Consider the following 121,525-nt stretch of genomic DNA (forward strand, 5'->3'; position numbering starts at 1 on the left):
CATCCTGGAAGTTATAATAAAAGTGGCGGGAAAATAAGCGAAGACACTAAGTGGACAACAAGACAGGACAAGGGAATACAACAATAAAACAGGACACAGAAAACAGAATAAACTGTGAATGTGAACATGGCCACCATTTGTCCAACACTTGTGTTTTGTGTTAGTAAATGTTAGCATGATGACACGCTAAACAAAGACGGTGAACACAGAAAACAATATACCTGTTAAAAATCAGCATATCAGCAAAATCAGCTCCACTGTGTCCAAGTACATGCTCTCAGAGGTGCTACCATGGCTGTAGACTGTACAGCAGGTCTTGTTTTGATCATGAAAAGAATATGCTTGATTTTTTAACGATTGACCAAACAATTTGTGGACGTTATTTTTCATTATTTTCAAAAAACGTATATTAAATGGAAATAATGAGCAGTTAGCAGTTGATAGGTGTTAGACATGTATAGCCGTAGACATCAGGCTCTGTGTATAAAACTATGCTGCTATGTTTCAGGTTTAAATTTGACACTATCTTATGTAATAATGAGAGAGAGAGAGAGAGAGAGAGAGATACAGATATAAGTGTGTGTGTGTGTGTGTGTGTGTGTGTGTGTGTGTGTTTGTGTCTGTAATTCCTAATCCTCGTCGGCTATCAAATCTCAAGTCCAACAACAATTTTGCAACACTTTCCGTTCACCACAATGGATGTCATGTGTCAGATTCCTCAAAACTGCAAGGCTGCACATGTTAGTCTTCAGACTCAGAAAGACGGAGCGAAGACTTACTTAAACAGCCTTGGCTTCCTTTAAAAAACAAGGGGAATGAGGAGAAAAAGTTGCAGTTTGGCTTCACAGTCTGTGTGTCCAACCTGTACAACAATGTGCTTCATTTTGCACAGATCCTGGAGATGTACAGGTCAGCACAGTAGCAACATCTCAAACCACAATGTCAAAAATTATCTGAACCAACTTCCCACTGACACTGTAAAGAAGACAACAGCTCCACTCAGAAGCATGTCTGCAGCACACTAATTAACATGTTATGTCAACCTCATTTAAACAATAAGAAAAGTTAAGTGTGAAAAGTGTTGTTTTAACAACATCCTGGTTGTTTCCCTCTATTTCTAGTCTTTGTGCTAAGCTAAGTGTGGATGTTAATGTATGTAACTGGTCGGTGGAGCAGACCTCAGTGCATGTGGTCCTCAAGATGTTTGGAAAAATATTTAAGATTCCACCGGACGCCTGACGGGTCATTCACAGCCCAATCAGTGTGTCGAGTCAACGACCGCTAGAATACATCCATGCTGAGAGTCGACTGTGAAACTTTGAAGAGAAACTGATCAGTGCACAAGGTGCTGAGTAGGACTGATCAGTGTACAATCTGGGCAAGAGAGCAAGTGGATGACTTTAAAAAAAAATGTTAAGACAAATTATTTCCAGAGTAGCACCTTTATTTTGAAGTTCTCACTTCCTATACCTGCAGGATGACATGCATGCCAGACAAAAAAGCATTTCTTTTCAATAATTTTCTCTTAATTTCTTAATTGTCTGTTAAAACGCAGGACAGGTCCTGGTATGCTCTGGAACAAATTGGAGCGTGTTTTGTTTGACACAGACTCTTTCTGATCTCACAAAACTTCCATATTAAAAACATTCATTTGCACACAAACATTCACATTTGTGTAAGACAAACTACTAATATGGGAGGGTGCTAAATTTGGGATGTTGGAAACACACATTATGAAGGTCTATGGAACATGTGACTTTAATCCACGTGTGCCTGACCTACCTCAGTGCTCCATCTGCTGATATTTTGATGTGATGTGAAATATGACTTTCCACAGTTTGTATGTGAAAGGTGCACTTGTACATCCACACACAACCAAGCTTCCTTCTAAAATAACTCAGAAAATCTGTTGACTGTTTAAATGAACTATGAAACGGAAAATGGTACATGACCTCTTGATTCATTCTGGTCAATAGCAAAGCTATGGCAGGATGTGTCTTAACAGAATGTTCCACATACTGGAGCTTTCACAACAGAAATATAATGGGCATAGCAAATATTCTGTCCAGCGTAAAACAACAGTTTGTCTCCAGGAAGTCATGCATCCAGTCAGAAATAGTCCAGCGTTGTTTTTAGTCATTTTAGCCACATGGCTCTGTGGTTGGAAGGTCCTGTCGCAACAAGATACAGGATGAGTTGCAATGAAAGTTGATACACTTATCCACCGTGCCCAGAGGATAAATACTGATCAAGCAGATGATCCTTTGACTGTTTGACTCCAGCGCCACAAGCTGGTCAGAATTTTCATTTATGCTGTGAATTAGCTCAATATCTACAAGATGGCTTGGCACCAGATTTTGAACAGGTATTCATGGTTTCCAGACCATTTATCCTAACGCGTCTCAGGCTCGTCTAACTTCATGTATTAAGACAGTATGGGTAATCTGTTGTTTTGTTGCCCACATGCTTCTGATTGACTAATATAACATAAAAAGGTGACAAATGACTTTGAACAGTACAAGAAAATGAATATGTTCCTCACCATGGCTGGTTTGTTAATACCAGTCTTATTTATTATATAGGCTGATTGTTACATGGTTTACCAATAGTATATGATTAAAACTTGTACCTGTATTATAAGCGTCTTACTCTTGTCTTTAAGGTTTTCTGCTCAGTGTATTTACATGCCACTTGACTTCACTGCTTTTACCCAATCTGAAACATCAACATAAACCGCCTGCCTGAGGAAAAAACTTTTTAATACTCTTTTATACTGAGTCATCTGGGAGGCCTTTTCCCACGGTTCATCATCGATAAAAGATTTAGGAAGACTTATGTTGTGTCCCTGGTTACCATTTGACAGAAGAAACCAAAACTGGATTTGTGAATTCAAATGAGTTCATTTGCACAGACACTTACTGAAACACTTCTTACGCAAACTTTTCATGTTTTCCTCTTTTATAAAACCTTCTGGCAAAAAAAAAAACTCCTGTTGTCTTCGCCTGTACTTTCCAGAGTCTTTTATTTGTATCAGAGTTTGTCCCGTACTTTCCAAGAAACTGAACTTTATCTGCTCCCTGTTACAAAACACACTCGCCATGAGACACAGCGACCATACTATACTGCAAGCCGTCACTGGGCTCAGTGCAATGCAATAAAGATGAAGGCAAAAGATGTCATATTCACTGAGATGCCCTATTTTTAATTTCATCAAATTGATCGCTAATAAAGTAAAACACATACAGCACAATGCAGCAGCAGAGAATTACGGTTGTTTACTCTGTGGTGACACCTGCTGGCAGCAAGTCTGATTCGTAACGCAAAGACAAAGTCACTCAGGTTGTGGTTGTGGAGACAAATAAATTTGAGCAGTTAAAAAAAAATACAGTAATATGCTTCTCACTTCATGGCTGGTTTGTGTTTTGCTGTGTAGACGAACAACCTGAGTTCAGGTTTGTGAGATTAAACAACCCAATCAATTCACTGCGTCGTCTCAGGATTCAGCAGAGATGGGAACATTGAGGATCCAACGTGGTTTGAATGCAGTCATCCAGCTGTGGTGAGATGATACAATACAACTGTCTGTTACTCACTAGTCCGGATATTGGCTTATAACCCAATGAAATTCAACTTTAAACTGTTATGGGTAAAAGTTAAACCCGTCATAGTTTTCCATGCTCTTCCGAGGTCTCTTTCCCTTACATTTCTGTATTTTCCATTTCCTTATCGCAGCCATACAAAGGTTCTCCCATTGCTGGGGCTTTAGTGATTTATGATGCTGCCTTTTATCCTGAGAAGGCCACTTGATTAAAAGCAATCTCCATTAGTATGAGCAGCTTTCTGCTGAGACCACGTGGGACAGGATCCCAGTTCCAGCTGAATATGAGCAGTATGTCTGTCCACTTTTTACACAGCAAACATAGCACTGATACTCCAACTCCTGAATGAAATTTAAAACCAGATGCACATCTGCAATTTGTCAAAATGAGAAAAAAAAATGCTTGGCCTCCTTTGAGAATTAACATAGTGATATCATATAACAGCCAGAAGGTAATTATTCTGTCTGCAGCCTGTAAATGACTGAAAAAAGTTAAGCATATGCAAAAAAAAACCTTACTATTATCTATCGACCCTTAGACAAAGATGACACAGCCTGCAGGTTTCAATGTTGACTTTTTTGTTCCTCTTTATTTGCACTGGAACTGGAAGATAAACATTTTGTGTAAGTGCTCCTCGTGCCTTAAAAGAGCAAAGTCCTCCGTCCGGTCACTGATTAAAAATTTTCAGCAGCAAAAGCTTCCACAAAAGAAGCAGTGTCCCACATGTTGCAGTGCACTTACAGTATGTGCTAGTGAGCTACTGTTATCTGAACTACTGTAAATGTTGAATAAGCAACATGCATTGTGTTTGCGCTGAAGATGTTTAAAGATAACAGAGAATATTTTTGGAACTTTTTGTGGCCTGGCCTGTAGCCTTTTCATTATTATTATTATTATTATTATGAGGTGCTACGTTTCCAGTGTTCATTGATCCTAATCCTAATGTAAAAATATTCAGATTATATTACATTTTTGCGATTCAATGGATTATATGGACATTTGTCCTCATATAACATTCATATTCCAGCAAGGTGTGACTGTCTCCAGTGATCCTGTATCACTATGATGCGCTGCAATATATGCATGACTTTACTGATATCAGGGTGACGTTGTAAATGTTGGAACATTTATTTCCAGATGTTATTGGGGCGGTTGCTCCACCCTGAAGAGCGCCGGTACCACCAGATATTGTGGTTAAACAATCTGTGCCTACTGAACCCTTCCTGCTTGTGAAACTAGAGATAAAGTGGGCCTGGAGACAAAGTGACACCTGCGGAAACCACAAAGACTGATAGATTACATCCCTGCTTTGTGTCTTCAGCCGTCCTACATCAGGAAGAGAATACTGACTGCGTTTCAATTGTGAGTGACTTACTGTAATCTGCATTGAATATGGTCTTCATGCTGAACCTAAAACTAATGCGAATCAGCTCGCAGTCCTTCTCTTTGCTGGGGTCTGGTGAGATCCGAGGCTGTGGTCTACATCTGCTGCTCCGAAAATACAGTTAATACACTGTATAAAACAGGAGAGAAGTTTCGCAATAACTAATTAGATTTCAAAGGTAATTTCTTTCTTTTGTTACCATAGTAACGACACCAGTTTTGTTGGTATAGACTACTTAATATTAGCTCCACAGGACCTCTTTTCCGGCTGACTTTGAGCAGTCCATCAATTCATTTTAAAAAAACATGGACAGTACTTTTATATTCTTAGTCTGACTGACCACTCAAAGTGCTTTACAACACGGGCCAGCATTTCACCTATTCACACATATTCATGCACTGGTGGCAGAGGATAACCATACACGTAATCTCTACACACACACTCACACACCGATGGAACAGCCAAGAGCAATTTGGGGTTCAGTGTCCGGCCCAAGGACACCCCAACATGTAGGCTAAAGGGAGGGAGCCACGGAGAGATTGAGTCACCGACTTTCTGATTGGTGGACGACCGCTCTACCTCCTGAGCCACAGCCACCCACAAGTGTACCGCTGAAAGTCACCCCTCCCTTCCCGACTGAAATCTAAAACCGTGGACTCGTTCCCGTTGAACTGCGCCTCGCCTTGAAAGCGCACGACAGCAGGCGGCAGCAGCGGTGGGCGGACACAAAAGGCTGCGATCAAGTCGGGCAGTTTCCCGCAGCCTTCAGTTTGTACAGGAAGTTACAGAGGCACGCAAATCCCGTTGATCCGATTCTGACTTATTAAAAGGTTTTATGTGACCCATATATCAGTTTGTACGCAATCCCCACGCTTAATAAAAGTAGGCTACTAAACGGGCGATCTGTGACATTAAAGTTCACATTTACGCTAATTATGTAAACCAGAATGATATCAGATTTCTGCTGCATGCACATCAGCTGGGCAGGCCTTCCTCTCAAATTACATAAATAAATAAATAAGTTTTACAAAACAGTCTAAATATCCCAGAGATGAATGTTGCCTCGTGTTTCTTTCCTCCTTCCTCACATCTGCACAGATGTTACTCCTCACACCGCGCTTCCCACAGGTTCATCTCTGTCCGTCAAAATCAAACCAGCCCAGTTCTAACAAAGGCCCGTCTGTCTACAACTATCATATATTATATGCAGATTGTACTGTGGATGTATTTGTTCTGTCTACTACCACTGATATCGAGGTTAAAAAGACTAACACTTCCTGTTTGTGAAAGTGGAGAGAAAATGGGACAGGAGACAAAGGGACACCTGCGGACACCAGCTATCACGGATGACATCCAGTACGCAATGTCTTTGATCACAACTTCGTTTTCTATGACTGGCTACTCGTGCAGTATTTGTTAAGTATTTGGGACAATACTGATGTACTTCAGTATCACTGTATTATACTGCAGTTCTCCACTTTACCGACAGCTTAAGTTTGCTCCTTTTCAGAAAACAAGATGTGACACATAAGAAGTGTTGTTGCAGATTACATGTAGGCAGGTCCACCTAAATATACGCAACATTTCCATGCGTACACACTTAGAGGTTTTTGTGAAAAGAAGTAGAGGGAGTATCAGTACTTTTACTTTTTTTTTTTATCCTGAACCTGATGAGTACAATTTTGAATTCAGGCTTATGGCTTGTAACGGTGTGCATGCAAGCGGGCTGCATACACTCAGTTACCTCATGTATTAGACCGAGATGTTTTATTTCCTGCACTGTCACGCTTTGCTCCACCCCTGAGACAGCTGGAAACGCCCTGATATGCAGACAGTCAGCACTAAGGAATGAGAAGAAACGAACATAACGGAAAATGAAACCTCACCCGAACGCGCTTTAATGGTTGTCCTCCTCAGTCAGCACCTCAGGAGGGGAAAAGGCTACCCGACAGATTTCTGTAAGTTACACGATTTAATAATCATCCTAGGGTCAGTAATATCCCAGCAAGCATTGATTTCACACTAAAGCCAGTCCTAATTACACCTTAAAATACCGAGGTCAGAAATTTCCCGAGTGTAAACAACCAAAAGAAACAGTTAGTACATCCGTATTCTGACATTTATGGAAAGTACTCGGAAACGGCCCGGAGCGAGCAGACGGAAAGCGCTAACGACTTTATCAGCCACTTTCATGACTTTCCAATGGCAACTCCAAAGTGTTGCAGTATGAAAAGTCTTGCTATATCCCTTATGACAGTTCTACACCATTCACAGGGCACACATTTAGTTTGCAAGACAAGATGTCAACGCGGCGTATACAGGCTTACGTGGAAATAACATTATAGCAAATTTTTGTTTATTTCCCGGGGGTATACATTGTTTTATGTTGGGGCTGAGAGCTCAAAAACACTGTTTACGTACGGCTACTTCTTTAGTGAAGTTTTTCTATTATTATTATATTTTTTTATAATTCTCTTTCCAGTAATAGGAAGTAACACCCTGACATTACCCCCCACCCCTGGGCAATTTTAATTTGAAATGCGTCATGGCAATTTAAGGGTGGGAAGAGGGGGGGGTGGTCTGGAGTTTTATTTTATATTATATTTAATTTTATTGCCATTGTTTTATTAAAGACATATGTAGTTCTGACTGTGTAGTTTTCAGATTATGAGTCAAACATATTTTTCTTACTAGAGCATACCTCAAAAAGTTACAGCCCCCCACCCCCACGGCGTTGGTTTCTTCCAAAAGTAAAGAGAAGCGCTCACTATGTAGCAAGTCACTGCATGAAGAGATATTGACTACAGCTTGCTAGCGTGTTTGTCGAGCGCTAGTCGCTTTTTCAAGCGATATGCAATCACTTATACACACATAAAGAGAATATTGAATATTGTTTGCTTTGCATGATAGATGGATAGTAACAGGTAACCATCCCTCAACCTGGGTGTTTAGTCATCTGGCTCGCTACCTGGACTTATCATGATCATTTAGGCAGAGAGGACCCAGGAGGTGAACTTGGGACGGGGGGGGGTCCGACAAATATTAAAGGATCAGTCCGACCAAGCGTGAAAATTCAGTCGTTATCTACGCTGAAGTGCGTGCCGATGGAAAGTGAGATTTGGAGCTTCGGAGAACAGACTCCATACAGCTCGTGTGGCATAATCCAAATCTCTGGATGTCTAGAGAAAAACACTTTATTTACTTCCTGTTGTGAGCTAAAATCTTCAACGTGGCCGCTAAACTCAAACCGTTAGCGTGTACCTGGTCTTGAAGGAGTGCATGCTCTGCTAAACGAGATCAAAAAGAACGTGCTGCGTTCACATTCCTCGGTGTTTACCTGTTAACCACAGGCTTGAACACAACAGACGGAGCTCAGTTTACACACGGTGACTTGGGACACTTACAGGCAGCATGTACAACCTGTTAACCTGTGGAAAGTTCCAAATAGGTGTTTTGCGTTGCCAGGGCCTGTCTCAGAATTGTAAATTATTGCATTCTGGATTATTTAAATGTTACACAGCTTTCCAAGTTTTTTGGAATGTGGGTTGTTTATGTCCTACAAATTTGAACACATTTACCTTGTCTATAGAGAGAAATATATAGACACTCCCTACTGCTTTTGTTTTATATTCATACTGGTGTACTATGTAGGAACTAGGAATCTTTTATATATATACATTATATAGAATGATGCACAGTTGTAAACATTTACTACTGTTCTGCTTGGGATTACGGGAATGGAATTATTAAAGCTGAACAGGTTCCTCTAGCTGAAGTTGTTGCACACATTTCAGTAATTAAAATAAATGAGCCAGATGGGAACAGAATAAACCATCATGCATTCAATTTTACTTTTTAATTTTGTAATTTATGGTCATGAAGCTCATAAAAAAATCAAGACACGATCAAGATACAAGTCAGGTTTATGAGATGCTTTGCATCTAAAAGCAGCTAATTTTCCGTTGTATTTTAGCACTACTGCTGACAAAACCAGAACTGATTAAAGAGCAGCAAACACACACACACACACACATCCTGCAAGGACAACAAGATATGTCTCATTATGATATCCATGAGGGGCTATTCTGCTATCAAAAGCTTGCAAGACCTCAATAGTCTCTAAAGCCAGCTTCAGGAGTCAGACTTCAGATCAGCTGGTGAGTAGTTGATGTCTGTTCAAAAAATGTACAGTAAATTTTAGCAGTATGAGCAAATTTACTCACATAAATAATTTTTTGTTTATTTGAATTTCTTTTAGGTTAAACAGGAGTCAGTAAAGTCACCATAAAAACATACTTGGCTATAAAGTATGGAAGTTATGACTTAATTGTTTGATTCTCTCGAACGAATCTCGAGATAACAAGCTCCTCAGCCTGTTATCACAAGAAAACAAAAAGTTGTTTCCTTTTATTGCTGATAAAGTTTATAAGAGATCAGAAGAGCTATGCCAGCTTGCACAGATGGCCTCTTCACAACCAATTTAAGGTATACTGTCGGCTCAAGGTTAAACAAACGAAAGTACGCATGTATTTCTTTGGCTTAAGCTAGTTTTCAGTCATGAGTCCTCCCATTCATGAAAATGATCTTGAAGGCTGAAATCAAGCGTAAGGAAAGGAACCACACACTCATTTAAGAGTTATCCATCTCTCAAGAAATCTGCCTTTTGTCTTCTTGTAAGCACAGCTTGTAGTACAAATTCTGTACTGAAGTGAATTCAGATGCTTTCAGAGTTTGTTGCAATATTCAGTCATTTGCTAATGGATCTCCAGCTTGTCAGGCTGAGATGTGGCAAGAGTGAAGCTGAGTGACCATGTTTCTACACACAGCCTCATACATTACAGAGCACTCTCTCATTGTCCCAGTTGCTCTTTCATCATTCTTAGCCCGTTTCTATCTCTTTCTCAGCCTCTATTTTGTGATAGTTAAAGCCTGAATCTCCCTGTCTCGCCTCTGATAGCACCTGCTGCAAACAGCTAATCCAATGGTTTGACATGAGAAACGAAGAGAGCAGAGAATCACTCTGTGCTCTGGGCTAAAGGACAGTGTAACATAAGGCAGTGCACATAAACATAAAACAGGAAGAATGTAAGTTCCAAAGAGGAATATAAGTGAGTTGGGACAGGGGCAACAAAAGAATTGGAACGTTGTGTACTGCACATAAACACGTTTGGGACGTTCTACAGGTAAACAGGTTCACTGATAACAGGTGACAGTATCATGACTGAGTACTAAAGGGGCAACTTCCAGAGGATCAGCATGAACGATGAAGCGAGGATTCCCACTTAGTAAAACACATCAAATACTTGTAAAACTATTGTAGAAACACAGCTGGTTTGCAAATAATTGCATTCTGTTGTTTAGGTTTTACACCTTTTAAGAATATATGAAACGTAACTTATGCACATACACAATACAGTATGCACAAGTTTCTCTGGAAAAACATGTCACATATTACTATATTTCTCTTGTATTTCAATTTATTAACACTACTTCAGATTTAAATTTGGTTATATTATTGTATTATTGTGTAGTATTATTATATATACACACACATACATATACATATATATATATATATATTCATAGTGTGTTTTTGCATAGTATTTAAATTGTCTTTTCATGAAGCTAGTATTTTGTTTGTTTTTTTCTATCATTCAATAGCTGCAGCTCCCATCAGGAAAATTTTATCAACAGGATGAATTCATCTATTTTAATATCAATTCTATTCATTTATATAGCAATAAAAGTTATCTCATGACACTTTCCAAATAGAGCAGATTCAGTCCACACTCTTTAATTTCGTTTTAGGCACAGAGAGACCCAACATTCCCCCATGAGCAAGCGCTTGGTAACAGTGGTGAGAAAAAATATTAACAAAATCTGAGTGCCATGTTTCAAATTTTCAGAAACACAGATGTGAAAATACACTGTGAAACAGAGGGTTTAGCTCTGAAATGTAGCAACAGTCCCTCATGCAGTATGCGGGCCATGTTTATTTTGAAATCAGTATGGTGTATGGGTCACAGATGGTCTGAACTACTAAATTTAGAAAGTTAAAGTCAACACCCCTCACCTCTTCAAGAAAACATTCCTTTCAGAGACGTTGTGGTGGATTATATCAGATTATACAGGTGTACCTGTAAAGTAAGCTAATGCAAAAGTGTGTAAAGTGAAAGTCGAGTTCATCACTTAACAACACTTCACCATAATAACTTTAGAATGAAGAGGACAGATTTTGGTGAATCACACAAATACACTATTAAAAATAAAAATTTTGTTTGTTAACAAAACATTATTTTGCCAGTGGCGAAGCTTTGGTGAACTCTTGTATTGTTAGATAGATGAATTTAACCATATGCACATTATTAAAAAATTGTTTCAAACAGAACTTGGTCACATTCACACCTCTTCATTCATTGTCATCATTGTCTCTCTGTCTCTCTCTAACTGTGATTCTTAATTCTGCCTCAGGTTGGGAATCTATCATGTCTCTGGCTGGACTGACATGGCAAAAGTATTAGAATGCATGTTCTTCTCCCTCATCCTCATCTTCTTAATCTTCGTCTACACTCTGAGCACACCCAGGACAGTGAGGTCCATCCCACAACCCCGTGCAGCTCCAAACACATGCCCCTCCAGGATCTCTAATGAGACTATCACCCCCCTCGACAATACCAAGCACTTACTGGTGTCAGCCTTCATGGACCAGAGAGTGAAGGGCTTTGACATTCGCATCATTGGAATATTCAGGAGAGACTCCATCCAACCTCTTTACTGTGTTTTCTGCTGTTCAGGCCATATATCAACTACAACTCGAACAACAATTTTACAACACACGGACAACTTTGGTTTTCCCTTCACCACGACGGATGTCATGTGTCCGATTCCTCAAAACTGCAAGGCTACACATGTTAGTCTTCAGACTCAGCAAGACAGAGTGAAGGTATTTAACCAATCTTGGCTTCCAATAAGAAACCAGAAGGGAAAGGAGGAGAAGAAGTTTGACTTCACAGTCTGCGTGTCCACTCTGTTTGGAGATTACAACAATGTGCTTCAGTTTGCGCAGACCCTGGAGATGTACAGGTCAGCACATTATTAGTTAAATTCTTTCTGAAACTCTCAAACCCTGATTATTGTATTTTGTAAAAAATCAAGTTGAAATGAATTCAAATTGACTTTGTTTTTTTTTAAGACAACTCATATAGTATGTGAGTCTGAGATACAGTGAGCTGTCACATAAGCCTTTGTAGGCCAACAATGTCCATTCATTGATGGTCAGAGAGAGTGTATTTGCCCTACAAGTCTTGCCATACTGTTGTGTCTGCTTCACTTGGGTGTCAAGCCAGCAGATGATTCCTCAGATTTTTACCAGCAGCAAACAATCTGACTTTGTTGGTAGCTTTGCTGTCTACACTGCAGGTCCCTAAATATTTCCACACACATCTTCTCATGTGCTTCAGTGTCCTGATTTTCCTGATTATCAGTGTTGATTTGTTGGTGTTGTCCGCTTGTATTTGCTAGTTTAGTTTATCAGTAGATGAAAACAAATAATGACTTTTAGAGTACTCTCTGCTGGACCACTTTTACCAGACAGTCGACAGTTAAAGTTAGCAATTAGCTTGTGAACATAATGGTTGGGCAAATACTTTACTCTGGAGATGATGGAGACCAAAATCACAGCTAAGAGGTAAGTGAATATTGGAGTTTTTTATGTCTTGTTTACGGCCTGCTTCCACTGCTCTGAGATGGCCAAAAAAATCATACTTCGTGTTTAAATGCATTTTTCTTCTGCTTTGAGCACCACAAACAAAAATCTGTTTGTCACTATTTTATTGACATGAAGGCAGAAATATCACAGACATCTCCTGGGCTTTCTGCATGTTCAGATTCTACTAAAACTGACTGTATGATTTTTGTAATTTGGGTGACCCAGTCATTTGACCCTTGCCTCACCTTGCCTCAGGTTGCTGGGTGTGGACAGAGTGGTGATCTATAACAGTAGCTGTGGCCCAGACCTCGATCGCCTGCTGCAGGGCTACAGCCAGGAGGGCTTTGTGGAGATGGTTCCTTGGCCAATCAACAAGTTTCTGAATCCATCTCATGGCTGGCTCTTCTCAAGGAGTGGGGGGGACATGCACTACCATGGCCAGCAGGCCACGCTTAATGAGTGCATTTACAGATCCATGGAGCGCTCCCAATACGTCCTGTTGAATGATATTGATGAGATTATAATGCCATACCACCACAACAACCTAAAGCTACTCATGGAAACACTCCAACATCACCATCCAAATGTAGGTTATCTTTGGTGTGTATCTGAGAAAGACAAATATTGCATCAATATCCAACTTTAAGGATCATATTTAACATGATCTCTCTTTCTGCAGGCAGGGGTGTTCCTCATTGAGAACTTTATCTTCCCCAAGGAACATTTTGAGCCAAATGGGAAATTTAACTTGTCTCAGTGGAAAGGGGTGCCTGGAGTTAACATTCTGGAGCACATCTACCGTGAGGAACTTAAAGCAAATGAATACCACCGGTACAAGATGATAATTCAGCCAAGGTAAGCTGAATGTGTCAAACTCACTCAGGACCAACACTTGTGCTCTGGTTCAGTAGGCACGGTATTTGGCTACAAGTCATTTTGTTAAACACGGTATTAGTTACTTCATGTAAAGAACTTTGCTATGTCATAGTAAAACATTGTTCAAGATTCAAAAAATACCTCAAATTTCTCACACAGCACATTATTTATCAAACTTCATTTCAGTTCAAATGCCCTTGACTGAATAGTTACAACTTACTTGAATGGATGAGCTCCCAGTTTGTCACAGCTGTCATGGCGAATTAAGGTATAGACAACGAATTGCACTTATTTATTTCTCTGTGTATTACAGGATGGTGGAGCAGACTTCAGTGCATGAGCCACTCAAGAGTTTTGGAGAACAGTACAAAGTTCCAGTAAGCTTTTGTCGGATGATTCACATCCGGGGAGGTACACCGCCATTGTTGCCGGTGAGGGAGCTCATTGAAGACAAACGACTGTGGGACTTCACTGAAAATCTGACTGTAAATGTGGACAAAGCACTGGAGAGAGCAGGACTGCTGAGCTGATGAATGGCATGGACAGAAACTCAAATGGACATCAAATGGAAATGATGAATGTACACTCTCATCAGCAACTACATTTAATAACATCATCTGGGCAGTCAATATAACTGTCATTACAATTTTTCATTTGTTGTAGTTTGTTTTCTGAAATGTTGCCCCATTTCTCAACTTATGGCCACTATACAATACAAAAGAAAATAAAAACCAAAGAATTTGTATTCGTTGACTGACCATGCTGTCTGATCTAACCGTACGGTGAAGGGATAATTTCGCATAATATTCATGCTCCAGGTGTGAACAGACACACATTTGTTAAGTAAGAAACAAAGGGTTGCCATTTGTGGTGAAACTTGTCAGTGTACCCTCTCAGACTATATTTAATCTTCTCAAGTTTTAAAAAGAACATGGTGTCTTTAAGCCACCGGGAGGGTATTTAGCAGACTTCCAGGAACGTAAGGAACGCCTTGCCAGTAAGGATGTGAAAGCTATAATGTCTTTTTGTGTAGAGTTTAGTGCAAGTGAAGCATCAGGAATCCCAAATAAAGCAATCAATGGGAAAGGCTGAAGATTTCTCCAAGAACATTGGACATAATACTACCCAGTCCAAAAACCATTCAGATCTGTGCAAAATAAAACATAAGACTACTGTGACAGGGAGAGCCATGACATTTATCACATGTATCTTCCACATTTGAGTATATTTCAGAAAGTCTGGACTTGGAGAAATGGACCCTATGCAAAACCTTAAATTGAATAAGTCCAAGACGAGCACAAGAGGTGGTAGACCGTATCCTGTCTAAAGCCTGATCCCAGAGGTCTTCACCTAATTGTATTCCTAATTCCTTTTCCCATGTATTCTTAATTTTGGTACTCGACTGACTGCTTAATGCCAAAACAAAGTCAAATATACCCTAAATCATTCGTCTCTGATGTGGACTAAGTGAGAACAAACTTTCCCAAAGCTGCACTGAAGGTACACTGGGTAAATACACAGGGCATAAAACTGTGATGTGCTACTGTCATATATATAATATATAATATTTCGCTTTTTATTATTTGCAGTCACCACATACTTTAAACACAGATCACGGACTGTAGCTGTGTTTAGGGATCAGATTTATATACGATACGTTTACAAGAGAAACGTTATGCTGACCGATCGCATTTTCTCTTTCTCTTAAGAAATGTTTTTAATGGATGCACTTGGCAAGTAGCAGAAATGTCACTGACAAAATGTTCCATGTGTTTTCTGAAACATTCAAATGAAAAAACTGTTTCTGCTTCCCCAACCTTAACCAAAGTGACTTTATTGCCTGAAAGTAATCACAGACCACATGCTTGTGGAAATGTCAGATGCAGCACACATGCATGTGCACTTCTAATGTATTTCTGTATTTTTATTTTATTTATTTATTTATTTAATCCTTCAACAATGAGAGGTCAAAAAGAGGAGGGAATGTATCCCCAGGGCATTTTCTATCTGCTTGACCAATCTTTATTATTACTCACATTGTTATAGTTTGCAAGAAATCAGTTTGTTTGAATTTGGAATAGGAACTCACAGTTCTGAAGAAAGATAGTTTCATTCACAGGTTGTGATTCTGCAATGTGGGTACGATACTCATCAATGAACTTTCTCCAGAATTGCTTACTTTTGTGTTCACAAACAACAGCCGACAATTATGATTTTATAGTTGGGTTTTGTCTTTTCTTTCTCTCCTTTAAAGGATTCCGGTACTACAGATGTTCAGAGGGAGGTTGAGCATGTCGTCCAGCATCTACCGCATCCAGCTGATGTTGAAATAGTGATCCATTGTGTTGAAGTCCTTCATGAGCTGGAAGACATCGCATCTGCTGTGCATTCTTAATGGTTGATAAACCTCAGGTATCCTCAGGAACTCAAAGGCATCTATAAAGTACTTCAGAAGCTCTTCCCTGAAGTTAATGCTAAACTCAGCTTTGCTTGTGAGAGCTGAGAGAGAATTGACATGTGGAGTAGCACACCATCACAAAACAAGTGAAGATGAACAAACACACACACACACACACACACCACTCTTTGACATTGAACTGACAGACATCGTTTTACTTGCGTCAGTGGTGCGCCTTCCTCCATACAGTGCCCCTAGTGGAAATTAGGAATATAGCATGTATTTCCTTCATAGGCCATAATGGGAAATGGCGCTATCTGGTGGAAAATGGTAGAAATGGAAAATTTAAAGCCAAAACACTGAAACGAAAGCACGGGTTCATGTTAAAATGGCCCTGGGATCAAAACTTCTGAAAATTTAAACAGAATGCATTTTAAAAAGCTGTATAACAATAACAAACAAAATAATCAGGAAATAAATATAATGTGTTGAATTCTTTGCATCACCTTGCCTTTGATTCTCACGGGTTTCAGTGTCCTGATTATCAGAGCAGGCTGGGATCAAGTTGGACAGAAATCAGTGGCTCAGCAGGTAGAACTGACTGTTCACTTATAAAAAGGCTGATGTCTTCTCCAGGTATGTGATGCATCCACACGATGCAAAAGAAGACATAATTCACAGACCAGACCACCTTCTCCCTCAGGGATAAATAAAGGAATTCTGATTCTGAAGAAGAGGTCAGAAGTTAGTCCAGAGCATCAATATCACTGACATATCCGCCCATTAAATATGAAGCAATCACTGTCTAAGCTTTGCATAAAAACTGGAAACAGAAATCCACCTACGAGCATTTCTAAAGCTCACTAATTGTCAAAACGTGTTTGCTAACTGTGAAAATGTGTTCTAAAAAAAGTGTTTAAACCAACCACTACAAGATGGCTTGGCACCAGATTTTGTACAGACATGGTTTCCAGACCATTTATCCATTTATCCTAACGCGTCTCAGGCTCATGTAACTTCATGTATGAAGACAGTGTGGTGCAACTGTTTTGTTGCCCACATGTTTCTGATTGACTAATATAACATAAAAAAGGACTAAGTGTGTAATGCAAAGACAAAGTCTTATATATATATAGATATCTATATATCTATATATATGTATATATAAGGTGCAGATACAATCTTAGAAAGGGGTTGAGTTGAAGAGTTTGATAGTCACAGGGAGGAAGGATTTCCTGTGGTGTTCTGTGGAGCACCCCGGTGGTCTCAACATGAACCTATTTATAACATGAACCTTGATCCTTCAAAAGAAAACAAAAGCCGTGTCGGTTGTATTCACTAACTGTCACCATTTCAAAGTAGGCTAACCGATAAACGATGCGGTCCGAGCGGGTTCACTGAAGAGAGCACCGGTGTAACATCGCATATTATCCATATTTCAGCATGGTGTGACTGTCCGCAGCGTTTACGACCTTTGAACATTTATTTCCATTGGGGCGATAGCTCCACCTTGAAGAGCGCCAGTCCCGCCCAGGTTGAACAGACGGAGTACTGAACCCTTCCTGCTTGGAGATAAAATGTGCCTGGACACAAAGTGACACCTGCGGAAACCAGAAACAAAAGGACTAATACGTTACATCCTCACTTAAGCCGTCCTACACCAGGAAGAGAATACTGACTGCACTTCAATTCTGAGTGAGTTACTGTAGTCTGTTTTGAATACCGTCTCCATATTGAACCTAAAAGTAATGCGAATTAGCTCGTAATTTCCGGCTATCTCTCCACGAGCTGTTGAGACTCGAGGCTGTTCACATACGAGTCCGAAAATACAGTGAGGATATATAACACCAGAGCAGTCTTGCTAACAGGCAATTGCTAGTTGTGTATCAACGCTAATTTAATTATTTTATTTCTGGTAGTAACATTGGTTCTGAGTTTAATTGGTATTGGCTACTTAATTTTAGCCCTTTATTTTTAAATGCTTGTAAACGTCTCTTTAAATTCTCTTACCGGAAGCTGTTAGAGTATCACTCAAACATGGTTTATGTTGGTATACTAAGATAAAACACTGCTAAATTAAAACGGTTCCAACGAAAATAAAGGCTACTTGCCGAAAGCCTGATAAGAATAAAAAAAAAAACCTATTTCTTTAATAACTAAATACTGTATTTTATATATATTTTGGCTACTGTTGCTTATGCATTGTGTTTGTGCTTAGTATTGTTGCAGCAACTATTCATAATCCGTAAATGTGTTATTCTAATCTCCATATATGGCCTACGATTAGAATGGTGTCTTGGAATTTGTACTCTGTTTAAAGAGCAACATGTCCTTATACTCAAACACTGACGGATTTCCTCACCAGTCAAATAAGGTCAAAGAGTTTGTGGGAAGAGACTAATAGTGCTCATTGGTTTCCCTGTTCAAAGGGGCAGTGTTAGCATGCAAGTAAATTTGAAAAGGCCTTACATATATGTTCTGAATGTCTAGGTTTTGGATATTTACACGTGTGTTTGCAGACGACTCGGTTTGTGGAAAATCCTCAACTGTTGTGGTTAAGCTTTATCGCTTTGAGAACATAGAGGATCTGAGGACACGTCGTGTGAGCAAAGTAATGTTTTCAGCAATATTTTCTCTCTAATCTGGATGAGACAGACAGAAGGGAAAAATTGGGGGAGGGGTGCCACCTTCACATTTACAGCTTCAGGTTAATTTTCTCACTCCCTCTGAGCATTGTTCCCATGTATTCCAGCCTCCATAATCCTGACGAGAGAACAGGGGTGCTGCTACAAACATTGATTGATGAACTTGTTTAAGTACCCCATGCTCAGAGTGACAAACTAAATGATCAGGAGTGAGTGGTGCAGAAAGTTTTGCCTCTTTTGGTCCATACAGGCTGCCGTAACAGGCTGTTGCTGGTGTTAGCACAGAACAACTTCTGATATCCTCAAAGATTTACACACACATAGGCCTATATATATATACATATATATATTAGTTCTGTCAAAACAGAAAAAATAACTCATTTACTAAAATTAACTGCAAATACACAAATATCACATGACTACAAAGCCCCGGCTACCGTGTCACAGCTAACCTGCCAATCAAGCACCATGCGCAACAAATCTGATTTGGTGCCATATTGTTGACAGGTAGCTTGCTCACATGGCGTCTTGCATGAAAACAAGGTAGATGTCACGCTTTTCAGGATTAATGGACAAAGGACTAAGCCCCCATCCCCGCCACGGCCTCTCCCTGCCTGTACAAGACAGCCTCCTGCAACTTCCGGTCTATGTTCTTGCCCCCAGTTATCAGGGAAACGCTGCTTGGAATACATTAGAGTGTAGGGTTTCACCTGTCATGTTCACACTTTAAAAGATATTGCATTAACAACACTGCCAAGCTTTTGCCATCAGTGTATTTGCTTTGCTCTTCAAATGTGTAACCTCTCTAACTGCGATTCCCAACTCTGCCTCAGGTTGGGACTCATTTGTGGCTGAATGGATACAGGCAAAGTCAAATGGAAGATCTTTTTCCTCTTCGTTATTTTCAACATCATTCTCTTCTACACTCTGAGCACACCCAGGACAGTGAGGTCCATCCCACAACCCCGTGCACCTCCAAGCCCATGCCCCTTCAGGATCTCTAATGACACCATCACCCCCCTTGACAATACCAAGCACTTACTGGTGTCAGCCTTCATGGACCAGAGAGTGAAGGACTTTGACATTCGCATCATTGGAATATTCAGGAGAGACTCCATCCAACCTCTTTACTGTGTTTTCTGCTGTTCAGGCTGGTCATCAACCGCAACTCCAACAACAATTTTCCAACACCCGGACAACTTTGGTTTTCCATTTGTCACAACAGATGTCGTGTGTCCGATTCCTCGAAACTGCAAGGCTACACATGTTAGTCTTCAGACTCAGGAATATAGAGTGAATGTATTTAACCAAACTTGGCTTCCCATAAGAAACCAGAAGGGGAAGGAGGAGAAGAAGTTTGACTTCACAGTCTGCGTGTCCAACCTGTTTGGAGATTACAACAATGTGCTTCAGTTTGCACAGACCCTGGAGATGTACAGGTCAGCACAGCAACAATATTAGCTGAATTCAAGCTAACAGATAATGTGGTTTTTATCCATTTGGAGAGCAAGAGCTCATATAATATATGAGTCTGAGATACGGTGAGTTGTCACATAAGCCTGTGTGGCCAACAATGTCCATCCACTGATGGTGAAAGAGAGTGTCTCACCCAGTAAAGTCTTGACTTCCTATTGTTTATGCCTGACTCGGGTATCAAGTTAGCAGATAAGTCCTCAGATTTTAACTGTCAGCAAACAATTTTACATTGTTGGTAGTTTTGCCAATCAGTGTCCAGATTATCCTGATTATCCAGCTTTGCTTTGCTAGTGTTGTCCACTTTTATTTGCTAGTTTAGTTTGGTAGATCAGCTTGCTTCCGCTGCTCTCAGTTTTGCAAAAAAAAAATACAATTTTCATCTGCTATGAGCACCACAAACAAAAATTTGTTTGTCACTATTTTATTGGGATGGAGGCAGAAATGGCACAGACATCTCCTGGGCTGTCTGCATGTTTAGATACCACTAGAGATGATTAACAAAACATATTTTTTATAATTTGGTTGACTCAATCATTTGACCCTTGCTTCACCTTGCCTCAGGTTGCTGGGTGTGGACAGAGTGGTGATCTATAACACCAGCTGTGGCCCAGACCTCGATCGCCTGCTGCAGGGCTACATCCAGGAGGGCTTTGTGGAGATGGTTCCTTGGCCAATCGACAAGTTTCTGAATCCATCTCGTGGCTGGCTCTTCTCAGAGAGTGGGGGGGACGTGCACTACTTTGGTCAGCTGACCACGCTTAATGAGTGCATTTACAGATCTATGGAGCGCTCCCAATACGTCCTGTTGAATGATATTGATGAGATTATAATGCCATACCAACACAACAGCCTAAAGCTACTCATGGAAACGCTTCAAAAACAGCATCCAAGGGTAAGTTATCTTTGGTGTGTATTTGAGAAAGACAAATATTACATCAATATCCAACCTTAAGGATCATATTTAATATTTCTATTTACATTTCATATTCTTCTTGCTGTGTCTCTTTCTGCAGACAGGGGTGTTCCTCATTGAGAACCATATCTTCCCCAAGAAACATTTTGAGCCAAATGGGACATTTCATCTTCCTCAATGGAACGGGGTGCCTGGAGTTAATATTCTGGAGCACATCTACCGTGAGGACCCTGACAGAAAAATATACCATCCACACAAGATGATAATTCAGCCAAGGTAAGCTGTGTGTCAAACTGAAAACCCACTGAAGACCCACACTCAGTGCTTTGGTTCAACACATAACACACAATATGGATAAAAGTTTTGGGCCACCCGACCATTACACCAGCAGGGATTTTAATGACATTGCATTCTAAATAAATAGTCAGCTTTGCAGCTACAACAGTTTTTACTCTTCTGTGAAGGCTTTTCCCAAGATTTTGAAGTGTTTCTGTGGGAATTGTTGCCCATTCATACAGTAGAGCATTTGTGAGGTCAAACACTGATGTTGGCCCAAAAGGCCTGGCTTGCAGTCTCTGTTCCAGTTCATCCCAAAGGTGTGGGATGGGGTTTAGGTCAGGGCTCTGTGTGGACCAGTCAAGTTCTTCTACACCAAACTTAACCAACCATGTCTTTATGGACTTTGCTTTGTGCATGGTGGCATGGCCATGCTGGAATAAACAGGCCTTTCCCAAACTGTTTTCGCAAAGTTGGAAGCATAGCATTGTCCAAAATGTCTTGCTGTGCTTCAGCATTAAGAAGACAAAGACAAAGAATTGCACTTAACTCACTTACGTCTCTGTGCAGGATGGTGGAGCAGACTTCAGTGCACGAGGTGCTCAAGAATTTTGGAGACCGGTACAAAGTCCCTCCAGACATTTGTCGGATAATTCATGTCCGCGTTGCTCTGCAGGGAGCGTTGACTGTGGAACAGCTCAATGTAGACAAACGACTGTGGGACTTCAGTGAAAAACTGATTCCCAAAGTGGACAAAGCACTGGAGAAAGCAGGCCTGCTGAGCTCAAAAGGGCAGAGGTGATGGATGGGATGGACAGACTCAGATGGACATACAGTTTGAGTCTTTGGAACCTCTGAAAGGAGTGTAAAATCATTGCTTTACCTTAAGATGGAAAAGTAGGTTCTGTTGGCTCAAATTGAAGGACTTCTCCCTGTAATGACCAAATTACTTGATAAGATAATTTTCAATAAAATGCTAAATTATTTTCATAAATCCGTTTGTATATATCAGCACAATATACTTATAAACCAGAACGCTCTACTAGCACTGCATTAGTATACATGACTGATCAACAGTAAATGCTTATGGATGATGTGAAGCTAATTGGTGCTGTGCTGTTGGATTTCACTGCAGCACACAGTGTTATAATTGCTAAACTCAAATATTAGATAAGACGAATGGTTTAGATCACCTCACGGCACTCAGTTTGTCTGTAAATGGGATTTCAGTTTAGCAGGTCTCTAAAACAAATCACTGTGTGTTAAATTACCTAATGTACTGTCTTGGTCTGATCAGATCATTGTCTGATCATTGATCATTATCTCCAAAATAGGAACGCACCTTGCCTTTTTAAGAAAACGCTTTGCAAATCTGTCTTCCATCATGTGTTGTGAATGATGTCTTTTGCTGCTGAAAAAAATGCCTCAGAAACTTGAAATTGTACAAAGCCGAGCAGCAGATGAAAAAGAGATTTTCTTTTAAAAAGTGAGTGAGTTATGGGGAATATCAGCCCAGCCCAGTTAGTGTCTGGGTGAGCCTGAAGATCCACGCTGTCTGTGTTCCGTGTTAAATTTCCCTGCTGGTGTTTTGTGCTAGTGAAATGATTTCCCTTCACCCAGCCCAACCCCTGAAAAACAGCCCCATCCCAATATTTTTGTCTATATAGTGTATAACATGTTGTATTCTATTATGTTTGTTTTTAAGATAAGATAAGATAATTCTTTATTAGTCACATTACTGGGAAATTACAGTGATACAGCAGCAAACAGGATATAGAGGGTGCAAAGCATGCAAGGATAAGAGAAGAATGTGCATTTAAAAAGAATAAATACACAGGAAACAAGTACCTGCAGCTGCACACAGTACAGAAAAGAAAGACTATTTACACTAGAGACCCTCAGGTTATGATTAGTGGATGGATTAATTATTGTACAGATTTGTTTCAGGGACTAAGTATGTAGGTACTGATTCTTGTAGTAGTGTTACATGAGTAAGGATTATTGCACAATTATTACTACACATGTGTTATTGCACAGGTCTGGTGTGACCGTTTGTCCCCATTATTGCACATGATTTATTGTCCAGTTAACACATTCAACAGCTTTAATGTTCAGTCTATCGGCAGCTTTTTTGTTCTGTTCTGCAGTACAATATAATTTCTTCTTCTGGTTGCATACATGCACATGCACATGCACATGCATATGCACACTAACACACACTAATTTCTTCATACACACATATACCTCTCTTTGACATTTAGTTCACAGACATCATTTTATTTGCATTTACTTGCGGCGGTGGAATCCAGGAAAATAGCATGTATTTCCTCCATAGGCCATAAAATGGCGCTGTCTGGTGAAAAAATTTAAAATTGAAAGCCAGAATATTCAAACGCAGGCGCGATATAATGGAGTACATGGTTTCAAGTTAAAATGGCCATGGCAAAAAAAAAAAAAATGGGAACATTTAGTCAGAATGAATTCAAACAGCCATTAAAAAAATAATAAAAAACGTTAAAGACAAAAATAATCCTGGAGTAACACATACACATTTCTTAACATTTTGTGACTTGTATTATGGCCTTAATAGCTTTGATGAATAGGTTTTAGTGATTTATACTTATTTTAAGCAAAATTATTAGAAAATTAATATAATGTGTTTGCGTCACTTGGTGCGTCACTTGGTGGATTGATCTCTGGCTGTGTGTGTGAATGGGTGAATGCGATAGTAGTATTAAAACCTGTTGGGCAGTACATCTACAAAAGTGTTATAGAGTCCATTTATGATTAACCCATCATGTATTGTGCTGTCAGTACTGCACAGTCCTGGACGATCTTGAACGAGTCTAATGTCTGAAACCTGAGCATTATCCTGCTGAAAGAGGTCACTGCCATCAGGGAACACCTTTTCCAGGAAGGGGTGTACTTGGTCAGCAACAATGTTTAGGTAGGCATCCGGACCCTCACATTCAGAGTCTGCAACAGTTTCTTCCCAGGACAGGACTGACATAAATACACACATACACTCACACACACGCTATCAACAATTTACTAGCACAACACTCACTTTAACTCCCATACTGTCACCTTAATATCTATACTGTCACCTCATTAACCACACTGTCACTTTGTTTAAGCACACTTTATTGTCATAAGGTTCACTCCGCACTGTCCATTCGTATTGTATTTTTATTGTGTTGTATGGTACCACACTGTGTTCATTGTCTTGCCTATACTGTTATTGCATGGTTGTATTGTGTATTTGTCTCCCTTGTTAAAGGGAGTTTTAGTTTTCACCTTTAATTTTGATTATTTTATTTTTTATGCTCAACACTGTGTACTCCTTTATGTAGCATCCTGGAGAAATGTTGTTTCATTGCTCTATGTACCACATATTTATGGTTGTAATGACAATGAAAAACTTTTTGTATCCTTCTACACACATCTACATGAATGGCAGGTCCCAAGGTTTCCCTGCAGAACATTGCCCAAAGCATCACACTGCCACACAACGGAAAAGAAATTGTGATTCACCAGACCAGGCTACCTTCTCCCGTTGTTCTGTGGTCCAGGTCTGATGCTCACTTGTCCATTGCAGGGGCTTTTGGCAGTGGACATGGGTCAGCATGGGCACCCTGACCAGTCCAACAGATTGCGATCCACTGTGTATTCTGACACCTTTCTGCTGGAACCAGCAACAACCTTTTCAGCAATTTGAGCTAGTAGACCTACTGGATCAGACAACAAGTCTCAGCCTTCCCTCCCCACATGCATTACTGAGTCGGGTTTCCTTCCTTGACCCTCTCTTGGAAAGTCCTGACCTCTGTGTCCCACAAGAGCTGCAGTTTCAGAGATGCTCTGACCCAGTTCCCACACCATCACAATTTGGCCCTTGTCAGAGTTGCTCAGATCCTTACACTTGCCAGTTGTTTTTCTGCTTCCAACACATCAACTTAAATGACAAAATATTCATTTGGTGCTTGTCAACATGTCATCATATTGTCATAATGTTTTATGTCAGTTCTCGTGGCATGAGGTGGGATGGCCTTTTGTCCCCTCACTAAAGTTTATTTACACCACACCCTCCATATTAAAAACATTCACTGGCATGCAAACATTTACATTTGTGTGTGAACACTAATAACAGCATCCAGCAACAGCATGAGGTGCAACATTTCCAAAGTTTGGTCTTGAAGTAGGCTTAATTCCAAATAAAAAACATTCGGATATATCACATTTTTGTAGCGCAATTGATTATGTTGTGATATGTAAAATTGAAAAGTCATATAATTTGTATTCACTGATTCCATTCTAAAGTAAGCTGGTGATGCTGTTCGACCGCTTTCATTGAAGAGACCACCGTGCAGTGAAGAGGAATCATCCGCCATAGTCTTCCGTGGCGGTCCTAGCCTGAATGGCGCCCTGGACGAACAGCCCCTGTGCTGCCCCCCCACTCCCGGCGGCCTGGCTCACGCCCCCACCAACCCAAAGAGAACATCGGGTGAAAAGTATATGTATAAACTTTATTAAGATAGAAATACAATAAAACAAACTAAACATTAAACAACCAATTTAAGTATCTTCACACACACACACACACACAAATGACAGCAAAATGCCACCCTCCATAACTGTGGAACAATTAGGATTGTTCATACAATTGACCTCGGTGAGTGACCCTACCTCCACCCCCACCCTCCTCTTGCAGAGTTGCAGTAACTGCAGCGGCGCTCCTGGGGGGGGGGGCGTAATTACAACGCCAGGGGGCGCCAATTATTAATTAATTATTTAAATTTTTTTATCCTTTTTTTTTTTTTTTGGGTGGGCGGGGCGGAGGTCCTCACATGCCGCCCCCAGCAAAGTGCCACCCTGGGCGGCCGCCTAATTCGCCCATATGAGAAACCGCTACTGGCCATGGTGTGACTTTTCTGGTGAAATATTAGCTCAAGTTCCACGTTTTTGGCATGACTTGATTGTCTTGATTTTTGGGTGACATTTTAAAATATAAAACATCTACTTCCCGAAACTACTGGGGCGATGGCTCCACCCAGCGATTGTAACATATTGTGATTAAACAGACAAAGTACTGAGCCCTTCCTGCTTGTGAAATCGGAGATAAAATGGGCCTGGACACAAAGTGACACCTGCGCAAGCCACAAACAAAAGGACTAATATATTACAGTGTCTTAAGCCGTGAGGAAGAGAATACTGACTGCACTTCAATTCTGAGTGAGTTACTGTATTCTGTATTGAATATTGTCTTCATATTGAACCTAAAACTAAATCAGCTCATCATCCTCCCGACTCTCTCCACGAGCTGCTCGAGGCCGTACACCTGCGAGTCCGAAAATACAGTGAGGATATATAACACCAGAGCACTCTTGCTAACAGGCATTTACTAGTTGTGTAACAACGGCTAATTTATTTAAATAAAATTGTTTTTGTTTGTTTTGTTTCCATAGTGATGGATTTTATTGGTACCTGCTACTCAAATGTTTGTTTGTTTTTTTAATTCTCTTACCGGAAGCAATTACTACTTAATCACTTAAACCTAGTCAGCGTGTGTTCGTATCCTGAGACAAAATACTATTAAGCTAAAACCAAAGTAAAGGCTATTTGCTGAAAGCCGCGTGATAATAAAGAGCTTATTTAGAAATATGAATAAAATACTGCGTTTAATTTTTTAATGTTTCCTGCTGTATTGCGCATACATACGCACACGGAACACGCAACAATGCATTTGGCAGTCGACGGTTGCTGCTCTGACGATGCGTGACTCCTCCACACAAAGGCAGTCCTTCCGTTGTGTAAAGTAAAACAACAGGTTGGACCATCCACCTTAAGAAAAGCTGTGCTACAAGTTTTGCTCTGTTTCATTTCTGCCATATCTCTCCATGATTCGTTTGATGTACTGAGCCAGTGATGCTGCTTGAAAGACCCAGTTTGACTCAGGGTATGCACTAAACAGGACTGGGTCAAATTCCTTTGAAAATACAAATGACATGACAATTTTTCGTAATTTATAATTTGTAATTGAACATAACCCACTGCATTACAAAATAGGTGATATCATCTTACTTCTAAAAATACTTCTGGGCTACTTTTGGATTACAGTGTCAAACAATGAAAATATTGCACATGACAAAAAAAATGTCAGCAGCCACAAAAATTTGAGGTTGACAAATATTCTTCAGTTTCACTACATATAATATGCATTTTGCATATTGAGCATTCCCAGCTGTTCAAATCAAATTACTCTTAGAAAAAGGGTCACTGACACAGACTGCAAGTGTACTGTGTGTGTATTTTGTGTATTTCTGTAAGTGGTTCTTCAGTTTGAAGTCGTGGTCTTTGCAGTGTAAACATCAGACTCAGGCTTAAAAGCACAGCATGTATAAATGTAGAATTTAACCTCCTCTCTAGATCATTAAACCTGCCAAAATACTAAAATCAACCCCCCCACAACACGATAGAGTTGTGAGTTCAGATGTACTGAGTCTCTCTTTTAAAGACATAGGAGTTTATTTATTTGTATTTTTACATGGGACATCAAGACTTAAAACCTACTTCAGTATGTAAATTAATAACTTATTAGATACATCTGTATAACTGAATGAAGATCAATACAATAGCTGTGCAGTAAAGCCAATTGGAATACATTAGAGTGAGAGTTGTTTCAAAAGTAAAGGAAACAAAGTTTGTAGAGCTGTTCAGGATATTGGATCAGCAGCAATGTCCAGCTTTCACCATCAGTGTGTTTGCTCTGCTCTTCAAATGTGTAACCTCTCTAACTGTGATTCTTAATTCTGCCTCAGGTTGGGAATCTATCATCACTGACATGTCAAAAGTATCAAAATGGTTGTTAATCTCCGTCTTACTTGCTGCCTTTATCTTCATCTTCTTCTACAAACTGAGAGTGGACAGGACAGTGAGGTCCATCCCACAACCCCGTGCAGCTCCAAATGCATGCCCCTTCAGGGTCTCTGATGACACCATCACCCCCCTCAGCAATACCAAGCACTTACTGGTGTCAGCCTTCATGGACCAGAGAGTGAAGGGCTTTGACATTCGCATCATTGGAATATTCAGGAGAGACTCCATCCAACCTCTTTACTGTGTTTTCTGCTGTTCAGGCCATTTATCAACTACAACTGCAACAACAATTTTACAACACACGGACAACTTTGGTTTTCCCTTCGCCACGACGGATGTCATGTGTCCGATCCCTCAAAACTGCAAGGCTACACATGTTAGTCTTCAGACTCAGCAAGACAGAGTGGAGGTATTTAACCAAACTTGGCTTCCAATAAGAAACCAGAAGGGGAAGGAGGAGAAGATGTTTGACTTCACAGTCTGCGTGTCCAACCTGTTTGGAGAATACAACAATGTTCTTCAGTTTGCACAGACCCTGGAGATGTACAGGTCAGCACAGCAACAACACCTCAAACCACAATGTTGCTGTAAAAAATGTTTTTCCAACACCTCTAAGGTGCATAAGATTATACATGTTACAGTTTCTATAGTCATTTTCTTGTATTAGTACTAGTATACATGTGGAGGTGGTGTGTGATGACAGACTTAATGTAAAAGAGGAAACAATTAGTCTGACTGTGTAGCGGTAACAACTCCATTCAGAAGTATGTCTGCGGCATGCTAATTAAGGTGTTATATCAACCTCAGTTGAATAATATGAAAGGCAAAGTGTGAAGTTGTTTCACCTTATTTCTAGTCTTTGTGCTAAGCTCAGCTTTTTGGCACTAGCTTTGTATTAACATGCTAAAATGAGAGCAGTATCAGTCTTGTCATCTAACTCTCAGAAAGAATTCAATTAGACACATTTCGTGTCATATGACAAAGCATACATTGATGGAGGAAGATGAGATGCTGTATTCTGCCTGTGTGCTTACAACTAAGCTTACCTTTTTAGTCAATTCAGACTACATCTCAAGAACACATTTGTGAACGTTTATGCTACATGTGCTTTGGCATTAGAGACAGCTTTTAGTGATTAGCATTTATGTTTGTGTTACTATTTAGACAAAAGCACCTGCAAAGTGAATGTAATGTGTTGAATTCTTTGCCTCACCTTGCCTCAGGTTGCTGGGTGTGGACAGAGTGGTGATCTATAACACCAGCTGTGGCCCAGACCTCGAACGCCTGCTGCAGGGCTACAGCCAGGAGGGCTTTGTGGAGATGGTTCCTTGGCCAATCGACAAGCATCTGAATCCATCTCGTGGCTGGCTTTTCTCAATGAGTGGGGGGGACGTGCACTACTTTGGTCAGCTGGCCACGCTTAATGAGTGCATTTACAGATCCATGGACCGCTCCCGATACGTCCTGTTGAATGATATTGATGAGATTATAATGCCGTACCACCACAACAACCTAAAGCTACTCATGGAAACGCTCCAACAGCAGCATCCAAATGTAGGGTATTTTTGGCGTGCATTTCAGAATAAGACATTATTTTATCCAAACTTATTCATATTTAGTATTTACTATACTCTTCTCTTTCCAACTTTCATGCTGCACCCAATGAATCTCGTACTCTGAAGACAGGGGTGTTCTTGATTGAAAATCATGCCTATCCCAAGAAACCCTTTGAGGAAAGTAAAATGGGTCCACTGCCTCAATGGAAAGGAGTGCCAGGTTTTAATATTTTGGAGCGCATCTACAGGGAGGAGCCTGACAGAAGTATATACCACCCCCACAAGTTGATAGTTCAGCCAAGGTAGGCTGACTTGTCTGACTGTTTTTTAAGTTTCCTGAGAAACATGACATCCCTTTCCTCAAGGCGCATATAGCATTCATGTGACACTCAGTGAGTGTGTGGTTGACTAAGTGTGGATGTTTATGTGCGTTACAGGTCAGTGGAGCAGACCTCAGTCCATGAGGTCCTCAAGACATTTGATAAAATATTCAAGGTTCCACCAGATGTCTGTCGGGTCATTCACAGCCCAATCAAAGTCTCAAGTCAACGCCCGCAAGAATTTCTCCATGTAGACACTCGACTGTGGGACTTTGAAGAGAAACTGATCACCAGAGTGAACGAGGCGCTGAGTAGAACGGGGCTGCTGAGCTCAGAGGGGTAGAGCTGAACATATGATCTGGCTAAGTTTAGAATATCACCTACAGAACATATAAAACTATGTTGGTACAATCTAGGCAGGAAAATTAAAAAAAAACAAACTTTAAGATGAATTATTTCCAGAGCAGAAATTTTATTTTGACGTCCTGCTTCTCACTTCCTATAGCTGCAGGATGACATGCATTTCAGACAAAAAGCATTTCTTTTTTTTTATTTTTTTGTTCTTTCCATAATTGTCTGTTAAGCAGCAACCGAGACTTATGGTCAATGGTTGTTCTGTGGTGACATCTGCTGGCAGTAAACAAGTCTTACTCCTAAATCCTAAATTTAAAAAAAAAGGTCTAACTGCCCGTACAATCATGTCTTATCAGAATATGGCTATAAAATTATCACTACTACAACTACCAATACTTATCACCATCTGCTGTGGGTGAACTGGTTACCGAGTACACAGAGATAAATTCTGGTATCTGTAGGCCCTCCTCACTTAAGGGGGCCCACAGACGATAGAATGTTTTGTTCCTGATCATTTGCAGTTAAAACTAGGCCTAATATTATACACAAAGCTGTAAAATTTGTAACACAATTTTGAAAGAACAGTGAATGAACAGTGAGTGACTGAATGATGAAACCAACCTGCTTTAAAGGCAAATGTATCATGATGCATTTGCCTATTCACACTGGTTATGTCAGCAGCCTCTGAATGATTGGCCCATAAGAAAGAATGATTCACCAGTAAAAGTGAGGTCCCTGTTGTTAGAGTTTGGTCACTGATTAAAAAAATATGAGTTGCAGTACACTTACAGTATGTGCTAGTGAGCTACTGTTCTCTGAACTTCTGTAAATGATGAATAAGCAGAGTGAATTTTATTTGCACTGAAGATGTTTAATGATAAAAGAGAATATTTGTGAAACTTTTTGTGGCCTGTTTTTTTTTTTTTTCTCATTACAAAAATATTCTAATCATATTGCACCTTTTCTAATTCAATGGATTACGTTGAAAATATAAAACCAAGTAAGAAAGAAAAGAAATGGCACGTTCGTATTTGTCTAACTCAATTCAAACTGACGATGCCCTGCGGGCGGTTTCAGTGAAGAGAGCCCCGCGGTGAAGGGGGTTTCAGTGCATAATATTCATATTCCAGCATGGTGTGACTGTCAGCACTTTATCTTTATTACTCTGAATTGTTGTAATATATTACATGCAGTATGTCTTGACCGAGAGCAGGGTAGCGTTTTAAAATTTAACACATTTATTTCCCGAAACTATTGGGGCGGTAGCTCCACCTTGAAGAGGATCGGCCCCGCCCAGCCATTATCAGATATTGTGATTAAACAGACAAAGTACTGAACCCTTCCTGCTTGTGAAATCGGAGATAAAATGGGCCTGAAGACAAAGTGACACCTGCGGAAACCACACACAGGAGGTTCACATTGCCACTTCGTGTTTTCAGCCGCCCTACACCAGGAAGAGAATACCGACTGCGCTTCAATTCTGAGTGAGTTACTATAGTCAGCATTTGATATTGTCTTCATATTGAACCTGAAACTAATGCGAATCAGCTCATCATCCTCCCGACTCTCTCCACGCGCTGCTCGAGACTCGAGGCCGTACACCTGCGAGTCCGAAAATACAGTGAGGATATATAACACCAGAGCAGTCTTGCTAACAGGCAATTACTAGTTGTGCGTCAACGCTGAAATATCTATTTTGTTTCTGATAGTAACTTTCGTACTGTAATGTATTGGCTACTTAATTTTATCCCTGTATTATTTTCTTTTAAATTCCTGTAAATGTCTCTTTAAATTCTCTTACCGGAAGCTGTTCAGAGTATCACTCAAACATAGTTTATATTTTTGTACTAGGATAAAATACTACTAAGCTAAAACTGTTCCAACGAAAATAAAGGCTACTTGCCGAAAGCCTGATAAGAATAATAATAATAAAAAAGCCTTATTTCTTTAATAACTAAATACTTTTGTATCGCCTAGTATTGTTGCAGCAACTATTCATAATCCGTAAGTGCGTTATTCTAATCTCCATATATGACCTAAGATTAGAATAGTGTCTTGGAATTTGTGCTCTGTTTAAATAGCAGCATGTCCTTATATTCAAACACTGACGGATTTCCTCACCAGTCAAATATTGTCCTTTGTGACAAGGTCAAAGAGTTTGTGGGAAGAGACTAATAGTGCTCATTGGTTTCCCTGTTCAAAGGGGCAGTGTTAGCGTGCAAGTAATTTGGAAAAGGCCTTACATATATGTTCTGAATGTCTAGGTTTTGGATATTTACAGGTAAAAGCCAGCGTTACAAGAAATATTAGTGTGACTGGTTAGGTGAGTGATCTGCCTCAAGACAAAGTGTGAGGTGTGTTTGCAGACGACTCGGTTTGTGGAAAATCCTCAACTGTTGTGGTTAAGCTTTATCGCTTTGAGAACACAGAGGATCTGAGGACACGTCGTGTGAGCAAAGTAACGTTTTCAGCAATATTTTCTCTCTAATCTGGATGAGACAGACAGAAGGGAAGGATTGGGGGAGGGGTGCCACTTTCACATTTACAGCTTCAGGTTAATTTTCTCATTCCCTCTGTCATTAGAACCACAGACCGCCACAGAACCACAGAGGTCTGGGCTGGTTGAGAATCTGTGGGATCTAATGGAATAAGGTAAATCCAGCCTCCCACCAGGCCCTGTCCTCAATGCACAGGACTCAAAGGATCCAATATTCCCATGCTAGTGACCACAACATACCCACAGAGGTCTTGTGTCCCCATCCTGTGACAGCTCAGGTGGGGCCTCCAGGTTGGTTGGAGAACATTCTAAATTAATTCAATGGCGGCACACTCTGCCAACATTAGAAATAAATTTCATATGTAACTTACATGTGTAGACCTGCAGTGCATCATCCTTGCTGGAGGATGGCAAATGTGAGACACAACACATTGCCTCTCTGAACTTAGTCTGTGAACTCTCATATAAACAATCATTTCACATCCTATTCGCTATTCACCTCGCTGCTTTAAACTACAGCCCACAGTATACATGGACTATCATTTGTTGATGAAAATCTGGAGGTTGATTTAGGGACACTCACATGGCTGGATAGCTAGATGGTCTTGTTGTTAAACATGTTGTCAGAGTAGTGTTTGAGAACTGTATGCAACATTATTGATTTTGAATCTTACATAACATTAGCTTTATGGTTCACAGAGCAGAGCAGACCAGAGTTGAAAAATCTCCTGTTATCAAGTTGTATCTCCTTGTCCTACTTACTGGAGTAGTGAACAATGTGTCCATTGCATTGAAAATTACTGAATGGGAATTATTCTTTTGGGTACTTGTCAAACCCAGAGGTTTCTGATCAAGTGTCCATAGTGAGGAATTAATGGACTCCGCAGAAGCAGCCACCCTCTCGTCGTCCATTATTTCCTGAAAATGGACACCTCATTGGGCATTATCCCTTACATATTTGTTTGTGGGTTTGTGCACACACAATAAAATAATTTTGTTTTTGGCTGATTTGAAAGAATGCAGTTTTTGGCTTAGGCGTGCATGAGTCTGTCACAGGACTGTAATTGTTGGATTGTGCAAAGTTCAAACAAAACAGGTTGGATCATCTGCATTAAAGGAAGATGAGGTTGCAGAGAGACAGGAAATGCAGGGGAGACAGAAAGAAAGAAAGACAAAGAAAGAGAGAGAGGGAAATGCATCAAAAAGCCCAGCCTGGAATTGAACCAGGGATGGTATCTGTCAAGACCCAGCCTGACACAGTTTGCACTCTAAGGGGTTTGGTTAGATTACTTGTAAATTAAATGTAGTCATTTACTGAATACAAATTACATGGCCATTTTTGTAATTGGTAAAATCCACTGGATTACAAAAGACAGTATTGTGTATACGGCTCACTAAATTGGAAACAAAGAAAGGCAAAAACACTGAAAACATGCAAAACTACAGCTTTTATTTACAGTCGATGCTCTGGGCAGTCATCTTGGTTTTCAAACTCGTTATCGTCTGAGGCCGACTTAAGTTGATGAGTTGGTATTCCGACATCAGGTGGTATTCCACTTGTCACCTCCAGCTTCAGAAGTCGGAAAAGGACTCACGAGTACAAATCGAACGCAGACACAACAAAATACAAAATACAGTACCATAGCTGTATAGTAAATATACTTGGAATGCATTAGAGTGAGAGATGTTTCTGGTAATGAGTAAGTTAAATAAAATTTGTAGGGTTTCACCTGTCATGTCCGCACTTTGTCTAACCTCCCAACTCTGCCTCAGGTTGGGACTCATTTGTGGCTGAATGGATACAGGCAAAGTCAAATGGAAGATCTTTTTCCTCTTCGTTGTTATTTTCAACGTCATGCTCTTCTACACTCTGAGCACACCCAGGACAGTCACACCCATCCCACAACCCCGTGCACCTCCAAACACATGCCCCTTCAGGATCTCTAATGACACCATCACCCCCCTCGACAATACCAAGCACTTACTGGTGTCAGCCTTCATGGACCAGAGAGTGAAGGGCTTTGACATTCGCATCATTGGAATATTCAGGAGAGACTCCATCCAACCTCTTTACTGTGTTTTCTGCTGTTCAGGCCATTTATCAACTACAACTCCAACAACAATTTTACAACACTCGGACAACTTTGGTTTTCCATTCGTCACTACAGATGTCATGTGTCCGATCCCTCAAAACTGCAACGCTACGCATGTTAGTCTTCAGACTCAGCAAGACAAAGTGAAGGTATTTAACCAAGCTTGGCTTCCAATAAGAAACCAGAAGGGAAAGGAGGAGAAGAAGTTTGACTTCACAGTCTGCGTGTCCAACCTGTTTGGAGATTACAACAATGTGCTTCAGTTTGCACAGACCCTGGAGATGTACAGGTCAGCACAGCAACAATATTAGCTGAATTCTTTCTGAAACTCTGAAAAACCTGATTGTATTTTGTAAAAAATCAAGTTCAAATGATTTGGAGCTAACACATAATTTGCTTTTTGATTAATTTTGAAGCAGTCCATATAACAAAAAAAACAAAAATTTGTTTGTCACTATTTTATTGGGATGGAGGCATAAATATCACAGACATCTACTGGGCTGTCTGCATGTTTAGATACCACTAGAGATGATTAACAAAACATTTTTTGTAATTTGGTTGACTCAATCATTTGACCCTTGCCTCACCTTGCCTCAGGTTGCTGGGTGTGGACAGAGTGGTGATCTATAACACCAGCTGTGGCCCAGACCTCGATCGCCTGCTGCAGGACTACAGCCAGGAGGGCTTTGTGGAGATGGTTCCTTGGCCAATCGACAAGTTTCTGAATCCATCTCGTGGCTGGCTCTTCTCACAGAGTGGGGGGGACGTGCACTACTTTGGTCAGCTGACCACGCTTAATGAGTGCATTTACAGATCTATGGAGCGCTCCCAATATGTCCTGTTGAATGATATTGATGAGATTATAATGCCATACCAACACAACAACCTAAAACTACTCATGGAAACGCTTCAAAAACAGCATCCAAGGGTAAGTTATCTTTGGTGTGTATTTGAGAAAAACAAATAGTACATCAGTATCCAACCTTAAGGATCATATTTAATATTTCTATTTACATTTCTTTTTTTTTGCTGTGTCTCTTTCTGCAGACAGGGGTGTTCCTCATTGAGAACCATATCTTCCCCAAGAAACATTTTGAGCCAAATGGGACATTTCATCTTCCTCAATGGAACGGGGTGCCTGGAGTTAATATTCTGGAGCACATCTACCGTGAGGACCCTAACAGAAAAATATACCATCCACACAAGATGATAATTCAGCCAAGGTAAGCTCAATGTGTCAAACTGAAAACTCACTCAGGACCCACACTCAGTGCTTTGGTTCAACACATAACACACAATATGGATAAAGGTTTTGGGCCACCCGACCATTACAAAGGGATAACAGGGACTTAAATGACGTTGCATTCTAAATAAATAGTGAGCTTTGCAGCTACAACAGTTTTTACTCTTCTGTGGGCTTTTCCCAAGATTTTGGAGTGTTTCTGTGGGAATTTTTGCCCATTCATGCAGTAGAGCATTTTTTGAGGTCAAACACTGATGTTGGCCCAAAAGGCCTGGCTTGCAGTCTCTGTTCCAGTTCATCCCAAAGGTGTGGGCTGAGGTTGAGGTCAGGGCTCTGTGTGGACCAGTCAAGTTCTTCTACACCAAACTCATCCTGTCATGTCTTCATGGACCTAGCTTGTGCACTGGGACACAGTCATGCTGGGCAGTCGTGGATCAGCGGTTAGGGTGTCGGACCCGTAACCGGTGGATCGCTGGTTCGATTCCCCGTACCGGTGTCCATGGCTGAGGTACCCTTGAGCAAGGTACCTAACCCCCACTGCTCCCCGGGCGCTGCACGCGGTCGCCCACTGTCCCGGGTTTGCTGTGTGTGTGTGTGCACGTCACTTGGGTGGGTTAAATGCAGAGCACGAATTTCGTTGGAGCGAGTTCCCTCCAATGACAAAATATGTCACCTTTTCATCACTTTCATCGAATAAACAGGCCTTCCCCAAATATAGCATTGTCCAAAATGTCTTGGTATGCTGACGTTTTAAGATGTAAGGGGATTAGCCCAACCTCTGAAAAATCAGCCCTATAAAGAGGTGTGTCTGGATACTTTTGTATATATTTTACATTTGGCTATAAGTCTTTTGTTAAACTCAGTATTATTTCATATAAAGAACTTCTTATGTCATAGTAAAGGATTGCTCAAATTGTATTAAAATTACATGCATTATCATTTTCATATTAAAATAAACAATTAAAATTTCTTACACAGCACATTATTCATCATAGTCAATTTTAGTTTTAGTTTCATAGTCCAAAGCACTTAATTCGTTATTAATAACTGACTTAAAAGGGCAAGCTCCGAATTTGACAAAGAATTGCACTAAACTCATTTATATCTCTGTGCAGGATGGTGGAGCAGACTTCAGTGCACGAGGTGCTCAAGAATTTCGGAGACCGGTACAAAGTTCCGCTAAATATTTGTCGGATAATTCATGTCCGCGTTGCTCTGCAGGGAGCGTTGACTGTGGAACAGCTCAATGTAGACAAACGACTGTGGGATTTCAGTGAAAAACTGATTCCCAAAGTGGACAAAGCATTGGAGAGAGTAGGCCTGCTGAGCTCAAAAGGGCAGAGGTGATGGATGGGATGGACAGACTCAGATGGACATACAAACTGAACAGTTTGAGTCTTTGGAACCTCTGAAAGGAGTCGCTTGGGAAGATCATTGTCAATAAAATGCTAAATTATTTTCGTAAATCAGTTTGTATGTATCAGCACAGTATGCTTATAAACCAGCTGTGCTGTTGGACTTCACTGCAGCCCACAGTGTTTTAATCCTTCAGCTGGTTTCTCACCATTAGCTCTTACCTTGATTAAGAGTTAGCTGTCTGGCAGACAAATTTTACAAATGGTTTACCATATGTTTTTTAAACACATGGTCAGTGTAGTTACGTATGCTGATGACTTAGTTTTGTTCATTGGAGCTGAGAGAAAATTCACATGCTGAGTAGCATGTCATCACAAAAATGTCTCATAAAACTTGAAATTGTACAAATACAGTGGCCAGTGTAGTTCTGCGTCATTGCTTTTGCACTAATGTGTGTGAGATGCACAAAAAGCTGTCTTGGCTACCTGTGGAGCTTGACTTAAAATCAAGTCTTCTGTTATCCATGGAGTCTGTTAAGTGGAACGGTATGATGAAAACTGTTCTGTATAGATGTAGCCTGGAGTATGTTCCATGCCAGCATGAGGCAGATGAAAAGAGATTTTCTTTCAAAGAGTCCTGAAGAACAAACTGTTGCATCTGACTGAGAAATTTTTTTGTTGTGTCTATTTTTATTGCTATGAGTGAATTATAATTTTAGTTTTCTTTCCATTGTGGGGAGCATTTGTTTTCTAATCTCTGATCTGTGTCTGACATGTGTTGTGTTTTATTGTCTTGTTGATATAAAGTGATTTTGTATAACACTGAACATTTTGTGGTAGCTCTTGGGAATCTGGGAAAAAAATTAAAATCCAACAAAACACAGAAAAATGTTTAACTGGGCTGAAATGGTGACATGTAGAATAACCTGTTCTGTTAAGAAAGTTCACTGTGTTTTTTATAGTTTACATCCTGCTGTTGATTGGATTAACAACTCTTGTGTGATATCTTTTGTCAACACTGTAATCATCATCATAGCAGTTAAGATATGGGACATAAAATTAAAATAATTAACTAAAAAGATGGCAAAACACTCTGCAGAGCTGAGGGAAATTCTGCAACCTGTTGAACTTATTCCCAAAATGGTGTACGTAATGGAAGTGTGACTGACATTGTCAAGTAAATGAAAACTTGTTTTTAACTTCAGGCTGACAGCTGGCTGGGTTTACACGCATCAACGGCATTAATAGCTCATTGTGTTCCAAGCTGGTCAGACAAGTACGAAGACTTCCTGTTTGTAGCGTCATGGGGGAAGAATGAGTGACCTACCTCCAGGCATATTTTCATGAATGTGCTTGTTCCTTTAACATTTATTAATGTTTAATATATTGCTGGCTCATTGTGATATAATAAGTCATGTACCTGTTCTAGCTATCACCATCCTATTTTTCCATGCCAGTAAGGCAACTGCAATGCATTTTTGTTCTGTACTGTAACAGGATACATGTGACGGAAGGGGAAGAGGAAGCACATCCATGCAAATACCTTGAACAATCCTTTGTTATCTTCTGCAGTCTGAAATGTTCATAGCGTAGAGTTTCCTTCATAGAAACTCTTTCTCAGAACAGTGATCTAATAATAATAGTACGACACACACACAGTCCATTTCTCTGCACTAAGTACTTTTACTTTTTGAGTTCGCAATACTACTTGACACACTTTTACGAATGTACGGCCCCAATTTGAAAAAAAAAAAAGCTTGGACACTGTAAAACCTGCAATAAAAACAGAATGTAATCATTTGCAAGAACTGTGTTTACTGACAAATGCTTTACAAAGAATTCCTGTGCCCCTGTAGTAATATACTTTATACAAACATGTGTTAAGTGGTAAAACTTACTCCACCCTTGCTTGTGAGCAGTTGAGCCTTTTGAGGGTATGATACTATCACCGGATACTAATCAAACTGTTTACCTCTGGGATGTCCTAACAGGTTTTTGTTGAGCATTTCAAAACTGTGCCAGTCTTTTGCTGCTGGCATCCAGACTTGTTTGAACAATATTTCAGAATGGACCTATAAAATATACGAAGTTGATGAGGTAAAACAGTAAATGTCTTCAGGATTTGTTGAAAAGGACAAGTAAATGGTTACATTCAGTTTTATGTTTTACACAGCAGCCCAACTTATTCGGAGTCATGGTTGTAACATTTTCAATGCAGCAACAACAGTGTATTCTTACATTGTGAGGTTGCTACTGAATACTCTTTACAGTTTTTACAGTCCAAAGCTCAGTTACCAGGCAGCAGGAAATGGGGAGGAAGACCCCTCGGTGGACAGAGCTATTCCTATTGACGCTTCGCACTTTTATAGTTTGCTGCTATGTTGTTTCCAGGCAACACTGGTAACCTTTTGTTCCCATGCCTTGTGGAACTAGACAAGAATTTTTCAGCTGACAAGAAAAGTTTGAAGAAAATGACCAGGTACAGTTAGGAAGCATCTGCTGATAGGAATTTGCATGCTCGTCAAAAGGGTGGAGACACTGATGACAACATGCATTGTTCACATAAGAAAACTTGATAAAAACCACTCAAGCTTTGTTTACATTCTGGTATATCTCTCACAAGGTTATCTTTTTGGGTTGCCTTAAATAACATCGTTAACTGTTTTGTCCACATGGACCACAACAACCAAAATAGCTTTGCTTTATGTGCAGAGCTCATAAAGTACACTACAATATGTACCAGTCTCACCAAAGTAAAACATTTCTTATATGGCTGTAGCCACAGATACACCTGGCAACCTTTATAACTCCCACTAGTTTGTTTAACCACTTTTGAAACTGTTTGCAAAATTCTTTAAGACTTCTCTATGTACATTTTTTTCATGTCACACAAATACAATTTTTACTCTTTTTAACTCAAATTGTGATTATATTTCTTCATCCAAGTCGACAGAAATGACATATCTCCTTACTCTTTTTTGTAAAACACAAGCAAAAATATCAACATGTTATTTTGTATGAAAATGTTGTAGTTGTAAACATGACTATATGACAATATAAGAGATTAAAAAAATCAAATCTTGGTTTATGTTGTAATATTTGAACAAGGATGTTTTTTCCTCCAGATGGTTTTAAGTTTACACATCAAAGTCGGTTTTGAGAGGTCTTTGAGAGTACCACTGCATGCATGGGGGACAAAAAAAAAAAAAAGTTACATGAAGCCTTTTGTGGAGCCAGAAAGAGCTGTGTGAAATCTGATCAACTGCCTCAAGTGATGTAACTTCAGCCAGTGTGGGCTGGGGGTGAAATCTGAAAACAGAGTGTGTAGAGTTTGACAGAAGCTTCTCATCCTTACAGCTACAAGCATATCACACCAGAATCTCTGACCATTCTGCAAGAGGTAGAGTTGGATTATGGGTAATGTGTGGATCGGGTTCAGAAAAGGGAAGAAGAATCCATGGACTAAAACAAGAAAATTCTGTGGCATCATTTTCTTTTTAAACTTTTAACTTCATTAATTTATTTACCTCGTTTGACAGTTGATTTCCTTCAGTTTTTGTTTGCTTAGGCAATAAGGTCACTGTAAAAGAATGTATTTCCTATGTGTTGAAATTTTCAACTAGCACAGAAAAAAAGAGGAAAAGCCTGAGTCTAAAATGCTGACACACACACATAAAACATATTGGACTCCAAAACATTAAAAAAAAACATCATCATTTGGAAACTATTTATTGAACATTTGCAACCAGGTATCAGTTAAATACAGAACTTTTCAATTCTCTCTCTACATCCCCGAGTAGCAGGGATTGGCTCCACTTCATTACACTGAGAGGAGGGAATGTTACAGGTCTTGGTAAGGCGCACACTGTGCTGGAAGTCATTTGGCTTTCTGTCTTCTGATAATAAAGAGAAAAGAAGTCTGAGTCTGCCTCTCAAATGTTCAAATGCTCCCCCTCCTTGCAGCTAGATCCTGCGCATACAGCAGACCATGGCAAAATGACACGGATAGGGGCCAAGAAGAGAAAACCAGTACAGACGAATGAGACACACCCCTACTGAATGCGGTCTGAGATGTGTAGCCATGTTTGAAAAAGCTAAAATGATCAAAATGAATATATTAGAAAAATGGCAATTAGTCTTTGATAAACACCTCGCCTACTCCCAACAAGACCAAGGTTATAAATTAAAACTGTCCAAATAAAATCAATCAAGCAAGACTTTGGGTCCATTCAGTTCCATTTCAAGACTGGAAAATCCTCATCGGAAAAAACAAATGGCACTTTTCAGCCTCTTGAACTGGAATCTAGAATATTGATTTCAATGAAATCGACCCCAACCCTAAAATCAACTCTAATTTACACATATGGGTCAGGTGCTCTTCAAGCTTCCACCATTCTAGCAGTTGCTCCCCACAGGACGGGGGTTGGTTGGTTGGTTGGGGTGTGTGTGTGTGTGTGTGTGTGTGTGTGTGCGTGTGTGTGAATGTGTATGTGAAGGCTAGGCCACAGTTTTGAAGGTCTGCAGTATGAGGTTGGTTTGGTGGATGAGCCGATTTGCACTGATGAAGACATTTATTGCCCTGGAAACAGAAAATCATAAACTGAGAAAACAAACACAGAACAGTGAATAGGCTTGTAGACATTGTTCAAGCAAATATTTAACCATTAGCAGGAAACAGAACAGGGACTCAGTTGATCTTTCATTAACCCAAGTTTAGCTAACAACTGACGAGCTGATAGCAGACATTCATGCCTTCAAGTTTGTCTTACTTGTTGACTCATGTCTCTGATATAGTGAGGACAATACTATGTAAATATGTGGCAGGAGTTGAAGTATTAGATGACAAACAAATCTTTTACTAACATCAAAAAGTTAATTGGCTCTCTGTCATTAGCAATATAAACTACATCCTGGAAACTTAGAACATTCAGGTTTTGTTTTACATGTAGAACTATTTCTTGGAAGTGACTTCCTGGAGTTCTAGTGAATAGCACGGACAACAAGAGTCACAGTAGGGATAAAAGCAACATAATTTCAGCACTGATCTGGCACCACCTCAATGCTGACAGCTTGTGGGGGACTACAAAGCTTCAAATATGGATGTTTCTGCAAAGAAGCTTCAGATTCTGAAATACGGACACTTCACACACGTGTTCAACTTGGGAGCACAGAAGATACAAATTTGTATGAAATCCTGTCATAATTTATGCATGAATTCTCGTGCTTTGGCTAAAAACAACTTTTGTGAGTTCACAGTGACATCTGATCACAAAATTTGTGCCCGTTCCATCAAGCTTCCCTCAGATATTATGTTTGTGAGAATAGGGTGGATGGATGGTTTCACCTCAATAGTATGGAGCTTTTGAGGTTTGTGCTGCTCAAAGCATGTCATGAATGCTCTTCAGACATTGATACAGAGCTCTCCCAGCACCTTTGACAGCACTCATCCATAGCAAACAGTGCAGTGATAAACTGAAACATCATATGGGGTGTTAGGGTTAGGGTTACACTCACTTTCCGTCTTTGAAGTATGTTTTGAGGGTGTCGCTGAAACTTTTGGAGTATTTCACAAACTCCTTTTTCTGGTGCTCCAGGGCCTTTATAAACAGAAAATAAACACGAGGACATAGTTTTTAAATCAACAAAGACAAGGTGAGAAACGTACACACAGGTATGTAGTTTGTGTCTGTGTTACTCACTCTGCGATTCTGGTACTGATACTTCTTAATGACGCTGTTGACTGTGTCCAGGAGCTCTTTGATGGCGCTGGCTATGTCTCTATCAAAAACCAAGAACCAAATGAGGGTTTTGCAACAAGCAATGTTTGTACAGCAACAATGAATTGACTGTTGTAATAAGGCCAAGGCACCACGCAGTTGAAACTATCCTCACATATGATGGATGTATTTCTAATACAATATATTCTCAATATTCAATATATTCTGTACAGTAATGCAACACAAGTACTGACACACCCAAACGTTGCTTATCTTATCCCTATTGTCTTCCCTTTTATCTCTTCAGCAGTAAAAGGTCAGTTTACCATTTATTGTCTTTTCTCTCCACCCTACTATTCATGCAAATCTCACCACCTAACAGAGACAAGAATTGTGTGGTGCTCCATTACAGGGCCGCTGCAGCCCTGAAGTGAAAAGCTGAAACAGTTTTAACTTTTGGAGAAAACACATCCACTGCCATTCAGGCAAAGTTCAAACACAAACTATGATATAGTCCCAGTTGAGTCCTCCAACACTGCAGCACATACCTACGCTAATTGCTGCAACACCTGTGTTGAGGCCTTAGGATTGGCTGACTGGATGGCAGCCCTTTCTCAGAGGCCAGTCAGTCACAAAGCACAGATCATGTACCTCATCAACCTACATCCAGAAGACACGAATGCATTCTCCTAAGTAACCTACAGCCTGGTTATACAATCAAAATCTTGCACTGTGTAACGTTTAGCTCTGACTTACACAGACTGAGCTAGCAATACTGGAGAAAGATGGTTGATTGTTGAGTCTCAACAAGTCCCGCATTGTCCAATACCAATGTTTCCATTCCAAAGTGTCAGTATTTGTTGACCTGGGAATGGGATTCAACAATCAACTGTCTTTCTTCAGAATCACTGACACCCAGAAACGCCTTTAACACCAAAACCAAAACACTTCTAGTGGGTCATATATGATGAATGAGGGGATTCTGCATTGGCACAAGTCTAAACATTGTTTTTTTTGGGTTTTTTTTGGGAAAACGCGGCATATTACACCTTGAACAAGTAAGGTTAACTGCACCTTGTTACTGGCCTCCTCTCCCCTCCCCTCCAAGGAATGCAGCCTTGTTGATTACCTGTATATGTGACGTAAACTGGCACGTTGCTGTGAAGAGCGAGTCTCTCCGGGTATGTGATAGAAGTACCAGCATGTTGCCGCAGTCACAGAAAAGTAGTTGCTTTAGGGGATAGCTAAGTTAGGTCAGTCGGGTCTAAAGTGCCTAGATAAGCACAGTACATACCGAAAGGCCCTGTACTGTGTCGCTGTCATACAAGAGAAAGAAAAACTCTAGCGATGAACACTACTTCGCAGCCAAACACTGATTCATCCAGGCAAATTAACTGTAACCATAGCAATGTTGTTCTATGTTGAACAGATAAACCCAATCCTGTCCTCGTAACGCATTTTTTACCACAAACTTTGCTAAATTATAGTCAAGACAAATCACACAATTTGTGCTATTCATCTGCTAGTCAAGCAACTCGGCAATGATTGAGTGGGTTAAAGGAGAATTATGGTAATTATGGTTGTCTCATGATTGTTTTAGAGTCACAGTTTCTCTAAGTGTAAATTTTGTGTGTGTGTGTGTGTGTGTGTGTGTGTGTTTATCATCGCTCTCACTTGATAGTCTGTAGGAAGCGTACTCTGTCATTGATCTCATCAGGGATTTTGCTGAGGATGTGTTTCAGAGCTCTGGCCTTCCCATTTAGCTCCTGGAACTCTGACTCAGACCGGTCAATCATGAACTCTGCAGGAAAAATCTCAGAGTCAATACAATGTCCAACACGTTATCTCAGTGCTTCTTTATCTCATAATCTCACCTTCCACATCATCTGCTGCCATGCGCAGTAGGGATTCAGTGAAGTTGATTTGAACGTTCTTTTTCTCCAAGATCTTCATTATAATGTCCTGAGTCAGGCCAGGGTTCTCCCTCTCCGCCTGACAAGAGGAGTCAAATTAGGTGCGCAGGGTGAGAAAGAAAGGTAAGCAAAACAAGGAAAATAACGGATAAGAAGAGGCTCAGAGCTGCAGAGAACAAAGCCTTACACTTCACTGAATGTCTGCTGTGAGCAGTGCAGGTGAATATACAAAAGTGTTTCTCCTGAATAATTCAACCATGAATTATATCAGCCAGGAAGCAGCAGGAGCCATAGATACACCAATCAGTGACACAAGTGAACAATGACCCACAAATGTTATGGTAAAACAGCAGTAAGGCGATAACAACTCCCTTTGGTTTGGATAACGACAAAGCTGCTTCTACTTAATAATTAATATTTTTATCTGTGCTCACAGTGAACACTGCTGCTCATCAACAGCAGTAGATGTAATCTCTGACCACTGTGCTTTTATTATTCCAGTGCAATCAATAAAAAATAATAAAAAAAGAGGATCAAGACACAAAGTTTCATCTGACCACAATCAGGTGTCAAAGTCCCACCACCGGTCTGAATACCAACAGCTCTGACATTATATATAAAGTTATAATGGCTGTCTTTCACTATTTGTTCCATAGTTGAAACGACAAAACGAGCAAATAAAGTGCGAAACATGGATAAAAGTAATTGCAAGTTGCAGCAATTAATTAACTGGACCTATTTTTTAGCAATGTCACAGTGATTCAAACTTTCAACACATCCTTTGCTGAGTAAAATGTTCAAGGATTCAAGGATTTTTATTGTCATACCAGCTCACATTCACATGTTTATGGTACGAAATTAGGACGGGAGCAGTAAGTGTACTATAAAAATATAAAAATATAAAGTATGAGGTTGTAATAATCTATAGAACTAACGGTTGGAGCTTTGAACATAAATTCCCCAGATGTCATAACAGTAGTTGTCCTTGAATGTAGAAGTACAACCACTGGCCACTCCAACATTACAAAAAAAAAAAAATGCAGAAAAATGCAGTGTTTGTTGGAATTGGTTTACTTCCTTTGGTGCAGTGCAGTAAGTGCTACAGTTTAGACTAATTTACATGTCCTGTAATTTGCAGCAGGCAACATGTGGAGTGGCCTTTTGTTATCTCATCTTAAAACTGGAAAGTTACAGATTCTACCCCAGTCACAGCCAATGTGTATTCATGTTCCTGTCACAGTGTCCTCGGGGAAAGAACTGAAACCAAGTTTGGGAAGTGATATGCAACCTAGATTTAAAGATATTATGACACAAGATTATGTGGGTTATTCTCTCATGTGACAGGTCATCTGATCCATGCATCTTCCTACCTTTATGAAAGCTGCTCTGAGCGTCTGAGCTGCTGATAGGTTGATCCTCTCCAGCTAATGAAAAAAAGGAGAAAAAACATCAGTCAAATCTGGACATGTGGGCTGTTGCTGTGTCATCTAGACTGGAACTCCCAGGAGTTTCAAACACTGCTGCACACTAAATTTAACCTAAATCCTCTGTGAAGACAGACGCTGAGAAAAATCAGATGTATGTTTAAGGTACCTTATAAAGTCAGTCGCCTATAGGCGATTCAGAGGAACGCCACATGAGGGCGCTTTTCATTTTCCTTGATACATTTTTATCCATCTAATACAAATATGTATCACTATGTAAAACTGTATTGTGGGAAATAATCTTATATCTATGCTGCTTTGTTTTCTGTGTGAGTATCAGGAGACTAACATACCTAAATAACAGACAAACTGGCCTCATGTCCTCATGTCTTAATGGCATATTACTTACTATGCACTGACCTTGTCTGTTTCCTCCCTTCCCCACACTACAAAACACAGCAGTTTTAGTGTGCATAAAAGCAGTCATCTTCTGGCATTTAAAAACTAATTAGGGATGCATGAAATGGATCATTATCTGCTGATAATTATAATTATTATATTATATATATTATTATAATTAATACCTACTCCTCATGACCAATGCTGGTAAGATTACTAATAATTTCACATTTTTTGCTTTTTAAAAAGTTGTTCATAACTTGCAGTATGGACACCTGAAGATATGACGGGCTAAGATGTATTGAGCATAGATGGATGATTTAATATTACATAGATTTTCTGTGTTAAAACTTATAGATGTTTTTCCTCCTCTCAGAACCCTTGCGGGAAAATCCTTGGGGTTTTGTTGGGTCTCTCTGTACCAAAAATCAAATTAAAGAGTTTGGTCTTTACCTGCTCTAACTGGAAAGTGTCATGAGACAGGTTTTGTTGTGATTTGGCACGATATAAATAAATTGAATTGAACTGAATTGAATTACAAACTGCAGTCATGTTGTTTTCCTGTGAAACAATAAAAAAAAAACAAAACACAGGGGCGACAACAGATTCGGCTCTCGACCCTACAATATGAGGAAAATTACCAATGTGTGTGAACACTGTTCAATGCTGTGATGAGAATGTGACTTGTGAAAAACAGTCTAACTTGGCCGTTGTGCTAGCTATCCTTGATTGAACCACCAAGCAAACAGCATTTAATCTGTTTATTGCTCACCAATTAAGTTCTTCAAAGAAGAACTAAGAATCCATAAACATTGTCCCTGAATCTACAACAGCCAAACATTTCACCAATAAAACAATTCAGCAACAACTGGGCTAAAATATATTGCCATTTGACATATTGACAAATAATTTACTAAAGGTGACCACTATGAGCATTAGATGTTTTACCTCATTGAAAACTGGGTACATCACAGCATACAGCGTCATGGATACCATGGAGTTTGTCTCCGCTTCATTCTTCATCTCCTCCATTGTCATCCTCCAGGGAGGAGCAGCTCTTGGTGAAAAAGTGAAGAGGAAACTACAGCTCACACACACTCACACATACACCCACACACTCACACACACACTCACATACACTCTGAAAACCAAGCAAGCTCCAGAGTGTCAAGAGCCTATAGAAAAAATATGAAAAACATTGACAAGGTGTTAATAAAACCTGTTATTGTGAAATAAATGTTCTAAATTTATACAGAAACACATTACAGTAATATTTTAATAAGGTCGCTTTCAGTTATAAGTAGAGATGCTCTGAACTGATCCTCTTGGTCAGTACTAGTTCAACTCCTGACTTGGACGAGTGGTTCAGGTGAAATGATGAACGACATCAAATACAATGTCTAAAGTGTTGTTATAAACTATGTGTTTGAGGTATCAATTACATTATATTGTTACCTTTTCTTACCTTATATTGTTTTGCACAATTAACCTGCACTTTGTAACTCATTTTCTGAGTAGCAATCCGTTTACATATGTTTACACTGTGGCTCTTTAGTCTCTGGTTTTACACACACAGTCAATCTAGTCGACCTGCTTTCTCTGCACACTATTGTACTTTATGTAGCATATGTTAGTTTATTTATTTAGTATGTTTAGTCTATTTTTCTATTTTTTCCATTAACAGTTAGGCCTTGGTTGTTTGTTTGCTTACTTCTGACTAATCTACACTGCTGTAATGGGCTACTGGTGCTTGAATTTCCCTCGGGATCAATAAAGTATCTATCTATCTACATTAATTCAGTCATGGGTGATTGCTTGCTAGGGGACATCAGTCCCTTCTGTTATGTTGCCTGACATAAAAAATTATTCCAATGACCTTCTGACACTGAGGTATAAAGATGCGAAATTGACTGATATCAGCAGATACCCTAAATTTAGGGATTGGGATTGAGGAAAAACAAGCTGGATCTGTATGTGCTGAGGAGGACATTTTACAGTGAAAAATTAGCCTCCCATCTCTCTGATGGTCAAAACATACCGCAGAATCTTAATACCTTTCTCATTACTCATGAGCCAACACATTTGGTGATACCAATATATACCAACCAATACTGAAGCTACTATAAAATATATTCTACTAGGTAGGTTACCAAAATAAGATAAGATAAGATAAGATAAGATAGTCCTTTATTATTTCCATAACTGGGAAATTACATAGCAAGAAGAGATAGCTTGTTTGTTTCTATACCATGGAGAGGAGTGGCACTGTTATATGTTTCCTTGCTTGTGACAACAACGCCAATGTGACCAAACAGCAACCTAAATTAAATGAGTAATAATGACAATATTAAGGAAACCAGAAACGGCCATTACGAACAAGACTCCGTTCCTTTGTAAGAGTAAGAACACATTATTGACATAGAAAGGTCTGACGGCGTAGCTCAATTCATAACGACAACGAGGTAAAATCATTTTAAAAAACGTATTCGTAGTTCATTCATAACCTATCCGAGATAAATGGTATATTGAAAGATTACGGTTTGTCTGACGCGATGTCTGGCTAACTGGCGAGCTAAATTATCTAGCGAACTGGATGCTGTCAGCTCCAGGTATAGGCTAACCTAGTCGACTAACTGGACATGGCTAACAAATTAGCTGTTGTACCCTTTACAAAGGTTTGTGTGTTTTTAAAATAAAAGACGATCCAAATCCATTGTCATGATAACAACTGACAGGGTATCGTGACATATTTATCGTGATCTATCCGTAGAGATACTGAATTGAGGCCTATGGCCGACCAAATCGATGGTAACGAACTGCTAGCAGTTAACAGCGTAGCTTACGTGCCAGCTAGTTAGATTTGCATTTACTTATGAGCTAAAACGCATCAACAAACTGCTTAAGGACATGTGTGTGAGTCGTTATATGCGTGTCAAATGTGTACTTGTATCTACCTTTGGTCTGACTTCTTAAACTGGTTGGTTACACCGTCGACTGCCTTTTAGCTGCTATGTTTTCTTTACAACTTAAGGCGGAAGTTTTTTAGGACTGGCCTCAGCGACATCTTCCGGACCGTTGCTACGTAAACAGACGCCGTCCAATCAGAGAGCGGATGGATCTAGCCACAGTTACGTCATAAACAATTGTTACATTTCTGTTATTATAGCATTTTTGAGTTGCAAAGTGGAAGTCTACATTCCACTGGAAAAAAAATCATACCAGTGTGCCGTCCATTTTGTGAAATGTCTATTAAAAATAAAGGAAAAAAAGATTAGTTAAAACTAATTCCAATAATTGCTTACGCTGCAGCTGAAACGATAAGTCATTTAGGCCTCAGATCAGATAAAATTCATCTGTAACAATTTTAATGATTAAATGTTCTTTCTTTCAAGCAAAAATGCCAAATATTTTATTGTTTCCCTCTCTATATGTCCGTATTAAATTCTACATCAAAGTGACAGGGTAATTTTTTGTGTTTTATCTGAGGAATGGCAGAGGTCGTTTTCCACACTGTCAATTCAGTTGTCTGGTTAGTGTCACTCTGATGGTTCAGTTAAGTGCAGGCTCCAGTTGGCTGAAGCCTTCAGGCAAAAATATCTAACAGCATACTAAAGATAAAAATCTCTTTGTTTAACTGAGTATTATATTATATATAACTAGACTTTCCAATGTAGCTGTCCAGCTTCAAATTCCTGAACACACACATCAAGGTATTCAAGTTATTATTCAAGTTATTCAAGATTTATTGTCATTGAACAGTTGCCTGTACAGCGAAATTAGACAGCAAGGCCACGAGGGTGCAAGGTCAAAGTGTCAACTGACGCAGTGTATTATGCTCAAGTGAGCATAATACATAATAAACACAACAATAAACAGTAAACAATAAATGGCCTACTTGCAGAGGCTGTGAAAACAGTGCTGCACTTTGAGGTAGAAGAAAAAAATGAAGTATTGCAATACATTTCAGAGGACCTCTCATGGACACAAAACATCACAGCACTGGTCAAGTAAGCACAAAAGTGACTGTATGTCCTGAGAACAAAAAAAAAAGCTACCGCCCTGGATGACATCTTCGCCCCCTGTTGCCTGCAGAAGACACAAAACATCCTGAAGGACTCATCCCGCCCTGCTCATCACCTGTATGAACTGTTGCCCTCCAGGAAACGCTACAGATTCATTAAAACACTCATTACAAGATTCTTGAGCAGTTTTTATCCTAGAGCCATCACCATGTTAAACTCCAAACTCAAAGTACACCCCACTAATGTGCAATAATTTCAAATTTATGAATAATATCTATGTGTAATATTTAACAATTTGTTTTTTAATCTCACTCTTAACTGCATATGTCGGCAATAGTGTGAAATAGTAGAAACATGAATGTGGGCTGGGTGAAGGACGAATGCTGGTTTGTGTGAATGAAATGTGAATAAGAGCATTTATTTATTTATTATTTTATAGCATTTTCTTTAAAACTGTGGCAGGTTCTTGAGTGCACCTGGATTTCGTTGTATGTTCTGTACAATGACAATAAAGAATCTTAATCTTAAGAAAAGTGTGATAAAAGGCAGAAACGTAAGTCTAAAGCAGTGGTCCATTTTGTTGATAAGAACATGACTTCCAAGATCATTCTCCAACTGTGGTGATGTAGCAACAAATGGTGCAAAGCTGGTGTAAAACAAATGATACAAATGAGAATTCAATTTTTTAGTTTTGCTCTTCCTCTTAAAGCAAAACAATTGCTGGTTGCTGCTTAATTCATTTGCAATTAATAAATTAAAAAAAAATGACCCCACGCAACACACAAATTAAATATGGTGGGCTTCCTAACGTGTTTTTCACCTTGCAATCACTGTGATCATGCTGTCTTCATTCTACTTATGGGTGATAATGTTGTATGTGCTGTGCTTTACACTTGTCCGCTGTCATCACACTTCCTCCTCCTGCTCCCGTTATGGTTAACATGGTTCAGTATGACTGATGACTGTGTAAATATCTAATAAACACAAATGGATTTTTTTTTTTCCTGGAAACCCCTGGAAACGCCTACACACACCTTTCCAGATCAGTCTAATTTGAAGCAACCTGACTGGCCACCAGCATCGCCAGTTTGTGCACTTGAGCACGCGGTCCTGTAACAACTCAATCTCGTGCGTTATATAACAAAAAGGGAGCCCTCTCATTGGCACCTGGGGCTGATTACGTCAAGCGAGGGAGGGATGGTCAACTCGACCTCAGTCGATGCATCTCGAGATATCCATGGTTGTTTCTCTGGAAACTTCCATGCATTCAGGCACAGAACTACAGACGGGGACCGCCTTCTTTTAAGCAGCAAGTCACTTACAGTGAAGTAGAACACTTTGAGGAACTTTCCGGGTCTCATTTTGGTTCGTATACGCACTTCATTTATTTATTAGCATATATTATATGTCTCTGACTTATTTTACAGACATTCCCCAAGATTGTCTAGCTGCTAAGAGTTGTGTTAACATTTTCGTCAGTTGGGGAGGCTTGAAAGACCAGAGATAACTAATCGCTTCCATTTTAACAAAGTATCGAGGCAGCGATGACGTGTTGAGGAAATAATTCAGCACGCGGAGAAAGAGGTCGGACATCATTTTTGTTTCTGTCATGTCTCGTTGCAGAGTCTGCAGTCATGTCTGTGAACATTCGCATCAACAGCCCGAATGTGGTGTACACAGATGCACACATTACGGCCCAGTACTCCTACCAGACCACATCAGTGTACAGAGAGGGGGACAGCATCACGGTAACACAACTTTTCTTACATTTTCCGGTGCGCTCATGCGCCCGTGTTGTCTTTACATTCATTTTGTTTGTGCTGAACAGGTGACTCCGCGCACCACAGAGATGACGTTCCGCACCGAGAGGCATGTACCCCGTCTGGGTGTGATGCTGGTGGGCTGGGGAGGCAACAACGGGTCTACAGTCACAGCAGCTGTATTGGCCAACAAGCTGGGGCTTACCTGGAAAACGAAGACTGGACTGAAGGTGAGTGGAGTGACAGCTTCCGGTTTTACAACTTGCAAAGACATGTTTAACTCACAAAAAAAATCTAATCACTCCACTTGGATGAAAGCAGATCTGTTATTATTTAAGAGTGTGGATTAACTACCTGAAGGAACAAGTTGATTTGCATACCGTACTGAAGTTAATGCAAACCACTGGTTGCATCGAGGGAGGAAAAAGCACAGACATGCTGGTTGGCACGGAAAATGAACTTATGCAGCTAAAACGTGCAAACAACACAATGATTCTTCCTTATGAAGAATCCTTATGTGCTAAGAAAGTTAAATAAGGTGAATGAACTCTATTTAACCAGACTGTAACAGGATGTAAAAACCCGAGGCTGCCATGAGGGAGCTAATAATTGTCCTATTTAATAAAGATAGCCCACTGTATGTCCCCTGACAGAGTGATCAAGGCTCATTATAAGCTGGTTATGCTGACATGTCCATTAGAGTGTTAAGGGCTTAGCTGACTCTGGTCTTAAGGATTTTCCCTTATATGGGTCTAAATTTTTTACCTCTGTGAGTTGGGTCCCATGATACCCATTTCAGCCATTTCCCTGTGGTTCATAAGATTTAATACACTTTCAATAAACTTTGAAGCTACTAAAAATAGGGAATGAAATCACAGCGCTTGTCTCTCTTTTCTTTATCTCCCACATTCCCGCAGAAAGCAAACTACTTCGGCTCCCTCCTGCAGGCATCCACTGTTAGTGTGGGATCAGGGCTCGAGGGCGAGGTCAACGTGCCCTTCTGTGACCTCCTACCCATGGTGCACCCTAATGATATTGTCTTTGACGGTATGGACAGTTGCAGATAGTCTGCTCAAGGTCTGACCTCTGACACAGAAAATTAGAAATGTATGCAGGTGTGTACGTGACAGGGCAAGGGAGCTAAGGGCAGGGAAATCTGACCCCAGCTTCAGATATGCTCCTTAAGGTGAAGATGGTTGGAGGTGTGCTATTACTGTCTACTCTGTTATTTCATATGGAAAGATTACTCTATTTATAGAGCTGTTCCTGTCCAGACTTGTGATGATTCAAAATTGTCATTCTCTGCTCTTTCATTCCTGGAAAAAGAGAAAGAGATTCACAAAGAATCCTGTGCATTTTTAAGTGTGTTACTGTTTTTAGGCTGGGATATCTCCTCAATGGATCTTGGCCATGCAATGGAGAGAGCTCAGGTGTTAGACTGGTCATTACAAGAGCAGCTGCGGATGCACATGAGCCATATGAAACCCAGACCATCCATCTATATACCAGAATTCATTGCTGCAAACCAAGAGAGCCGGGCTGACAATGTCCTCACTGGGACCATGGCAGAGCAGGTAATGCTTTGCCAAATTTCCAATGGATTTATGAGGACTGGGTTGTACTGTTGTGTTGTTTCACATGTAATTGAACATCTAACTAAATGTTCTTCCAGATGGAGCAGATCAGAGCTGACATAAGGGACTTCCGTCAGTTGAGTGGTGTGGACAAAGTCATCGTTCTGTGGACCGCCAATACTGAACGCTTCTGTGATATCATACCAGGGGTCAATGACAACGCAGAAAACCTGCTAGCTGCAATCCAGGTGAGAGGCACAAACGCTTGAGGTGGTTTCAGTGAAGATTCATTATAAAAAAGGCTTAAGCTGACCTAAATTATGTTGGTGACTGGTGGTCATGAGTTGCTGAATTGACTTTAATTTCCTCCAAGTGCCATAATGAGTGAAACAAGTGAATAAACAGTAATCCTTCACCACATTTGGTGATTAATAAAGCATAGATGATGAAAAGATTAGTAGATGAAATGCCATAATGTGCAGCTATTCCTTTTAATATCAGAACAGGAGAAGAAAATGATGCTTCGCCCCTCATGCGTGGGATTTTATTTGATTATTCTCTAATCTTCAGTGTGCTTGCTGACTGCTGTCAGCAACGATAGTAGTCTGTTCGCAGGCTTATGATCTCGAGGAAACAGCTCAATTTTAGATCTACATGAGTGTCAGGTTAAATGTAGCCTTGTGAGTCAAGCTTACGTCCTCTGTGTAACATAATGATACACGGAGTAAAAGTCACGATCTCTTTTTTTTTTCCTGCATCCCTTAGGCTGGAGCAGAGGTTTCTCCCTCGACTCTGTTTGCAGTGGCCAGTATACTGGAGGGTTGCGCCTACATCAACGGTTCCCCTCAGAACACTTTTGTACCAGGAGCCATAGACCTGGCCATGCAGAAAGGGGTGTTCATTGGAGGAGATGACTTCAAATCCGGCCAGACCAAAATCAAGTCAGTGCTGGTGGATTTTCTGGTCAGCACAGGTATCAAGGTGAGGAAAAAAGGATGCTAAGACAAAAGGAAGACGGACTACTTTGTGGTTAGAATATGCAAGAAATGTACTTAAACAGTAATGATTTAAGGGCTTTATATCAAAGACCGGAATTAAAGTGAGAGAGCACTTTATTCACACAGTCCAAAATCACAAATTTACCCCAGAGGCTTTTACAGTCTTTACCTACATCACACAACACCCTCCATCCTTAGAAACTTGGCTCATTTAAGTAAAAACACTCAACCAGAAAATACTTTAAACATAGAGTAAAAAATAGTGACGATACAGGAAGACCAACAATGTGATTGGCCTACCAGATGTTGTGAAAATGACTACTGCAAACATACAGCAGAGATGATTTTAATAAACTCCTTCTCCGTTCAACAGCCGACCTCCATTGTCAGCTACAATCACCTCGGGAACAATGACGGGAAGAACCTGTCGGCTCCGCAGCAGTTTCGCTCCAAAGAGATCTCCAAGAGCAACGTGGTGGATGACATGGTCCAGTCAAACCCCATATTGTACAAGCCCAAAGAAAAACCTGACCACTGTGTGAGTGACATGGACACAGAAGGATAATGAGGTCCGTGTGGACGTTTAGAGGAAACGGTGGGTCAGACTTATTAACTGTCACTTTGTCTTATTTCAGGTGGTGATTAAGTATGTGCCATATGTGGGAGACAGCAAGCGCGCCATGGATGAATACACCTCTGAAATAATGATGGGAGGGACCAATACTATCGCATTGCACAACACCTGTGAGGTCAGTGTTTCTGTCCTAACATCTCCTATTCCTCTTAAACTGACTGTAGTCGTGGAGGAGAAGGAGGATCAGGAGTGCCAGAGTTTGCTGTTAATCCCTCTTAACAAGTCTCTGAGCTAATTTAAAGAGACATCTTCAGGTCGTTGACATAATTCTTTCATGTTTCGCCGGCATAGCTACCCACCACAGTATTCCTACACACAAATTATATTCTTTTATTTTTACATACTCGATATGTACGTCCAACTACATTAGTATAGGTGATGTAATTACAAAATGTAATCCTGTTTTTTTTTTTTAATAAGACATCAATTAAGTGGCATTTATTAAATAGACATAAAGTTACTATGCAGCAGATGTACTGCAACAGTTTTCACTGAGATTTGTACAAATAGACTTGAAGTTGTCAAAATAAGTTTTGAAAGATCCTGCAATCACACAAAAGCCTCATGCATGATATTTTGTGCATTTCAGATGAAACGTCCTAGCAAATGCATCCAACAACAAACACATGAAACAATGCATCACCTTATCAGTAGAATTTGAAAATGTCTGACTGGGTGACTAGTATTTTTAAAAAAAGACACTGCTATAGGCTAGATTCAGTACCTGCATGTGCTAGGACCTACAATAATTCATGAGTTCTGTGTATTAATAAATATCTTAAATCATTAGCATCTCTCTATATATAGCTTTGTTGTATTCATGTTTCTGTTTTGCAACAGGACTCTCTACTAGCCAGCCCAATCATCCTGGACCTGGTGATACTGACAGAGCTTTGCCAGCGTGTAACTGTCCGGCCCCAGGGGGAGGAGGACTTCCAGTCCTTCCACAGCGTCTTAGCACTGCTCTCCTTCCTCTGCAAGGCCCCCCTCGTCCCATCCGGGACCCCAGTCGTGAACGCCTTCTTCCGCCAGAGGGCCTGCATAGAAAACATCATGAGGTATGGACAAGACTTCTTTTCTTTTTGACCTGGATTGCATTACCACACAGTTTTCCTAAAGGTTGCACTCAGAAGAATTATGACTTTAAAGACGGACGCCAACAGTCTGCTTTTCTTGGCTTTTGCAGAGCGTGCCTCGGCCTTCCTCCTCAGAACCACATGCTGCTGGAGCACAAGCTGCAGAGAAATTTCCTTCTTCCACAGACACCCTGCATCAACGGTAATGTGGCTGCTTTGAAAAAAGTAGCCCTTGTCAATGGGAACCATATACCCCTGACAAATGGCTTTATTAATGAAGCACATGCAGTGTGACTGTAAATGCAACGCTGCAGCCCAAGATAGAGCTCAAATGTGATACACTATAAATTTGATACCTTGTTTAAAAAACAAAACAAAACAAAAAAACAACAACAAAAAAAAACAGAGGCCCTCATTGATTAAGCTGTGAAACAAACATTTAAGCAACATGAGAGAGTCAACTTGAAATTTGGGGAAGGTGCACTTCAGTTCATAGGTGTTTATCAAGTCTTGGCCTGTTGTGGTGCAGCAACATTTGCATATCACACCTGCAGTTATGTCAGCTATAACAACTGAGAGTCCTGTACTACAGCAATCTGAGTTGCCACACAGAAGAACATTTTTCAAAGCAGACTCTCAGGACAAAATCCTGTCTTTTTATTCAGAATCAACCACATATTGATTATGTTAAAAATGCAGTTTTTAGTTCTATTCTTGTTGCGTGTATTTTTAGTATTTTCCCATGTGTTATGCAAACAAAGCACAGATTTACAGTCCAGAGTTCTTAGAAATAGCTCCATGTGTGTAACCAAACAAATGAAATTGATTGATTGATAAATGCTGTGTTTGTTGTTTCAATGTACTCTGCTCTAGACTTTTATTATTAAATGAGGGGCTTCTTCTTAAAGCACTGTATTTTGTAAGGTGTGTCACTACCTTTTTGTAGCCATCCATGTGATTTTATGTGAAGCTATGTGACAAAAAATATGGATGTTGTTATTAAAGAGTGACATGGGCTATTTATATACAATAAAAGTCTAAATATTGTTTGAACTTAATATGTCTGAGACTGTTTATATTGTTGTTGATTCGTCTGTTTTTCCTCATATGGAGCCATCTCTCAAGTTCAAATATGCTTGATTTGTGTGAATGGGTAATAGTCATTGTTGCGAAAGGTAAGCATACGACACAACGTATAACAAACATGGTAATGAGAGACCAAAACACTTAAAAGTCTCATTAAATCAATAGCGGATGCCTAATCAAACGAGCCTCTCTCTTGTGTGCAGCACACGTACACGGGCTGAAGATGAAGATAGTGACATAGTATCTTTTTAATTAACAGATTTAGATTTTGATTGCATTATATTTAGGCAATGTACTCCTTGTGTTAAGACAATATTTGGTATATCTATACTGAATGGCAGGCATTGTATCTGCACCAGTATGAGCAGACCTCAAAAGTTGCCCAGCCATTATGGACGTGCCATTGCTGGTATTGTAAAACTTAAAGTGCAACAGCCCTTTATACATAAGACATATAAAACTTCCAGTTGGTTAAGTTATATAGGCATATATCTATGTTTGTATCTATTCCTTTTGCATACTTTATCCAAATCTAAAAAAAAAAAAAAAAAAAGACGTAAAGACGTCACATAGCGTCCCTAGCAACCAGACCGACGGAGTCAAGATTTTCAAAATAACTCTATTGTTTTAGGGCGTTTCCGCCGTTGGAAATTACTAGATAATTTTTCTTGCGATATTTCTCGTGATATCACTAATTTAAACCGTGTAAAGACGTTACGGTCCGTTTCCTTTCCGCCGAACAGTCTTAAATCACTTCCGCTGCTGTTGCTGCGACAACAGACGTCATCATCAATGGCGGACAAGGAGAAACGCCGGTCTGGGGCAACTCCTCCAGGGATGCCCGAGGGCAAGGCCACCAAGTCGGACAGCGACAGGGAGTTTCTGTCGCAGGCTGGGGTGGGAGAGCTGATCCGCGGGGCCATCCTTAAGATGGTCGAGGCCAGATCAGATGATCCCATCGGGTTCCTGGCCGACCACTTCTGCCACCTCGCCTCTGTGACGGACACCGGCACAGCTGGATGCGGCGATGGGGATCAGTTCAACAACAGCTCCCCGAGCGCAGCCGCGCAGGAGCAACAGCATCTCAACCGGGCGCTGTGGCACCTGCGGCTGGCGCATCACTCCCAGAGGTCTGGACAAATTTCTAAAATTTTTCATAACGAAGCGAGTGTTATCAAAATAGAAGTTATGATCAAATCCTTACTTATTTTCTCACTGTGCTAACCGAGACATTTAAATAATTCAGTTAGGCGATCAGGATATTGCTTGGCACCCCTTTAGGTCTGGTAGAATCCATACTTACTTGTGTTTTGAAGCTAATTATTATAAGTTGTGAATAATGGTTTAAAATAGCTATTAAATCATCACTTCTTTACAGAACAATTTAAGGAATTAAGAAGAACAGCTTTTGAGTTTGCAGGTTGTGGTTGGTGTTTGCCCTCCTTCATCATGAAAATGAGAAACTCTTGATCCCTCATTAATGATGCTTAATGACTTTATTGTTTGAGATTAGTGAACAGAGATTTTTCCCAACCTGGCAACCCAAAATTTGATCTTACTGATAACTTAATATTAGGCAGGTTAAAACAGTTCATAAGTCTCGAATAAACCTTTTGTTCCCACTTCTAAAGCATAACATCTTAGAAAGGTGCATCAGTCTTAAATAGTGTGTAAATTAAAGGGTCAGTTCACCTGAATTTCAATTGGACATAGTTTCTCAAATACTTATATTTAGTCATACAGGTAGTATTGGTCTTATTTGCTCATGTTATGAAATATTTGTAAATATTTGTATCTGAGATCACCATCTTAATAAAATAGAGCCTAAGTGAATGACTTTATTCATTGATAAATGCAACTTAAAGGCTACAACGAGTCCCATTATTCTGCATATCCCTCAGACTTCACTATCAGATGATGAGCAAATGATACGCCTTATGAAATATACATGTCAAACAACCTCCTGTGGCAATAGTACAGTGAAGAGAAGACCACTATTTAGGTGTCACTGATGGTGATAATGAAGCTCTGACCTAAACTATAATGAACCACAAGCTTGTCCCCCTTACTGCAGACAAACTAGCCATTTGCTCTTATCCCATTTCCTATTTTAAACCCAGATCTGCCTTCAGCAACAATGTACGTGTGGCCTACGACCTTTTGAACCTCACTGGGCCCCGTAGACGTCCAGGTGAGGTCCTTGAAGGCCCTGACGGCTCCTGCAGTGACAGCCCAACAGAAGGAGGAGGAGTGAGAGGAGGACTCTACACACAGACTCTGCAGTGCCTGTGCAGTGAGGGTGGAGTCCCTGCCTCCACCTCCGCCCCTCTCCTCCGACGCCTCCATTGCCAAGACCATGAGGCCGTCCCTTATGATGTTTTCCGTCACGGTGTGCTCACATGTGCAGTTTTCTCAGACTACATCCGGCAGGCTCAGAAGCTTTATGCTGAAGTGTGCTGCCCAGATGAAGGGCCTGCCTCTCGGGCACTGTGCCTGGCTGTGCTGGGGACACTGAAGGAAGCCCTGGAGACCTCCCAAGGTTGTGATGCAAACTGCTGTGCTAATGCTAACACTAAAGCTAACTCCTGTCTGGAGGCTAACGTGAAGGCCATACGCTACCTGGAGGCCAGTGCCAAGATCTCTCCATACAAGCTGGCTCAGGCTATAGCGGGAGCACAGACACGGGGCCCAGGTGGTAACATGGACGCAAAGGAGTTTGAGAACGCAGCAGCACAGGTCTTCATCTCTCGGGTTAAAGTTGTGTCCTAGGCCTCATGTATGTTTTCACATAATTTACAATGTGCAGCAATCTAGAGTAAATCCTAAATAACCTTCTTTGTACCTTGTCCAACCTCAACTGCTACTGAATGCTGAAATAACGAGAAATAACAAAGAAGAGCACTTCTATCATTTGGAAGATAAACACTAATTCTAAAAAATTTGATGTGTGTTCTTAAATTGATTAAAGCAAAGGAGATTGCTGTGAAGCAAGTATCTACTATGCTGTGTGAAAGATGGTCAGTTCCTTTCATAAATATATCACTGAGGATCTGTATTTATCCTGACAATTTCCATTATTATGAATCTCTCAGATCAGAAAACAACACTCTACTCATCTATATCTAATATAATCCACTACAACAACCCTGTAACAAATCCTCCTTTCTTTAACTTTTAAAGAACTTTTATGACAGGGATTTTGTTTAAACTCTAGTTTATGATACTGTTGAAATGTATAGCATTACATTGAAGTGTTTCTAATGTTTTGCTAACCACTTATTAGAAGCAGTTAGCCTGTCGGACAGGAGCCATTTTCATATGCTGTTCCAAAGCGCAGTAGCAGAAAATATTTTGGGGAATAAATGTGGAATACAGGAAAGGAGTTGTGCACATTGATGTTCACTGCGTGTATCTGCCACTAAAAATAATGCAAAAAAAGTGTCACACATTTCCAAACATTGACAGAGAAGTCTGTCATTTAATGACTACACACAGCGGTTGGAAAAATAAAGATGAGAGCAATAAGAAAGAATAAAAGAGCTTTTCATTTTCTTCTCCGTATAACTTGGACTCACTGACAACTGAGCGAACCCTCAGACAAAAGATGGTGGGCTTGGTCAAGCTAAAAGAGCAGAACTACACGTTCTCAAGAAAAAAGTCATCAAACAACCTGAAAAGAGCAATGCATTTCTAATTTGCAGGTTGAAAGATGCCAAAATGTCTAGGCTAAAACTGGAATAATTTTAAATGGCTGTATTTCAGTGTGAAGCATTGCTCACTACTCCAATGTAATCACTGAATGACGTCTTTTGGAATTTGGTTTCACTGAATTAATGCTCACTCTGGCTTTTTAAAAAATATGTAGTGGAGTAGAAGTATAGCTTAAAATGGAACTACTCAAGTTATGTACAAGTACCTCAAAATTGTACTACAGTACAATGCTTATTGTAATGTAATTGAGTAAACTTCATTTATTCTCCACCACTGGAAAAAATATCCCAGAATACAACGCTTTATCAAGCTTTTCTTAGTTTCAGCCACTAGAGGGCAGCACCGCTCTGACGGTACACGGAGCCAGACACAAACAAGAAGTAACCGGAAGTACATTGGACTAGCCAACAACAAAATGTTGAAATGACAGAAGCTGGCGCAACCCATGAGCGGCTTTGTAAACTAAACTACTTTGATTACAATAAGGTGACGTCTCGCGTGCTGGCTCCTGGTTAAACTTGTCAAAATGGAGGAAGATTTGCAACTGCGGTCTTTCATGTTCCTCATGACTTACATGCTGCTGAAGCGCAGGAGAGACATCAACAACGCAAACATTCAGAGACGTGATGAGATCCAGAGACGCATCAGACATCGGCAGTACTTCTTCCAGAGACAGAGAAGGATGCTTATGGTCGGTACCCTACTGCAGTATACATAATTATTAGTGTTGTATATTATATTAACACGCCACACCAGCTATACCCTGTTCTAGTAAACAAAGACGTACTCTTTACTTGGCTTTACTAAAAGTAGCAATATAATACCACAGTGTAAAAGTACTTTGTTACAAGTAAAAGTCCTGCAGTCAAATTTTAGATATATATGGTTGTTAATTTCCCCAACTAGAGCACGAAGCAGTTAGAATGTTTACATTTATGGATAAAAGAAGTATAATAACATTTATATTCATTGCTGCAATCAAAGAAACCAACATAACATTTTCCCACTTCTAAGAGAAAGAGCATGGAAAATCCTGGAAATTTGAAAAAGCAGATTGATCCTTCCAAAAACTTGTACATTACTGATAGTTTGAACATGAGTGGGTCATAGTTTCAGTAAAGTCTCAGAGCCAATGGTTTTAACATCTTTTGTAACTGACATTCTTTTCCCCAGATGATGATAGCAGGAGGCATCCGCTCCAATGTCCGTATCCGCACACGCCCCTGGACCACCACTCCAAGCACTGATTGGTGGGAGCGGGTGGTGATGACAGAATTCCAGCCGTCTGATTGGCTGGATAAGTTCCGTATGAGCCGTGAGACGTTCTTCTACCTCTGTGACAAGCTGAGGCCCCGCCTGGCTCGCCAGGACACGAGCTTTCGCCTGGCGCTCCCAGTGGAGAAACGTGTAGCAGTTGCTCTGTGGCGTCTGGCATCCAACATTGAATATCGCACCATCAGCACCCTGTTTGGTGTGGGAAAGTCGACCGTGTGCAGGTGTGTTCGAGACATGTGTCACGCAATCGTGTCGCTCCTCAGCTCCATCTACCTGGGCCCCCCCAATGAGCAAGAGCTGGAGGATTCAGCTCAGCTCTTTTTGTCCCACTGGGGCTTCCCTCACTGTGTTGCCGCCATAACAACACTCCACACAGCTATCATCACCCCATCAAACAACACGTCTGACTATGCCAACCCTGCTGGCTGGCTCTCAGTGCTGTCTCAGGTAGAGTTGCTACTGCAAATAAAAGTTGTGACTTGTCCAAGGTCAGATTTAGACTTTGTGCCTCTTTCTGTTTTTTTTTTTTGTTTTTTTTTTGGTGTTTCAGGTGGCTGTTAGTGGTCGGGGGCAATTTTGGGATGTATGTGCCAGTTTCCCTGGTGGGACGGAGCCAATTGACATTTTACAGAATTCATCGCTATGGGCCACAGCTGCAGAAGGTGGCATGTCGCCTGCTTCACCGTCTGTCTTCATGGGAAGACCACTCAGGTAAAGTTAAGATGAGATAATATAAGATGAACTTTATTGATCCCACAGTGGGGAAATTCACTTGTCATGGCAGCTCACAAGAACAGAGTGCAAAAGGCAAAAGTGTGCAAAACAGTTTCAAAAATAAAAAGAGTTATAAATGAACAGTTTTAAAGCAAACAGTGTACAATATACTGCTATATACATCTCAGGCCAATAGCATGATGTATGTACAGTTTTTTAGGCATTTAAGGGAACTTGCAATTAGCATAACATTAACAACAAGAGTTATACAACAACAATATTTTTCAGAAAATAGTCACACATCTGTCCAGATGTATTCCAGCAATAACACTATTCAGTTGAATATCTTGCTTAGATTGTTTCGTTTTTCATTAACAGACTGCAGTTTTGTGCCAGATTATTAACCTTATTGTGGCCATCAGATTCTGCACAGGTTTTGGATTATATTCTCTGCCTCTTAAGCGAACCTCAGACCAGTTAATGTTCCTATGATTCTCTAAGACATGTTTGAATATTTACAATGGACATCTTCAATACACCTTGTCTTGTTTGGCTGACTGTGGGCTGAAACACTACATTGCTGCGTCCTTCTAGGATGTCTGGTCCTCCTGTGCTGTAACTGATTGAGAACCGTCTGCTGTGTTTAGGTATGTGCTACTGGGGGAAGCTTGTTACCCTCTCCAGAGCTGGCTAATGAAGGCCTATCCTGAGGAGAAGGGCAGGAGGGCAAGCCATACAGCACTGACAGAGCAGCAGCGACTCTTTAATCAGCGGCTCACCAAAGCGCTGCAGGCACCTGATGAGGCCCTGCTGAGGCTGAGGGCACGCTGGCAGTGTCTGAGCAAGAGGAATGACTGTGGACTGGACGTGGTGCCCACCATGATTCTAGCTTGCTGCATTTTACACAACATGTGTGAGTCCCATGGAGATGCCTTCAAGACAGAGTGGCAGTTGGAAGTGGCTGAGACCGAGAGCCCTCAGCCCAGCCACAAGCAGCTCGTCTCAACCAGTATGGACCAAAGTCACGCTGAGGAGGTCCGACAACTCTTCTGTGACTATTTTGAACGGCAGAATAATTGAAAATGTTGAAATCCTCATAAACATTTGTACTTGTACTATAATGCATTTAAAGATACATGTATCTTAATGTATGTGAAAGGGACAGTTAAATCAAAGTGCTATCTAGTTAAATTGTAATTGATAAAAGGCAGTCATTTCTACAGCCAATATCTCAAACTCAGCAATATACATCAAAATAATCTAGATGCATAAATAGTCATATAATTTTCATTTTTGGATGTACTGTCCCTTTAAAGTGTCGACATGTTGGCACTGTTCTCAGTCTATAGTTGAGCCTACATGAACCAGACATGGACAAAGTCAAAGTGAGACTGATTTAAAAATAAGCTAAAGCTAACTATGTAAACCAGCCAGTCATACCAACCCTGAGAGGATCTAAAATAATACATGCTATATAACACATGATACATGTATGGGAAAACCGCTTATTTTGGTGCTGCAATATGCCCAATCAGCACATTTTGCCCCACTAACACAAAGCAAATTTGTCTTTTTCCTTTTTTTTAAATGTATCAAACAGTTATTTACTACTGTGTAATAAGCATCACAGTCTGAAGGGACTGCTGATATGACCACCAGTGTATGCTTCTTCTACTTCTTGTGACACTGCTCCTATGTTTTATTTATACATTTGTATGCAGTGCATCACTGCATAAAGAGTCTAGTTTTGTTTGAAGTAAGGTTGTGGTATGTATAGTTTCATCCTGTCTTTGATGCAGTCTTGTAATCAGTGTGTAATGGAAACATTTGTTACATGGTGGTGAAGAACATACAAAAAAAATCCCACATATTTCTGAATGCCAAGATTACTCCGTTGTTTTAGGTGCTTAATGAATGAGTGCTGTGAACAGATGTTACATTCAGGTGCACTCTAAGGCCACAAGATGGCACTGCAGTCACAGCACACGTCCACCAAAGTGGTCACTGGCAATTTGTCCCGTCTCGTGCTGCTTGCATTATACTGCAGATTATTGATGAGGTGGTGGGGATTATTTACTTACCGAATTGTTTTCTGTCTCGATTATCCATACCACGCTTTGAAAAATCTTGTGTCAGCAGTGCAAAATGCGGCACATAGGCAGCAGGTAGTGGAGTTTTACAAAGATCTCACATGCATTGCCAGTGATACATGAGAAAAATCTGAAAAACAGCTCTTCCCAACACACACACACACACACACACACACACACACACACACACACACACACAGTGGGTTTTGCATCTTAGTGCGCCCACAATCAGATCCCACCCCGACGCACCGCCTCGTCCATTCAATTGGTCTGTCACAAACCCGTTTCATGCGATTCTCCGTCTGTCACTCAACGCCACGGTGTCTCCTCCTCCTTGCTTGGCATCGGACTGGTGTGTGTGCCGACCTTGTTCCCGAGACAAGCTACCCGAATGCCAGCTGTTTGACGCGAATACATTTGTGGTGAAAGCCGCCGGTCCGGCACGCATTTATGCCGTCCTTTATGCTGTGGTGGTAGCCATACATTTTACCGTCAATATGAGTCGGGATTTGATGGGGTGCTGCCTTGCTATTGCTAGCTAGGCGGACAAATTCCTTCAACCAGCTTGCTGTTTCAATCACTGCGGGTTGACAGCATTAGCTGAGGCGTTCTTACGGGAGCTAGCAAGGCAGCTTTCGTAGCCGTTGCGCGTAATTTAGTCAAACGGTGGCTAATGTAGGTACTTGGTAAACGGACGCATTGCTGCGGCGCGGATAGTGCAGTAACGGTCGTGGCTGTAATGTTAGCACACTAGCAAGGGCTTCTACTTATACTAGCGTCAACTAGCTAGCTAACGGTGGAGAGGGTGTACAGATATCAACTGTTAACGGGTTTGGATGTCGCGACACTGCAGTTTGAAACCACTTTTGACGATTGTGAAGATAGAATTGGATCATACTGACAGACGAAAAATATAGCTAACTTAGAATTAGACCAAGTGACAGAGAGTGTTAATAATATAAACCAGGTATTAAGTAGCTTATTTGTTGCAGTAAATTTAACATTAGCTGTATTAAGGCAGAGGAGCATCTCAGGGAGGCCCCACAGTCTCCCTACTCCCTCCCCCGCCCGAATCTCCCGTGATTTGCCGAGAACACCCGGGTGAAGTCGCAGTTGCTGTCGGCTGGGGGGACAACTTGACAGCGAGGCCCCTAGCTAGTCTCCCCTCCCCCAGTCCCGTCCATCCATCCGTCCAGCCCAACAGACCACCTCCTCGCCTGAGATCGAGGCGAGCACCGGGGATTCGGGATAAGCTGAAACTGTGGTCGAGTGTTGCCGGGTCCCATCTAAACTGGGCTGCCAAAACCAGTGGGGATGACTCTGGAGTCCATGATGGCTTGCTGCCTGAGTGAAGAGGCGAAGGAGTCGAAACGAATCAATGCAGAAATTGACAAACAACTCCGCCGAGACAAACGAGACTCCAGGAGAGAGCTGAAATTGCTTCTTCTCGGTATGTGCCATACTAATTCTCAAATACATTGTCATCGTCATGTCTTGCGTCGTTACATGGAAAATTGACCTCCTTGGGCCTTCTTGGCAATGCTAGCAAATATATGCTACTAGTTAAGGTTGCTAGCTGGGAGCCTGGTTTCAGTATGAGTAACGTTATGGCATGATATCCGAAATGCGTGCCTTGTCTTTTGGCTTGTTGAGTTAGAGTTAGATAGCTGGCTTGCCCAAGTGCATATCTGCAAGAACTGGCTGCTCGGTGATAATGTTTCTTAATTCGAGTGTATGTGTTTGTGCTGGTGTGCAGACAACAGCTCCATTGGCACCGAAGTTACTTAGATGTTACCGTTTACAGGCTAGCACATGCTTGTCAATAGGTCAGATTGACTTTATTGACTAGCCCTTAAGCCAATCAGTTGGTCAGCTTTAAAATTGCCACTGTGGTTTGTTAGCTGGTAGCGATTAAATGGTGTGATGATCACTTTGGTAATGGAAGAAGCCGCAGCTTTGGGTTGCTTTCCACTGTTGCTCTCATCGGGTTGCATAACACTGGTACAACTTGATGAGCCTTCAGGTGCCTCAGCTAGACCCTCCTTGGTGACCATTCATTAATTTATCAATTTCTCCTCTACCCTCGCAGAGGACAAGGATACTGAGGGATTTGCCCCCTCATCCTGTAGCGTTAGTCTAGCTGAGTAGGTTAGCTATTTTTATAGCTTGTGTGTGGGCAGGTGGGAGCTGCTGTTGAATAAGTTGCTGTGTACTGCATTGATTCATAGTTCTGCGGACACAAATAGGAACAATAGGCTATGCTTTATCGCTAAGGTACTTTGTGTTGCTTTCAGGAAAACTATCTTCTGTGTGCACGCATCTTCTAACGAGCTAACTTTTAACAGATTGTTCATGATGCGGACTGCCGCTTCACTGCCGCTTTGAACAACAGTTAGGTGTGAAAGCTTCTTGGGGGGGCAGGTGTCCATTTTTAGGACAATTAAAATTATCTAGGTTGCATGCTTAGTTTCAGCACGTTTGCTCCCATTTCTCGCCCACCTTAAGCAGCCCTGGTTATTTGACATGTGTGTCTCCTTTTCATTTCCCTGCTGAATACCTCAGCTCAGAGAAGTAGGCCACACCAGAGCCATATCATTGATGGGAACTATTCTATTAATTGTCACACAATTGCCACTGTTCTTTGTTAACCGGTTTAACGGTTAACCTTGGTGGCCAAGGTAAACAAATTAATAGGGGTGTTTGTTTTTGTGCCGCAGTTTTGAAATGGTTCGCTTGAATGCTGCAGTTGTATTTTGTTTGACAGGTGATCAATGAAGGGTTGGGTTGAATGAGTGATTCCGGGATATTTAGTAATTTAGGCATTTAAGCATAGCTTGTCCTTCTGGTGTTATATTGCTTCCAGTGTATCCCCAATTTTGACTGCAAACATCGAAAAACACTTATCAACATGTCAGTGTGTGAGAGGCATAAAGCAAGCAAGGACTGCAATCAGTTGTGGTGTAAGTGGGTCCATCCTGTGTGAGTTAAGGCTGTCAGTGGACGCCTGGATAAGGACGTGTAAGGCAGGATTAGTGCAGGTCTTAATAGGCTTGGTTAAACACACCCGCTGCTCAGACTTTGAGATGTCACTGACTCCTATTATCCCCTGGGATTATTCTCAGGCCCACGGCCCTCAGTGAGCTGCCTGCCTCTCCACACCTCACTGGAGGGAGAAGACAGCCTCTGTTTCTGGACATTTAACCACCATGTTGAATGTATTTAAAAAGGGAGAGAAAGTGATATTGAACTGCATATTGAGTACTGTATATTTATCCATATAGGCTGAAGGCTGTGGAAGTGTTCCATCAAAGCTATCCTGCAGTTGAGTATATAGACAGGCTGTATATTTCAGTGAGGCTAAATACATTGTATACAACAGCCCCTTCTGTAGTATTGTAAGTATTTTCAGTTTTAGTTGTACATAATGTTACTGCTCACAGCTGCAGTTTTAGTATGGAAATATTTTACTGTGAAGGCATGCATTTTCTTTTCAAGTTGCAGTTATTCTGCTGACATCTGATGTCATGCATCTGGTTTTATTATAGGGTGATTGATCTATAGAAGAGCTGAAATGATTAAATGATTAGCTGACCACACTGAATTGATTCAGCAGCAATTCTTATAATCTGAATGATCATTTCATTTATCAGGCAAAAAATCTTCAAGCTTCTAATCCCAGGAGAGATCTTGTGAGACAAGTTGCAGCAATACTGTGTTCATTTTAAATTGAGCTTTATCTATTAATCAGAATAATAATTGGCAGATTAACTGATAACTAAAAAAATTCTTGGTTGTGTGAGTATTCATTAAAAAAAGTAAGATTTCCCAATGCCCAAGAAGTCTGAAATGTAAACTTCACAGCAATATAAAACATAAAAACAGCAAATTCTCGCATTTGAGAAGATGGAACCAGAGTGTGGCATTTTCAGTTGAAAAATGACTTGAGGGATATTGATATTGATATTGACTTGATATTGATTGTGAACATAGTTGCTGATTGATGTGAGATCTGCTATTGCTGCTTATTGTATTTCCCTCAATAAAGTGTTTTCCTCACACTAATTTGGGTCTCTCCTCCCTCTCTGTCTCTCTCCCTGCCTGGCAGAGTTTACGTTATGACCAGGGTGCGTTGCCAAAATAGTTATGTCTTGACAACAGTTATGAGGTTTGGTTCTATTTTATGCGTGGAGGATCCAGGCAAGGAATATGGTGAGGGTGAGTGTTACGGTTCGTTTTGCAGGTTAAAAGCTTTAACAACCTCAAGCTTAGCCACTTGGCCAGAAAATAAAAAGGCTGCCAGGGCTGCAGCAGTGCCCACAGTCTGGCTGCCTGTCACTGAGTGCCATATCAGGCCATACCGCCAGCTTCCTGCTCCACAGAACAGTGGTTTGCCTCTACTTGGTCAAAACACAGTGGGCCAGGAGCTGTGGCCTTTGCTGCATTGGGTAAATGAACTGCTGGAGCGAAATGCATGGTCAGTAAAGTGAGATGGAAGGGCAAATGCTGTAGAATTTGTGCTGACCAAAGTATACTGCAAGCTCCCAGTCAAGCTGTCAGTATACGAGTTGGCATTCGCTTTTCATGAAAATGTGGCTTTCACATGATATGTGAGCATTAGAATTTGTGGTGGGAAAAAATTCCCTATGATGACGTCAGAAAGACGTTTTTTTCTCATTAGAGAAACAGTAAAGCACGGTATTTAAGGAAGGGTTCTGACAGGGACAAAAGTTGGCTCTGTAGCCAAAATGTTGTGGATCGCTTGATAGCACACCACCTCGGGCACAGTTTTAATGTACAGTCGTTTGCCAAGTGATCATCGATTGAATTGTTCTTGCTGATCCTCCCTGTCTCAGCAGTACATCTTGTTACCAGGTTAAGACATCCTTTAGAGGAACAGTCTGATTGAACCAGGAAAAGGATCAGGAGTTAGGCTCAGATGTTTATTGCTGACCTTCGTTCTCTTGCCAAGCTGTCTTATTTTGATCATATATGGCAATAGGGATCTTCTAGCTCTGCTCCTCAGTGGTTGTGCGTGTGTTTCTGTGTGTGCGAGCGCAGTGCTTTTAATGCCAGTGAATGTGGAGTTATGTGGATGGTCAGTTATTACTGAAATCCTCTTTATCGTGGTCGAACACTTTCTAATGTGGAAATCATGATGGGAGAGGCTTTTGGGATATTTCAGAGTTTAGAAAATCTGATGTTATAAAGGCTGATATAGATTTGCATTTGAAGTCATCATTTTCCAAAAAGATTTTCAAAATAAGAATATTAGGCAATTGTGATCAAGATATTTCATAGGTGTAGCAAATCAGGGCTGGATCCAGACATACTTGGAAAGCCATATTGTAGTTTTCTGAGCCCATATAAATTTAAATTATGTAATTTTGTTTATTTTCTAAATTGCTGTGAATAGAAATGCTTTACCAACTGTGCAACTGTGAAAATTCAGTGAAATGCTTGAAAGACTATCCATAGGGAAAACCTATCCATACCTTATCATCTTTGTTGACACAAATTTTTATGAGATCACGACTGGTGTTTTATCACCCACCTCTAATATGGGACCACTAGTCCTCAAAAAAATTTGATCAGTGGCCTCTATAAAGGCCAGTCAGAGGTGCTACTCAGATAAAGATGTGAGACAGTTTGCATGTTGCTAGAAACCCATAGTGCACTGCCGTGCCCAAACGGTGTCCAGTTGTCCCCAACAGCCAAACAGGCTACAAAAAAATGTGTTTGGAACAAACAGACCATCGCTTAGCAAAGGACAAACTGAACTGAGTGCATCTTCTCATGCTGCTTACTGTCCCTGGCTATGATAGTATGGAAAATTAGTATGAAAATATGAAGATTCTGAAATTTTCGGTCCGTCTGTCCCCTCAGTCACAAACAACTTGCTAGCAAGACCTTGCAAATATATTGCATAGGTTAAAACAAGAGGCTACGGCAAATCCATATTGAAATCGGCAGGACAAGAGCAAATTAGCTGTTAGGCGTTGTAAGCTGTTAGATGATGATGAAACCGGTGAGCGGCAGAGTTCTGTGCTGTGTTTGGCTAAGTGAGATAACAGAGCTAATTGCTTAGTACTATTATACTTTAATGTGACAGTACACCAAGTAAACAGTATGTGAATTTAATGAAGTACTTCATATGCGTACACTTTGAAGGTAAAAGAGTTTGGAGCTACAGACACTTTATTTTTTGCCAAACTTGTGTCAGAGATTAAAGTAACCAGAGATAAGCAGTGACCAAGTGGTGGAGTCATAGCGTCAGGACAGAGAGACCTCAGTAACCCTGAAACACCTGAGAATAAGACACTATTTGTTTAACCAAGTTGGAAAAAAACCCTACTACACTCTATGTCCTTTTATATTTCTTAATTTTGTTTTTCACAGTTTACAGATAACTATTAATTTAGTTTAAACCTTTGTCTTTGAGTCAACAACTATTTCCTCCACATTTTAATGGTGTTTTTATTATGCAACTACAGATGATAATAACATTTTGATCAGTAATTGACATCAGTAGATACTGCTTCTAGCAAACTGTGATTGGCCCCAAAAATCCCAATTGGAGCACCCTTTACAATAGACATCACTATGTTTTGATCTATTTATATAATGACAAGCATGTCAAGTTTCCCAGCTACACCTCTGAAAAGTCAAAGTCACAGCATATGGATCACGCATCACAGATCAGCTATGCACCACAAGCTACTGCTGCTGTCAGTTTGCATAAAATAAGACCGGTTTAAGCTTGTAGACCAGACCGGCAGAACTGGAAACCAGCCCAACCCTACTTGATTTTATTCCAAGTCACTTTAAGTTATTCATTAATCTTGAAGTCACGGTGAAGTAAGCACACACAGTATGTTCTCCATCACAGAACGCAACCAGTGCCGCCATCCAGATTCTTCCTGTCTCTGCTAATTTTCAGTCACCTCAGCCAGCCTTGCACACAGTCTTTGTCTCTCTACGACATTGTGTCTTTTACACATTTGCTCATAGTGCTCACTAGTGCACAGATGGACACACACACACATACACGTTCTTAAATGGGGTCATGGCTGGTTCTCTGGAGATGTGGGGGTGAATGAGGCTAGATGGTGACTGTCCCACATACCGCTGCTACCCCAGTCCCCAGACAGGATGGGGACGTGGCCTGCCACTCTCTTCACTGCCAGCATCTTCAGCCGTCTCTGTGCTGACAGGGTGGCATGTTCATTCCTGTTTACTCCCACCAGCTGCTATGTACAGTAAAGCCCACACGTCTCTGTGATCGTACTGTTTCAACTTCTGCCACTTTTATCGTTCAGTTTCATTTGGATTTGGATAATAGATGACGCTTACTCTTGTTTTGTTTTTGTTTATTTGGCTTGCAGTGGGGCTGTGAATTCTACAATGGAAACTGAATACGGATGCATTCAAATCAGTACACCATAAACATGTAATAAATGTATCCTGCCTGTGTGTAGACGTTATCTCATAGAATCTCCATGATGAGATTTCTCAGAATAAATACTGTGCCTAAGAAATCATGTCACCATTACAAGTTCAGGGCAGCTGAGCACAGTGTGTGTATTGCAGTCTAAAATACTTCTGCTTGCTCCAAATCTTTTGTAAAGCCTGTATTTGATTTTTCTTTTTCGCTCACCCACACCCACTCGACCAGAACAGCACTCGATGCATGCTCACTGGTGAACAGACAAAGCCTGTCCAAAGGTGGTCAAATGAAGGTGTATGTCTAATGTGCAGTGTATGCTGTAGCACATATATTCAGTTTGCAGCTCTGACACCTACGCACACAGAGGACTCAGCGGATGCAGAGACATCAGCACAAAGCAGTAGTGTTGTGCCTAGATCTTGATAGCAAGCAGCACATGTTGGAAAGCCATAATAGAGATCAGAGAGACATAGTCCTTCTTCTTTGTGTTGATGCTACTTATGTGTTTTGCTGGAGTCCTACACTGTCTGCATTGCCAAGGCCATTTCAGGGAAAAGGAAAGAAAATGGGCCGTCACAGTGAAGGTAATATCCATGCCTTGAGGTTGACCACAGGATCCATGTGTGTCCACAGTTGGTTAGGCAGCTGGTGTGTGTGTGTTGTGTAGCTCCAGGCTTCCTTGGCTTAGTCCCTTTCCTTTAAATTCCTGAAAATAGCCAGATTCCAAGATGAATTTAGTGGAAGATGAAGACCCATGGTACATTTAGGTTAGCCTTAGCCTGTGGTTAGCCCTATCTTCCCAGGGTGCTGATAAAACGGCTAACATCTAGCTCATGCCAATTTAGACTTTTGATTGTACTATAACCTCTGCTATGTCTCTGCAAAGGTCTTCTCTCTTCTGAGATTGGATTACCATGTGCCACCTGAAATGACATAAACCAATACTCTTCATACCAGTGCATCATTACATTTGTGTGTATTTACATGGAGGTTAGCCATGATGCTGAAAATCCCACTCCAATCCCTGTTTATGGAAAGGTACAACAGCCAACACAGAGGGAAGCCAGGGTTAGCAGGGATGCTTGTGTATGAGGTCTTTAGTGACCACCCATGTCTGCATGTGAAGCATTATGGAGCAGACAGTGTAAACAAAGCAGACCCTGCATATGCACAAAGACAGAACCCAAAACGAGATAGATTGACTGTGCACCAACTTAAGCTCAACCAAAACTGCCGTACTAAGACAGCAATATGTCAAGTCCATCAGCTGTTGTGTCACGAGCTGACATCAGTCGCGTTATGTAAAGGCTTATGAAAGCTAGCATGGCAGGGGAGGACTCAGGTGAAGTGTTAGGTGTCTGTTACTATTTACTTGCTGTTTTCATTTCTTTAATGCTTCTTAATTTGGTAGATCGGAGTAAGTTTTAATTTTATTTTCATTGTTGTCTGCTTACACCTGATTGAGACTTCTACCATTTTTTTTCCAGTGAAGACCAGAGTTGGTGTGTGGGCTGTGTAGTGTACCTTGTGCAGTTTCACTGGGGTATAATCTGAGCTCTTTCTTTTTTCCTCTCTCACACTTGTCAATACCTGGAACAGAAAGTGTTATCAAACCCAAGTAGTGTGTGTGCTATTAAAAGGTGACCTCCTTTTTCTAGGTCATTACCAAAAAAGAATGGATGGATTCTAGTTATGAATATCCAAAATTCTTGACAGAGAGGGATGAGAATGGAGAGACATATTTCTAGCCTAAGGGAAGTTAGGAGGGGTTGTGACGAAGGGGAAGAGGAAAGGCAGAGAGTGGGAGTGTATTAGCGGGGGAGAGCTGGTGAGGGCATGCAGATGGTTGTGACTGGTGGTGGTACAATGTGGAGAGGAAAAAGGGAAGACAGAGGCTCATAGTGTCTTGTCTGGTGAAAGAGGGACAGTTAAGAGAACACAGTGGAGGGAGATCTTGTGACAGGGTCACGAGAAATAAATCAGACATCAAGCTGGAGAGTGATCCTCTTGCTCCTCTGCTGAAGCAGTCTGCAGTCACTGCTAGGACACTACCGCTGCAGCTCTATAGAAAGAATACTCTCTGTACTTGACTGCTTTTGTTAGCTTGGCAATAGGCACCAGTAGCAAATGCATTGATTCATCCAGGAGAAACTATAAAGATGAGACCCCTTTTTCTTTCTTTCTTTCTTTCTTTCTTTCTTTCTTTTTAAACGGAATCACAGCTTATCTAGTCTCTGTTCTCCAAAATTGGACATTGTGTTGGAAGAGAGGACGGAGGAGGGTTGTTTCCCCTTATGGACACATCGTTGAATCCCAGAATTTTTATCCGAGATTAAGGCTTTTCTCCCTGCACCAGTGGAGAAGCTGCTATCTCTCCTGACATTTTTACAGTCCTTGGTGTTAGGAACCCCCTGGTACTGACCTCAGACCAGCTTTTTTTCACCCCCAAAGACACTGTGGAGCCGAGGCCCTTCTTCTCTGTGGTACGCCAAAAGATGAAGAGCACAGAGCAAGCCTGAGGGGGCTCACAGTTATATTTACTGTCTGCTACGAAAGAGAGAGTGAAAGAGAGAAAGGGTGGATGGGAGGGGTTAAAAAAAAGAAGAAAAAAAAACACAGGAAAGAAAAAGAGAGGGAGACAGAGGAGGGTTGCCATGGTAACGGAAATATGGCTGCTCTTCAAAAACCTTGAATGTAGGTGGTGGTGAGATGAGTGTATGTGTGTGTATGTGTTTTTTTCCCTTCTTGTCTTTCCCTTTCAGTTTTGCAGATATTATGGATGTGCTGGATCCCTTTTGATTTTACCGAGGACTGAAATGCCATCATTTTTTGTGTGTCCTGAGGGTGGTGTTTCTGAGCATGTAGAACATAGAGGGCTAGTGGGAAATGTGGCTTAGGCCCTACGGACCCCCCAGCAAGTGGGGGTTTACTTGGCAGTCACTGTAGGTCTTGAATAGCTTAAAAGCTACATGCAGAGATCAAAATCGATAAAGAGGCTTTGATGAATAGAAGCTGAGCAAATGTTTATGCCTGTAATCCAAAGCCTTTTTCTTAGGCTGCTTACCATATGTGTAAATGTGGAAACCTGACACCTGAAAAATTGCAATGATCTTACACCCAGATATGGACTCAAGAGGGCAGAGGAGGATCACTGAAGGAATGCAGCCTTTTGACAACGACCTCTGCTGTCACCTTTTGGCAGAGGCAGTTTAGTGTTAGGTCCTGAATGTAGGGTGAGTCGTATTAATCAACTTCATTAAATTAGCTTGTCTTTTCCACCCACTCATCTCTCTTCTCCCTGGAAGCGTTTTGGATTTTGTCCACTTTCCAAACTGTGTTATAACATCCTTACGCTGGACAAAGAAGCTTTGACATGTCAGCTGCTGTAACCAGTTCAGTTAATCAACTTGGAATTTCAGTAGAAGGATTTCATAATGCTTAAACTTTGCTTAGATGGGCTTCTAAGAAGTATTACTGTGCTGATTTGCCTTGCTTATTAATTAACAAATGTTAATGAATACTAATTAAACATCAGATACACAAACAGACTGCAGTATGTTCTTGGATCTCTTCAACTGGTGTCAAGGTCTTGGTCATTTTTTGCCTTTCATGGAGCATCTGTCTCGGGTCACAGATATGGCTTGTTGTCATCGTCTTGGCACAAATGTGGAGGTTTTTTCAAAATAGTTTACCGACGTATTGGTATGGACTAGTGCCTGTTAGTGGTGGACAGTATGAATAAAGTTTTGATCACAGTATATGTAATTTTAATTGTACATTTGGGATATTGTAAATGTTTTAGAAAATCAGTTGAATATATAATATTGAATGTATGATTCAGGTATTACATGCCATATTCTAAGCTAGGGAATGTATGTTATCATAGGCCTGTGTCCTCTGATTACACCACTGCTGTTGAAGGGTTTAAACACAATGCAAAATGAACGACTTCCACTAATCTTTTCAAGTAAAGTATTCATTAAAAATTGATGCCCTGCTTTTCAGAATTGATTTTCCATTTTCTTGATAAATGTGCAATTTAATCCTTGAAAAGCTCAGTCATTCACAAGCAAGGTTGGGTTAGTTAAAGTGTGCTAGGCAAATAATACTGAACAGTGCCAGAAACAAGATTGCCCTTCTTATCAGATTTGTCTGAAATGCTTGTAAGGAGCGTTACACCCCATGTCTCCTGTTTTCTGTTCTTTGTCTAACACAGTTCATATTCTGGATGTGACAACTGTCCAGACCTTATGTTGTTTTTCTATGCCGTCTCACTATCCCCCCAATGTATCTTTGCTGCACCCTTTATCTAAATCTGTGCCTCCCTTGTCCTGTTCAGGTACGGGAGAAAGCGGCAAGAGCACGTTCATCAAGCAGATGAGGATCATTCATGGAGCCGGCTACTCAGACGAAGACAAGAGAGGCTTCATCCGGCTTGTTTACCAAAACATCTTCACCTCCATGCAGGCCATGATCCGTGCCACTGAGACCCTCAAGATCCCCTACAAATTTGAACAGAATCGGGTAAGGTCTGACCCGCAGAAATAAGGTCAAGGTCAATAACGGTGCGATATCTTTTACGCTGCGTTGTGCTTTATATGGGATGCCATCTGAACAAACTCAAACACAGCCAGACTCTTTCAGTTTTAAACTGTGGGTCTGTTTGTTGCCCCTCCAGATGCAATGTTTTAGCACTTTTGCAGAGTAAAGATTTTAATACATTTAAATGACTGAAAGTGAACTAGTTTGTGCTAGTGTGGGCACAATGCAACTACATAATTATATTCTATTATAGTATGCTACAGTGGTTCTCAATTCTAGTCCTCAGAGCCCTGCTGGTCTTTTATTGTGAACCTCTAATTGAGGACTGATTTACACCTGGGATCAAGGTGAATGTAGTCCGCTACTCTACACAGTAGGACAGAAATCCATCACTGGCTACATAGTGAATGAGCAGCATAGTCACCTAAATATTAAGACCTAAGAAAAAGCAAATCAGTGTTGTGTTTCAAAACAGTGTTTTCCACTTTTGGCATCAACAGATAATTTAATGATACAAATGTTTGGTAAACATTGTATCTATTATGAAAATGAATTGTGCTTGCAATCTCTTTGTTTGTAATCAGAAAATTGCAAAATGTTCTGATTGGGTTACAAAGATGTCTGTAGTGGGATGTTAATAGATTTTTGGTCTATACTCTATGTTACTATATTGCTTTGTAATTTGCTACATTTCAGAAGACAAACTTTAGCAAAGTTTAGAATTAATGTAATTTATTTCCCACCTCTATTATTAAATTACATCTTTGGACACCGTGATTAGATAAGGAGGTTGTGAACAGCTCAAATTGTTCTATTTGGGTATTGTGACACCTTTGACCTTAAGGCACTCTTGATAAATGGGCACAAATTCTTAATTTTCATATAAATAAATGTTGCTCCTTGTTACCCACTTGTCACCCTGTAATCCTTTCTTCTGTTGTTTTTCCCCCTTTATGCCAACATGTTTTTGGTCTTGGGAAAAATCTTCAGCTGCACAAGCGATGCTTTGAGTTTGTCTGGCAGAAACTTATCTTTGGAATAAGTAGAATATGTGGGTGGTTTAGGATCAGCCACGAGGTCCGAACAGACCTACGGATATCTCAAATATCTTCTGCTGAAAATGTAAAAAATAAGTAGCTTGCATTTATTTCTGTTTGCTCTTCTCATTCATCATTATCCTACTTCTTTATCTCACCATTCCCCCCCGGCCTTTGTCTTTTCAGTCTAATGCCATGCTTGTGAAGGAGGTGGACATCGAGAAGATCAATGGGTTTGATCAGCCCTACATAGCAGCTATCAAAAGCCTGTGGGCCGACCCGGGCATCCAGGAGGCCTACGACCGCCGCAGAGAGTACCAGCTCTCTGACTCCACTAAATAGTACGTCTGTCTCTATGTTTGGATGTGTTTAAGTGTTTCATCAGGTTGATCTCTGTCTAGGATTTAAGAATGGTATTTGTGCGACTGTCTGTGACACTGTGCAGATGTGCTTATGTAATTTTTGTGTGCGTATGTGTGTGTGTGAAGCTGGTTTGAGAACTGATAAAGGTACATGAGACACATCAGTGCTGATTCTTAACAACCCTCTGCTATGCTTTTACTGGCACATTTTTTGTATGTAAAAATTTCGGAATTCACAATGACTTGATTGGAAGCCTTACCATGTAATGCCATGTGTGGCTGGGTTGGGTGGAGTCATTAGGGTGTATTTGGGTGTGTGGTTGGAGGCAGGTCATGTGTGTATGTTCTCTGTGTAATTATCTGGTGTGTGTTTTGTAACAACAACAACACATAATGTTCCATCCACATGCAGCATTGGATGATAGATTACAGAATTCAGATTTCATTACAGAATCCATCAGCCTCTTTCACAATTTAATAATGACAACATACCATTGAAACACGAGCTATATCGTCCTCTGTCATACATGTCGTATTCTCCAGAAGCACGGGCTTGTTTGGTACAGACAAAAATCCCCCCTTGTCATTTTAATATTCTTTTCGGTTCAAGTGAATGTGATATATAGACTGATAATGCACATCACATATTTTTATATATATTTTTTAGTATCTTTTATCACTAGTTCACTGTGTTCAGCATCTGAATATCGGTGGCAAGAGGTAATACTCCTAACCACACAGATAAAACAACACACTGAAAAGGTGTACACCCATTGGGTTGGCATCATGTTGTTCTTACTAAATGTGTCAGCCTCCTGTTCTGTGGTTGTGTGTGTTTGCCACAATTACATTGTAATAATATATGACCTGAAGCTTAATGACCAGAGGCACTTGACTCACTTTCTAGTGCCCCCTGGTTGTGGATTTGCTGTACTACAGTGCAATGATGCTTGAACTCGGCATGAGTGGAGGTCTGCTTGTGATGTTGGGTGAAAAAAAGACGTATAATAAATATGTAAGCTGTGTATTTCTTTTTGTGTGTGTGAGTGAGATAAGGAAATCATTTATTATGCCTATTCCACACTGTTGTGATGTATATCTCCAGTTACCTTAGCGATATAGATCGTGTGACTGCAGAGGGATACGTTCCCACCCAGCAGGATGTGCTGAGGGTCCGTGTTCCCACCACGGGTATAATAGAGTACCCGTTTGACCTGGAGAACGTCATCTTCAGGTACCCCTGTGGCACCAGATCTGCAGCATCACCAAAGCGAGAGGACAGAAACCACTGATGACTGCCAGGATATTAACACATTAATCAAGCAGGGGTTTATATACTCAGCCAAAACAATAGAAAAATTACCAGATGATTTGCATATGTGCTTCTGTCTCTGTAGCCTGCAATTACAACACAATTGCAAACTTGCAAAAGCCCTCACATTACTATGGTGAAAGAACTTTACATAGCCAAAACCCATTTGTCTGAATGCACTCATTTTTCCAAGAGAGAGAAAATTGTTGTATTTGGATCAAATGAGCCTGAGGGCCACACTGCTTAACCTGATATCAGTGGTTTGTGTTCGGAACTGTTCTGAGGTTCTGGCTCCAGGATAAAAATGAAAGCCAGACATGTTACACTGAAGCATGTGGGGAGTAGCCACCAAATACCAGATGAAGAGGGATTAGACCATGATGTCAAAGATTGTCCAGGAAGCTGTTATAACATCACTGAGGCAATTGGGCTCAGTTTAAAATGAAGATTGAATGAAGAAGAACTTCAAATTTTTAAAACTGAATTTCTAACTGAAATGACTTATTACAGTCCTTTGGACAAAAAAGTAGATGATGTTTCCTGCTATCCTTGATATCATGCTTGTCCCAACCTTCTTTATCTAATCCAGGTGCTGCTGTCTCTGCTGCTGAAATCACTGCTACTACTGTCACTGACGCCACCTCACTCTCTGCAGCATAATCCACAACCTACTTGACCTCACTGCAAATTGTGGTTAATTAAAAAGAGGGTCAAATAAACTCAGAGCCACAGTTGCAAGTTCACAGCTAATCTCAAAAGTCTTATGTGGTTTGTGGACTGGGTGTTGGCAGAGCAGTGACACTGACTAACACACTTTCATCTCTGAGTTGTGGCCCTTTCTGTGAAGCTTTCTCAACAGGACTGATCCACGCTTCCTGGAATGGCAGGGGGGTTGCGGTAATTGCCTGTCACGCTTTATGTAACTGTTTTACTGTCTTTTTTTCTCTTTATCTCTCTTTTCTTCCCTGGCTGGCCTGTCTGTAGTTATCTTTCCGATCTGGATCGTATTGCAGATCCCAACTATCTTCCCACTCAGCAGGATGTGCTCAGGGTGCGCATCCCCACTACAGGAATCATAGAGTACCCATTCGACTTGCAAAGCATCATTTTCAGGTAGAAAGATGCCTGTTTTGGCTCAGTCCCTCCTTGTTGTGTCACAACATGTTTAATCCATATGTCATCTAATGTGTTTTTCTCCAAAGCCCCAAATAAGCCACTTTTCTTCCTTTTTTATCCTCCCCATGAATGGAATGAAGTTGTAACCCTTGACTTTTAATTTATGCATTTGACACTTGATCAGTCAAAGATATTTAAGTTATTGCCATTTTGTAGTCTCCTTATAATACTGCACTTTCTTTTACCTCCCCTCACCATCAGCAGTTGTACCACACAAAACACAATCCCCTAATGAACACAAAGTCCTACATTTTGGTGCCCGGTCTTTGTAAATGGGTCACCTCCTCTCTTCCTCCTCCTCTCTGGCTGGCAGAAGAAACGAGGTCGTCCTCTCCGTGGTGGAGAAATGTTATTTTGGGCTGCAGGTCCTGCAGGGCCTATATTGGCCCTGGCTCTCTGTGGACCACAGTGGACTGGGCCACCACTAGGGGGCAGCCTTGCATTGTGAATGACATATACGTGATTTGTGCATCTTTCTCAGAGGAACTTTTGCACCTGGTGTGGAGATTTGCACCTGTGCATCAAGAGGTGTGACAAAGGACAAAAAGTTGGGAATTAAATTGCACTGATGCCATTTATAATGGGAGTTTGACATGAGATGTTCGTGACAGGAAAGGAAATTTTACTGAATCAGCTGCCGCAAATGAAGGCTTAATGAAACTGGGACCTAAACTCCCTGACGAGTGACGGGTGACCTTGTCAAGAAGAAGCTCGGGAAAGATGAAACCTTATGGGAATCCAGAGAATCAATCAGTCAGTATTTTAGGCAGGATTGCCATTCATGAATGGTTTCCGCGAAAACCGCCCTGTGTGCTGAAGTCAAAGTTTTCGTGCCAGTTAGTCCATCTCTGAAAGAGCTATATATATTGTGTGTGCAAATTTTATAGCTTCTCATTAGGTCACATTGGAGGTGTCCTTCATCCATAAAATCACCATCGCAGGTGCCCTGTGTATCTCTCATCTCAACATTTCAACTCTGCCACCTGTCCTCTGTTTGTCCTCTGTCTGTCCTCTGTCCTTTATTTCATGTTCCTCTGGTTTACCACTCTGATTTATTTGTCTTTCCAAGTATGTCTCAAAACTTCAGTCCTTTGTGTAGTACTCTATCGCAAACATTAAGGAGTGCCAAGAAAGCTTTTCTAGTAGAGATATTAATGTGTTACGATCCTTCACTTTCACTGCATCACATGAACAGAAGTACAGGCTGATCTAGTATCAGGTGTAAGACTGGCTCCTTGTTTAAATGCCACTCAGTTTAGTTATAGTAGTAAGCTATTTCTTTCAAGAATATGTATTTCCTACTGAGGGCATTTAAATGCAAACAATGATACACAGCTACCAGTGTATTCCAGTGTTGATTGATTTTACCACCGTTTATAGTTTCACTACAACACCCACAGATGAGCTACACCTGTATCGTTCTGAGAAGGAAGGCAGGAGGAGGGCATGTGATGCTAACTTCAGAGGATACCTTTTTAGCTGTGAAAACAAACTGTCAGTTCGATTCTTGTAGTAGAGATGCTTCTCTTCTCTTCTCTTCTGTTTTTTTTTTTTGTTTTTTTTTTTACTTTTGACATTTCTTAAACTGAATGGCATTCATTTAAAAACTGATCTTCTGTCTTCAGCGTCAAGCTTTCATCTTTGTGGTGGCATGCATGACTCACGTACTCACAAGGACAAAAGTATATTCACACTGCAGATTTGTTTCTTGTTTGTTTTGTTTAGTTTTTTTTGTTCACATTTTCTCTGAGAACTTTAAAACTTTTTGATTAATCCTCTTCCTAAGGTATTGAATCCATCGTGTCTTGTTTTTTCCAAGTTTTCCTAAAGTGAACTTAATAGGAGTGCAGAATAGTCTCTTTTTTAAAAAACAAATGATGAGGACCTAAAATAAATGATAGTAAAAGTAAGCTGTCATGGGTCCCAGGATGAGACTGAGACTAAAGCTTTATTTGGGTCATGTGCTGAAAATGTATAAGGAAGACACATCCCAGAGAATGTCTTTAGGACAAACCTGGACATAAAAAATTGGTTGTTAAAGTTCTGCTACATACACCTTTTTGTTCAATAATTCAGTATATTTGTAATATAATACAGAAAACAAATTTCACAGCTTGGTGCTGCCCGTAAATATATCTTGATGGATTCAAAACCTCATCATAAAGCTATTCAAGGACATTGAGAATTTGTTAAACACAGCACTAGATACTGAATAAGGCAACCAGGCGATAAATGCTAATATGTATGTCCCCCTCCTTGGTTCTTATTTACACCCTCCCTCCTTACCTCCATTCTGATGTCAGGATGGTGGATGTGGGGGGCCAGAGATCAGAGAGGAGGAAGTGGATTCACTGCTTTGAAAATGTCACCTCCATCATGTTTCTTGTGGCGCTGAGTGAGTACGACCAGGTCCTGGTGGAGTCAGACAACGAGGTAAGGGACATTTAAAACACCTTGTTGTTTTGTTTGTTGTACAGTATCTGCACCATGTATTACATACATACAGCAGTATTACATTTATGCCTCCATGTGTAAAGAGATGCATACATCTCAGCAAGACCTATCAAGAATTGAAACTTGTTGACTTGTTTACCTGCTCTCAGAATCGTATGGAGGAGAGTAAAGCCCTGTTCAGAACGATCATTACCTACCCCTGGTTTCAAAACTCCTCTGTCATCCTCTTCCTGAACAAGAAGGACCTGCTAGAGGAGAAGATTGCCTACTCACACCTGGTGGACTATTTCCCTGAGTTTGACGGTGAGATCATGTATACGTTGCGGTGTGGGTGTGTATGTTGACTAAGCTGACCATTACTAATCTAGCAATGTACAGTCAGAAGTCACCCTCTTAGATAAATGAATGTATCTTCTGTGAATATGTTACACCATGTTAAAACAGTCTTAACTTGATTATGACCGTAATCTTTGCAAGACAGTTTAACAGAGATGACAGTCGTATCAGTCGTCTCATCTGATCTCTGACCAAGAAAGGAAATAAGCTTCATTCCCAAATGGTTGACCTGCTTCTTTACATGATAGCTTTCATGGTGAGAAATAAAAGTTTTGACGTGTGCTTGTTTGTCTTTTATTTCTCAGGGCCCCAGAGAGATGCACAGGCAGCGCGGGAGTTCATCCTCAAAATGTTTGTGGACTTAAACCCAGACAGCGACAAGATCATCTACTCTCACTTCACTTGTGCCACGGACACTGAGAACATCCGCTTTGTGTTTGCAGCTGTCAAAGACACCATCCTACAGCTCAATCTCAAAGAATACAATCTGGTGTGAGGGCTTACGTACGGCGCACATCTCCTCCCCCTTGCACAAATGCACACTTTTTTGGGAGTGTGCCCTCCACATGCATTACACAGCACACCATGCTGGATCACACACACACACACACACACACACACATACACACACATACACATAAACAGACCTACACACAACACAAACACAGACCTACACACACACAGACCCACACACACACACACACACACACACACAAACACACCAAAAGAACCTTTTATGTTTTTTTCCCCCCAGTACAGTGCATTCACTGGTCCTCCCTCCTGCAAACGCCATTCCTCCTATTTTCACCAAAGCTCTCTTCTTCGTTCGCTCGGCAGCTTGTTGTGTCAATGTCCTCGCTCCTCCCAAAGCTGCTCCACGTGTCAGATTTGGCCCCGGCTGCTGGCTCTGGCACACAAACCTTTCACACAGGCTGTATAGTGACCGAAGGGGACTTTGGTGTTTGTGTTTGTGTGTGTGTGTGTGTGTGTGTGCGCGCGTGCGTGTGTGTATGTATTTGGGGCAGCATTGACTAGCGAGGTGTTGCAGTGAATAGCGGCATCAAACCCCTTCAGGCCCTCCAGAGGCGACCTTCAGTGGTGTGAGATCAAATCCTCCACCATGTTCTCTCTGAGCTCCTGTCAGTGTGGATGGAAATGAATACTTTATCTGCTGAAATCCACCAAGGACCCAACAAGCAGCATCATTCTTGGGACAGAGTGATTTGGACAGGAAGGGAGGTTGCTCACCGAACACAAAGGGATGAAGCCGAGGATTTTGTCTCCACCTCGCATCTATGAATGTACCCACCAGTGTGAGCATTGCAATCGCAAAAAACAAACAAAAAAACCCAAAAAAACAAATATATATATTATGAAGTAAATGCATATGTAAACACACTTAAGGCAAAAAGCACGAGAGGGCAAGACATAGCTAATCAAAATCTGTTTATTGCTGAGATTTTTTAAATGTTTTTAATGATAGAAATTTGTTGCTACGTCTACTTCTATTTAACAAATAATGGCTAAAAGGAATGGTGATAAGAAGTGGTAAGAAAATCTATAAAAACTTTTAAACTTTACAAAACCAACATCTAAAAAGAAGCAACCAGAAATTTACTTGACATAAGTATCCTTTAAAGATTTCTGTGGGATTTGCGTTATACGTTTAAGTTAATCACATCGCTTCCCTCCACTAGATGTTTTCTATATGGACTCACAGGGACAATTTTTCCATGTGACCATCGCAACATCTGGCTCAACTGATTATTACAAAACACTAGCAGCGGGTGAGAGGACCCTGCTTTCCACACAGGCTATTCTCTTAATGGTGGAAGCGGATGTGGAGGGGAGTGTGGTGTCATCAGTGTTTGTTAGCGCATGGAGCGCAGTCACAGTTCGGCCTGCAAGTAGCTTATTCAACAAAATGAAAGCTGTAAATGAAGCACGGCCACACCCTGGGTTTGAATGAAATCCATGTTGTAACGCCTCTGATGACATCACACCTGCATCACTCAGCCGTCCAGTCAGACCCACCTCCTGATAGTGACATCAGTCATCATATCAGGATGTGTTTCTGTTTACCTTTTTGTTTTGTTTTTTTTGTTTTTTTTACTGTATAGTCACTTTGTTTATATAAAGATTGATTGCTGTTGAGTGGTGAGAGGAACGGGGTGGGGGGGCTGTGAACCTTTCATAGAAAACACACTCTGAAATCTGCAAATGTTGTTTGTGTATATTTGTTTGTAAATACATATACACAAAGCACTCCTGTACAAAAATGCTCTGTGGTACACCATCTTTGGCAAAAACCCCCTGAAAAAAACAAGTGGGAAAAAAAAAAAACAAAAAAAGTATCAACTTCTTTCATTAGCATACAGTTATTTTCCTATGAATTTATGGTAGTAGTGATACTGTGATTATGGATTTTATTCACTTGATTAATAGGACTACACAGAGCTGAGTGGTGGTGAGGAAATGATTGGCAAGGAGCAATAGACAGAAAAGAGGTTCCTCCCAACCAGCCTCTCGACTCCACACTACTGCAGCAGCTCTGGCTCCAGAGTATACTAACTAGGGCTGGTAAAAATCTTCACAGTATGGTGACAAAATGACTTTAAGAGTAATTAAAGATTTTTTTTTTATTTATCTAATTTATGGACCAGGTTTGAAGGTGTTGATAATTTGACTGCTTTTGATTCTGTCACGTTGAAGTGCTCCTTTTCTCATGCCGGAGCCTACTTGAGTCTGAACTGCTGTAAAAAAAGAATGTCTGGTGTAGTAAGGACTTTATCTCTGCTTTCTATTTCTTATTGAGACAATTCCAGTTGTATTTGGCATCACATCTTCATCCATGATGATACTGTTTGGTTTTGTTTAGGAGCCCTCACATTTGTTTTGTTTATTTTTTTTAAACAAGAAACTTGTATTTCTTCTTGGTTTATAGACGCAGCGCTGTAATGCATACCTAGAAAACTGTACAGTATGAACGTAGGTGGACTTTTTTTATCAGTGATTGAAGACCCATGTGGTCCATGCTTGCTATTTGTAATTTAACACGAAAATTCTGTTGTCGGTTTTTGCATTGTTAATTTCCAGTTTTTTGAGGCTTGCTTTGATAGTGCCAGTGAAGTGCAGATATACTTTTTGGTCTTTGACCTTTTCTACAGGTGACTTATTCTTCATCCTCATTAAGGGCTATCACAGTGCATCAGGCGCCAGACAGCGGGGAGTGGAGTACAGGACCACAGTGAACCAAGTCATCCACCACTAATCCTTGTTTTTAAATGGAGATTTCTTGCAGTATGTACTATAAGAAGTATAGGCAGAACGTTAACACAAGCGTAAGGTGTGTGCAGAGAGTTTACCAACAATAAGCAGTTTTCTTTATGTATTATATATATATATATATGGCCCTTTGGATGATTGAAGTGGACCCTGACTCTGATTTCCACTACTACTTGTTTGTTTGCAGTGGTATCACAGTGTTACCTGTAATACCTTATGCAGTATAGAAACACTTATCACTAAAGACACTAATACCAAGACAAGTATTGCATTGTTGTTTCCCCAAGTATTTGATTTGAAGCTGATAGCCAAGTAATGACCATGTTTGTGACTTTGTGTGTTTTGTCCCATTAACTACAACACTCGTACTTCATTGTTTCCCATTTCTGCATTAGAAATTGATTTCCTACTTTACATGCAGCCATTGGTTTAGATTCATGCCAGTAAAGTTTGAACTTGCAGTGAGTTTAAACTTGATTCTCAGAGACAATGTATACCACAGTACGCATTTATATATATATATTTTTTTGTTAAGCTTTCACTATTGTGTGTATAATCATACAGTACAATGGTACATTCATTTGTTATTGAAAAGCAACTCTGATGTCAGAGATCTAATAATCAAAGACAAACATAAATGAAGTGTCAAAGACTGTGTTAATTTGGTACTTAGGTACCAGTTCACCAGTCCAAAATGTTCAATCCAGTTCTAATACCTCAGCTCAGAGTATTGATCCAGTGCTGATTCTCTCCGTATTCCAAAAAATTTAAATTCTGTATAGCATAGCAATGAAAACTGTCAGTGGTACTTTATAAGTGAAGGAATGCAACTGAGAGGGGAAACAAGACCCTGACAAAGAAACCAGTTAAAATGGTACTGGATCGATTGTGTCTAGCCAGTAACTCATCGCTAAATGAGATCAATATTGACGCTGATAAATGAAAGCATATCTGATTGGTACAACTGAGCATCCACCAACCAGTCTGCGTTCTCAGTTGCATCGACTAAAATGTTGGTTTCTCAGATGAACAGAAGCCAAGGACTGCTGAAAAGATGGGGAATTGATCTGAAAACTTAAAGGCATGCAGTGCAGGATTTGTCAGTTGCTGTTTATCAACACACCATTTAAAGGTGCAGTATGCGAGAAACATGGTTGATTGTTCAGTCTCATCACGAGGTCGTCAGTATTTGACAAGCCGGCAAGGATACTCAACAGTCTACTGTTACTTTTCTCCAGAATTGTTGATGGCAGAAACGTCTTGAACACAGCAAACACCCCCACCCCCCCCAGAGGGATTATTTTTGTGTGAGTCTATATATTGTTGTTTGAGAAAATCCTGCATAGCATACCTTTAAGCTTTTGCTTCAGAACTGGTAAGCAGTGATGTAAAGTTGAAACACTAAATTAATGGGGCTAAAATATGTTTTTTCTAAATAACAGTGTGGTCATTTAACTGCCATTTTGTCTGCTAAAAATGACACTAACCTTTGAGTGGAAGAAGCAGATAGCCAACTATTAAGACTGCTGTATTAAAAGGGGTCTGGATGCCAGTATTTAAGTAGAACGACATACCGGTATGGATACCCAAGTATTTTATCAATAGCTGTTAAGATTTATTGTGTGTTGAGTGCAGCTCACTTCCATGTTGTATTATTTGACTTGAAACTACAACTCTGGCACATGGCGAAGGGCTGACTGGCTGTTAGTGTGGGTTTGGTAGTGTGTTAGCAGCCCAGTGTTGCACAGTGTGTGGTTTTTGTTTTTTTCCTTTTGGACACACTTAATCTCAACGTATATATATATATACATATATATATAAGTTGGAAAGAGGCAGACTACATGAAACTTCTTAAATCTCCTTCTCATTCTTTCATTCTTGATTGTTTTTAGCATTGACCAGTGGAAAGGCTGGATTGGTTTTTCACTACGACACTTATTTATTGCCTTTCATTGACTTGAATAATGAGAGATGGTATTGCTGGCCCCTTTTTGGTTTACAGAGCCTGCTCTTGTGACCTTTTTGGGTGTGATGTCCCTTGCTGTGGGCTTGTTGTTGGTCAGTGAAATCAAACTTATCTTTCTGACATCAGTGTGGAGTCAGCGCATACTCAAACCTTAAATCTTGTTCCCTTTTTAATTATTATTTTATTTTATTTTTTTTACATTTTTATTTAAGTGTATGTTAAGCAAACTACCAGACACTATTATTTAGGACCACTTGAGTTCTTTTTCCTAACTTCATTGAAACCTGAAGGTCAATTGTGTAGTGGTGTATAAAATGCTGTTTTTTTTTGTTTGTTTGTTTTTTATTTTGTATGTAAACCAAATGTAAATTATGTATTATATTGAGTGTGCCAACCCCACTCTCTCTTGAGCCAGGCTCTCTTTAAGTGCCAACGCTGTGGTCATCAACAAAGGACCACTACCTGAGATGGTCCCCATTTTTAAATAAAACACACCAGAGTCTAAAAGGGTAGATGATTAAGTACACACAAAGACTTTATTCTGTATTTAAGATTGAAGATTTAAAAGATAATCTGCTGTTTTTTTTTTTAAGAAATTGTAATTATAATTGCATGTGCTGTTTATTTTGTTGGAAGTGAGGGCTTTGATGTTTTCATTGAAGCAGAGCCCTTGATGAAGGGGGGAGGGGTTCAATGAGTTGGTTATTATCGATTATTGATTTACATAACTCTTGCCATATTTTTTATGTGTTTCATGTATTTGTTTCAACCACTGTTGCCTGATCCTCATTCAAACATGAACATGACTTATGATCATTGCCGCCTTCTAAGAGAGAAACATAATGACAAGGTATCTGTTTTAAATTGAAATAAATTTGTTCCTATACTTGCTCATGGTGTGTGTGTTGAGTGGGTTTCATGATTTGCTATGTTTTAAGACGTAGTTAAGAAGAAGTCTGAGGTCAGTCTCCATGGTGCAAATGGGACATTGTTGATGTTCAAGATTTGACTGAGGATGCCCCTTTTCCTGTACCTTCCAAGTTCCCACTAAATGTGGTGCTAAGGCTGAGACCCCCAGTAGGTCTATACAATTTAGTCTGTGGCAGTTTGTTGTGACTTACATAATTTTACTTAAATTGCATGGTAAAGTTGTGCAGCATGTAAGCATAAAGTAAGAAATGTAAAATATCTGCATTTTTACAATACATGTATTTGGCTGGCACTTTTATCTGACAAAAACTAACTAAAAGGTCGACAGCAGTGCTTTTTTGAGGGTTATTTGGGATGCCCACAAGGCCCAGCTCTGGGCACTAGACTCTGACCATGAGTCCGATAGCTCCGGCCCTGGCTGCTGCAATGAGCGGTTCAGTTCAGCTCTGTGTCACACGGGGCGCCCGCTCCTCCGCTGCTCGGTTTGTTTTCCGGGTGATGCTGCTCTTCTCTTCAAAGCAGAGGAAAGTCGGGGGCTCATGTGTCAACATCCAGGGTTTCCCCGGGGAGGTGAACGTTCGCGTTATTCTAAAAAAACCCCGATGTTCCTTTGAGAAGACCGCTGTATTTTTTGTTAGCGTATTCATCCTCGGTAGCAGCGGTTTGTCCGACTGCAAAGACCAGAAGACGATCCTCGGCTCCTGCTGCTTAGACGTTAGCTAACGTTATTTTAAACGATGACAGAGTATAAAGTGCGAATAGCGTCTCCAATCATTTAATAATATCAGGGGACCTGTTAGCTTAGCCAGCTAGCTTGGTAATTCGATTAGAACAAGGAAACACGACGAAACACACTGCTGACATGATGTTTCCTCAATCAAGGCACTCGGTAAGTTGACTAGTTGAACTTGTCTCAGTAGGAAACTAAGCAACTAAGGAAGCAGAGCTAATGCTAGCTAGCAACCGACAGCTGATAGTAGCTCTGCTGGCTGCAGGTTGCTGTCAGCTTGTCTCACAATGCCAGACCTCTCTACGTCTCCTCTCGAGGTCTGTGCAGTTACAGAGGTGGAGACATGGCACTTAAAAGCTTTAAATTAATCTAGATACTGGCTGTAACATTTGCATACGGGTCTTTGTCTGATAACAGACACTGCTGCTAGCTAGATGTTTGTCGAAACTGCTAATTTAAGTTGATGGTTAAGATTGTGAGTCTGTAATTCTACTTCGGTTATTTGTTTTCACTTTTTCTTTAAAAAAAAAAGAAAGATATGGCGCAAGTGTATACACAACAGTGGAGTTTGACAAATAAATAGAGGCAGCATGGTAGGAAAAGACTATCTCTGAAATGACTGAATTAAGGCTACGAGCACTTGTGCAAATGTTGGGCTGCGTGACATTCATAAACGAGCTCAGCCAAACAGCGTGATAACGGGAGAATTTAAAGCAAAACTGATCAAATAACTCCTCTTCCATTTCAAAACCACAAGAAAAGAAATAAATAAATCATGCAATACGTTTATTATTACAGTCTAAGTCAGGTCATGTCCAACTAATGCCCAATTAGCTGCATGAAGTAGTCAATGACAATAACGGAAAAAGTGGGGGGGAAAAAGGAGCTTTTCAAACTAAAACCAAGACAGGGAAGAAGTACACACAAAATTAGACACAAATTAGGCCTTAACCACTGGAAGCACTCCGAGAATTTTGGATCATTTCACTTAAGTTTGAACGCTTATCAGTATAAATATTCAGAAAAAAATATATGTTAATTTCTCGATTCATCGAATAATTGTTTGGTCTGGAATATATGTCAGAAAATCGTGAAAAGTTTACATGATATAAAACAATGAGCAGCTGCAAATCCTCACAATGGAGAAACTGGAGCCAAAGTGTGTAGCTTTTTTCTTAAACAAAAACCACAAAATCTTCTGTAAATGAAGCTCTAGAAACAATTACTTGGTTGGTTAGTGGATCAACCAAAAATGAATCCACATTTAATGGATTAGTCGTTTGAGTCTGCTTTCAAGCTAAATTTTTTGCATTGGTTGGTCAGATGTGAATACTTGCTGGTTTTCTTAGTCCTGCATGATAGTAAAATAAATATCTTTGGTTGTTGCACTGTTGGGATAAAACACTAACCTGTGGTGGGAATTTATGACTATTTTCTGACTATCTGCCGACATTTTATCGACCAACTGATTCTTATTTCGATATGTTTAGCATAACAATGTCAAAACAAAGAAATGCCACACAAACTGCATTAAACAGCTCACACTCCTGGAGCATGAAATTACCCTGGCAAACCACAGGTGAGGGAAATGCACAAAGCACAAACGTACACAGACACTGCAAACACTCCCTCTGTGGTGTCTAGTTATCATATAAGGTTGTACTGTATGTCAAGTATTTGCTAATAAAAAGCACATGTATATTCTTGTGGGCTAGTTTCAACATGTGACTGTTGCTGTTCCTCTTTCTAAATCCTACCTATATGTTCTAATGAACAAAACAGTATTGGGTGACAAGTTGACCAGTTTTAAACTGTTGGTAGATTTTAGTAGCTTTTAAAGGCTTTCTGCCCTCGTAATTATACATGTTTTGTGTATTTTTGAAGAGCTGTGACTGTCAATTTGTCAGTTTAATCAAGATTAATCAATTAGTCTCTTATTCCAGAAATATCAGATAGTAGTCAAAAATTCTCAGCACAATTTCCCCAAAGCCCTCCATGACATCCTCAAATAACTAATTCTTTTGTCTGGCCAACATTTCAGAACCCAAAGATATTCATTTATAATGAAAAATAAAAGAACAATGCAGTAAATTCTGACATTTTGAGAAGCTGGAAAGCAAAGTTAAGTATTTTATCCTTGATTAATTGATTGTCAGAATTGTTGAAAGTTAATTTTCCGTCAGCTAATTAACCCATTTATTGTTTCAGCTCTACGAGTGACTTATGGTATTTTTTTCTTATTTATTAATTTGGATATTTTAAAAAAATTATAATGTAAAAGGTTAGATATATTTTAACATGCCTGTCAGACATTTGACAGAGCCCAAAGTGACAACTGCTGACAATTGCCTTTTTTTCTTTTTCGAATTTAAGAATTTTAAGAATGAACTAATAGATTGTTCACTAATATTGCAGAAGGTACGCCTGTGTGCTGTGCATTTTGGATGCAGATTTTCAACCACTATGTAACCAGCGGTCTCCATCCTCTCTGTTCAGTCTCATAATCCCTCTGGAAACCTCTTGCCCTTGTGCCACTTATTTAGAGAAGTAATGAGGTTTAGGGCATTAGATAAACCCTGGATTACAGCTTTGGACTGATGGTTTAAGTGTGGTCTATACATATCCAGACTTCTAAGGCAGCCTCTAAATTCCTCTCACATATGGTCAGCATGGGCACGCTTTAATCCCGTCTTCTGTAAACACACAGTGGTCCAGTAAGAGTTTGGGCCGGTGCTTTTCTAAGGACAGATGTTGCATATTGATTGAAGTTAAACATACTGTCTCCCTTAGGCTGAACTTCATTTTAGCTGTCCTCTCAAAAGGTTAATCTCCTAGGTCAGTCTGATGTTTTTAAACAAACCCAAGTACACATGGAATGAACGATGACACACGTTTTTCAGCTACAGGACACAGACATGTACACCACCGGAACCAGTATGTGCAATGGTTGAGCATCTGTGGTTTCAGACTGAGAGTTTGGACCTGCAACAGCCTACAGGGAGAGAGGACGTTTCTTGTTTGTTCACAAGGGCTGTTTGTGATTATATAAAAACTGATCATGTCATTATGTCTCCCAGGCGTCCTCTCAGTCCAGTCAACCTCTCAAGTTCACCACTTCTGACTCCTGTGACCGCATCAAGGATGAGTTCCAGTTCCTGCAAGCACAGTACCACAGGTAGTCAGCTAACACAGGCATTCATACACGTCAGTATAAGATCAATCCGAATCACTCTCTCATAGTTCTATGGCAAATACAGTTGACTTTGTTGGAAATGCACTATTCAAGGTAACTTTTCTGTTGTGTAATTCTGTTCAGAAATGCACCTTTTTTGGAGGGGGGGCTTTGTCAGTTTCTGGGAATGTGATGCATGCTTAGTGCAAAGGTCTGATTAGCATGTCAACTGCCTTAGCATAAAGTGTGTCAAAATAAAAAAAACAGAAAGTAACCATCATTTAATCAACCCAAGTTTCTATAACTATTTAAAAAAGAAAAGAAAGTGAAGAAAAATATTTGTGTTTTCAGGCTATTTATACTTCTGTTTTCTACAATTCCTAAACGAAATGATTACTATCATGCGAGAGAGCGCAGGTCACAGCGAGTCGGATGTCGTTGAAAGCAAAGCATGGCTGTATAGTATGACATGTGACTAAATGCATATCCTGCACAGAGCTTCCTCTACGTCTGTACGTCACAGCCTGCAAAACAACTCTGCCTTAGAGCTTTATAACTGTGCCAAATCCAGACATCGCCAGCTAAATTAGTAGAAAATTTCATTATCTTTGAATTGCATATATACGGAGCATCACAAATGACCAAATACTAAATTTGTTTGAACTTGTATGAGTGATGTACTTCTCAGATACGTTATCTGTCTGACGAAGCCATACACTTATGCTCATGGTCTTTTCTATGGTCACAGCAAATAACAAAGGCTGCACAGACAAATGAACATTATACAACTTTTTTCAGCTCATTGTTATTCATAAAAGATACCGTAAACATTAGGGTCAGTTAGTTTATTTCCTCTTTGGGCAGAGATGTTTGACAGTGAAACATCATCCAGTTTTCTGCATAAGAGTGTGGACTGACCAGCCACAGTGGGTAAATGTTACTTTCCGACAACTGGTTTGAAAATCCCAAACATAAAGCGTCAGTGGCAAAGGGTTCCAAACATGACAAGAAAGATAGAAACAAAGTTTGTGTAAGCTCGCTCGACATCTCAGAGTACCATGCAGTACCCGAGCTACAATCCTCTGGTAATTATTTGGCAACATAACACCATACATTATCAGAATGTAACATGTAGATGTTAACGTTTGCCAGCTGACCTTATTTGAAAATATTTTTATTCTTTCTTCCCAGTTTGAAGTTGGAATGTGACAAACTGGCCTCTGAAAAGTCAGAGATGCAGCGTCACTATATCATGGTAAGTGTCGCTTTATGTTTTGTCAGTACGATGTGACTGTTTATCTGATCCTCCTGTAACATACCGGCCACAGTCACTTAGTGCTGCAGTCTAAGTATAGAAATTCACGCACACACAGAGAATGTCTACATTGTCTGTATTGATTTATTACTTTAGTCATAGACTTGCGTGCTGGCTTATCATTAATTATGCGACCAGCAACTGATACATGCTTTCAAAGCGTCTCTGAAAGCCAGTGATCACTTACAGATAACCTGACAACATCTGCATCATGCAACATATTATTCACGTATATGTGGATACAACAAAATAAAAATAAAGTAGTCTCTGATTTTAATTTAAGATAACTTGTATGATTTCTTCTTGCTGTAGTGGCCACACAGTGTGTTGAAGGTTTTTGTATAAAAATATGCAGAAAGTCTGTAGCGTCAGTTTATTATAATGTTTGTCTTTTTCGCTTTTGATTTATAGTACTACGAAATGTCCTATGGGCTGAACATTGAAATGCACAAACAGGTAATTACTGTCTCCTATAATTAATCTGTCTTTCAGCAGATCACATCTGGTAGTTGGCTGGTGTTACCTTTTTTTTTTCTTTTTTTTAAACTTCTTTTTGTTAATTTCAGGCTGAAATAGTGAAGAGACTGAATGGGATCTGTGCTCAGGTGCTGCCTTACCTGTCCCAGGAGGTAATGACACCCACTTCTACATGAATATGTTCGACCTCCGCCTGCAGCACCTGAGACTCTTGGCTCATCATACGCAGTTGAGGGCCTAGAAGGAGGCTTAGGAAACTAATCGATCAATTTATCAGTACTATCAAACTTTTGATAAGCTTAATGTTTCACCGTTTCTTGTTTTAATGTGTGTTGTCTTTGTTTCAGCATCAACAGCAAGTCATGGGTGCTATAGAGAGAGCCAAGCAAGTCACACCACCTGAGATGAACTCCATCATACGGGTGAGCTTCATGAATGAGTAATGGCTTTTCTTCTTGCAGTGGGTCAAGATAATTAATGAATTGTGTGTCAGCTAAATCAAACAATATCTAAAGCCAGCAACCTACAATGAGTGTTGTGGCATCTGCTGAAAAGAATTTTATTAAAATGGAAATGTTTAACTGTCAGTTAACAAGCTAGCTAGCTAGGATAGCTATTATGACTGAGTAGCATCTTTGTGGGCAGCTATAACAGTTCAAAAAATTTTCTAGCACAATTTATCATATGGAAACAAATCCTGAAACATTCCTGGTTTTATTCAGCTCTTCAGATTTAGTCAGTTTTTATTTACAATTGCAGTCCTTATTCCACGGTACACCAACATCATGTTACATTTGTTTATGTATTCAGAACTCAGTATTTTTTATTTATTGGACCATGAACTCAAAAAATGAGCAACAGTCAGCCAAAAATATATTTCTTCTGTGGTCCCTCGACAGAAGATGTCGTTAACCTAAAAAAGTAAACAAATTACAAAGTTTATAAAAGTCTTTTGTAATCATGTAGACTAGAGCAAGCATAAAAAGAACATTATTCGAGGTGATAAATTTCACACATACGTTGGACATCACAGACTCACAATGTTTGTACTTTTTGTGGACTTTCAGCAACAGCTCCAGGTGCAACACCTGTCCCAGCTGCAGGGCCTGGCCCTGCCTGTGACTCCGATGCCCCTGGGCCTCACCCCTCCCACCCTGCCTGCCGTCTCCTCCAGCTCCGGCCTGCTCTCCCTCTCCTCCATCCTGGCCAACTACTCCCACGGTCAGGCTCAGGCAGTGAAGGAGGACAAAGCACGGGAATCCACTGAGCGAGCGCCCCGAGGAGAGGAAGGAGACAAGTCAGACTAGTGCAGACGCAACAAGAAGGTTTGGAGGGGGATGTGAAATGTCAAAACAAAGAAAGGTGTAACTGTAAATGTGGAGTGTTGTAAGTCTGATGTAGAGGTGTTACTGCAGGGATGAAGACAAGCAGAGAGGACAGAGTTCATACTTTTGGATGTGCAGAGAACGAAACTGCTGAGTGGCTGAGAGTGAGAGTTAAATGTTCTTATTATTTAGTGGTAACTGACTCAGTTCCGGCTTCTAGACATTAAATAGATGTTTTTTTTAGCGTAAGCCACTTTTGTTAGGCTTAATCAAGATAAACGTTGTCCCATTTGGATTGAGAACTGAGGATGAACAGCAGTGTCCTTTACATGGATCTGCCACTCACAGGTTTATATTTCTTACAGTTTATTTTTTAATCGTCAAATCTGTTTTTGGTGTTTTTTGCTGTTGTTTCTCGCTGGCAACAGTCTGCCAGTCACAGTAAGCAGTTTTAACAACATCTCAGTTCCCTCTTACATTTTCCTTTACTTGTAAGTTAGAGAGGCTCCATCATGTTTTTTTCCCCCAAGTGAAGAATGCAGTTGGAGCTGTTTGGACCGTGATACCATTCATTTAAATATGTGGAGCCAAATTAAATCTTAGTCTGATTTTAGATTGGATGTTTTTAAAGGGACATTTTACTCGTCAGGTGCATTAAACCCCTTCAGATGTAAATCATGTGACTTTTCACCATTTTCCTTCGTATGACCAACCACTGGATGCGTAACCTTAGCTGTGTACCTCAATCCCAAATAAGTGGGATTATATAACATTTAAAAAACATAATTTGTACAAATGGTAGTATACCCATCTTGGGGGGTTAATTTGTGTTTCATTGGCCCAGCTGCTGCTGCTGCTACGCACTGCATGGCATGGACCATGACTGGTCTTTAAATGACAAGAATTTAAGCTCTGAAAACAATTGACTTTATTTTGATATGTTGTTTTTTGTGACATTAAAGACAGGCTAATTAGACATTCAAAATGTGTCTGTGTGTGCTGGAGTGAATGTGATCAGAGAGAAGAAAACACTTGTTTAATTTAATTTAAAGCACCTTTTGTATTTTCCCCAACCCCCCAACTGCTCCCGGTCCTTCCTCGTACTGATCCACTCAGTAACTGACCAAGACGAACTTGAACAGGAGCTAAACTTCAGAACAAGATAGCCGTAAAAGACGTTCTGTTCTGTACCTCTGTAAGTTAGCACACTTCAGTTTATACTGAGACTGTATCAAGCACCTGTCTTTTCCTGTCTTGTTTAACTTGTGTGTGATTGTCAATTTTTTTTTAAATTTTAAAATTGTTTAAATGAAGAACGTGTGTCTGGTGAGATGCTAAAGCTCTGTAAACATCAAACAAGCATTCCCTACGAAAGCAATGAACACATTTAAGTAATGGAATCACTGAAGAAAACTGATTATAGATATATGAATATATATCAGGAACCAATCCTTTGTGAACGCACAACATACTCAAAACCTTTTCAGAATTTATTTGTAGGGACTGAAGTCGACTAAAGGTGTCAGAAGTGCTTCTCGGTGCCTCTCCAACACTTTTCAGACATTGTAATTGAAGTATCTCCGTCTGACAATTCCTGTAATTTTATAAAACCGGCTTTCACACTTTAATTCAGGTTCTCTTTTTATCTACTTTGCTGAACTGTTTCTGTCACTTTTTACAAGACTAGTGTGTGCTACCATATTAACATCTTTCAGGAAAGACTGTCTGAAGAGTGTGAGCTGTAATCCTCATGTTTAAGCGATCATTGCCATAGTGCAGCATGCAAACACTTGTTTCCCCTTCCTCTTGTAGAAGTTCTTGTTTAACATAACCTGCTTTGACTAAGCAGGTTTTGAGTATGTAGTGTGTTCAAACTGGAAAAGTGATAAAGTATGCCCAAAACAACCAGTACACAGTATAAAAAAAGTATTGATGGCAAACAATATTATCCCACAGTGCAATGCACAAAGGAAATGGAGGAGCTGCTTTGGCCATCTACTAATGGTAGATTGTGGTGAAACGGCTTTAGGAACACCTCAGAAAAGCGGATTTATGTTAATTTTAACTGGCAGTGGCTTTCTAAATTTGCAGTGTAACTGACCAAAGGGAGCAAGTTTTGTCATAAGAATGAACTGGTAAGCTTGTTGATTTATTTGATACTAACTGCAAAACAATAATATTGTTTATTAGGGCTATGTGATATGAAGATGTACAGTATATTGTGCATACTTTTTGCAGAAATCAGTTCCATCATTTGGGTGACACTTGGCATTCATCTCCATGGCATGGATACAGACATTAAATTTGCATGAACCAACACAAAGAAAAACTTAACAACTTTGAAAAAAATAATCAGATACGAGTAGGTACCTTATACTTGTCAAGTACATGATTTTAAAAATGTAAGACGAAATAGGCCTTTCCAAGAATTTATACATGAGACTGATGGTATGGCACAGCCCTATCCATACTGTGTGCAGCTAGTGTGGAGTTGGGACACAGCTGAGGTTTGTGGTTGGGAAATAAGAATGTTCATGTTTGAGGCAGCAGAGGGCAGCAGAGGGCAGCAGTGCTCACGTATTTGTAGTTGGTGTGAAGTTACGTTCATGATACTGGTGTACACTATATAGACAAAAGTACTGAATCACCTGACCCTTACACCAGCAGGGACTTTAATGACATTGCATCCTAAATACATAGACAGCTTAGCATCCATGAGCTTCCACTCTGGGAAGGCTTTCCACACGATTTTAGAGAATTTCTGTGGGAATTGTAGCCTGTTCATGCAGTAAAGCATCTGTGATGTTGTATGAAAAGGCCTGGCTCACAATATCTGTTCCAATTCATCCCCACTCTACGGGCCAGTCAAGTTCTTCCACACCAAACTCATCCAACCATGTCTTTATTAACTTTGCTTTGTGCGCTGGGGCACAGTCATTCTGTAATAGAAAAGGTTCTTCCCCAAACCGTTGCCACAAAGTTGGAAGCATAGCATTGTCCAAAATGTCTTTGTATGCTGAAGCATTAAGATTTCCCCTCACTGGTAGTGAATACTACTTTTGTATATATAGTGTATGAGTTCCAGGTCAGCCTGCTGTGCTCATGTTGGTGCCACTGGCGTTCTCCTTTGGTCTTCATTTCCTTGTTGTGGGTCAGGAATATGTATGCTTGCAGGTGTACCTGTTATTCCCCGGTAATGTGAATGCTTTTCAGAGCTTTGACAGCCCACCTTTTAACATCTGAGCATCTCTGAGCTCGGACCTTAAACATTTCCCGTCTGTATTTTAATTTGAAAAGCACTTAAGTTGTGGCTCAGTGCTCTTTTTGTTGTTTGTTTATTCTTCTTCTTCCTGTCTGTGCTAGTGTTGGGGAGCTGAAGATCTTCCTTCCCTGGAGATTTGACCTTAATATATTGAGTGTGAGAACAGATCAGTTCGTTATTTGCACTCTTTATGCTGATGTCAGTCTCTGTAGAAAACCTCTTTTGGCAAAACTGAGACATATGAATGGTATGTGTGTTTGTTTTTGCTGTGAAGGGCCAATTTGTATACATATGAATATATCAATATACATATTTTTTAAAGCATTTTTGTATGTTTCAAAGCTGCTTTTTAATGTGTGTGTATCATGGAAGACTTTGTGTCTGGTGTCGTGTGTGCATTATAAGCCTACAGTTAAGAGAGGCACAATGTTGTATACCATATCGTTTGTCCTGTTTTTTCTCCCATTCTCTCAGTAGGCAGTAACACTTAACATTGTTTCCTAGGTTTGTAAATGTTTTATCTTTTTTTTTTTGTGCAAACAAAACCCAGTATAATGTGTTTATGAACACAGATTTTAAGATACCTGGGGCAAAAAATAAGAGAGATGTAGACAAGCAGCTGTGTACTCTAATGAGAATGAATCAACCTTTTAGCAGTAAGGAAGCTTCTCTGGTGCCTTACAAATAAAAGACGTGATTGAGAGTGGTCATTTGTCTTTGGTTGGTAACTGTGTGGGAACAAGCTGAAGCAATCTGAAAGGCAAAATGTAGCTAGAGTGAGGGTTAAAAAAAAAAAAGTTCATGTTAGTTTGTTAATTTGCAGTTCGAGGTCATTACAGGGACATGCACAGTTACAGTGTGATTCAAAGAAAACCATTACAGAATTCCCTTTCAGTTAATAACATCTCACTGAATGAGTCTAATCAGAAACTGTTGAAAGATGTCATTCATAGTTACAAACCCACAGAGAATTATCACCTGTAACTGCATTTCCCCTCGACTCCACCCAGTGTTTTGGTGTCTTTTGGTTTGGTGTGTCATATCTCTCATCTACCTTGCTTTTAGGTAAAAACCTGCTCAGCAGCAAACACCAGACAGACAAAGTAATCGACAAGGTGGTGAAAGCAGTGGAGCATTTGGCAGAGGTTGGTGCAAAGCTGTTTGCTGTTGACTTCCTCTCTCTTTTCAGTGTCAGTATTCTTGTTAGTTAGAGTAATCCCCAGAACATGTTGTGATTGCTTTTATTAGGAATCTCTTTGGTAGAAAGCACCACCCACCGTGAGGTGTGGTGCCTGTCCAGTTCTGGATTTTGATGCGAGCACTGATATTGTTTGAGTTAGGAAAATCAGATGACCCGTATAACTATTTACCAGCAATATTTGTTTCTTAATCAGTTTAATATAGCTGGCCTATAGGATATCCACGAGCACCCTCCCTGTCCTCTTTTCTTATACGACACTTAATTACAATAATAGCAAAGTGTAAAAATAAATAATGACTGCAAGTTTGAGGAAAGTGGCATGTAGTAATACACGGGGGCTGCTTTCAGTACTTTTAAAAGGTCCCATGTGCACAATTATGTCTCTGCAGCAAATATCATGGGACATTTAAGCTGCACAAATTAAAAACTGTGGTTAAAAAGTTGACAGGAATTAATCTTGCAAAATAATTTTGTTAGACAGCTCTGATTGAGCTCAAGATTGATCAGAAGGACAGCTGCTTTATGGACATAACCGTCTGTACTTGTTACTGTACTCTGTTACTCTAGTGAAACTGTATGCCAATTGAGTAATACTGGTTTTGCTCTTGCAGGATATGTGGATTATCTCAAATAACCATACACTTTCTTTGGTAAAAGATTAATTTTTTATTGGCATGAGCTCAACAAATGAAAGTTGATTCACCTTCATTGTTGTTGGGGTGGAGGCGGATGTTTCAAAACCTTCATGAGTAATAGCCTCCCCATGGTTAGGGATTATACCTGTGATGAGAAGAAGTACTCTGATCTGGCCGGGATGATAATATAGAACGTTTAAAAAAAAAAAAAAAACCCTCTTACGTGGCCTAACAGTCTCATTCCAGCAAGGAATTCCATCATCGTCAGCATCAGGTCCAGACATGATGCCCGTGTTAGTGTGTTATGTACTGATTGCAGCAAGAACACAGCAGAGAAATGGCTCGGTGGGGAAAAAAAAAGAGAAAAGAAAATCCCTGTCTTTAGCACAAAAACCCCCTGAGCATTTCTTTTACTTTCTTGGTGTTGAATTAAACACTCAAAGACAACATGCTGGCTAATATTTATGGAGAAAACTACACAGAACAACAGACAGAAAGAAATGATTACATTTGTGTACAGCTTCAAAATAGGTTAAATACTGTATGTTGTTTAAAAACAGGGAAAGAAGGAGGTCCATGAAGGCGTATTTAGTTTGCAGCTCCACAAATACTTGAGATGCAAGGAAACTGACAAAAATGATTTAAAAAAAATGAAGACCCCATGTCAGGTGTTTGGCCATCTTTGTTGGTGAAGTTCAGCTATTTAAGAGGAAAACAAAAAAAAAAAAACTATAATGTTGCCAGCTAAAAAGGTTGCACTGCAACGTCACAGCAAAAATAGTGGTGATACATTCCTTAAAAGCTAAACAATTTATTAGATACACTATAAACATGCTAAAAGTGTTAGCACTATACATAATCATAGATATAGTTAAAGCAGTCCATCATTACACATGCATATCTTCTAAAGATAGTAAAACTCAGAGACATCTGCAGAGAAAAATGACAGGCAGATATAATCTAGTTCCAGTGTAGGTAAAACAAATGTCTTATCTGACTACAACAAGCAACAAAGTGGAAAGCATTTAGCTTCCAAGGTTTTCTCACACTATTCAAGGACAGAAAGTAATATTTGGTTGTCATTTTTGAAATTTACAGATCTCTTTAGCAGCTTTTAGCTCGCTTTTCAGTTGAAGTCACAGCATAAATTTTCCCCCCACGATTCGGAAACTTTTTTCCCCCCAAACAGCACAGAACTGAGAAGAAAAAAAAACCATCATAAAAATATATATATCATTGCACACTTTCAAACAGACCAACAATACAAATCAACCACACTTGTTTTCATAACACACACACACACACACTGAACTAAGAGACACACAAACAGACAGTGGAGTTTTTGTTCCAACAGGTTTTGGGAACGTGAGATTCCATAGCTGTAAAATTGTTGGGAAGTTGTCTCCAAATGGAGTAGGTCTAGTCTGGATTTCCAGGCAGTGGTTCCTGCACTGTGTGTTGTGTTTTTTCTGTACAAGTCTCAGGTCCTTTGTTAACGGAGCTGCTGTGAAAGAGTATGGGTTAGTAGAAGTAGTCGCCGCCGCTGCTGGAAAGAGCTCATACGGTTCCAGAGTAGTTGTAGTGGTTTGCATTCTGCGAGTCGGGAGGTTGTGGGCTCGGTTTGCGTTCGAGGTGTTCAATCTCTGCTGTGTCTGGTCGTGTGCAGCGAGGCGGGCGCTGCTTGAAGAAGTCGGACGCGTATCGGACCTTAAAGAACAGAAGAAGAGTAAAATCAGAGTGTTAAAGTAAAAAAGAATGTGCTGGTGTTAAAGTACGTACAGTATTTGTACAATAACTTTTTCATATAAAGCGTTTTAATTTTTATATAAATGTTTCCGTTTTTCACAGATTTTCTAAAACACCACTGAAGCTTTTCATACTTAATCCTCCCAAAAGTGATCCATGTATGAGTGACCAAAAAAAAATAAACTGATCTGCGGAGGATTTACTGTTACTATTGACTCAGCTTTAGTCAGTATTTTGGTTGTATATTCGACAAAATACATTTGAACTGAGTCAACTCTTACACCAAGCTGATAAGCCTTCTGTCAGTTTAAGTGATCTAACAATCAGGAATGCAGCCTCATTTGTCTAAATATGGAGTACACAGGAAGTGTGTGTGAAGCCCTCTGTATCCCATTTAACTTGGGTGTCAGCATTTTTTTTTTTTTTTTTTTTAAATAGCATATCCAGGCAGTCTTTCTCAGATCAGTGAGGAAATATGTGACCAGGTTAAATTACAAGTTTTTAGACCAAACTTCGTTGGCTGTTTGGGGCCACTTCCTGTAAGTAAAGTAGAATATTTTGGCGTTTACATGCTGATAAAGGTTGCCTAAATGCACCACACGTTCTAGTCTTGTGTAAAGGAGGCTTCCGAACAACTCCCAACCTGAACTAATTTCAGTATTGACAACAGTCTCTTTCTGCACGTCACAGAAACACAATGCCGTACTCACAGTGAGCACAGCGATGAGAGCTCCCTGCAGCAGCCCCACCAGCACATCAGTTGGGTGATGTTTGTAGTCAGACACACGAGTGTATCCTACATACAGAGAAAACGCCACCAGGAAGAACTGGATGGTTGGTCGAACCAGTCGCGTCCACTTCCCTTGCATCCGGGCCTGGACATACAGCTGTACAGAAAACACGATCTTGGTTAAAAATCAACCAGTATCTGATTTAAACCTTTTTATAAGTACATTCTGTGTATGTAAGTATACATAAGTATACATATAATTTGCTGATTCCTCCCTCAAAATAGATGGAGGAATCAGCAAATTATGCACTTTTAAAGGAGTCCGATATAAACATTGCACTTATTGCATTAAGTCTGTGATGGTGCAGACCACAGTGGTCGCCCCCTGTGATGAAAAGTTGAAACAGAATCAACAAACACAACCCCATGTCACGCTGCAGTGGCCTATCACGTAAGCTGAACTGTTTATACTGAATTTAGGAGATAAAATAACACTTTAAATGTAGAATTTTACTATAATAATTACAATAAAATATGAAAAGATTTCCATTATGAGCACCGGTTATCATGAGGTCAGGGTCAAACAGATATTGTTAAACAGGCCTGAAAAAAAAAAAAAAAAGACACAACTTTCAGAGCTCTGTCCAATTGCTCTGAGTTTCTGTTACACTGTTTGGCACCTCAGACAACATTATGCTGCCAGCACCAGCAGAGGAGCAGAGAGCCTCTCTGGAACGGTTACTGCTTCCCAAACTGAGAGCCAGAAACCAGATGCTATCCAGGCAGAGTTGACACACCTCATGATGATGCTCTCCCAGGTGAATACTCACCACGGTACAACACTGTGCTACTCACTGCAGTGTCTGATTTGGACTGAATGATGCCTCAATTAGCTGTCTGTGGCTCATGATGTATCTTGCCAGAAAATCTTGTGCAAGTCTGTGAATCTATTTGGAAATCATGCATCTTATATAATAGGCCATGCCCATGGCCAAAAATGCTTGTAGGCAACTGGCATGAACACATGCACGCACACACACACACACACACACACACACAGAGAGAGAATCATGTTTCATTCATCACTTTTTGGGACATTACATAGACATACACATACATTAATTTCCTGGGGGCTTAATCACCATCAAACCATAACAATAAACATTACTTGCAAGTCTTCACCCTAATTATTTATCTTGTGTGGACTTGCATTTTGCCCCCATAAGTACAGTGAGTTCTCACAATGTGACTGTAAGTCTAAGGTTAAGACCATAAATGATTTTCTAGAATCTAGGATCTTTCTTTAATTCCTAATCCTAAATGTGTGTTTGTACATAAACATATTTTACAAAAATAGCTCCACACCTAATCTTTTGTATGTAAAATCTGTTGTCATCTTCCTCCCATTGTACAGTGTGTACTATTACTACAATGATGTTTTCAAATGTCAGCTCTGCGTCCGTGTTGTCCAACCCACCCCACCCACTACCACACTGTTTTGAGTCACATGTCAGTGTCTTTGATAAACAGACACTTCACAGACACAGAAGGTCTCACGCAGTGATGACAACACACACTCACCGACAGGAAGAGCATGCAGTACATCCCAAAGGACGAGTGGCCAGAATAGAACGACAACCTGAGGAGCAACACAGCAACAGAACACAATTCATGTATACAGTTTAGCTCAATTTTTCCATGACTTTCAATAAATATGGTAAGTTTATTCACTACCTGCAATTTGATCCATATAATACCTTTTAAATAAATTATATATATGAGATAGAATCAATACACCAGGTCCTAAATGATCCCAACAGAACATTTTCATGTGTTTAGACTTGCACATTACATTAAAATAGTCATTTTATTTGACAGTTTTCTAAATTAAAACCATGTTAAATGCTGACAGTTAAATCATCCAGTCTAGTTAATTGTGAGGATTTGCTTGTTGTCTGCATCACATTGCTACAGACCAAATGTTTTGGGGTATTTGGATAACTTTATGTTACTTATGATGGACATTTGTCATTATTTTTGGCGTTTTTGGCATCCCAATGTGGAAATTATATCCAAGCCATGCTGTCACTGGCTGGAACAGTGACACTGAAAGTTCATCAAGGAAATAAAAAAAAGCAATTCTTAGACTTGGCCATAATCAAATGTCTAGATGTTTACTCTTGTATATGAATTAAGTGCTGAATCAATGAACATGAAATTAATCAACAGCCTTTTTTTCTAATAAATTCCTTTTAAAAGTCATTGAACAGGCAGAAATGCAGAATGTCTTGTTTCCAGTATATACATAAAACAGTTAAACAGATGATTTGTAAGGAGTGATGAGTAATTGCACCTGGATTCGGTCACATTGCGGGGCTCGCCGGTACAGTTGATCTGCAGGACGTATCCGTTACAGGTTACCGGGGCGCACACGGCTAAGAAGTTTGGACGAGGACGACCTATAGTGAACTTTGCCAGGTCGGTCAACGATTGGCTGATGGCTCCTCCAAACAAGAAGGTGCCCACCACCTTATAAAGGGCCGACAGGTACTGGTTGAACTGGGAGTTGGAGTGCAGCCGCTTTGTGTGCACAAGGTAGGCCTCTCCTGTGGTGATCTGTGGAGGGGACAGGGAAGTTGTTATCTTCATTACTGTGCAACAACACTGCTCAGATGAACAAGGTGCTGGGACTCACAATGACAATGGAGCAGATGATGGTGACTGCAGCCATGCTTCCATGGGAGATGGTGTCTCTCCTGTAGGGATAGCTGATGCTCTCATCATCGCAGTAGATTCCCCGTTGGTATGGACGGAACATCAGCGTCAGGATAACTGAGGGCAGAGCCGCTGGAGGAACAAGAGACCACAGTCTGTTCTCTGTGTTATGAGCACAACATTCAGGCTACAGCTTAAGGAACAAGGAAATTAAAATACTACAATGATCTTATCCTGCCTCCCTGATGAACACATAAAAGTAAACTATTCAGAGGAAAACAATCAGACAGCACATACCTCCTCCAAAGATGGACAATCAACCTTTATTTTACTCAACACCTGGAACTAGTTCTCCACCAATGAGGCAATCATGGGATACATGTACTGGTAGGTGCAGTAAATTGGGAAAAATGTATTCAAATGCAACATTTTGCAGTGTTTGTCAGAAAAAACATCTAAGGATTCCTGGATTCACGACAAAAATAAATCAGTTTTTCTCAGGTTACTGAGATAACTTGCTAACTAAAACACACACGAATTATCAGAACCACAAACATAACATATTGTAGATAACTCTGAGAAAGTATCACAAGAAAATAGCTGTGTGGTTCACTTTTTGGTAAGTGTATTTTGTTGCTGATACTTTTAAACTTTTACTATAAATACAGGACTTTTAGTTGTAGTCGAGTATTTCTGCATGGTGGTACTGCTACATTTAATGGAGTAAAATACCTGATTACGTCTTCTACAACTGATGAAAGCATAAGCAGAACCAAAAATAAAATGATATACAGATAAAATGTATATCTACAGCAGCAGCATTTAAACAGCGTTTAAATTGATGAGTGCTTTTCTAGAGAGGAGAAGATTTTAGAGCTGAGCTCCAGTAAATGAGACGGGGTGTAGCAATACTGCAGTCTTTGGAAGCCTCAGCGTATTGTTGACCCTTCAGATGTGCGTTGACAAGCAAACCGCAACACAATGAAGCTGCAGCTCAGGAAACAGCTAAGAACACACTGAGGGACTAACGTTTTGGCTTTGGGCAGAAGGTCCGACTCTGCCAAGTGAATTAATTTGTCATCGGTCGAGCTCAGAGGTTTCATATCTACAGGCTGCATTTACCGGTTACCATGGCAACATGCAGGACAGGGCAGCCATGACCTCTGACATCAGGGCACCGTTTACTCAGAGAAGGTCCTGGGAGTTGAGGACTGAACTCGGACACATACTCACATGTGTACATGCAAATATGTGCTCCACAAACAGGCTCATACACACATGCACTGCTAAGAGAAAAAAAGGGCTCCAGAAATGCATGTATTTAGAGTTTCCATGAGCTCGACGGACAGAAAGCTCCATTTAACAGTCTCTCTGCAAGTGCAAACAAAAGACTCGGAGTCCAGAGTTTGCAGCAGAAGCACATAAACCTGTCTCTTAAATCTGAGCAGGGACAATAGTCCAATCTACAGGGCTGATGTCAAGGACCCTCTATGCTACAACTCTTAAATTGTTTTCCTGTTTTCAAAAACCCCTCGCTGATCTGCTGAAGCTTGTAGGAGCGAAGAATGGATGGAGTTTGTTTTTGCAAGCCCGAGCTGGCGATTAAATTGGGCAATGCCATAAAGAGTGGCTCTCCACTAACAGATTGCTTCCTTCCTCCAGAGAGAGTGCGACTGTCACTGTGAAATAAACCACATGAAGACACATAAACACACAGTGGAAAACATGCCCCAAGTACGTTATGAGAGCACTTAGCGTAAACCGAAACAGTAAAGTTGCTGAAAGCTAAACAATGAGCTGAAAGCCACTATAAAGCTATGGATTCATTTTATAGTGAACAGACTCTTTTCACATCATCTTCACGCTGTCATTTAGGAAAAATATTGATTACAGGTGTTTTGAATCTCTCAGACCAGAACCCCATGCTCCCATGTGTTGCTCTGTATGTGCTTAAGAGTGCTCTCCCTTTCTCTCTCTATAAACCGATCAGTCACTATTCACTTCACCTGTCAGCGGTTGTAAAGTTGTGGCTTATTTATGTATACAATATAAGCAACACAATCTCATACAGTCCAATTCAAAAACCTAAAAAAACACCATAGACCATATTTATTGGCGTTGCTGTGCTGGCAAACATTAAAATTTACACTTCTCTGGGAAAGTTTTCTGTCAAGTTCCTTTGTTTTTATTTAGTTTTTATCACACTATCAGTCTGCCCCACCCCTACTTTATGTCACTACACACTGCCTGACCAACACCCACCCATACAGGCTTCAGTGCCAACTGTAATACATGCTCCATTTTCGAAACAAGCGCCACTAATGATCTTTGATGACAAACAATTTAATCATTACCAGAATTTATATTCATGCTAAGGAAGTCTCACATTATTCCAGCAGGTCACGCATGCTCTCAGCTCGTCTTTGAAGGCCCAACCATTGTTTACTCTGCAGGGTGCAAGGATAACATTTAGATAAGAGACTGCTTGTATGACAGAAGTCTCTGGTGGCTAACACACTGCCACAGAGGAGATGTGAGAGGACAAGAGTTGGGCAATGAACTTGGAAACACACACACACACACACACACACACAGAGTAAGCTTATTTAACAACAGAATCAGCGAGGAAGTCAATGCCCCTTCATATCAAACGTGCTCCAACAGTCTCTGGGAGCCGAGCCCGTGGAGAGCTCCTATTATCTGACTGACTGTTTTTATCTCTTCTATTATTCCAGAAGGCCTGGTATGTTTTTATAGGCCTGTGCTGGTGGGGTGGACTCCCCTCCCAGAGGCTATGTCGACCTGCAGGAACTGAGGCTTGTTCCCTAAATTTACTTTTTCCTTCTTTCATGAGAAGAACTTATTTATAGGGAAAAAACTGACTGCTTTTCCTAGATCAGAGTAGTTTTGTCTTTATTTGTTGCATGTACCATGTATAAGCACTTATTCTTACTGTACTCAACTGCTCCACTTGAAGGAACAGTTTGACATTTTGAGAAATTTGTTTATTGGCTTTCTTGCTGAAGATCATATGGGAAGATTGATACCACAGTTATAACTGTATGTTAGCTGAGTAGCTGATCTGGAGTCAGAATGTGGTATCAACACCACCAGCACCTGCATCTCTTTTTTTTTTTTTTTTTTTTTTAAACATTATGCATTTCGTTGGTTTAACCTGTACCGAAAAAGAAAAGTAAATTTTTTTTTTTAAAAAACTCAAATTTGTAGTTTTAATAGGATTTGTATGTTCATTCCATTTACTTTGTATTACTACGTTATAATGCATTATGAGGTTAATTATGTATATCTGTATATTAATAGTATTTTATGTCTAGCCTTTGGTGAAGGAGAAGAACATTAAAAAAAAAACGTGTCTGAGACACATTAGCAGAAAACAACACTGTATTTCTTTTCCTCTATTTTAACAAGCAGTCTAATTGATTTTGGTCTCATATCTCTTGTAGACCTCAGACATACATACAGTACACTAATGTAAATATGACTTGGAATATCTGGAAGGAGAACATGTCCCTCAGGAAAACAAAATGTAGTCAGAGTGTGTATAAGTGTTGTAGATCATTATGGTAATAAGGTACATTGCACTGAAAATCTGTCCACTCCCAGTTCAGGGCTGGCATGAGGAACCATGCTCAGTGAGGAGTGCCATTACAGTTACAGCACAAAACTCAATCTGAAACCACAAGTACGCCTTCTGTACAGTGGAAGTAAGCAAAATGAAACCACTGTGATTGATGAAAGATCAAGGTGCTCATACTATAGATGCATTTCCAGTCCTTATGCTAAACTAGCTTAACCTATCTTAGTCAAACTTATGCTAAGCTAGTTTAATTTTTGATTAACTTTGGCCAACTGGCTCTCGGCAGTAGCTCTACACTAAACACACAGACATATTAATCCTTTTTATCTTTAAAATTTTACTTATCAAAATGTTGACCTAGACTCTTAAGAACATTTTTGAAGTAAATTTAATGTAAATTTTTATATTTTTATATATAACAGCCTTCAGTTACTTCTTGCTTTTCAGGTTGAAGTCCTGTGTGTCCAAAATGTCTACTTTTCAGGAAACAAACAGTTGTTTTGCAGATTAGTGACAAAATGCATTTTATTTTGTAGAAAATATTCTCAACCTGTGTAACCTGCCATGTAACTGATCTGAAATTTTCTAAAATTGGAGAGAGTGAAACTCGGTCTTCTGCACATCTGTACTGTATTGACTATATTTTACTTGTGTTACCTTCAGTACTCTGAGACATTTCAGTACAACTGAAAAAAACAATCTTTGGTGGACTGCAACAGCTTGTATCATCCTACTCTGACATTTTACATGTAACTGCTAACTTTCCCCCTCTTTCCCACTTTCTTGATAAACTTTTACAGCTGCAAACAATGCAGAAACTAAATGTAACCTCTTTTTCACATGAGGCACGCACACACTCAAAGTTTTTGTCTTCAGCAACAAAATGTCCACAGGAGAGATAAAAAAAGTAAGAAGGGAAAGTATTGTTTTACGTTTTCACAATCTCTTCTGGCAAGAGAGCACCCCCGATTCCACTTTGAGAAAATAAACATAATGGAATTTGGGATCAGACACAAGTAAAACTTCCCCTTGACCTCTGACCCAGCGGGAAGTGAGAAGTGTTCCTGTTATTCAGCCCTCAAGTTGAGCGGTGAAGACCCACAAATAACTGAGACATTGGTAGGAAACAGAAACAGGTAACAGTGTTGTAGGGGAACATTTGTTTGAGGTCCACATGTTGTATCTCAACAGATGACTGTGAGACTTGTGCATCTGCTTGGTGACCTCACAGTTTGTTAGCTAGCGGGGGATTCACACTGAGGTGCTCCAAAAACTAATATTTAACTTGTGAAGATCCTCCTTTGGTTTATTTTGGCTATAGCTTCGGTGCTAGTTTTCATTGCCATGGGATTTCTGCATTGCATTTCCCAGTTTCCTTTTTTTTTTTTTTTTGGTCTTTGGGGTTTTTTTGTGCTTCCTGTCTATAACAGCTATCTTTGTTCATCATTTTTGGGGGGTTAATATCCTACTATATACAGGAAAACCAATGCTGGAAAGAGGGCTCATCATTTCCTGTTGAAGCCTGGGAATTTTCCTGGGAAAGTCCTACACCACAACAGATGATAAAAGGCATTTTCTTTGTATATTTCTGCCTTGGTGTAGCAAAAAGTTTTCTGTATAGTGTTATTACTTTAACCTTTTCAGACCTGAATTGTCCACTGATAATACATCAAGTTTTTCGTCACACTATCGTGTCTTGGATTTTCCTGTTAAGGCCTGCTAAGGTCCACTATGTTCACCAGCTAGTTGTTAACTTTTTTCCAGTCAGGCTGTGGGGCCAGTGGGATGAAAATTCAATTTGGAAAAGATCCTGTGTTTTCTAGACTGAAGAAATCAGCAAATTAACTTTTAACATAATCAATCAATAATTAATATTACATCTAGGTCAACAAAGTGAGGACTTCATGTGCATAAATTGATTGAAATAGGTGAAAAATGTCAATGTCACCAGCTGACACCACAAATTATGTGATAAAAGATCTGAAGGAGTTAAACAGTAACACTACATACTCTATTTGTTGGATTGTACCCAAGTATGATTGAATTGTCTGACCAAGGGGCTTATGTTTTTAATTAATTTGCCAGCTCTCTAGTTAGCAGGATATTTTGTGTGTCAAAACTGTTACAAACCAGACATCAGTAAAATTATTCATGTGAATCCAGATCCTGGGGGGAAAAAAACAAAGTTTTCTGGGTTTTTCCAACTATTTCTCCATCTCATTACCGTACTGCGCTTTAACGAGAAAGAATCAGGCGTGCGTCCCGTGATAATCTTTCACTTTGTGTGAATGCAAGTTTTACGTTTCTGAACACTTTTCTATTATTAATGAACATTTAAAGGATTGTGTGTTTGTCCTTGGTGGAGGTATGTTCTCTCTAGTTTGCATCATGTTCAAGCAGTCTGTTATTAAATCAATCAGTCCTGCAGATTGAAGCTCATACGTCACTGAAGCACATACAGTAACCAGCAGTGAAAATCTGACTAGGAAGCTTTTCTTCTCCATGTGAAACAATGAGACGGTACCGAAAAGGCCCTCTGAAGCCACTAGGAACAAAACATTTACCTACACATATACAGTCTGGCACAGAAAACATTTCTTAAAATGCTGTGTTACCCCAGAAAACACACACACACACACACACACACACACACACACAGTTCAGCATCTTTCATTTTCACACAAGAATGTCAGGGAGCAGAAGTCAACACTTCGCACTTGACTTTGACACATATTTGGCAGAAGCAGATACTATGTGTGTGTGTGTATGTGTGTGTGTGAGTGAGAGACTTTTAAAAAGCAGCTAAATGTTAAAAATGGCAAATAAATAATATTTGTCAGAGACAAACAACAACAGCTGTTGACAGTCACCTCCACACCGCGACAACTCTATTACAACACACCTCAGACGCTTCTGAAACCCCTCAGTTCAAGGCTTGTAATGACTTGTATGAGTGGAGTCCTTTTTATAGCTAAACAAGCAACGAACACTTTCATTTCCTCACTGCTGATTCTCACCTCAACAAAAAAATCATTTAGTGTCATCAGGTACCACTGACAAGTCAGTACACATGTCTTGAGCTGAAATCGTCGGTCGATTAAATCATTGATTCATTTTCATTATCATTTGAGCGCAAAAAACAAACAATAAAACAAAAACCAAAACAAAACTCACTTTGCAGCCTTTCAAATGTAAATACACATTTGAAAGACTCACACTAATAACACACAGTTTTTTCACCTGTTATTTTTCATCCCACTCTGTTCTGCACCAACATCGCTGATTTAGACAGAAATACTTCAGTTTAACTTGCACGTAACTACATATGTTCAACTGAGATGTTGAAGCTCGCAAAATAGTTTACTGAGCTGCCTGAGATCATCTGACTGACATGTGAATTTTCAGAATGACCGGTATTTGCTTTTAAGTTTTAGAGGTTGTTGACCTGAAGCTCCCAAATTCCTGATGACAGCTAACAGGAGTTTGGCTCCTGACACTAAACCTGTAGCTACACTGCACATTGTGTCGGTCTTTTCATCTTGTCAAATAAGCATAGAGCAGACAATGGATACGAAAAATGAAAGTGAAATTGTACATGAACTGAAATGAAGGAGTTATCATACTCATAAAAACTAACTTAATAGCAACGGTGTAACTATTATCCGAATGACCTCTATATAGTGCAGCACCAGCTGGACTCAGTCTTGTTGACAAGCAGTCGGAAAGACTCTGCAGTCTCTTATAATGCACAAACACTATTAAAATGGAGACAAACAGCATTTGGAAGCTGAAAACAACGAGTCCAGGCACTTTCTGCAGATACATTTGTTCAACTTTGTGAGGTAAACATCTGGTAACAGATGGTTTTTCTCAACAGAATATCGAGAGCCTACAAGGTCCAGTGTGCAACGGCAGAAATGGAGTAGAATATTCACAATTATGTTCTCTTTAGCGTATAATCACCTTAAAATGAGAAAAGCTCTAGAAAGGACCTTTCATGTTTTCCACGCTTCTAGAGCCCATTGTAGCAGAGGGTGAGATGAAGGGTGCTCAGTCGGTTACAATCTGCACCCACAGCACTTCATGCCACTATATCTTACACATAAGACCTAGAATACTTTCACATTTTGTTTTCAGATAAGCATTTTCATTTCTCCAATGCTACGAAGAAAATTCACAGAAAGCTGGGATCTTTCAGTTTCTCACCAGCACTTAAATGCAGCATGCATTTGTGCATCTGTGTTTAGCTGGAGACTGTGAAAAAAACGGCAAAAACTGCACATGCAAAGGTAACCTGATCTGTGCGCACATATTTTACAGTATGTGAATAAATGCAAAGAAAGGTTACTAATAATATTTTCCATTCATAGAGACCACAGATACATTTATTTATAACTGATATCAACCAATAGGCGGCTGTATAAACAGAACACCCTTGGTAAAATAATAAATATTGATTTATTATTTTTATGACAAAATCATTGTACACATTTGTAAATTTTACTTTTCATTTATAGATTCCTGCAGCTCATGTCACTCATCTTCGGCATACATCCTCAGCTCGTGCAGCTGAAGAATGGGACGATGGTGATTCTAGTGTCATTTAACAACATTACAGTTCTGGGGTTTCATGAATCAAGCGATTCCACTCTGCACTTATACTGCCCTGTCGTAGTCCCTGCATGAAGGTTGCTGCAGGACAGTCTGTCATGGGGAACAGAAAATACTGTGGCTGCCTTTACAGTTTGCTTTGTATTTGTTCCCACCAACAGGTTCCACTTGTGGTTTGTCTGTTATTCAGAGTTGCATTTGGACAGCCTTTGTTGTTTTTTGTTTTTTTGTTTTTTTAAATAATGCTTCTTGTGAAGCTCATTTGAGCTCATTTCTTCTCATGTCATCCCAAGCATATGCAAACACACTGTATGCATTAGAGTAGGGTGTGCATGAAAATATGGGACAAATCGTGTCTAGTAATGATTCTTTAAGGGACAGGGCATTTTATTTTTAATAGGGGATGGGTGACACATAGTGTGCAGGACTGTTTGTTGGCTGGAGAGCCAGGCGAGCTTTGGCTATGGCAATAAGACAAAAAAAAGTCCAGCTCATAATCCCCTGAAAAACTATTTGCTGTTTGTACACTTACATTCTATTTTGTAAGAATAAAACAGAATATAATGTGTTAAATCACGAGATTTAAAGAATTGTTTAGCACATTTTGTAACATTTAGACAGAGCTAAGTAGGACGCCCCCCCCTTGTTATTCAGTATTTCTGCTCAGCTAAGTTAACCAGCTGAAGCTTCACATTCAATGGGATGACATTAGAGTAGGCCTGGTCTTGATCTTCTCATCTAACTCTCACCAAAGAGAGCAAATAAGCCTATTCCCCAAAATTTCCCTCGGAACAGGAAATGTTAAATGCCCTGATCATTATCACAAAAAACTGCTTTTTCTCACTTAATGTTATTACATTTGAAAGTGTGAGAAATTTATACAGTCAGATTACAGAAAAGATTAAGACTGGTAGGAGGTGAAACAGTGAAATGAAAGACAGAGCAGCCTGTTCTCATAAAAGTTAGTTTTTACAATTTCAATCAGTTCACTGAGATATTAAATGTAACTATAGCCTGAATTTCAAAAAGGGTAGTGAAACAACCGACTGTGTGGCAACTGTCTGTGTAAGATATGTGAGATATGGATGTACAGCAGTGTGTGTGCGTGTGTGTGTGTACACTTGCTGGTTGCCTTGTATCTACTGTGTGCAATGGTAACAAATAATGGCAGGATGGAGGTTTGTGCGAGGAGGAAAGAGAGAGAAATAAAGCACTGAGCAGGATCACAGATCAGTTACAATGTGGATGCTCAGCACATTCCTATCATATCACTCACACACACACACCTTTTTTAAATGAGGGGGGGATCAAATCTGATGATAGTTTACCCTTCACACACACACACACAGTTCACAGCAGATGACTGTTCTCCAGATGAAAACAAACAGAAGGCAACAAGGGAATAGAAGAATGAAGATGCAGTGAAGGAAAATAAAACACAGGAGGAGACAAGGAGATGAGGTGTTAGTCTGTATGGAGAGATAGGCCTGTTATCTATAGGCCCGGCTATGACAGCTTGATACAAAACGCAGGCACAGCAGTAACATCTTCTGATAAAGACGACACCACAGAGCAAGTGAAACAATACAATATCAATAAGACGATACAAGATTTGGTATCAGTCGCTTAACCAACGAATCAGTACCTTCAGAGGGGGCAGCCGTGGCCTACAGGTTGGAGAAGCGGCTTGTGATCGGAAGGTCACCGGTTCGATTCCCCCACCGGACAGGCAGGAAAAATTTGGGTGTGGTGGAGTGATTAATGAGAAAACTCTCCCCCCCCTCCATTAGCTGGCTGATGTGCCCTTGAGCAAGGCACTTAACCCCCCAATATGCTGCTTGATGCTGCCCACTGCTCCTGTGTGTGTTTCACTGCATGTAATTTGCCGGGTGTTGCATGTGTGCGTTCAACTGAGGATGAGCCAAATGCAGAAGACGAATTCAGTGTGTGTATGTAAAAATATATATACTGTCAATAAAGCTGAATCTTAATCTTAATCTTAAGAGTATCAGATATTTGACGGCTGGCATTTTTGCACGAAATTTGACTTGAACAACTAATCATTTTGTCAATACAGTTAGAGATCGTCTTTTCTATCAAATAATCAATTAATCATCATCTTGTTGGAGCTCTAGTATGATCCCATTCACATGAGAAGTCATCTTGTTGATGAACTGTTTCCTTGCCCTATTGTCATTAACCTCTAGATGACTCAAGATGGAGTGAAGTCTCAAAACTAATGGTTTTACTTTTCAAAAAGACTGATGACTAACTCGAACCTCTCACTGACAAAGATCCCACAGTTCACACACACACACACACATCATGACTATCAGACCATAATTGCATGAACATCAAACTCAAGTCAGCAAAAAAAAGAAAGAAAAAGTTGACAGAGGAAAAAAGCTTTAGATGATGAATCATTAATCTCAACACTTGTGATTTCGCAACTCTATTCTTTAACACTGAACCATCACTTAATGCATGATTGTATTCATCCAGAGAAGGAAATGTCTTAAAATATCCTCGGCCAACCTGGAAAATGTTTTATTTATTTTTTTTAATTAAATCAGCTGATCTATGTGCCCAAGAAATCATTTTCATTTCCCACATTTATACCAGTTGTATGTGCAAACAGATCTTCATTCAGATCCACCACTGCAGTACTAATACCACACTGTAAAAAGCCTCTTTTCCATACTTACATACTTTTAGGAGTAAAAATAATTTTGAACTATTTTGCATTGGACTAGAGCTATTTTCTCCATTAAATCGACTGATTACTATTCAAAGAAAAAAGCTGAAACCATGAATATTTATAATAAACCTCAAACACAATACTTCAGTAAAAATGCCCACCACAATCTAACGCTCGAGACTCATCTTCTCCCCAAAATGTTGACACTTGATTCATTGCCTGGCGTGCACGCATGAACATATATTTTGAGTGTAGACGGGGTCGAACAGCAAAAGCGGTCATTATCATTCCTCCCTGTCAGTCACCAGATGAGTCCACACACTGGATGTGCGCTCGCTCAAACAAATCTTACACCCTTCAGTGTTTCTTACTGCCTTTACACTGCAAGTGGCAAGTTCTGCTGTACCCCCATACATCAACCCTAAAAACAATTCCTGATTCCTCACTTCTTTCATCAGCTCGGCTACAACCTCCGGCGGCCTCATGGTGACAAAAATGTGACACCAACAGCTGGAAGATGTCTCTTAATGGCTTTGTGTCATCCTTGAAGTCCAGAGCAAGTTGCAACATGTCGTTTTGTTCTCTGTACAGTATTCACACAGCAGAAACCCCTCTAAACACACACACACACACACACACCTGGTTTCCAGTTTCCAAAACAGGATTTTAACTGTCACAGAGAAACAGATTCAGCAAGAGTGATCTTTGCTCTTCCTGCTAACCCCAAGTTTTAAAAAGAAAAAGGGCCAGAGGGTGCAGGAAGAAGAATGTGCAAAAAAAAAGAAAAGCAAGAGTGCATTCACAAAGGCTGGAAATTATTCATCAAAGAAACAAAAGAGACACCTGGAGACAGGAGTCAAGCTTCACTTTGTGTTTAGTTGCACACTGCCAGTACGTGGTGAATTCAAGCTGTTCGCTTCAGCAGGTCAGCACACACACACACACACACACAAAGCAGATAGTGAGATAAGATAGGATGTGTCCCACCTCATCTAAAATTATTTCAGGGAACAAATCATTTCAGAGATCAACAAAAGTCCCAGCAGTTCTCTTACTCAATATTGTGAAAGACTGTTTGGCTTGTTTGAACAAGACAGACACCAATAATGACAAGCAATATTTCACTGCACTGCTCAGTGTAAAATCACTGCCAATCAAGGTGTCTACTGAGCATGTCTTCACAACACAATATTGTGCAAGTTACGTTGTCTTAAATGCAGAATTATTAAACAGGTATCACGAACTTCTGCTAATCTTGGAGTGACAGATCTATAAATCCTCTATGTGTTGAACAATACCTGAACAAAGTTAACAATAAAATCAGTTCTACTCATCCCACAGGATTTATGTTTCTGATTCAGCCACACAAAATCACAAGTTATGTCACACCAGATAAGCTGTACTGCCTGAAACTAATCACATTTTCAGCCATATTGCCAAGAGGAGGGGAGAACGTGGATAGTCGCTCACCAGCAAAGACACAAAGAATATCCACCACGATCAGAAGCAGCTTCTTTCCTTGCTCTGGCATGTTTCCTCCGGTGTCGCTTCACTTTCATAAATAAATGTTGTTGTTGTTTTTTGTTTGTTTAGTAGACGGACAGATCAGCTCAAAAACGCGTGGAGAAACAACAGAAGAAGTACTACTAGGGCAACTCGACCTGCGTGTTCTTCCGGCTCCACTCCTCTGTGTACCTGCCCGCCCGCCTGTCAATCTGTCTGTTTGTGCGCTGCGCTGTTTCAGGTGAGCAGCAGAGGACACGTCGCGCTGTGCGCTGCCGCGTCCTGCCTTTTTACGCACGAAGGGGAGGAGGGGGGGGCGTCTTTCCGCACCAAACATGGACTCACAAAGGATTTAGTTATTTGGTTTCCCGTCATCCTCCGTATGAACTGCACTTTTCTTTTTTACTTTCTCTGATTCTCCCTCGGGATTTACGTGGGCTTAATCAAATCCGTAGAGACACATTAGCCACGTGGTTAATTCTTTGGGTAGAGGCATAGCACAAGAGTCTGGACTTCCTCATACATAACATTATTTTAACAGTGGATGTCTCAAACGTGTGCAAACGTTGTCAGATTAAAGAGTTTGACTGAGGACAGAAAGTATTTGAGGACTGCTTACCTTGTATTGATGTGAGATTAAAGTCTTCCCCAACCTGGAGATCAGTTTGCCTTTTCAGATAGAGAATCATCATTTATTTGTGTTCACAATATTGAAGAGTTTTTCCACCGAGAGAACAAAACAGATCCGAAATGATAAAAGCTTTGAGTAAATATTACTAAATAGGGACATACTAAGTCCAAAGTTTGACTTAAAACGCGGTTCTGTCTTTGTTTTGACTTTGAACGTCAAAATTTCGACATAAAAGGTCAGGAGTTCGACTGAATATGTCAAAATGTTGACCGTGAATGTTATCATTCTTAACTTTATCTGCGTTTCTCTCCTTTTTCTGGCAGAAAAAAACTTCAATAAAATGGACTCAGATACGTGATATCTCTGTCTCAGG

At 40.2% G+C, this 121,525-nt stretch overlaps 12 protein-coding genes and 1 long non-coding RNA gene across 18 annotated transcripts in view; 10 read left to right on the plus strand and 3 right to left on the minus strand.

Moving 5' to 3' along the window:
* The window catches only part of LOC124072014, a 6,721-nt gene extending 6,588 nt beyond the window's left edge, over positions 1–133 (plus strand). Inside the window, exon 5 of the mRNA XM_046413139.1 lies at positions 1–133. This exon is cut by the window's left edge and continues 1,878 nt beyond it. The gene's annotated coding sequence lies outside the window, so the exon portion shown is untranslated.
* A 6,652-nt stretch (positions 134–6,785) lies between these two features.
* Positions 6,786–14,312, plus strand: LOC124072018 (beta-1,4-galactosyltransferase galt-1-like). The gene is made up of 5 exons (XM_046413144.1): positions 6,786–6,941; positions 11,455–12,066; positions 12,947–13,277; positions 13,371–13,546; positions 13,881–14,312. Exons 2-5 carry the CDS (start codon positions 11,489–11,491, stop codon positions 14,095–14,097), a joined length of 1,302 nt encoding a protein of 433 aa, XP_046269100.1. The 5' UTR covers positions 6,786–6,941; positions 11,455–11,488; the 3' UTR covers positions 14,098–14,312.
* A 1,540-nt stretch (positions 14,313–15,852) lies between these two features.
* LOC124072021 lies at positions 15,853–17,484 on the minus strand. Its single transcript, XR_006845433.1, has 3 exons — positions 17,334–17,484; positions 16,472–16,691; positions 15,853–16,282 (listed from the first exon to the last, which is right to left on the minus strand). It is a non-coding gene; the product is annotated as an uncharacterized LOC124072021 (long non-coding RNA).
* Positions 17,485–17,500: 16 nt separating this feature from the next.
* LOC124072016 lies at positions 17,501–22,763 on the plus strand. Its single transcript, XM_046413141.1, has 5 exons — positions 17,501–17,660; positions 19,444–20,049; positions 20,648–20,978; positions 21,100–21,275; positions 21,846–22,763. The coding sequence occupies exons 2-5, from the start codon at positions 19,466–19,468 to the stop codon at positions 22,075–22,077; spliced, it is 1,323 nt and encodes a 440-aa protein (XP_046269097.1). The 5' UTR covers positions 17,501–17,660; positions 19,444–19,465; the 3' UTR covers positions 22,078–22,763.
* Positions 22,764–26,240: 3,477 nt separating this feature from the next.
* LOC124072017 (glycosyltransferase family 92 protein F13G3.3-like) lies at positions 26,241–30,482 on the plus strand. Of its 2 annotated transcripts, none has more exons than XM_046413142.1 (5): positions 26,241–26,504; positions 28,091–28,697; positions 29,372–29,702; positions 29,831–30,006; positions 30,142–30,482. In XM_046413142.1, exons 2-5 carry the CDS (start codon positions 28,114–28,116, stop codon positions 30,365–30,367), a joined length of 1,317 nt encoding a protein of 438 aa, XP_046269098.1. In that variant the 5' UTR covers positions 26,241–26,504; positions 28,091–28,113; the 3' UTR covers positions 30,368–30,482. The 2 variants fall into 2 exon arrangements, with proteins under 2 accessions (XP_046269098.1, XP_046269099.1); XM_046413143.1 differs by having other exon boundaries at positions 26,244–26,504; positions 28,409–28,697.
* Positions 30,483–31,270: 788 nt separating this feature from the next.
* On the plus strand, positions 31,271–38,657 carry LOC124072015. The gene is made up of 5 exons (XM_046413140.1): positions 31,271–31,862; positions 34,649–35,257; positions 35,566–35,896; positions 36,016–36,191; positions 37,327–38,657. The coding sequence occupies exons 2-5, from the start codon at positions 34,671–34,673 to the stop codon at positions 37,556–37,558; spliced, it is 1,326 nt and encodes a 441-aa protein (XP_046269096.1). The 5' UTR covers positions 31,271–31,862; positions 34,649–34,670; the 3' UTR covers positions 37,559–38,657.
* A 2,622-nt stretch (positions 38,658–41,279) lies between these two features.
* On the minus strand, positions 41,280–50,131 carry LOC124072020 (programmed cell death protein 10). Its single transcript, XM_046413145.1, has 8 exons — positions 49,974–50,131; positions 47,968–48,194; positions 46,567–46,620; positions 45,158–45,275; positions 44,958–45,084; positions 43,266–43,344; positions 43,081–43,163; positions 41,280–42,145 (listed from the first exon to the last, which is right to left on the minus strand). Exons 2-8 carry the CDS (start codon positions 48,055–48,057, stop codon positions 42,064–42,066), a joined length of 633 nt encoding a protein of 210 aa, XP_046269101.1. The 5' UTR covers positions 48,058–48,194; positions 49,974–50,131; the 3' UTR covers positions 41,280–42,063.
* A 2,084-nt stretch (positions 50,132–52,215) lies between these two features.
* Positions 52,216–58,141, plus strand: LOC124072337 (inositol-3-phosphate synthase 1-B-like). The gene is made up of 11 exons (XM_046413683.1): positions 52,216–52,406; positions 52,665–52,789; positions 52,870–53,031; positions 53,719–53,848; positions 54,182–54,375; positions 54,474–54,623; positions 55,141–55,356; positions 55,747–55,911; positions 56,009–56,122; positions 56,848–57,065; positions 57,194–58,141. The coding sequence occupies exons 2-11, from the start codon at positions 52,676–52,678 to the stop codon at positions 57,375–57,377; spliced, it is 1,647 nt and encodes a 548-aa protein (XP_046269639.1). The 5' UTR covers positions 52,216–52,406; positions 52,665–52,675; the 3' UTR covers positions 57,378–58,141.
* A 645-nt stretch (positions 58,142–58,786) lies between these two features.
* On the plus strand, positions 58,787–61,881 carry tpgs1 (tubulin polyglutamylase complex subunit 1). Its single transcript, XM_046413940.1, has 2 exons — positions 58,787–59,299; positions 60,290–61,881. The coding sequence occupies exons 1-2, from the start codon at positions 58,962–58,964 to the stop codon at positions 60,936–60,938; spliced, it is 987 nt and encodes a 328-aa protein (XP_046269896.1). The 5' UTR covers positions 58,787–58,961; the 3' UTR covers positions 60,939–61,881.
* Positions 61,882–62,247: 366 nt separating this feature from the next.
* LOC124071730 (putative nuclease HARBI1) lies at positions 62,248–65,747 on the plus strand. Its single transcript, XM_046412538.1, has 4 exons — positions 62,248–62,571; positions 63,054–63,602; positions 63,706–63,866; positions 64,517–65,747. The coding sequence occupies exons 1-4, from the start codon at positions 62,407–62,409 to the stop codon at positions 64,947–64,949; spliced, it is 1,308 nt and encodes a 435-aa protein (XP_046268494.1). The 5' UTR covers positions 62,248–62,406; the 3' UTR covers positions 64,950–65,747.
* A 472-nt stretch (positions 65,748–66,219) lies between these two features.
* On the plus strand, positions 66,220–90,764 carry gna11b (guanine nucleotide binding protein (G protein), alpha 11b (Gq class)). Of its 3 annotated transcripts, XM_046412539.1 has the most exons (8): positions 66,220–67,409; positions 77,743–77,927; positions 79,169–79,323; positions 80,450–80,578; positions 81,641–81,769; positions 84,136–84,265; positions 84,436–84,589; positions 84,928–90,764. In XM_046412539.1, exons 1-8 carry the CDS (start codon positions 67,274–67,276, stop codon positions 85,116–85,118), a joined length of 1,209 nt encoding a protein of 402 aa, XP_046268495.1. In that variant the 5' UTR covers positions 66,220–67,273; the 3' UTR covers positions 85,119–90,764. The 3 variants fall into 3 exon arrangements, with proteins under 3 accessions (XP_046268495.1, XP_046268497.1, XP_046268496.1); XM_046412541.1 differs by lacking the exon at positions 81,641–81,769 and having other exon boundaries at positions 66,224–67,409; XM_046412540.1 differs by lacking the exon at positions 80,450–80,578 and having other exon boundaries at positions 66,227–67,409.
* A 503-nt stretch (positions 90,765–91,267) lies between these two features.
* LOC124071733 (TLE family member 5-like) lies at positions 91,268–101,790 on the plus strand. The gene is made up of 7 exons (XM_046412546.1): positions 91,268–91,692; positions 94,611–94,708; positions 95,897–95,960; positions 96,432–96,476; positions 96,587–96,649; positions 96,845–96,919; positions 97,565–101,790. The coding sequence occupies exons 1-7, from the start codon at positions 91,666–91,668 to the stop codon at positions 97,802–97,804; spliced, it is 612 nt and encodes a 203-aa protein (XP_046268502.1). The 5' UTR covers positions 91,268–91,665; the 3' UTR covers positions 97,805–101,790.
* A 1,579-nt stretch (positions 101,791–103,369) lies between these two features.
* plpp2a (phospholipid phosphatase 2a) lies at positions 103,370–121,249 on the minus strand. 3 transcript variants are annotated; one of them, XM_046412544.1, is made up of 6 exons: positions 121,141–121,249; positions 108,092–108,243; positions 107,750–108,012; positions 106,978–107,035; positions 105,377–105,553; positions 103,370–104,627 (listed from the first exon to the last, which is right to left on the minus strand). In XM_046412544.1, exons 1-6 carry the CDS (start codon positions 121,211–121,213, stop codon positions 104,478–104,480), a joined length of 873 nt encoding a protein of 290 aa, XP_046268500.1. In that variant the 5' UTR covers positions 121,214–121,249; the 3' UTR covers positions 103,370–104,477. The 3 variants fall into 3 exon arrangements, with proteins under 3 accessions (XP_046268500.1, XP_046268501.1, XP_046268499.1); XM_046412545.1 differs by lacking the exon at positions 121,141–121,249 and adding an exon at positions 120,489–120,795; XM_046412543.1 differs by lacking the exon at positions 121,141–121,249 and adding an exon at positions 119,465–119,611.
* Positions 121,250–121,525: the final 276 nt, after the last annotated feature.

The sequence above is a fragment of the Scatophagus argus genome, chromosome 15 (assembly GCF_020382885.2).
Source record: "Scatophagus argus isolate fScaArg1 chromosome 15, fScaArg1.pri, whole genome shotgun sequence".
Classification (NCBI taxonomy): domain Eukaryota; kingdom Metazoa; phylum Chordata; class Actinopteri; family Scatophagidae; genus Scatophagus; species Scatophagus argus.

What these genes read in the sequence shown, in the direction of transcription:
- LOC124071733 (XM_046412546.1), top strand. Translation starts at nt 91,666, where the DNA reads ATGATGTTTCCTCAATCAAGGCACTCG. An exon ending in CTGCAAGCACAGTACCACAG is followed by an intron (nt 94,709 to 95,896) that starts GTAGTCAGCTAA and finishes CTTTCTTCCCAG; the next exon opens with TTTGAAGTTGGAATGTGACA. An exon ending in AGATGAACTCCATCATACGG is followed by an intron (nt 96,920 to 97,564) that starts GTGAGCTTCATG and finishes GTGGACTTTCAG; the next exon opens with CAACAGCTCCAGGTGCAACA.
- LOC124072016 (XM_046413141.1), top strand. Translation starts at nt 19,466, where the DNA reads ATGGATACAGGCAAAGTCAAATGGAAGATCTTTTTCCTCTTCGTTATT. An exon ending in CAGACCCTGGAGATGTACAG is followed by an intron (nt 20,050 to 20,647) that starts GTCAGCACAGCA and finishes ACCTTGCCTCAG; the next exon opens with GTTGCTGGGTGTGGACAGAG. An exon ending in TTCAAAAACAGCATCCAAGG is followed by an intron (nt 20,979 to 21,099) that starts GTAAGTTATCTT and finishes CTCTTTCTGCAG; the next exon opens with ACAGGGGTGTTCCTCATTGA.
- tpgs1 (XM_046413940.1), top strand. Translation starts at nt 58,962, where the DNA reads ATGGCGGACAAGGAGAAACGCCGGTCTGGGGCAACTCCTCCAGGGATG. An exon ending in CTGGCGCATCACTCCCAGAG is followed by an intron (nt 59,300 to 60,289) that starts GTCTGGACAAAT and finishes TTTTAAACCCAG; the next exon opens with ATCTGCCTTCAGCAACAATG.
- LOC124072018 (XM_046413144.1), top strand. Translation starts at nt 11,489, where the DNA reads ATGGCAAAAGTATTAGAATGCATGTTCTTCTCCCTCATCCTCATCTTC. An exon ending in CAGACCCTGGAGATGTACAG is followed by an intron (nt 12,067 to 12,946) that starts GTCAGCACATTA and finishes ACCTTGCCTCAG; the next exon opens with GTTGCTGGGTGTGGACAGAG. An exon ending in AAGATGATAATTCAGCCAAG is followed by an intron (nt 13,547 to 13,880) that starts GTAAGCTGAATG and finishes TGTGTATTACAG; the next exon opens with GATGGTGGAGCAGACTTCAG.
- LOC124072020 (XM_046413145.1), bottom strand. Translation starts at nt 48,057, where the DNA reads ATGACAATGGAGGAGATGAAGAATGAAGCGGAGACAAACTCCATGGTA. An exon ending in TGTACCCAGTTTTCAATGAG is followed by an intron (nt 46,621 to 47,967) that starts GTAAAACATCTA and finishes TTTTTTCATTAG; the next exon opens with CTGGAGAGGATCAACCTATC. An exon ending in CGCTTCCTACAGACTATCAA is followed by an intron (nt 43,345 to 44,957) that starts GTGAGAGCGATG and finishes GGTTTTTGATAG; the next exon opens with AGACATAGCCAGCGCCATCA.
- gna11b (XM_046412539.1), top strand. Translation starts at nt 67,274, where the DNA reads ATGACTCTGGAGTCCATGATGGCTTGCTGCCTGAGTGAAGAGGCGAAG. An exon ending in CTCTCTGACTCCACTAAATA is followed by an intron (nt 79,324 to 80,449) that starts GTACGTCTGTCT and finishes GTATATCTCCAG; the next exon opens with TTACCTTAGCGATATAGATC. An exon ending in TTGCAAAGCATCATTTTCAG is followed by an intron (nt 81,770 to 84,135) that starts GTAGAAAGATGC and finishes TTCTGATGTCAG; the next exon opens with GATGGTGGATGTGGGGGGCC.
- LOC124071730 (XM_046412538.1), top strand. Translation starts at nt 62,407, where the DNA reads ATGGAGGAAGATTTGCAACTGCGGTCTTTCATGTTCCTCATGACTTAC. An exon ending in GACAGAGAAGGATGCTTATG is followed by an intron (nt 62,572 to 63,053) that starts GTCGGTACCCTA and finishes TCTTTTCCCCAG; the next exon opens with ATGATGATAGCAGGAGGCAT. An exon ending in TTCATGGGAAGACCACTCAG is followed by an intron (nt 63,867 to 64,516) that starts GTAAAGTTAAGA and finishes TGCTGTGTTTAG; the next exon opens with GTATGTGCTACTGGGGGAAG.
- LOC124072337 (XM_046413683.1), top strand. Translation starts at nt 52,676, where the DNA reads ATGTCTGTGAACATTCGCATCAACAGCCCGAATGTGGTGTACACAGAT. An exon ending in ACCTGCTAGCTGCAATCCAG is followed by an intron (nt 54,624 to 55,140) that starts GTGAGAGGCACA and finishes TGCATCCCTTAG; the next exon opens with GCTGGAGCAGAGGTTTCTCC. An exon ending in TGCATAGAAAACATCATGAG is followed by an intron (nt 57,066 to 57,193) that starts GTATGGACAAGA and finishes TGGCTTTTGCAG; the next exon opens with AGCGTGCCTCGGCCTTCCTC.
- LOC124072017 (XM_046413142.1), top strand. Translation starts at nt 28,114, where the DNA reads ATGTCAAAAGTATCAAAATGGTTGTTAATCTCCGTCTTACTTGCTGCC. An exon ending in CAGACCCTGGAGATGTACAG is followed by an intron (nt 28,698 to 29,371) that starts GTCAGCACAGCA and finishes ACCTTGCCTCAG; the next exon opens with GTTGCTGGGTGTGGACAGAG. An exon ending in AAGTTGATAGTTCAGCCAAG is followed by an intron (nt 30,007 to 30,141) that starts GTAGGCTGACTT and finishes TGTGCGTTACAG; the next exon opens with GTCAGTGGAGCAGACCTCAG.
- LOC124072015 (XM_046413140.1), top strand. Translation starts at nt 34,671, where the DNA reads ATGGATACAGGCAAAGTCAAATGGAAGATCTTTTTCCTCTTCGTTGTT. An exon ending in CAGACCCTGGAGATGTACAG is followed by an intron (nt 35,258 to 35,565) that starts GTCAGCACAGCA and finishes ACCTTGCCTCAG; the next exon opens with GTTGCTGGGTGTGGACAGAG. An exon ending in AAGATGATAATTCAGCCAAG is followed by an intron (nt 36,192 to 37,326) that starts GTAAGCTCAATG and finishes ATCTCTGTGCAG; the next exon opens with GATGGTGGAGCAGACTTCAG.
- plpp2a (XM_046412543.1), bottom strand. Translation starts at nt 119,588, where the DNA reads ATGTTGCAACTTGCTCTGGACTTCAAGGATGACACAAAGCCATTAAGA. An exon ending in TAGCCGAGCTGATGAAAGAA is followed by an intron (nt 108,244 to 119,464) that starts GTGAGGAATCAG and finishes TTGTTCCTCCAG; the next exon opens with CGGCTCTGCCCTCAGTTATC. An exon ending in CGCAATGTGACCGAATCCAG is followed by an intron (nt 107,036 to 107,749) that starts GTGCAATTACTC and finishes GTTGCTCCTCAG; the next exon opens with GTTGTCGTTCTATTCTGGCC.